This window comes from Phaseolus vulgaris, chromosome 1 (assembly GCF_051622355.1).
Source record: "Phaseolus vulgaris cultivar YP4 chromosome 1, ASM5162235v1, whole genome shotgun sequence".
NCBI classification, from domain to species: Eukaryota; Viridiplantae; Streptophyta; class Magnoliopsida; order Fabales; family Fabaceae; genus Phaseolus; species Phaseolus vulgaris.
In genome coordinates, this window is record NC_143498.1 from 51348167 (window position 1) to 51481601 (window position 133435).

Sequence of the window (133435 nt, forward strand, 5' to 3'; positions counted from 1 at the left end):
CAGTGATGACAAATTCAACATTTTTGGCTTTCAAATTTGTTTAACTCTTGCGCATTTTATCAATCTTTTCTTAGAGTTTGTGCTAGTCTTAACCTCTTTCAATTAACATTTTACTTTATCGACAACCTCCAAGCTTTTCTTCCTAAATCAATTATTCAGAACACTCACTAAGGCTCCAAATTCCTTATTCTTCCTAAACCTTAAGCAATCTCAAATAATTTGCCAAGATTGCAAGATCACTATTTTCTTTTTCCTTTTTCATCTCTTGATTTTGGCATTTTGAATCTTGTATTTTCGCAACCATATGAACATTGTTAGTGGTAACTCCATTTCAAAAGTGAAGAATTATCCTACTTACTAGAAAACTATTTTCATGAAAATAATTAGAAAATAAAGAAAAGTTCATTAAGAATGTACTAAAAAATGACGATGAACGATGGTAAACACTAATTGCTTTCACAAAAATTCCAGAGGCAATTGTGAAAGGGCAAAATGACAAATAATGGAAAAAGAAAGTTTGAATATAAAGCAATATGAGAAAGTCCAAAAGTTTTACCCAAAACAATAAGATTTTTTAAATGTCTCCTTGAACAACATGTGAGAGAAGTTGAAACACTAACCACCGATCAAGTCAGGTAATGTTTTGAAAAAAAAGAAATAACTAATCATTAAAGATACAAACTCATCATTAATGCATATTAAGAATTATAATCTTATACTAACAACAAAAATGTAAATAAACTTAGTCCCATAAAAAGTCACAAAATATCAATCTCAATAAATAAAACTAATTATTCAAGTATACATTTACAATATATTTGAATTTAAAGAATTACTATTTATACCAATGTTACCAAAAGTAAAATATAGAAATCAATGTATTAAAAGCATAAAACATATAAATGTATAAAAATAAAGTGATATTAAACTTTCTTTGCTAATATATGAAGATTTGGATGAAAGTTTGGATAAAATAATCGATTATCTAATTATTTTAATAATTATATTATTAATATTTATTAAAATATTTTGATTTTTTAAAATACATTTTATTTTATTATTTTAAATATGATTTTTTATTAATATTTTATATTTTATAATTTATTTTAATTTATATTTATATTTAAAAAATAATTTCTTTATATTAATTTATTTTACAATTTTTTATTTTATTATATCAATTAAATCATCTACAAACTTCTATCATACTTCCATTCAAACACACTTACTTTTTTTTCTCATATAGAAAACTTTACTTTTCATTTTATTTTCCCTCTTTTCCTTTAATTTCTACTCTACTTTCATCCAAATAAAGTCTTAAGTATTTACTTTAAAAATGAGAAAGACTAAAAGTATTTATTTAAAAAAAGAAAAAGACAACTAAAAAATTTGAAGGCTTAAACATTCCAGAGCAACGAACAAGCACGAGAGAGCATAGATCTTCGTTTTTTCTTCACTGTACAAGCGCAATTGCTCGGAGACAATTCTTTGAATTCAACTTCGAGTCTCCGTGCTAATTAACCACTGAAAATATTACTTCAAATAGGACGAGGTTTTGCTCTTCCATGTTCGGCTGCTCGGAAAATAAGAACGGAAAGAGGGGCATGGTTGTTGACGACTGAGGAACTTTCTAACTCCGTTCAATTAATGTGCGCTCAGCGAACGCACATTTCCGAAATTTATACGGAGTTCAAATTCTGAACAGATTCGAACTAATCCAGTAGGCGATTCCGATTTCGGCCACTTTCGAGAGCTATTTTTTCTTCCGTCATTGCTCATTTTTTCCACTATATTTAGCTTTCGAATCAGGAGAAGATGCTGCGTCTGAAAGCGTTTCGGCCTACGAACGAAAAAATCGTTAAGATCCAATTGCATCCGACGCATCCATGGATGGTTACCGCCGATGATTCAGATCGAGTTTCGGTTTGGAACTGGGAGCACCGCCAGGTACAAGACTCTTGTTTAATTTATCGGTTCAGCGTTTACGCTTTCTCTTGTTTGCTGTGTTTTAATTTAAACCTCATTCAGGTGGTGTATGAGTTGAAAGCTGGTGGAGTGGACGAGCGGCGTTTGGTCGGCGCCAAGTTGGAGAAGCTGGCCGAGGGAGAAACAGGTTCAATTCTCTTTAAAATTTTATCAATGAATATACAGAATTGTTCAGTTGTTCTATTACATAGACTGGTGCATTTGCTTCTGATGGAGGTTTTGTAATTAAGTATCGTGATCCGTATAGATTTGTTGATTTTGGCATTGATATTGTACTTGTCATTTGTTGTTTTTTTTAAGGAATTAACTAAGTATACATGGTTGCCAAACTGTTACGTTCTTAGTAGTGAAAAACTTCAATTAGGTAAATTTTCTGAGTCTGATTGCTACGATGCTAATAGTCTCCAGCCATGATACTGCTCTTGGTTAGTTTTACTGTAGTTTCCTGGTCTCTTAGTGAGAATTGCTTAAATTTCTGTTCATGTTAGCACTTAGCATCTGGTTAGTTTTGGTGATGTAACCGTGTTGTTGAATTTGTAGCTTAGCTACTTAACATTATTAGACTCTAGGAAATTTTAACAACTAAAAGTGAATTTCATTTTATGCAAAATGAAAAAGAACATGATAAACTGTTTCTGAGCTATTACTAGCTGTCCACATTTCTATGAAGATCCGCTAACAGAATTTTAATGTTGCGTTTTTTGTTTGGTAGAGTCTAAAGGGAAGCCTACGGAAGCCATTCGGGGAGGAAGGTAACATGCATTTGCTTTGTGTTTATATAAGTTTTTCTGGCTTTTATTTTATGTATAATTTACTTACCATGATTGTTTACTGCCTTAAAGTGTTAAGCAGGTGAATTTTTATGATGATGATGTACGCTTTTGGCAACTTTGGCATAATCGTTCTGCAGCTGCTGAGGCTCCAACAGCTGTCCACACTTCAGCTTTTAGCTCTCCTGCTCCATCAACAAAAGGGAGACATTTTCTTGTCATATGTTGTTTAAACAAAGCTATATTTTTGGACTTGGTGACAATGCGTGGCCGTGATGTACCAAAGCAAGAGCTTGATAACAAGTCCCTTCTTTGGTAAGATTTTATTACATTATTCAATGTTCTTCAACTTCCTCTGTCACTGATACTAAAATTGCTAACACTATATATTAAGGAAATAGTTTTAGCCTATTATCTGATAGATGGTGATACATTGTGTTATGTGTATCTGAGTCATTCTTTTTCTTGTTCCTTCTATGACTGTGAAGTTTTCATTGATATAATTTGATGCTCTTCAACTTGAGCAAAGATTTTATGTTGTATCAAACTGTGCAAATACTTATTTGTTAGGAGCATTCTTTCCTGGCTCATGCCAGATCATGTCAACCTTATAGACGCTCAATCAATCAAGGAAGGAAAATATTTGCATTCTGTAGGGTCCCTTAAATTAAATCATTTATAAAGCTATGGTAATTTATTATGTAAAATATTTTACTTCTAAATTAAAATTTATTGCTCTTTAATTGGTCTCTACTGTGTGAGATTGTTGCCTTACCCACTACCAAACATATCCATTTCACAGAAACAATCATTGAGACATGCATATAAGTATAGGGATGTCTAGGTGCATATGCATGGATAAATGGCCAAATTCCAAATGGTGATTTCTCTCCCTAGACAATAATTTGTTGCCACCTTTTCTTCTGGTATTCTAATTCTATTTTTTGTACAAATTAAAGTCCTTAGTATGAAAAATCTTCTCTTTTTCATTTAAATGTATCAAACAACTGCTTTACCAATTGTCTCAATTCTTGATGGAAATTTGTCACTACATGTTCTATGACATAATTCTGCATCATAGTTGTAAATTGATTAATTGTGATGAATACATATTTTGTTTGCATATTATACTTTACAGTATTTTTGCACACTGTATGAGTTCCAATTTTCCAATTTCACATGTTGTTGCAGCATGGAGTTCCTTTATAGAACTGGTGTTGGTGATGGTCCTCTTGTTGCTTTTGGTGCATCAGATGGTGTCATTAGAGTTCTCTCAATGATGACATGGAAGGTGGGCATATGAAATATTAATATTAATCTGTACGTGTTCTCTCAATATTAGTATTAATATTAGCATATCTTGTGATATGTTTGTTCCTTTCAGCTTGTGCGAAGGTACACTGGAGGTCATAAAGGATCTATCTCTTGCTTGATGTCCTTCATGGCTGCTTCTGGCGAGGTGATTCTTGATTCCTAACTGAAGAATAGCTTATTCTACTTTATTGTATTTTACTTGCATTAATTTTTTGGAACTTCGTTAGGATTTTCTTTCATCCCTCACATATGCTCTAACATAGTGTTGTTACTCTTACACCCTTATCCTTTTCCTATATTCTGCATTGGTAGTCATTGGATCCGACTTGTGTTAATAGGTTCAAGGTGACATCCGTGACCTTTCTAGTGGCTACCTTGCCAAGCATGGTTATATAGAGTAACATTTCTTTTCAGAAAAATCAGGTTGTGAATTTGAATGGACTTATTGTCGCTTTATATTTTGCCAAAATTTTCCAACTTAGTAATTTTATGCTGTCTTGAGTATCACTTCAAAAGAGCTTATTTCATTTGAAGGGAACATTTTCTAAATTCTTTCTTTTCTTTTATTTAATTTTTGATAAAAGGACATTTCATTGGGATAGAAAGATAGAGCCATAGATGAGGATTAGGGTACCTCTTAAAACTGGGAAGACCATTGCAAAGAAAGGAAAACAAAGAAAAGTTCCCACAAAAAGGAGTTATTCCGTTACCATAGAATATCTAACATAAATCCCTTAAAAACAAGGTAGTCAAATTGAAGATCTTTCTCAAGATTGGAAAGGGAAATATGGATAGTAAATCGGGAGATCGTAACATTGATCTTAAGATCATACAAATTTTATGAATTTCATATATGGACAAACAAAAATCCTTATATTTCACTCAAAATTCATAATTGAACTTCAAATCAACAAGAAAAAAATAAAATAATAAATATATAAAATAGTAAATCATTAGTTGTAAACACCACATCCTAGTTATGTAGAAACAACTCCAACCTAGTTACAAACAGTAAACTGATGCTCCATTCTATTTCCAATTTTGTCCTAGTAACAAAATAATAATCTATAAAGCAAATAATCTTGTAAGTTAAATTCATCTTCTCCATAAAGACCTTCAACTCCATCATTTCGATCTCCTTCACCATTCAAACCAGTCATGTCTAAATCATGCTGATGTAAAGTTCATCCTCCTCAACTTGGACTAGAACCAAGTTTTCATCCAAATCCAAGTTGTCTACATCCAAACCTAATGTTTCAGTTTGCTCATGCTCATCTTCCATAATCCACTCATCATTGGATGAAAAATCATCAATATTAATTTGAATATGGTTTCTTGTTTGCTTTTTCTTAGCTAATTTTGAATTAACCATAACAAAAAAACATCATCCATTGTGGTTTGCTTTAGCCTATTTCATTTCTTCTCTTTGTGTGGCCCGAATCAAATGCAAAGACAAATATGGTAAGCAAGTAGTAGACTAGTAATTCTATTCTAGAGATATATTTTAATATTAACTTACCATCTCAAAGGAACTTCAATTACACTCACATCCGGAGGAGCTACATGTCAAGCTCAATACATGAATAACAAATTTTTTAAGTTTTGGATGCTCATCAACATAATTGACCTAGTAGTCAATCGACAACAAAAATATTTAGCTAGTTTTTTGAAATTATCAATTTGAACATCAATAAGTATTTGTTCATCCTTATCCTTCACCGTTCTTGTTAGACATTCCATTAGACCTTGTTTCACTTCCAAACAGGATGATAATGCATTTTAGGGTTAAGGAAATAGCCTACATCTTGCAAAGGCATATGAAGTTGCTTGTCTCACCTTTCACCAATGATGTTCCACAAAGGCAAATAACTAACCAAACTATATTACATTGAGTTAGTTTTTTGTTTTGAGTTTCAAAATCACTAACTTAATGAACAAATATATAGATAGTTAGATTGGATACCTTTTTATGACATCATTGGGAGAGTATAAGTTTCTATGTTTTGGTGAAGGCAGAGCTGCAATTGTGAAATATTTTAACCAAAGGAGAGCAGGTTGAGACATTTTTTCATCTATGGAAGAAAGGTAGTCACGATGATATTTGAACATGGTTTCTAGATGTTTTTAGGCAATGATAGTTTTTCATCAAAGGAAGAGAGGCAATCATGATGTTTGCAAAGTTTCTTGACTTATGTATTGTGGCTTTGAAAGAATAATATCGGGCTTAAGTTTTTGAGTTCTAAAATCGACTAATGGATCCCAACACAATAAATAACCTAAAAACTTACTCAAGGTGCTGCAAGAGGTGTTGCTGTGGGAGGCATTAGCAGGAGTATCAAGACTACGAGAGGCACCGCTGCTATCTCAAGCCCAAAAAGGCATCGTTTTGAGTTATGTCAAGGCTGTAAGAGGGCTGGCCGCAAAAAAACGTAGCCGCAAATGTCGTCGTGAGGTCGTCAAGGCCATGAAAGGCATAACCATGAGGAACATCGATTCGAGGTACATGTTGGCCAAGGAAGGCATTGTCGTGAGGAACGTCAAGGTTGTTAAGGCATTGTCGAGCCTGTGAGGGGTGCTATTTTGAGGAACATCATACTTGCATTGCAAGAAATGCCACTCCCACACAAGTTGCTATTTACAACGACGATCCAACGCAATCCACCAATATCGCTACTTTCCGACGATGCGAGATTAGAGATGGAAACATTAGCAGAAAACCACAAATGCTACAACCAAAGTTGTTTTTCAATGAAGATAAGGAATAAGAGAACTCTGGCTCTAGATTCTTCCATTAGCTAAACCAAGTACTACAAATTTTGTTGGGAGATCTATATGGCCAAATTATAAGATATAAATGGATGCAAATTTCATCTAAAATGTTAGTTTTGTAAGGTTGATTTAGGTTTAAAACTCATTTTTTAAGATTTTATTAGAGTTTATCCTTGTAAGGTTTGTTAAGCTTATTGTGTCACCGACTATTGAACCGCTATCAGTTCACCTACAAATATTTAGTCTCACATTTGAGATGTCCAGTCCTCGTGGACAGTATATTGGAGATCCACATCGACTATAGATATGACCAAATTATAGTATATAAGTGAATGTAAATCTCATCTTGCAAGCTCATTTTGTAAGATTAAGTTATACCTAAATCCTCTTTGTAAGACACTCTCACCAAAAAGGAAGAAACATTGAAATACATTATGTATTCTACCCTTTAAATTTCTAAAATTGATAGAATAAAGCCTTCAGCTCATGCACAAATATATCATATTGATATTGATTATCATTGTTCTAACAAGAGTCTTAATCTTAGAGAAAGCATCTCCAATAGAGAACAAAGTTTAGGTTCAAGTTACTTATGGCGGTATGTTAGGCTCTTGGGAGGGTAAACGATGCAGAGGTTTAGCACCAATGGGCCACGAGCATTCCATATAAGAGACCAAGATATCACCTTCAACCTAAAACTTTAAGGCAATAAATTTGTGGTTTTTTTTCTTCTTCTTATATACTACTCCTCTTGTTCATTCCTACTTAATGTGGGACACAAAATCACACTTAAAATCCTAATAATTTCCCCTTCAGGTGCGGTACTTCCCCTTGAGCAGCAACGGTGATCCACGTGTAATGTCGTTTACCACACAACGAGACACTTACCTGAAACCCTTGCTAGGAAGACTTTTGATTGAAGGAATTCTCAAATCCAGGATTATTCAACCACTCACGTGTTCTTTCTGCGTTTGTCACACCAATTTGTTAGGTTCTTGCAAGGGGAAACACTAGGGAGATTCGACACCAATGTGCCACAATCATTCCATATAAGAGACCAAGACACCACCTCCAACCCAAACCTTGAGGCAATGAGTTTGTTGGTCTTCTTTTTTAGATATTGTTCATCTATCTCATTTTTACTCAATGTGGACACTAACTCACTTGGAATCCTAACATGGTCCTCAATGGCATATAAGATTTAAGATCTATAACAAAATTTCATTCCAATAATGCAACCTAAGAACTTAAAATAGATTCCACATTGATCCCGTCTTTATATTTTTTTATTTACATTTATCTCGATTTAAAATATTAATTTCTTTGTATATTAGCTTGCACATTTCTATTTTATCAATTCATTTATTTCATTTTGCTTGATAATATTTATTTATTTTTGTTTGTACAATAGAGAAAGCCTTCTTACCCCGGCCAAACTTTCTCATGCACCAATCTCACTCCTCCTCCCGACTCCTCCATCCGCTTCCTTCCTCTAAACATCCCTTCCCCCACCCCTTCATCTGCTTTTATCCACCAACCCAACCAGCATCCACCCTTCCCGTTTCATTTCCTATCTGTTTCCAATAAGAGACCTTTTGCTTAAGATTCTTCTATTAGTTTATTTGTACATATGTCTATTTGATTGCACACTCAAGGATTTGAGGTGGGTGTTTCTTTGGGGATCAATCTGGATTATTTGATGCTAATGCTGTCTAGCTTTGAAAGACTTTTTTTCCATTTTTTTCTAATGTCTTTGGGTTATACTTATATTGGTGTTGTAGGTTTGTACTTGCCTTACTATTTCCAACACTATTGCAGAAGTTTCATTTTATGGCAGCACCATGTCCATCAAGATATTTTATTTGGAAATTACAATTGCTGTTTAATATGTTAAATGCATTTGCAGGTTTTGCATGACTGGGTTATGTCTATATTTTGCATTTATTGTTGGAAGTTGCTTTTGTATTTTGGTATGAAATTTCAATTGGGGGTGGATGTCTGTTGGCTTTCAGGCTCTTCTGGTTTCGGGCGCTAGTGATGGATTGCTCATAATTTGGAGTGCTGACCACGGACAGGATTCACGTGAACTTGTACCCAAGCTGAGTTTGAAAGTACGCTCTTCTCCTCATTTTAACTCCTCTCTGCCCATTCAATTCAATAATTGGTGAAAAAACAAGTCATTGTTAGTTGTGGACTAGTTACAGTTCCAATTTCCTCTTTGCTGTTCAAGCAGTTACATTCTACATTGGAAGGTGAGAATGAAATTGAAAGGAAGTATGAGATAAATATCAAATAATAGTAGAAAGGAACGTCTAAAATCTGTGCACAAGGCAAAATGCAAACTTACATTGAGGCAAATAAAATGTTTTTTTTTTAATTTATGCGCAGCTTTTTTTCCCCTTCTTTTTTTCTACTTTATTATTCTATTCTGTATGATTCATGCTGATTCTGTGCATAGACATTTCATTGGTTAATGATACCTCTTATTGCATCCAGGCACATGATGGAGGGGTTGTGGCAGTTGAGTTGTCAAGGGTAATGGGAGGTGCTCCTCAGCTAATCACAATTGGTGCAGATAAGACATTAGCCATATGGGACACTGTGTCCTTTAAGGTGTTGTAGTGCTGCTAATGCCTGGATAATTTTAAATTTTCTGAAAATTCTCCTGGTAACTAGAAAGACTTAGCTTAAAAATGCCTTTGATCCTCAGGAGCTGCGGCGTATAAAGCCAGTTCCCAAATTGGCTTGCCATAGTGTAGCTTCTTGGTGCCATCCTCGAGCTCCAAACCTTGACATTCTAACCTGCGTCAAAGATTCTCACATATGGTATGTAGTTTTCTTTTTCCTTTGGTGGCTTTAAGTTTCTTAATTGTTTTTTATTTGATAATGTGATGATGCACTATATTCATTATGCATATTAAGAATTTTAATTTAAACTTTTGTTAGGGCAATCGAACATCCCACTTATTCTGCTCTCACGAGGCCATTGTGTGAATTGACCTCAGTTCTTCCTCCAAACGCCCTTGCTCCTAATAAGAAATTGAGGGTATGTGGTTTGATTAGTTGGTTATCATTCATCACCTTTTTTTATTCTGATTTCTGAATTGACATAGTATTTTTTGTTAAGGTATCCAACTTAGAATGATATGAATATATATCAAAGCATTCAAAGATTTTAAGAACAACAATTATGAATGGTGGCCAGGATAGATAAAAACCAAGTGTAACAAAATCTTGTCATCAGTTCTGTATGTTGTAGAATATGCTTATCATACCTGGGAGAAAAAAAATCCTCTCTTTATAAACTGAATTTCAAGCCCTCATCACTCTCTCCCCAAATTCCAATTCTTTATGTTTAGTCTAGTCAAACTCAATATTGTCTCTGATTTTTGTGGCAGGTGTATTGTATGGTTACACATACTTTGCAGCCACATCTTGTTGCTACTGGAACCAACATTGGTGTTATTATCTGTGAGTTTGATGCTAGATCTCTTCCACCTGTAGCTCCACTACTAACTCCAGCAGACAGTAGAGAGCATTCAGCTGTATTTGTAATTGAAAGGGAATTGAAGCTATTAAATTTTCAGTTAAACAACTCTGCAAATCCATCTCTTGGAAATAACAGTTCCTTGTCAGAAACAGGAAGACCCAAGGGAGACTTTTTTGAACCATTACCTGTCAAGCAGGGGAAAAAGCACATTAGTACTCCTGTTCCTCATGATTCGTACTCAGTTCTTTCTGTCAGCAGTTCAGGAAAGTAAGTTGCCTCTAACAGTGACTTTTGCACTGCTCTATTTTTTTTTCTTCTAAATTTTTGTAATTAAAAATTAATTAATATTTTGTTCTATAATTTAATTCAGTGGCTTTGATTTTTTCTATAGAATATAGGACACATAAAGGTATTCCGTATGTATCATGATAACTCAATAAATGCTGCCTTTACTGTGTGGTTGTTTGCCCAGGTCTTTCTATGATTATGTTTCCTCTTCTAGTTTAGTTTGTGAAATTGGAGTGTGCTTTCTGTTGCTTTCTTACAGCATCATATGTTTACAGGTATCTAGCAATTGTTTGGCCAGATATTCCTTACTTTTCTGTCTACAAGGTTAGTGATTGGTCAATTGTTGACTCTGGAAGTGCAAGGCTTCTGGCATGGGATACTTGTCGTGACAGATTTGCTATATTGGAATCAACATTACCTCCTAGACTTCCTATAATTCCAAAGGGTAGTTCATCAAAAAGAGCCAAAGAAGCTGCTGCAGCACAAGCAGCAGCAGCAGCTGCTGCTGCTGCTTCCACAGCTTCTGTTCAAGTCCGCATCTTGTTAGATGATGGTACATCAAACATACTAATGAGGTCCGTTGGCGCACGCAGTGAACCAGTAAGATTCTTTCCCAGTCTTAAAAATTTTCCTTTTAAAAAAGTGAAGGTTGTCATAGGAACCTAGCATTGGATAATTTCCATTCTTACAAATAAAATTTCTGCAAATTTTTATAATAAATGAATGACAATAATTAAGAAATTATTTATCTCAGATCATGTTTATTTTAATTGATAGCCACTACAGAGAACACTATTGTTTTCTTAAATGTGTATATGAAAAAGGGGAAGGTGGGCGTGAGCTCTTGATAGATGAATGCCCACTGATAAGTTATGTATAGAAACGTATAAAATGATTCTCTTGTATTTTTGTGTTTACTGTTCATGTAAAAATGTTGTGTTGAATGTTCACCTACTCTGAATGAAATAGGCTGCAGTATGTAAATAAATAAATTTAAGATTTTTTAATCTTCTAGATAAATCCATTTCTCTTCTGATGAGAAGTTTACTTGATTTTCCATATGAAGATATTATGACCTTTATGGATTTTATTCCTCAGAGAAATTGTCAGTGGAAGCAGGAACCACAAATTTGAATGTTATGGTGCCTCTTTTTAATTCATATACCCCTTTTAGGTCATTGGTTTGCGTGGAGGAGCACTGCTCGGTGTTGCGTATCGAACATCTAGGAGAGTCAGTCCTATTGCTGCCACAGCTATTTCAACAATCCAGTCTATGCCCTTATCAGGCTATGGAAGCAGTGTTTCTTCTTTTACTACTTATGATGATGGATTTTCTTCAAATAGACCTCCAACCACAGCAGCACCTCAAAACTTCCAGTTATACAGGTGAAATTTATAAACGTACAACACAAACATAATTTTTATTTGAGATAATATATGAATGTTGGACTCTAAAGGGTCAACAAGAGAAAAAGTTGATAGTAGAAATCGTGAGAATGCTAAGCACCTATTGAGGAAAACATGACAGAAATTTGGTTATAGTGATTAGGACACATAAAGAAAGCCACTGGAAAAGTAGATTGCATGGTTTTAATTCTGTGAAAAGGGATTGAGACCCAGAAGAACATTGGAGGAAGTTGTTAAGAGGGATTTCATGGTGGTAGGGACTTTATGGGTTGCCCAAGTCACACAGTAGTAAGCGATGCTTGGGGTGGAGTATTTAAGTGTTTGGTTTACCCTACTTAATAGCTAGTTTTGTAGGGTGGTTTCCTAAGGGCTCGAATGCTTATTAATTCATATTAGAATTACTGTCAGGATCTCGGAAAGGGCTACCTACAGGATTTTGTTCGATAAGGGTGTTAAGTGAAGTATCATTGAGTGAAATATTGTAGAATGAAAGTCTCTGAGACATCAACTCTTAGGGATGGTGCTATGATAGAGACTATGGTATTATGTGGTACCTAAGTCCCAAATTGAGTCGTTTGGGATGCCCAGCGGAATATTTAAGTGTTTGGTTGTCCTCCCTTAATAGTTAGCTTTTTAGGGTGAGTTTCCCAAGGGCTCAAATGCTAGTAACATGGTAAATAATATCTTTGAAGATTTGGTGTTCAACTTAGTCAAATGACTCTGTGTGATCCATGTAACCGACCTCGTATAATGGGATAAAACTTTTGTAATTATAAAGGAATTTAAAAAGGTGTTACTACTTCCAATGACATTTTTCTTGGCAGTGTAAAAGATGGGATTCTCAAAGCAGCAAATGAATGTTAAGTTCTAAGTAACATAGTTCAATTCATCAACCTTTTCCCCTTTAAAGTAAAATCAGCTTCAAATATGTATCATCTCTCAGTTGTGAGAATTTTCCTCTTCTCCAGCTCATTGGAATGTATTGAGACACCTTGTTTGACACACTACGATGCTTACGGATTGATGATTTTACTTAAATTACATTTCCGAAGCTGAAAATTATGTTTATTTATTGCAATTTTTGTTTGGCTGTTAAACTTGTGATTGCATTTCATTTGTACGAAGTTGAATGCTATTATTACTTTTAAGCTCTATTAGTTTTTTTGAGGTTACCACTACAAGTTCACAAGTTTTCTTCACATTGACATTGCTATTATAATTTTGTTTGTGATTCAGTTGGGAGACATTCCAGCCAGTGGGGGACCTTCTTCCTCAACCAGAATGGACTGCTTGGGACCAAACCGTTGAGTACTGTGCATTTGCATACCAGCAATACATAGTCATATCTTCTTTGCGCCCTCAATATAGATATTTGGGAGATGTTGCAATCCCATATGCAACCAGTGCTGTTTGGCACAGGAGGCAACTATTTGTGGCTACCCCAACTACTATCGAGTAAGCCTTTATATTTTGGTCCTTTTTATAATTTTTTTGTTTAATGTGCTCCATTATTTTTTGTAGGTTTACTTTAGTTGTTTAGAAAGTGGAAATGACAGAATGTGTTCTACATTATCAATTTGTCTAGCCCCCAATAGGCCCAAGTATCATCTACTCATAACCAAAGACAGAAAAGGGAGAGTCATGATTTAGGAAATATTCATGAACATATATACTGTTTTGAAAAATGCCTTAGAGTGTGTTTGCCTTTCCAATTCCCACTTTCCTATGCACCTTCAAAGACTCCTGCAGTGATTTAGCTTTGAAGGTGACCTAACAGGGTTTCAAACATACCTTTAATGGTTAACAAATATATCCTTTAACAGTTAACAAAATATTAACTAGATTAGTCTTGTTAGAATAACTAGTCTTAAATAGAATTTATTGTAAATGTGCTTTGTACTATACCTAGTTCTTAGATATATCTTTTCATATTCTCTTTTCTTCCCTCTCATACATTGCATCTAATGTATCCAAAGTTATTATAAATGAGATCCTAAGAGAGGGAAATTCACTCTCTCAAATTCATTCTAATTCTTTTGTATTTCTCTAAGAAGTCTAAATATGAACACTATGCCGGACTTCGCTTGTTTGGATTTCCTAATTCGGGCTCATCCCAACAAAACAACTATCTAGCATGATTTCCATTTAGTGGAGTTTAATTTGTTTGGTTGTGTTTCTATAGAAGGTTCCTTTGTTTAATAAACCTTTATAATCAGACATACCCTGATGAACTTCTCATCTTCCTCTCTCCTCTTTTAGATATTATATGATTGTGTGACATTAGTATCTGGCCTTTTGTGCTTTAGTAGAATAGACCCCTTAATCAATGAAGCTCTAGATTTTGGTACTTCTTCATGGTCAGTTCTTTCTTCCTAGATTATCTTCACTACTCTTTGTTGATTAACCATAAATTCCATCTATGCTATATTTGTTCTAAATGTAATCAATTGGCACCCTTTGGTCTTTCAAAGCATTTCTCATCAATGACCATTTACCAAAACTATATCTTCAATAAAAAAAGCATGCACGGATGCACTTCATCTTTAACTTTGTTTTATCTTATCAGTTCTTCATTATGAATGCAAAAAGGAAATGGTCTGACATACTTGATGCCCAAACACTTCTCTTCATCCTTATCCTTCACCCTTTTCTCCAAGAAACAATGATAGTAGTAATTAAAGATAAAGATAGCAGTGTCCATAATTCGTATTCATTTTACCTTTACTAATATGTTTTGCTTTTCAGAATTGTTTTTGTGGACGCAGGGATTGCCCAAATTGACATTGAAACTAGGAAGATGAAAGAAGAGCAGAAGATGAAAGAAGCGCAGGCAAAAGCTGTTGCAGAGCACGGAGAGTTAGCACTAATTAGTGTAGAAGGTCCTCAGTCTACTAAAGAAGAAAGAATAGCATTGAGGCCACCGATGTTGCAGGTCGCAAAAGCTTCAACTTTTTATCATCTATGAAAATAATTGCAAACATTCATGGTCTTTTTTGTCTTTTCCCAAATTTAATATTTAGTTCCTGGATATGATTGATAAGGGTTGATGGAAGAAATTCACATGAAAATTTTAGATGGGAGTGGGTAATGAGAATGTCTCCTTTAACCTTCTTCTGTTAACATTTTGGTGTAATGTAAATCTTGGATTAGCTATTAATTCTCTTCATTTTTTGAGGTTGTAATGAATATGTCTGTTTTTCTCAAGTTTACTTTTTACATGGATGGACAAATTAAATTCAAAAGTATGATCCTGGTTTTGTGCTGAACTATGCTCCAAATTATTCAAATAATGTCTCTGAGAGAAATTTGAGAGCAGAGGCAAATCTTTTTTAGTTCTCAATTCCCTGGTGTCTACATGTTGCACTCTTTTTATTTTTTATGTACACTGCTTACTATCTCATACTAAAAGTAAAGATATTTGTAGTTTCTCTTTGGAATTTGTTTTCTCTCACAAAAACGTAAAGGAATTTCTTGTTATGGCTGTAGGTGGTTCGGTTGGCTTCATTTCAGCATGCTCCTTCAGTGCCACCTTTCTTAACATTACCGAAACAATCTAGAGTTGATGGTGATGACTCTTGGACGGCAGCAGAAGAGAGAAAGGCAGGTGAGGTGGCAGTTGGAGGTGGGGGTGTGTCTGTGGCAGTTACCCGTTTTCCAATGGAGCAGAAACGTCCAGTTGGGCCTCTTGTAGTTGTAGGTGTCAAGGATGGAGTTCTTTGGCTAATTGACAGGTAGTTAGAACTTTTGCAGATACACATGTATGTTTAAACTTGGAAATGGGCTAGGAAAATAATGAATTGATCAAGTGATCTGCACTCAGCAGGCTGTATTTATATGCATAAAAAAAAGTTCACCCATAGTATTAAACTATTTCCTTTGATCCTAAATTTCCAATCTTTCATTTGCTCCTGCAGTTTATTATTTCCACTGGTTACTATTATAACTACAGAAATAAAGAGCAGATCCTATATAATTAAGAATATCTAGATTATATATGTATTATCAGTAACATTTTCTTTATTCTCGTATAATATCTTTACTGTGAGAGGATATTAAATATCTTCTATTGTATTGATTCTATTTTCTCAATATAAATAAAACGATTAAGCTGTCTCAAAAATACACTATTTTAGCTCAGTGGTGCCTCTCTCTTTGTTATAGTTTAATAATTAGTATTTAATGATTTCAATGCTTTTAGTACAATCCTAAATGCTACAACTGCTTACATCCAATCAGAACGGTTGAAATGTAACGAGCTTAGCCCATAATTTATGTTATTCTGTTATTATTTCCATCTATAAATAAACAACTTTATTTATGTGTGTATTTTACACAAGGGATATTAGTCCTATATTTGTTTTCTTTATTCTTAATAAGAACCAAAACTTCCCCTTTATAATCAATGTGAGACCATTTGATGGAAGCACCCCAAGTGGTCCTCCTTCACCTTTGTAACATTTAATTTGTCCATAAGTGTTGTTCGTATTGCAGTTAGTGTGATCTGTTTTTTATGGAGTTTTCAGTTCTGCTTTCCCCATCAATGTATAATTCAGTTTAATGCAGTGCTTTCACATTAGGATAAAGTAGGCCTATCTTTCTCCCTCAATGATTTAATGAAATTACTTTGTATTCCTATGAAATCCGCCCTTTTAGATTTTCACTAGCAACAAGCCCTTTGCATACTGATGCCCCTTCCAATTAGATGAAAATGCACCGAAAAGTAAATGTCCAAAACTCAGGACAGTTTTAATGTTGTTTAGTTAAACCTTGAGAAGTCAACACCTAGTTATAATGGTATGCACTTGTTAGAGAAAACCACGGTGAATGAGAAGCCACACAAGAAATTATGTGATCAGGGATAAAATGTATTAAGGAGAAAGTTGGTGTTGGAGTTGCACTTATTAAAGACATGTATTTATGCACTTATTAAATGTGTTTAAAGGAATACTAGATTTTATGCCTTTCTATTTAGAGTAGCCAACCAATTCCACATAATGTTGGCTTTTTCTTTGTCGTAGCTCTGGCCTCTGGCTAGCTTTAAGTGACATAGTTAACGTGTGCATTTCTATAAATGTCTAATTTAAGATTATTTCCTTTGCATCGGATACTGGTTTCGAGAATGATGTTATTGATATCTGGTTGTTTTAGGTACATGTGTGCCCATGCCTTATCCTTGAGTCATCCTGGTATTCGCTGCCGATGCCTTGCTGCTTACGGAGATGCTGTTAGTGCAGTAAAATGGTATTTGATTTCTTTATCTCCCTCTTTCTCCATAATCATTGCTTATTAATAATTCAGATATATGTGTATATCTCACATTATACTTTTTGAAACAGGGCAAGTAGACTTGGAAGAGAACACCATGATGATTTAGCACAATTTATGCTAGGAATGGGCTATGCTACTGAAGCACTTCATTTGCCTGGAATATCAAAGAGGTATTGCTATATGCTTAGAGACAAAGACCCTGCAATTTTAATGTTATTTCTTATTATTTGTGTACTCCTTATGGCAGGGTATGGTTAGACCAAAAACATATTGATGTTTGTGTTCTGCAGGTTGGAGTTTGATTTGGCAATGAAGAGCAATGATTTGAAAAGAGCTCTTCATTGTCTTCTTACCATGAGTAACAGCCGGGATATAGGACAAGATGATACACCTGGGCTTGGTTTGAATGACATTCTTAATTTATCAGATAAAAAACAAGAGAAAATATCAGATAAAAAACAAGATATGGTAGAAGGTGTTCAGGGTATAGTGAAATTTGCGAAAGAATTCTTGGATCTTATTGACGCTGCAGATGCTACTGCACAGAGTGAAATAGCCCGTGAGGCTCTCAAGAGGTTAGCTACAGCAGGTTCGGTGAAAGGTGCTTTAGAAGGTCATGAATTGAGAGGATTAGCATTACGTCTTGCAAATCATGGAGAGTTGACTCGTCTAAGTGTAGGCAGTCTTCTTAATATTGCACTTCCGTTCCTCTTCTTATTGGTTGTTTGATGCATGGTTTCTTGTTAATTCATTTGGTGTCCGTCTTTCTGGAAGTAAATTTCCTTACACGGATTGGTTGCTTGCTTTTATACCTAAATGCGGCTGGATTATTTTGTGTTTAGGGTTTAGGCTGGTTTCTTGTTAATGATGCTAAGATAAATATTATATGTTGTAGCGATAATATTAATGCCTGTTCTTCTATATATATACTAGTGATGGTCAGAAGTGATTTGAGTATAACAAGGCATTAGTAGCACCAACTTGTATTCTTTTGTGCCAAATATGGTCAAGTCAGTTAATTATTTATTCTTATAGAAGTGTGTGCATGTTAGCATGTGTAATGTGAGAGAGATAGAGAGGTTTATGATTACTAATAAAAGAAATTTGAATGAAGAACTGGTTTTTATAGGAGAAACAAACATAGATGGAATAAATTATGAAATCAGTGAATAGAGGGTGGGGGTTAGGATGTTAAAAATATGTGGTAGGAAAAATGGCTTTTTTACATATTGTTTGGCTATAATTAATAAGATCTGCCCCTACAAAATACATAGTTAATTATCCATTTTAACCACTGTTTTGGGTATCTGCCATTTTTTTTGTACATATTAGACGTTGAAATGTTTATATTGCTTCTATACCCTGAAAGATTGCTTTTGCTGGGTTTGTTCTTGTGGCGAATAGATAATATGATCCATGATTCGTCTATTGTTAGACAGTCTTAGGCATCTTTTATTTATTAGAAAAATAATATGATCCATGATTCACCAAAAACAAAATATGATTCATGCACAAAATGGAATGTGTTAGGATTGCATGTCAATTTAGCTACTAAATGTTCTCTACTTTTTGGCCATGATCATCGCTACTTTTGGTTTCTAGGCAGCTCATAGTTTGATGAAAAAGAAAGGACTGACATTTGTTCCATTGATGTTTTAAATTTCCCTTTCTTTTTTTGAACTTAACACATATCTATGCTAATATGACTATTTGAGATGGCATGCATTCGTCTTTCTTTGAAATAACTTGTCTTCTTGGGCTCTTTTGTTTTATTGCTGTTTTTTTGTTTTTAATCATAAACTTAGGAATATGTTCTTGCACTGCAGGGTTTGGTAAACAACTTAGTCACCCTTGGCTTGGGACGGGAAGCAGCATTCGCTGGTGCTGTTTTGGGTGACAATGCTCTGATGGAGAAAGCATGGCAGGACACTGGAATGCTGGCAGAGGCCGTGCTTCATTCTCATGTATGATTTATTACTTACAACCACTTGATCCCTCAATTTAGTACTATAGTCTGACCTTGTTATTTCCAGGCACATGGACGTCCAACTTTGAAGAACTTAGTTCAGGCTTGGAACCAAGCGCTACAGAGAGAGATTGAACCTACCCCATCTCAGAAGACAGATGCCGCAGCTGCGTTTTTAGCTTCTCTTGAGGAGCCTAAGCTCACGAGTTTGGCAGATGCTGGGAAGAAAGCGCCTATTGAAATCCTGCCTCCGGGGATGATGTCTCTTAATGCTCCTATTTCCATCCAGAAAAAACCAGCTTCTGCTACACAGAATTCCCAACAACCCCCAGAAAAGCAGTTGGCACTGGAAGCACCTCCTACAACCACAGCTGCACCAGAGAGTGCTACACAGCAGCCTGAATCTACACCAGCATCCGTTACTGATCCACCTCCAGCAGAGTCTACCTCCTCAGACTCCACGCCAGCTCCTGTAGCTTCCCCACCTCAACAAGAATCAGGTGAAACCACAGTAGACGATGGGGCTCCTACCACTGGATCAGCTATTGACGGAGATCCAAATGTTAATGGTGAAACTAGTCAAGCAGAAGCGTCTACCAGCAATCCAGCAACCCCAGAGGTTCCACCACCTCCAGTAGCAGCAGAGGTTTTGGAGACTTCTACTCCAACTACAGCTGCAGTGCCTACAATAACTACAGTTCCCTCAAATGATCCCTTTATATGATCGGAATACCAACCGCTTGGAAAATGAATTCATTTATAATTCATGTTTTGTAAAGAAATCGTTTACAGATGAAGGAAATCTAGTATATTAGTTTGTAACAAGGCAAAACTCCAAAGGTAAATTGTACCGAGCAGCTGTGTTTCCCCTCTTTCCTCAATTTTTGTAAAAAATGGTACTGAGCTACACGATGTTGTCTCATATTCTGTGATTGTGACATTTCGAGATTTTTTTTTCGTTCTGTTTTGAATTTTTTGTTGACTGAAATTAAATTTTGCTGTTCTAAAATTTATAATTTGAATGTCAGTCTCTCTAGCTCAATGGGCTGTAACAGTTTAAGGATTTCCATATACAATTGTACCCATCCATTGCATTCTATGTGCATTTATTTATATATTTTTACTCACTTGCCATTTGTTGTGACGTCCTTCTTTAATGTGGTCATTTCTGACTAGGTATCTGAGAGACATTTTCTTTATTTATGAATCAAAATGGTATTCTGGTTGCCCCCCCATTCCCAACGAGCTGGTCTTTCTAGAATTTTAACCTCAACGGTTGCCTTCTACCATTTATTCCCTGAAACTTAAATAAGATCTTCTAAAGTTATTCAATACACTTATTTAAAACAAAATTAGGACAAGTTACTATCATCTATTTAGAGCCAGTACTTGAAATTTTGAACGCTAATGCGTCCGTCAAATCTGATATCAATGAAAAACCAAAGTTGGGTTAGATAATAATGAAAGAATAAAGAGTTGCCTCTTACAAAAGTGATGATATGAATAAAATAACACATTATTGTTAAGAGTAATATTTTTTTACTTATTATTGAATAAATTTCACCTCTAGCACCTTCACATAAGCAAGTAAATTTTGACTAGTATAACCACCAAGACCAACTTGTGAATGTTCGACTTATATTTGTCAATTCTTGAAAAAGTTGTTTAAAAATAACAACTATTTCTTTGTAAAAAAGTAATTACAAACAAACACTACCACCACCATTATATTTTTTTGTATGATGATAACATTGAGCTTAGCATTGACGCAAAGACCGCCACTATATCATCAGAAACTTCATATTATTTTTATTATTATTATCAAACATATACTCTAACATCATTTAATACAGATTTCAGAGCGTACCAATACTCTACCTTTAGGCACGGATGCCCTATAGTCGCTTAAACCAGCAAAAATCCAACAGTGTTTTCGTAACAGCAAACATAGTATTCAGCAATGACACAATTCCGTAATACCATAGTGAACAGGTTTATAAACTTCGAACAATTCCTTAATATCACCTTAACAGGTTTATAAACTTTGAATTCATTACAACAGGAAGCATCATCTTTACTCACTAACTACAAAGCATAACATACTGGTAAATCAAATTTCTATTCTTGACCCAAGGCAAGATCGTGCCAAGCATCCGCGTTAACTTGTTGAGTCTCCTGATCTGTGAAAGATTACAAAGAACACTGTAAGAGTAAAGAAAATTGGATACAACCCTTCAATAAAGAGTCATCTTGCTAACACTGAAATTTTAACAAACGCTTTAACAACCATATCTTCCGCAAACCAATTTCATAGTTTTGTATCCTCTTCTAATTAGGGATGCTATTAAATGTTCATGCACAAATGTGTGATTATCTTTTAAAAAAATCTTTTCAGCACACCAGTTTTATATAGTTTTGTATCTTCTAAGGATATTAATTAAATGTTAATGCACAAATGTGGGTATCTTTAAAAAAAAAACTATTCAGTGTGTGACTGGGTCGATTTTTTAATTCAAAATCAATTCTTCATTGCAAAACCAAACCAAACATATGAACATTTGTCTAAGGTTCACGACAACCAGTATTTCAACGTAGTTTTAGATAATGCAACATAAATCCAAACAGATGGTCTGTGTAATAAGTGTTCAATTGAAACAGTTTTTCCAAACCAAGCTGAAAAGATAAATTGTCCACAAAATATTTCTGAATTAGTGAATGAAGACACATACTTGAGTCCTCAGTATCATCTGTCCTTACAACCAGTGTTGGGGGCAGTGGAAGATCTGTAATAACAGCAAGAAAGGTATAGGCACATCACATACCCATGTGGATGTAAAAGATGAACAAAAAGACCCTTGCGAGAGGGTGGGAAGGAAAATAAAAGTACAAAGTAGAAATACATACCATCATCAGGGAGAGTATCTCTCATCCACTCTTCATCTACAATGTCAATTAGAATTCCCAAACTCAGTTCTGCCATTTTGTCTTTTCAAGTTTAACCAACGCACACCGTGTTCCTGTTCAGTGTCGACATAGTCATTGTATAAAACTAAATAAATTACTCATTCACACAAAAGGGTGGATGTTTTGTATGCAAAATTTTAATTACCCACAGCTAAGATGCAGAAACGATCCAAAATAATGAAGAAATTGAAGAAAATGGTAGGAAGAAAATGAAATAAAAGACTCGAAAAAGAATACGAAACGGAGAAAAGGGAAAAAGGTACCAACCTGATGCGGAGTGGATCAAGTGGAGAGAGTACTGTCCCTGCCCCCTGTAGTCAAGGTCAAATTATTGTTAAATACATTTTATAACGGCTTTAGCGATTGCTTATAATCAACCATTTTCAAAATGTTGTTGTTTATATATGTTATGGGAGAATTTTAAATGTATACCTTTCAATTTTCATACACCCTTCTAACATCTAATAAAAAAAAACCTTTTAGTTAGTTCATCCCAAATTATTTTATATTTTAAAATAAAAGTGTCATATCATTAGTGTTGGTGTTTAGTAAAAAAAAGTTGTTTGTGTATCATCACCTAGGTTTTTTTACTTATTGTGAAAATTATATCTCTGTTTTCTAATGCTTACTGTAGTAATTGGAATATTTGTGATTATACTCTAGAAAAAGAATATTGAATGTACTAATTTTCATGTTTTAATACTTTTTTAATGAACCTTTTAATTGTTTTTCATTTTATAAAAATGAGGATTTAATACATATTCAAATGGTTTTATAATCACTTAACTTAATTCAACAGCCGTATATGGTAAACAAAATAAATGTTTTATTTATTCTCAATGTAAAGATTTCAATACTATCAATTAATATCAAGGTTCACGTATAATTTTAAAGTAACTATTATTGAATAATCACGTAAGGGAAACTTTATATTATGAATCTTAATACGGAAAAAAAAAGTAACTAGCAATAAATAGATAATGGTTCTATTAGAACACTTATTTTTTATTTGTAAGAAAATAAATTAAGATCTGTAATGTATATATTTCTACCATTTTTCATGAAGGATTAAGTCATATAATCCTTAAATATGACGCAGAAAAAGGTAAACGCATGTTCTGCATAAACTTTAGAATTTCATCTTTCATTTCCTAAACCGCCAAGGTTCAAAATGATGTTACATAACAAGGTTGAGTGTAATACAGGACCATACAACCAACCCCTGAAACCTAACCCAAAAAAGATGATACATCACTATTCTTAGCCCAAAATAAATACTAAATACTAAATTTCACCGAGACACAAAAAGGAGGACGAAAAACAGAGGTCCCTATGACGATCACGCCAACACGTGCGATGCAAATTAATATTGGTTCTGTAAATCTTTCGGAGCATGCTTCAATTTTCCAGAACCCATTAGAACAATAACAGTGGCAGAAGTTCATTTCTGTCTTGGACAAATCGGCGCCCCAAAAAAAAGTGGGAACTTAAAAAAAGCTTCGCCGGTTTGAAGAGGTTGGACACTCTGATGCACGATGCCCAGATTCACCGCAATTGAAACAGGCCCCTCCAAATCTGCAATGCACATTCATGCCATATGAGTTACACATAGACTTAATAAATATCATGAGAGGGTTTTCTACGCAAAGGATGAAAATACTATACAAAATTTAAAGCATTATTTGATCAATGAATGCTATTATAACCTGTCCGATGACGAAGGCCTGCTCGATCGTCTACCTCCAATTAGCCAATCATCTCCACTGCTTTTACTACCTCCTGCTCGAGACCAGCTACTGCCGCCACTTTTAAAATTTCTACCACCTCTCCTACTAGATCGATCACTGAAGTCATCATCAGAGTCTTCCGCATCCCATCCCCGTGAGGTTTTAAAACCTCTCCGATCCCTAGAAGCAAAACCTCCCCTTGAACTAAAACCTCCCCTTGAAGTGGATCCTCTTCGGTTACTTCGTTCTCTGTCAGAAAACTTTCCATAGAAATCACTTGGAGGCCCATCATCTTGCAACGGAGGTAGCTGCCAATACAAAGTAACCGTGCAATGCGTTTATATAATCAGTTGTACAATAATTTGGTGCGAGTATATGAAGAAGAGAACAGGCAGAGACAACAAAGAATTAGAATACAAATATTGTAATATACCTTGGTGATCTTGGAAACAGTGTTACCAGGTGGTATATCCTTAGTAAGCAACTCTTTAGCAATCTCCTCGGGAAGATCAAAAACGGCTCCCTGAACCTGATGTTAAGTATTGGCACAATGTCAAATCGTTTGAACTGTGTGGATGCATTCCCAATAGGATTGAAGTTCCAATTAAGACAAGTACAGAAAATAAAAAGAGAAAATAACTCGGATACATACCCTTTCATCTGCAATTATATGGATTTTTCCAACTTCATCAGCAGCTGATGAAAAAACATCAGAAAGAAACCCAGTGACTGATCTTGCTGAAAAATATCTCCTGTCATCTGAATCCCGAGTTAGTTGCAAAGTAATCCATCCCTGAAATACAAAACAGTTTAAAAAAAAACATACAGTTAAAGATCGACTGAAAAATCATGCATCCTATCGTGTTTGTTCTAGGAGGTATGTCCTTATTTAGATAATAATTGAACACATAATAAGACAAACGAAATATCTGCAGGGCATGCTTTGTAACCTCCATGAACTAGGGAATGACCCTGCTGACACCATTTTTAAATGCTTAAAAAGATAAACATCACACTGGTTTGGATCATTGATTAGTATTATTATCATTTGAAAAGTCATTCTGAGCAATTTGTTAAAATAAAAACCCTGGTTCAATAGCAAGTATTACGTTATTTTATAAAAAGGCAACATTAAGATAGCCGTTACTTATTATAGACTGGATCACAAGGGAAATATAAGATTCACAACACCTGTTCGTGAGTGATAAGAGACCGGGATGACGGAGGTCGGGAAAATCCACTAAGTTGTGCAAGGGCAGCTGCAAGGGCAGCTGTTCCTTGCTCTTCAATCAGTTTTTGAGCAGTTGGGGTGAAAAACTGAATAGACTCAGGATGAACTCCAGTAAGTGTCGCAACAACCTGCGCCGCAGATGACTCCAAGACCTCTTCCATAGCTGGTGCACTAACAAATTCAAACTTGCTGCCTACATCACGTTCAAGGGATCTAACTGTTCTCCTCTGGCTACTGGTGTACAACAGAATGGCATTACCTTGTTTTCCAGCACGACCAGTACGACCAGAGCGATGTACAAAAGTCTCAGGATCATTGGGAAGCTCATAATGGATAATCTGAACAAAACAGGTAGCAACGGTAAGCTTATCAATACGGTGAGAACAGATAGCATTTCAGTACAAACCAACATTAAAAAGAAACCTCCAATTCAAATAGAGATTTTTAAACTTCTCTGAACAGATTCATGATTGTGAAGGAATGATTAAACAAAGAAATTGAAACAAAAAAAATTGTGTCCATAGTTTACACAGTATATCAAATATAAAATTCTAAATCCTTAGTCGGATGAGACAGTGAACAGTGAAAAAGACTGAAGAAAAAGCCAAATGGGAGACCTTAATTTTACTGTGGCAAGTGCCCAATAAGACTAGACAAATCATACTTCAGAGTAGGCAATAAGTATTCCAGTCTAATCTAGGGATAAGACATCCCAAACAACTTTACCCTAAATTCCAAAAAAAATTATAAGTAGATCCTTAATCCACTATTAAAACACCCAAGTGCCAGCATAAAATTACTCAAGTGTTTTGCTTATTAGTCCACAGCCTTGTCGGCATTAACCCTACAATAATAAATAAGCGGGGGAGATCGGATTATTAAATGTAGACTGGGAAGCATCCTTGGACTCACCAAATCAACGTTGGGAATATCAAGTCCACGAGCTGCAACATCAGTAGCAACAAGCACTGTGAATTTTCCTTGCCGGAAACCATTCAATGTTCTCTCTCTCTGATGCTGAGATATATCGCCATGCAGTGCTTCAGATGCTATACTATTTGTTAATGCCAATGATACTTCATCAGCATCCTTTTTTGTCTGTGTAAATACTATAGTCTTCCCACCCTTTGCATAAACCTGAAAGACAAAAGAACAGTAAGTGAAATTATTACCCTGCCCCCAAAAAATTCCTAGTGAGAAATGGTAGATTGTAAAACATCAGAAATAGAAAAATTAGTTGATTTAACAAATTTGTTATGAGTTCATAAAATCCAGAATTAGATAACTAGGAAGTAATGCATTTAATAATCTTCAAAACAAACAGATAATGAAAATGATCAATTCGTTGATTATAGAGTTAAGAAAATTATTACATTATCTGTTCAAATACATATTGCATTAAATATTCAACATAACATTTGATCTGATTGGATTATATATGTTTGTTACTTGAACTAGTAACTAGTAATATATCTAAATATGTGACTAAACAGAACCCTCAGAATGCAAACTGAAGAGATTAAGAACATCAAGGTAACATAGAAAACTTTAACAGATAACTCACAGTTACGAGGTCAGAGAGAATTGTCCGCTTTGAAGTGGCAGTGGCCGCTATAGCATAAAGTTTTATCCCTTCAGCAAGCTTTTCTTCTTCATCACCAACCTGTTTGAAAGAAAAGAAAAAGCATTATAATCTTAATATATGTTTTGCATATTAAAATGCATCATAACCATAATCAAGGTTCAATCCTCATTATACAACAACTTGAACATTAGTACGCACAATTATGCCTGAATTATTTAATGACAGGGTCACGAAAACTAAAAGTAGTCAAGGCTAATGCTAATGCTAAACAGAATGAATTTGAAGACCAGAGAGCAGATGCATCTAGAGTATGATGTAGTCCACACACACATTAATATTTCCTTTCTTTTCTCTCCAAACCTACTGTGACAAACAAGCATAGGATAGTATTCGCCAAGACAAATGACAAATTTCACCACATTACCACTCAATATTATGAACATTGGCGTATGCTTGCAAGCAATGTAAGTTCATCAAGATGAATATCCATCTATTTTGTCACATTTAGTTATATGAGCATATAAACCACACTCTCTAAAATTTTAAAAGTCAACTCCAGACAGCATTAGATAATGTCTTTAATAATTAATTTCAAACCAGATTGCATGGAACAGGATATGCAGATAGATATGCAGGCCAAAATACGTAATGTTCTTCACAACAAAATCTTTGTAGATATAATATATTTCTGGCACAATCATATGTGGCACTATCTGTTTACACTGCACTCTATAAACAAAAGTCATCAATTGACTAGTGCATGTGTGTGTCTGTGTGTGTGAGAGAGAGAGAAGACAATAACAAATATTCACCAAATCAATTGTGAGTGGGTTGTTCAAATATTTTCTCGCCAACTTCTTCACCCAAGCAGGCATGGTGGCAGAGAAAAGCATGCTCTGCCTCTGAGAAGGGAGATTCTCCAAAATCAGTTCCACATCCTCCTCAAACCCAACAGCAAGCATCTGATCTGCTTCATCAAGCACCAAATACTGAACCTCGCTCAGCTTAAGGCTCTTCCCATTAATCAAGTCAATTATTCTCCCTGGGGTCCCGACCACCACATCTACACCTCGTGAAAGAGCACTCTGCTGACTAACATAAGAAACACCGCCATAAACACAAACAGTGCTGAGATAAGGCGCAGATTCCTTTATCTCCTTCTCCACTTGCTTCGCTAACTCCCTGGTAGGTGCCAGCACCAAAACTCTGGGAAGCCTACCAGACCTTCTGCAACAGAGAAACAACCATGTGAATATCACCACACCAACAACCATCATGTATAATTTATAGATCTATTTAATCATTTGGTCCCTATGCCTACGTTAACTTTTCATTTTAGCCCCTATATCTAAAATAGCAACCATTTAGTCCCTATACCAAAAAAATTTATATACATTTTAGTCCATGTGCCTCGATTTTGTGGCGCCACAAAACTAACAACAGGGGCTAAAACATATAAAATCTGCTTGTACAGGGGACTAAAATAAAAAATTTGACAGACACGGTCTACAGAGTACAAGAGCAGACAACTAATTAAACCAATACTTATAGTTATACGAAGCAAAGTGCAACACGTGTTCAATGATTACCTGAGAGAAGTCTCGTCTCCATCTTCAGTGAGGCCTTTAATAACTGGAATTCCGAACGCTAGTGTCTTTCCAGTACCGGTCTTCGCTCGAGCAATGATATCTCTACCTTGTAGGGCAGGCACTAACACCGCTCTCTAATCACGCACAAAAAGAAGATAAATGTTGATGATAGGTGTAACCCTAACAAGCAAAAAGATAGGAAGAGAAACGAACCTGAATGGGGAAAAGCTGAGTAATCCCACGGTTCTGGAGGGAATCAACGAGGCGCGAGGGCAAGTCGAGCTTGGAAATGTCGAGTTCGTCAGAGTTGAGGGGTTCGGCGGTGTGAGAATCGGAGGCGTCTTGGAATTCGTGGTCGGTTTGGTCGAAGTGGCGGCCGAGTCCTTTGAAGGCTTCTTCGCTGAGGAGGGAGGAATTGGGCGTGGCGACGGCGGAGGGGAGGAAAGTAGGAGTGGGCTTGAGGCCCGTTTTGAAGGTAGGCCCAGGGGAGTGGCGGTGGGCTCGGAGGAGGTTGTTGAAGTGGGATTTGGAGTCCAAACATTGCAACCTAACGGCGGAAGTGGAAGTAGCGTTAGGCCTGTGGTAGAGTTCGAGAGTAGGCGTTTGGTAAATGGAAGAAACGCCTATGAGAGAAGCCATTTTTGGAGAGAAAGAGAAAGAGAAAGAGATAGAGTGAGTGAGTGAGGGAGAAGAAGATGATAAGGGTGCAGTGGTGAGAGGCCACGTCGTTTGGGAATGAACGTATGGCCTTTCCAAACTCCACCTTGCCTTGCTTCCTCCAGATATATACACAAACATTATTACATATTAGATATTTTTACATTTTCAAAATTCCCCTTATCCCATTATAAATCTAATTAAAAATTCTTTTTTCTAATTAGACTCCTCACACTTTAGTTTTTTAAACTATACCTGTTTATTTACAAGTTTAAAATTTAATTTTGAAAACTCCAATTCTTAGTTGTGAATAACAATTCTTCAATAGCCAAATTTTGATATGTTTTTTCCATTTTTTTTTGAAAAAGGAAAATTATATTATTTAAATAAAAAGTAAAAAATTAAAAAATATAATTAAAATTTTAAGATTATTTTTGTTTGTCTTGGAAGAACAAAAAAAAATCAATGTAAATAAATTTTAGAACAAGTTTAATATATTAGAAGGATTATTATAAGGGACAAAAACTTGTTTATTAGTGTTGTTTTCTTTGTTTTGCTATACAACATTCTTAGGAGGGTTTTTCTGCCTTTTGCAATTGGAAAACTCATGACTTATCATCTTGCAAGAAGAAGAAAAAAAAAGGGAGAGTTTCTCATATTCCAAGTTAATAACATAAAGTAAATCCAAACTTTTCAACCAAAATTTGATTCGGGAGGTCAAAATAAATCAATATCAACAAGAATCCTAATAAAGAAACCTTTTGATATATTTATAGTACAATCATAAAAAGCAAGAGAAGTTCTTGTGTTGGAGAAAATGGCTTTGGGTTGCTAATATTCCAAAAGAAGACTATGGATTATAATTTAACAGTGAGCCTTATTAAATCTCATAGTTTCCGACACAAAGTCTTTAGTCCATTCAAAGACTCTCAAAATACCCGGATTAAGGTTCAAAGATCTCACGACAATAACCTTTCTCACATCCTATAAAGAAGCAAAAACAATCTCATAAAAACATTCATCAAAAGGGATAACCTTCAAAGACTCCAAAGATTTTCTTGTAATATCTAACTTTTTACAAACATCCATGTGTGTGAGAGTTTAATCTCCTTTAGATATAATTATCCTTCCATAAAGATGATTTTTTTTTTTTCAAGACTGCATTAAGATCATATCACGCTTGATGTAAAGGGAAGACAACAATGAGAGGGGAATGTCACAAGCACTCTTAAGGGCTTGAGCAAAAGTTTTTTTGCACTTAAGTCGTGGATTTAACTCGTGGGTTCTAATCTTGATTTTTGAGACAACTCCAAAGAATCTAAAAATCATCAGAGCCTGAATCCATCTCCAAAGAAAGTGCTAAAGCACAAAATCCATTAACTAGACGAATTGATAGAAATAAAAAACAAAAAACAACCTGAAAAAAAAAGAGGGAAAAGGATGGGGATGAAGAAGAATCACCACCAACACTTCATACAAACAATCCGAAACCAAAAGAAAAACAAAGAAGATTAAGAAAATATTGAAGAAATTCTTGGAGAACTTTATTCACTTGCTTACACTTATGATTCTTAATTAATTTTAAAATTATTAAAAATAATAAATTATATAATAATTTTTTACTATCAATTTAAAGAAATTTATATACCACCATTAACTTGATCCGTGTAACAAAATATTTTATACCAATAACATGTTTACATTTTTTTATTGGAAACTTATATTAGAAATTAAGAGATTATATAATTAAAAATTAAAATTGATTTACAGATTGAAGAATTCGAAAATCAAAATTCCATTAAAAAAAATAAAATGTCTACATAAGATTTCACAACATGAGACAAACTCCAATCGAGAAACCTAAACTTCTCAAAACAAATTTTGAATTAATTAATCACTTTCAAGCTTAATAATCTTTATTTTAGTTAAAACAGTGTGTCAAAATTTATCTTTAAATACTTCCACTTTCTCCGTGAGCTCTTTTAATCCCAACCTTAGCAAAAATCAACGATACCTACTATATTGACATATGCTAGAAGTATAATTAGAAAAAGGATAATTGAGACATTTTGATTTTTATGAAGTGTTGATGCAAATTATGAAGTGCAAAAAAGAAAAACAAATTGTAATGTTTGTTTTGGACATTACTTTTTGCCACCTAAGTACAACACACATTTAGGTTTTAATTTTCCACAATGATAATTGTTTTATTTTATTTATTTTGATAAAATATAAAATAATTATAAAGTGAAACAAGTGTTTCCAGAAGATAATGAATTTTCTCATAGCGTGTTGGAGGGGAAGGGTCTAACGGAGAATCTCGTGACAACGGCGTGTGATGCACGCTCCACGTATTAGTAATACGTGAATAATATTTTGTCAATAAATTTTAATTAAAAAACTAAAATTATAATATTTCTAAGTAAATCAATTGACATAACTAAAATATGGACCCAAATAATATAGTTTAATGACAAAAGTAAAACCTAAGACAGTTAAATGATAGAAAAACACAATTATGATTCTTAAATGAAACTTAAAACGCGATTAACGGTCCAAGTAAAAAACAAAAAGCATAGTATTTGCATAGCTGTTATTAAGAGATTTCAATTTTGATTTTCCTTGGGAAGCCAGCAGTCGCCATTATTGGTGACAGTGAAGCATTCATCTTCTCTAATTATTCGCTTCAACCTTGGCGGATCCTCCCTCTTTGCCTTTCTCCCATTCCATCAATCTTCGATTTTCGTTAGGGTTTTCGATTTCTGAAGCACTTGAAGGGAACCCGGAATGGGGGTTCTGGTGCCGTTATTCTTCTACGTCGTCGCTTTCTTTTGCACCGCTGCAGCTATCGCTTTGGCTGTTCTTCACATTTACCGGCACCTTCTCAATTACACTGAGCCCACTTATCAGCGCTTCATCGTTCGGATTATTTTCATGGTCCCGGTGAGTTACTCACTTTTTCTTTTCGCCAACCACCTTATCAATTCATTCATGTGATGGTTTCTACTAGGGTTTCTTCTCACTGTCACCATTCAGTCGCTTTTGTTAATCGGACTAACCGTTTCAATTCAGACAAAAACCTTTGAACTTCTTCACTGGAAATCCTGGGGCGGGAATGTTAATTGGGGTTATCAGATTGTGTGTTGTTCCTTTTCATCATCTTAGTACAGAGAGTTTATGTTTCCGGAACTGGTTTTCTTCACTAAGCTTGGTGACTGGTTGACTTCATTGTTTAACTGTTTGATACTGTGCCAATTTAGGCGAGGAGTGGGTTTGCAAACATGATGCTAAATGGCCTTGCTTTTGTATAATTGTTTTCGGTAAAATTTGAGTTTTAAACTTGTGTTTGGAAACAATTTCTCTCTAAAGAAAGTCTGTAGTGAAATTTGCTCCTCATCTCAAAAACTACATTTTCACTTGCTTCTGGGCACACTTGACTTCAGGAGCAAACTTGATTCTAGGAAATAACGACCAAACGTGATATTTTTTTTTTGCACAATCCCATTTGTCACTTCTGAAAGCTAGGTGAGGGAGCATGGAAACTCTTCCAGACAGTATTACTTACTTTGTTTTATATTCGTGAAAATCGAATTTTTCTGTTTTTTGTTAATTGCTTTTGTTTGTGTGTTTCTTGACATTTGTTTGGTTCTTTATTCTTTCATCTTCATTTTAGTTTCATGGCTTTCTTGAAATTCCACTGGGAATACCATCATTCTGAGTTATATAACATTTCTTTTTATGATTTATTTTAAGCTGTTATAAATTTAATTTTCTTTTACAGGTTTATGCACTAATGTCATTCTTGTCCCTTGTATTACCAGAGAGTTCAATTTATTTTAATTCTATTCGGGAAGTGTAAGTTCATCTTCCTTTCTTTCTCTATTTACTTGATTCTGGCTGATGTTTAGTCTGAATTCCTTTTCTTTTCTTTTTTGTATATTTTGGTTATGATTAATGGTTACCAGTGGTACATGAATTGCGTATTGTTATTCTACACTGATTGTGACGTAGGAAGCCTTTGTGACTTAAGAAGCCTTAGAAGTAGTTATTGTTTTTCCATTCAGAATTATCTGGTCTGGTACGCTACTCTAGATAGGCTCAAATTCATAGGATTAGAACATTTGGGCAATTCTTCAACGAGATTGGTTTTTTCTAGGAGCATATATGAAAACATTTCAATGGTTTGCTTAAATTTTCAACCTTTTTAGAGATTAACTTCCAGCAGGATGGCTAAAATGGGTGTGTTATTTGTAATTGCAAAGTACCTACCAAGCTCAAAGGCAAGCTTTATCATATTGCCGTACAGCTATACTCTGGTAACGGCAATGAATATTGGATTTCAAAGGGAGAATAAGAAAAAAAGTGAGAGTAATAGAAGTGAGAATGTTAAAATGAACGTGACCACACAAGAAAATACATGATGTAAAGTGATTACATGCAAGTAGATATTGGTGTTGCGAAGGTAGTTTGTAAACATACAAAGAAGATGATTGGAAAGAATTGATTGGTCTTGTGGAAGGGGAGAGAGAGAGAGAGAGAGACTCATAAGGATATTGGGAGAAGCTGTTAAGAGCTATGTTATGGTAAATAATATATTTGAAATTTAGTCTTTAACCAAATAAAATAACCTTGTGTGATTCATATAGTGGACCTCACCCAGTGGGATAATACAGCTTTTGTTGTTACAGTAGTGAGTAGCTTCCAATGCTTAAGAAAAGTTACATTCTTCTATTGTTGATGTGATGTGAGTGAGGTGGTATAGCTGCTGCAGAGCGCTTGCATATGCAACCACAAGAGTGGGAAGGCAATTCGTTACACCCGCTACCCTGCTACCCCCTCTGCTTTTTCCTATTTAGTGATTTTTATTCTCTTGTACATTATTTAGTGTACTTGTGTACTACATTTTACTTTGGAAATTTAAGTGCACTTTGCACATTTTTGTTGTCCTAAAATTATAATGAATTTTGCCAACCTATGTTTATTAGATTGGTGCAATTTTATGATCGATTTCTCTTGTCTACTGTTTCAGCTATGAAGCTTGGGTCATTTATAATTTTCTTTCATTGTGCCTGGCATGGGTTGGTGGTCCTGGAGCAGTTGTAATAAGTTTGAGTGGTCGAGTTCTGAAGCCATCATTCTGTTTGATGACTTGTTGCTTTCCTCCTATACCGCTGGATGGGTAGGTTTGTTTCTGATTCATATTTTTGGATTAAAAGCCTTTGTACCAGAATATAGTTATATATTCCTTGAAAACTATCCCTTGAATTTTCTATGGAGTTTTTTTACCTATTTTATAACTTGTATTGTGAGTTATAGGATGATGCATTTGCCACACAATGTGGAGAATTATTTTTAGGATTATTTATTGGAAAATAACTTAGACATCCCAGAGTGGCATTGGATTGGATTTTAGTAGAAGTTTCTGATTGGCATGATATACATTTGTTTCTCACTTCTAAAACTTCTATTTCAGGCGTTTCATTCGTAAATGCAAGCAAGGATGTCTGCAGTTTGTGATTTTGAAGCCCATTTTAGTTGTGGTTACACTCGTACTTTATGCAAATGGGAAGTATAAAGATGGAAATTTCAGCCCAAAGCAGTCATACTTGTATCTTACGATCATTTATATGATCTCATATACAATGGCTCTCTATGTGCTTGCTTTGTTTTATGTGGCATGCAAGGATCTGCTTCAACCATTCAATCCAGTTCCAAAGTTTATTATAATAAAATCTGTTGTATTCCTGACTTATTGGCAGGTGATTTTGCATCTCATTCATATTTATCGTCCTTTATTTCCTCCTAATTTTGACTATATCTTGTTGCTGGTTGTATGGTAATATATGAAGAACAGAAAAATGAGTGTCATTTTTTTTGGTTCACATGAAGAGTCGAAATTATATTTCTGCTTTTTTGTGACCTTCAGAAAGGATGTCGGTGTAATGTAATATGAGGATGCCCTATTTGATCTTGAGATGAGCTGTAATTTGTTTGGAGCAAAAGCCTCCATCACTTTAAAAGAAGGAAAATAAGTATTTTGCACCTTAAATCTTGGGATATAAAGTCATGTATCTTTATTGAACAGACATTGGATATATCCTGGATTTATAACATCTTTGCTTATAAATTCTAAATATTGGTTTGGTGTGTTAGTTTTCGTCTCACACACCAGCATAGTTTAAATTTTAGGAATTGATTTGTTTGTGAAAGTCTTCAGTCACCTATAATTTTCATCTCCCTCCTGTTGTCTTCGTTTCTCTAGTTTTTCTATTTTCCTTACTTCACTTAGGTATTAACTTATTTGAGGCCACCAGTAATTGACATAGCAATTAAAAATAATAATAAAAGAGAAATGACACTTATGTATGCATGTGTTATGCCATTTATTTAATATGATGCCAAGAAGTCTAATAGCTTCATTATTTTTTGTTGAATTCACATGATTTGATGTCCTGTGGAGATTATTTAGAATTTAAAGATGACTAAGTGTTAGTTTGGTCTTGCTCTGTTCCAGTGATATTTTCGTTTTACTTTTGAGGGTTGAAGCAGAGTGACAATTTTTTTTCATTCTTAGGGTGTGTTATTCTTCCTTGCTGCAAAGTCCGGATTCATTGAGGACGCTGATGAAGCTGCCCTACTTCAAAATTTTATCATTTGTGTTGAGATGCTTGTTGCTGCTGTTGGTCACTTTTATGCATTTCCATACAAAGAATATGCCGGTGCTAATATAGGTGGATCACGTGGTTTGACGGCTAGCCTTGGGCATGCTTTGAAGTTAAATGATTTTTACCATGATACAGTGCACCAGGTGAGTCTTGCTTTATATGTTCTGTCTGTAACACTGGTAACATGGCATTTGCTTCAGGCTTAATGCCTGGCTTTGCAACCGTTATGCTATGCCGCAATTCATTTCTAGTTCCCCATATTAATGTTGAAATTTCTGAGTCTCCTTTTCTTTCATATTTTCTCTGCGGATTATCTGATACTAATAAAACTTGTGGCAGTTTGCACCTACGTATCACGAATATGTTCTCTATAATCACAGCGAAGGTGAGGAGGGAACTAAGAAGTACAGGTCGCGGACTTTTGTTCCAATGGGCCCTGAGATGGATTCAGTGAGAAGACATAAGAATACATTTGGAAACAAGTTAGATGACATACAGCTCTCAAGTTTGTCTTCTTCTACCAGTAGCAGTCCCTCAAGTTCCGTGCCCGATGCTTCAAATTCTGATGCAAGGAAATCTTCCTTGCTTGTGGATTTGTCCAATTCTACTCCGGAACCATACGACTTGACCGTTATTGACTTGGATGTATCCAGTTACCCTGAAGAAGTTCCTGCGGTTGATCAAGCTGGTGGTAGGTGAGCATGGGGAATATTCAGAGGTAGGTTTGATGGGGAAAATGTTATCGCTGGAGGAGATTAGAGGGGCATCCAGCATATTTTCTGTGCTTGGAAAGTACTATGGTTGTGGTTTCTTAAATTCTGGGAAAGGATTAAGCAGATCATGTGCGAACATACATTTGTGTAAACTAGTCGGCCTCACTCTTAAGCAAAGCAGTCCTTGATGTCAGTCTTGGTCTTTATACTGTAATTGTCTCCAATGGTTATTCCTGTGTGTAAATTGTAGATACGGAACTTGTTGACGTGCCTCAGAGTTTAAACATGAAAAATACTAAAATATTGATTTAGAATTAATTGATTATTTTCTCCCATACACCATAAGATATTTGTTCTTGTTGATTTTTGTGCTTATAGCAATGCTGTTGTCATTATTTACGTTTATGGAATCTCGTAATATTTATTTGTGTTTGACACTAGATATTATTGATGATTAGGGTTTTCTCAGAATCTGTTACAATTTGTACCACTTCTGGGTTGAAATTTCAGTGCATTTTATTCGTGTGTGAAGCTACGTCTTAACCGTCCATGCCACTCTTGTAGCCATATTTTTTACTTCATGTTTTAGTAACCTCTAATTTGTCAATTCTGAATTTTATTTTGTTTATTGTTAAGCTAAGAATATGGTTGATGAGTTTATGGTAATGGCAGGATTAAGGATATGAAAATGCTTTCTTCAAATTTACAATTGAACGTTGTGGGCAGAAATCATGTTCGTTACCTTAAACAATTGGGAATCACATGGTTTTGCCAACCCAATTTTTTGACGAGTGAGAAAATGTTCAAACAAACAATGTTATCCATGAGTTATTAATTAAAACATTTAAATTAAGAAAAGAAGTTTGATAAAAAAAATAACTCCGTCATTGTAGAATTATTTAACGCATTCGCCCTTCATTTTCTAAATGATTAAAATTATTTACTAATTAAAATAACTAGATTTTAAAAAGAAAAAATAGAGAGAAAATTTATTTTATTTCTCATATATATGAAATTTCTAATTTATATCTACTTATTTCTTAGAACAATTCAATTATTTTTATATTTTAAGAAATCTGTAATTATAATTTAGTAAGTTATTTTATTTAGAAAATAAATAGAGACAAATTAACAAATATTTCTATATATAAAAAGAGATGATATTACTCTAACATCACTATGACATTGTTAATGTTCATGTGACCCAAGTAAATCACATGTTAACAAGTAAAACCAAGGGTGATAATCACAGAGCCTGAGTTAATCAAAGATGTATTTAACAAGATCTATGATTTCCCAAAGCCTGATATGAATCCGCTAGTCAAATTGCTAGCAACTGGTCTTCTAAACTATGAGGGAGAAAAATGGAACAGACACAGAAGAATAGTTAATCCTGCATTCAATTTAGAAAAAAATGAAGGTTAGATGAATTTAATTTTTCATGCATTAACAGGTTTTACACTCTGTCAACTACTCAAAATTGGGTAATTATACGAGTTTCAATATCGTTATTGGTCAACAAAGCTTATTATTTATAACAATCAGTGATTGAAAGTTAATGTATTAACCTTACCGTATATTTACGCAGGAATCGTTGACCACCAGATATTTATGATTTGAAATAAAAGTATCAGCAAGCAACCTTTCTCAATAAGAATCTATGCATTGTATTCAATATCTATTCATTTATCAATTGCTGTGCTAGGAAGATTACATGCAACGTCTCAATTGCAATATGCAGTAGAATTTTTTTCTCTGATGACAACCAAACTATGCTTTATGTTGACCAATCAAATAATAGAAGGCTAACTGATATTGGAAAGAGAGAGGCTCATTCTGCTTATTTGCAGATTTGTACCTACTGCTACGCATAGGAGGATGAAGGAAGTTGATATAGAGAAATAAAAGGTTCACTTGCAGATGTGATTAACAACAGAGAAAGCACTAAGGGTGTGTTTGGATTAAGGAGGGATTTGTGGGGATTTGAGGGAGTGGATGTGGGAAGATTTGAGAGGATGTGTGAGGATATGTGAGGTTGTTTAGATTGAAGGATGTTATAGTGGATTTGTGAGGATGGTCTATTGAAATTTGTGAGTGATGTGATAGTTGGGAAAGAATTATATATATTTTTTAAAGGTGTAAAATGTGAATTTACAAATTTACCCTTGTGTTTTAAAATATTTAAATAATAAAATATGAGGTATTTTTTAAGATTTCATATTCAGTTAAAAAATAAAATGATAATATTCATAATTGTAATAATTTTTAGATGGAAAATAATGAATATATGTAAAAATTGAAAATTGTTACATAGAAATAAATTATTGAAATATTCATAATTTTTAAAGATAAAATATAAAATAATTTTGCATTAAATTTAAATAATAGTAATAATTTTATAATAATTCATGAAAATAATAATAATTATTGTATACATTTTTTATTATATATAATGTTTTTTATTATAATTTTATTTTATTATTATGTAATGTTTAATCATTTTAGTTATATTCTTTTAATATTTTTTAAAATTATTTTATTTTTATTATATAATATAATGAATATATTGTGTATATATAATAAGATTAAAATTTATTATTAATAGTTAAAATTTATTATTATTAATTAAGAATGAATTCTCCTTCTACATAGAGTGATGAAAATTGATTCCACCACAATTGAAGAATCGATTCTGCCTTCACAATAACTTACATGAGAATCGATTTTGCAAATCAACAATTACACACAACAGAATCGATTCTTCCTTCCTTATAACACCTATGAGAATCGATTCTCTATTCCTTATAACAGCTATGAGAATCGATTCTCCCTTCCAGATCTGAGAATCGATTCTCCCTTCCTTATAACAACTATGAGAATTGATTCTCCCTTCCTTATAACAGCTTTGAAAATTGATTCTCCCTTCAGTGATATTTATTTCACTCACCTACAGTGCTTTTTCTATGCTTTCTTCTTCCTCTTTCTCAACCTCATAGCCTTCAACAAATCTAAGAACCTTCCACATGCACACACACTTGAAGAAATAAGGGTATTACAGTAACTTTGAATGGGTATACATGTATGCACCCTCTCATCAGTGCTAATCCTCGCATATGAGGGAAGAAAGAAAAAAAAGACTCATTCCCTCATCCGTCAGCACACTCTCCTACAAATCAGTTGATCCAAACGTTCGAATCATCCGCTCGCACATCCGCTCTAAAAGTCGATCAGCGGATCCAAACAATGCATAAAGGAGGATGAAACTACTGAGAATGACTTGTTATGTGTACTTTTGGAGTCTAATCACAAGGAAATTGAAGAACATGGAAACAGTAAGAATCACTCATGAGATGTCTTAATATGAGATCTCCAAGACCTAATCAAATCATTAATTTAAATGTAAAAGGGCTCATATATTGTTGGCTTATTAGTTCCTGATGTTGTGACATGCTTTTATTCTACCATGGAAGAACATATATCCAAAATAAAAAGTCAGCTGTTAGAGTCATTCTCCAGCTTGCCATTGTTTATCATGACAACAGATGTTGCTAATGCTTTTGTATTCTTCTAATATTTTCTTTGCTCCTTCAATAACTATTCCAAAGTGCAATCTAGTTCAAGAAATCCCCATAAAAATAGGCACCAAATCAATAACTAGCATCGTTTATAATATTTGAATTGCATAATCTAACCACCACAAATTGGGATAGAAAGCACAAAATATAATGTGACCATGGAGAATAAGGTTTTGGAACAGCCAAAGCTCTTTTAATTAGACCTGGAGAACATCAATGGAATGTACATTGGTTACACATTTTTTCTTCCCTTAAAACTTTCAGGCTATTCCTAGTATTTTCACAATTTATCACAGCATGTTAAATGGCACTTAAGTCCTGGAGTACATACTTCTAAACATATACAAAGCATCTAAATTATTTAAAATATAAAGTATAACACAAATTTAATTTTAAAGTATAAAATAAAATTACATCATAAAATATAATAAAAATTTCTAAAAGGCAAATAAGGAATAAAACAATTTTTAAAAATCAACTTTAATTTCATAAATCTTAATAAAAACATATAATTATAAAATTAAATTTTAAGTATTTTTTTGTCATTAATATTTTCTCACCAATAATTTTATTTAGAACTTTATTTAAAAAATTAAAAAAAAAATCAGTAATATGTATAGTATTCTTATATATGTAATACTCTATGATACTATTATAAGATCCCGAAAAATATCACCACTTATTTTCAGCATTGAGGAATTTTAGATATTTCCATTCATTTGGGTTTGACCGTGGTGGTGATTATGGTTGTTGTTGATAGTAACAAAACGTTTGAATCTGTGGTCACAATTAAGCGTGTGGTTGATATCCATAACTCATTGGGAAGACTTTAAAGGCTTCTGTGATTGTGATTCTATATAGTATATATCTAACAAGTATGATAGAGGATATCTTGAAGAAAGACTTAATCTGTTCTTATTTGAATTTAGTCAAAAGTGAAAATCATATGTTCAAAGCACTGAATCAACAGAGAAAATGATGTTTTCTAGTATTTGGAATAAGATGCAGAATGCTTAAAGTTGCAGATAATGTAGAAAGATGCCGAATTAAAATGGTAGTTGCACCTTATGTTGATTGGTAAGAAACCAAGAGAACTGAACTAAAACTTTCTTATCTAACTCTTTCAACAACCACAAACACTGCTATCGTGCACATTCAATTCTTAATTTATCTAATTCTTTGAACAACTGTAACAATTGCTTATGCTGCATGAATTCCTCATATTTTCAATTCATAAACCCAACCAAAACCAAATTTTATCATTTATTCATTCCAATTCCGGTAGATACTGTGCACCGTTGTTGTCACTTGTGTGCAAAGATTTGTGTTCTTCCTTGCATTTACTGTTACACGTCAAGAGACCCCCCCTCACCATTAAGCATAACTATGTTTATGCAATGGCAGTGTTTATGCAATGAGAAAAAAAAGTAATAAAAAAGTGGTGAAAGCCCAGAAGACACGTGACCGTTCATTAAAAAAACAAGAACCTATAGAAGGATCCACGTGTTAAAGTGGTTACGCTTTTCGGAGAAGAAAGAGTTGTACAAAGAAACCACCAATAATCGCAGAGTATAGAAAAAAGGAGCTGTCTTTAGCTTTAGCTATTGCGGCGGCGCACAGCTTGGCTCGCGTTGCAAGCAACAACAAGGTGCGTGGAATCTCTACAGTTCATACCCCTTTTCCATTCTTCTCTATCTTTTGTCACTGCGAAACCAAACCATTTTATTCTCACTGCTATTTAATGGCGCTAAATTTTAGAATTGTTTTGTTCTAGCTGTTGTCTTTTCTGTTTCAGCTTTTGGGTGGCACCATGATACTCATTCGTAAGAATCAGAGGAAAGGTAGTGAGAATGTTGAGAATGTGATGATGGGTAGGGTTAGTCTGAACCCGTTATTTCGGAGTGAGTCTTTCGGGCATTACTACCCTGACGCCGAGCACAGCTACACTATGATGGAGAAGAGGCAACTGTTCTTGAGAAGCTATCAGTTTTGTCGAAAGAAGAGTCTGAAAGAGAGAGTGAAAGGATCGTTGGTTCGTGTCAAGAAGGTTCTGTGGCTAAGGCTGCGATCTGCTAAGAAACTTAGGAGGTTGGTGTTTTCAAGGATCAGAATCAAATGCGGCTTCTATTACCGCAGGAGAAGGTTTTCACGCCTTCTCAATGCCCACAACCGCAAAATCGACTCTTCCTCTTGTTTCTGGTAGTACCATTACTCATCCACCATCACAACTCAGCAGAAAAGCAGAAAAAAATGTTTTTTATTTCATGATTCATCAGTTACTATGTAGTCTTTTATTGGAACAAAGAAATAGACATATATTGCACATATTGTTTGTTCTCCTTTACTTGTTGGTCTCAAAACGTATTTCTGTCTGTTTTCTTCCTTTTGTTGTTCATATCTTTTTGTTTGTTATATACATATGAAGTAACTTGAAGTGGGAATCATAGGTTCTGTTGCATGATTTGTTAACTTTGTGGCTTCATATTTTTCCATTAAACCGTGAGAACACAGCAGCAATATGTGGATACTTTTCCTTTTTCATGGGTTATCATTAGGGGCTTCTTCTTCTGTTTGATCAGGAATTCAACACTCACGGGCAACTCTGTGTTTGGCGGTTGCTACAGTTACTGTTGTGTTTATGAGTTATTGAATATAACAAAAATAAAATGCTAAGGTAAAATCGAGGCACTGCAAACACTCACCAAAAACTATGTTCCAATTATTTATGGTCCTATTTACTCACCGTCCATAATTAAAAGGTACATCAGCAAATGAAGCTTTTCGTCGTAAGCAAATAAATACACAACAACCTGATTTTATTACACAACAATTATTTACTTACTGTCCGTATATAAAGTTTAAAACTACATCAGCAACTAAAGTTTTTGGTCACAGGCAAATAAATTTTCAACAGCCTGATAAATAACATCACCAACTTCTAGGAGGAAGAAAAATCATTAGATAGACCTATTTTTAAATCTGGTGAAGCGAATTGCATAAGCAAAGAATTGTGTGCTAACTTGTAATTTGGGCAACATATTGTTCATTTTCTCTTTTTTGGATTGATCCAAAATTATTACTAGTATTTTGTTATAAGTTTGGTTTTATTGTTTAAATTAATGTTGAGAAATGTCAACGCATTTGCATTGGTAACATAGATGTGAAGCAAGGAACACATGCAATTTATTTGTGGGACTGTAGTTGAATCTGTTCTTATCTGATCCACAAAGCCTCGTTAAATAGCGTGCAAACAATTGCAAATAAATACTACTGAAAACACACGTTAAGAGTATTCTTTTTATACGATAAAAAATTAATTATTAAAATAAAAGAATTTGTAATAAAGTTACAAAAATTGTGTCAAAAATTATAATTTTTTTATAATATTATAATTATATATTAAGAGTATTTGTACTTTTTAATATATATACTAGCGTAAAATGTTACATATTTTATAACCGATAAAGAAAAATAATAATAAATTTAACTTTTATAAATAATTAAAACTTGTTTATTGTAGACTTATTCAGCGTACATATCCAGTGTTATATTGGATAACACTCGTAATATAAAATTATTTAAATTAGAGTTCTCAATTTTTATTGTGATTTCGATATGATTTTTTTTTTTCATTCTCATTTTTTTTACAACTGCATGTATGCTGTGAGTGGATGTTTTAGAGAGTTTTTAGGGTTTAAATCGATGTTTATGGATATTTTGTATTGGTGTACGATTTTCTTCTATTGTATTTAAGTTTTTTTTTTATCAAAGCACATCATTTATTATTTACCATTTTGATTTTTTTATTCACATTGTATTTTCTGCATTCACTTTTTTAATCCTAAATTTGTTGTATTTTTTGGTGTATTTTTTTTTTCTTACTATTTATCCTATTTTGTAAAAATCATTAAAAATAACTACATATTGATTTTTGAAATAATTTTTTTCTAACTTCTTTTAGTGTATATTTAACATCAGAGTCCTTTGGTAAAAAAAACATAAAAAACTTATAACTTTTGATAGAAAATTAAAAAAAAATGAAAACTCATTTGACTTTAGACTTTTTAATCAGATTAGGTCTTTCTCATCAAATTTTTTTTACTAAACTTTAAGATCAGTTTTATTTATAATTCTCTTACAAAATTTTATTTCAATTGCTCTTTAACTTAATCCTAATATTTCAATGAAACCAAAATTTTCAAATAAGTGTCATAACAACACAGCTAAAATAAGACGGTTTCAAAATTTTCAAACTAAATTTACTAAGTAGATAATTAGAGTTTGAAGTAAACTTCTCTTACTTCTATGAAATTTTAACTAGTATATATTCGGAGTAGGAATGCTTAAACATATTTATTTTTCTTAATGAGATTGAATAAAATTGAATTTAATACAAAAACTTAAGAAACAATTGCATTAGAATAGAGATAGGAAAAATAAAGTAGACTAGAATTGCCTCAATTAGAAGTTAATAGCCTATCTTACCAAAAATCCTACATGAGACAAAGTGAGGGACTTATTGTATTTATAGAAAAAAAAAAGATGCACATAATAAGACAAAATTGAAATCAAATAAAGGTATCAACAAAATTACACATCTAATGCCACTTGGATGGTCATAAGTCTCCAATGCAAAAGGAAAATGAGAACAAAATAGTTCCTGATAATATTGCATCAAAATTATCAAAATGGTAGGGAAAAAGAAATTCTCCATTAGTTTGCTTTTTGTTAGGCCGAAATTTGCAAACAAGTTGGGCTTTGACCCATGTGTTTTTATTTCTTCTAATTGTCACACCCATGTAATTTGTTTAAAAATTTGGTAAACTTAATTTGTAATTTCTTGTAATAATTAATCCAAAATAAGTTACTTCCAACTAATTGCGATATTAATATTAAAACATCAAATGACCTATACTCAAACATTGAAGATAATACTCTAAATATTTAAATTTAAAATTTTATAAAACTATTAAGTTGTCTTGCTCTGAAGAAAATAAATCAACATGGTGAAAAACTATGAAATCAAATATATCAGACTAATAATTAAAATTATTTATTTATATATTTTTTCAGCCAAAATACATGTTGAAATATTATAGAAACTGAAAGTAGATTGATAAATATAAGAATACAAAAAGTAAAAGAGATGAAAAAAATGAAATGCATATTTGTAAGAATGTTATTAGTTTTAAGTTATACTTAGAACACGACACTTATTTATTTGTAAGAATGAAATGCATATATAATTTACAATAATACACCTATATCCTGTTCAATCAACTTAATCAAATTTTATTAGCTAAATTTCGTTTGCACAGCTATACTTGTTAATATATTTAATTTTCTATTTTAAATTATTGGGCTTTGTTTGTTTGACCCAACTTTCCTTTTTCTGTTTCAGCTAGGTCTTAATCTTTTTCTTATATATACACCATGTATTTTACTCTCCAATTTCTTTTATATTTATTTTTCTCTCTACAATTAGGGTTCATCAAAACCTCTCTTTCTTCATTACGATTACGTGCGATTACGTACGCTACATTAAAGCATCGCATCAGACAATGAATATTCATCTTCATTTACTGTCGTATGGTATCAGAGCCATTTTCGAGCCTATCCTAGCGAGTATTTGTTAGGCCTATCGTGTCACCCGTTATCGGGCCGTTATCGGACCACCCAAAATATATAATCCCACGCACGAGTTGGCAGTCTCGGCGTGAGGGGGGTGTGTTGGAGATCCCACATCGACTAGAGATTAGAGTCTTTCATTGTATATAAGTGGGTGCAAACCTCAACCCTATGAGCCGGTTTTATGGGGTTGAGTTAGGCTTAAAGTCCACTTTGTAATATGGTATCAGAGCTCTTCGAATGAAGAGTTCTGCTGCGCTTCTCTCTGATTTTTATTTCCCTCTTTGCTGTTCTTGGTTTTTTTTTTTCTGTTCTCTTTCAAAATCTTGATTGGTTTTAAAAATCTTTTAGGCAATGTTTAATGAAAACCCTAGTCTTCATAGTCTTAATAGTAGTCATACTATTACATGCAATTTTTGTGGTAAATATGGTCATACTGAGGCTGTTTGTTTTCACAAAGTGGGTTTTCCTGGTAATGTTAAAACCTCAAAGTTTTCTTTTACTAGAAAAGTCTGCACTTTTTGTAATCGTCTTGGCCACACTGTTGACACCTGTTATAAAAAGCATGGGTTCCCTCCTAGCTACAAATTCACCAATTGGACATCCCAAGCCAATAATATGATTACTACTGACACTTTTTCTGAGCTTTTTCCTAAAGAACAGGATGTAAAGGGGATTCAACTTACATCACAACAGTGCCAATTCCTTACTAACATTTTGCGTCAGCAAAACCTTGAGGATCCTGCCTCTCACACTCAAATTAATCAAGTCGGCAGCATCTCTATGGATGAAATGCCCAATACTGAGCATTCTTCAACAGGTAAGTTTCTCTCTTCACTATCTTCTATAAAAGAATCTTGGATTATTGATTCTGGTGCCACTGATCATGTTTGTCACAATTTGAACGTATTTACTACTTATACTAAAATTAAACCTGTCTTAATTAGTCTTCCAAATGGCCAAACTGTTTATGCCACATATTCTGGTTTAGTACGTTTTTCTGATCAGTTTTATTTGTCTGATGTGTTATACGTGCCTCATTTTCAATTAAACTTAATATCTGTTTCTAAACTCACACACCAACTTAAATGCACTTTAACTTTCACTTCAACCCACTGCATTATACAAGACAATCTCACTTAAGAGAGGATTGGTACAGTTAAAGCCACTGCTGGCTTGTATCTTGTCACTACCTTGCCTGCTTCTAGTCAATCTAAACCGCATTGTTTTGCTCCTTTTATTAATTGTAATATCACAGACAAAACACTATGGCATTATAGACTAGGACACCCTTCACATGAAACATTACATGTCTTAAGTAAACAATACTCTTTTATTGCTGTTGATACTCATCATGTATGTGACACTTGTAGTCGTGCAAAACAGAGAAAACTTCCTTTCACTTTAAGTAATACTGTTACCTCTGCTATTTTTGATCTTGTACACTTTGATATTTGGGGACCATGTTCCATAATTTCTATGCAAGGTTTTCGTTATTTCTTGACTATTGTTGATGATTACTCGCGTTATACTTGGGTTATTCTGTTGCATAACAAATCTGAAGTGCGTCAGCACATCATTAACTTCACTGTTTTCGTTCAAAATCATTTCAAAACTAATATCAAAACGATTCGTACTGACAATGGTGTTGAGTTTGCTATGTCAAATTTTTATGCTTCAAAGGGAATTATACATAAAAAATCTTGTGTTGAAACACCACAACAAAATGGCATTGTAGAACGTAAACATCAACACATACTAAATGTAACCCGGGCTTTACTTTTTCAAGCAAATCTTCCTCCTATTTTTTGGGAATTTGCTGTAAATCATGCTGTTTTCTTAATAAATGCTATTCCTACTCCATTACTGTGACAACAAATCTGCCCTTCAAATAGCTTCCAATCAAGTTTTTCATGAACGAACCAAGCATATCGAAATTGATTGCCACCTAGTTCGTGAAAAACTTAACTCTGGTCTCCTCAAACTACTACCCATTACTTCTGCAATGCAAGTTGCTGACATATTCACCAAGCCCCTTGCTTCCGCACAATTCTCTACTCTCAAATCCAAGCTGAGCCTGACAAATATCTACTCTCCAGCTTGAGGGGGGTGTTAATATATTTAATTTTCTATTTTAAATTATTGGGCTTTGTTTGTTTGACCCAACTTTCATTTTTCTGTTTCAGCTAGGTCTTAATCTTTTTCTTATATATACACCATGTATTTTACTCTCCAATATACAGAGCCATTTTCGAGCCTATCCTAGCGAGTATTTGTTGGGCCTATCGTGTCATCTGCTATCGGGCCGTTATCGGACCACCCAAAATATATAATTCCACGCACGAGTTGGCAGTCTCGGCGTGAGGGGGGTGTGTTGGAGATCCCACATCGACTAGAGATTAGAGCCTTTCATTGTATATAAGTGGGTGCAAACCTCAACCCTATGAGCCGGTTTTATGGGGTTGAGTTAGGCTTAAAGTCCACTTTGTAATAATACTCTGGGGAGTGTTTTTGAATTCAAATTGTGGTGAAAAATCTTTTTGTTTTATTTAATTTCTTTTACAACAAATTTTCACTCATTTTTATCTGTTTCTTTCTTTTTCTTATACCCACGTTTATTATCTCCTTTTCTTTTATCATTACTACTATCAGGCAAAATTGATTGAACTTTGGGAATATACTTGTGAAGTGTTGAATGGTGGCACATAACAAAAGGAAATTATTAGCCACAGCTACGAGACTCAATCTGCAGAAAATGATTATTTTCTATGTCATAAATTCACTAGCAGATATAGATCCATCACACACACATATATTTATATATACATGTATATATATATATATAGCACAGAAATCTATGACACAGTTTCAAGTATACAGAGAGTAGCATGTGTTACTAGCTACCGTTACCTCACACATGGGTTTGGTGGAAATGAAATGAACCATTTTCAAAGTTCAATTGGCGTGTTCACAACGAGTTAGGTGGTAATCAATTTAGGTTTATAGACTATTGCTATGATTTATGAATAACTCTCTCATGTTCCTACTAACTCTTTCAACCAACGATGCAAGACTTGTGTTCAGTTTATATTATTACAATAGTAGAATTGAAAGGTAAAAAAAATGTATTGTTTGAATGCATCCAAGTGGAAAATGTTCTATTCACTTATATGAGTAGAAAGGCTAGTAAAAATCACATAAAAGAATTTCTATACTAACTAAAAATATTGCTTTTAATTGGTACAATGACTAGGTATTAAAAATATGTTTAATAGCTAGGTTCGCAGAATGGTGGGAAGCTACAGCTTAACCCTTCTAAACTTTTGGAAAAGAAATAATTAAGAAGAAAAAAGGTGGTTAAGTTAGTCAAAGAACAAGATTTGAAACTTGGACTAAACTGGTAGTGCATGCTAGATATATTTTTAAAAGGACAAATTAGAGTTTATTTTGGAAAAAGTTCATGAAAGAAAGGAAGAAATGATTAAATATACTTAGCAGCTAAATATCACAGCCACATACATTCCACAGTTAAGCAAATGATTAGCTTTAGCTTTATATTTTTAACGGGCACATCAATCATTGCACATGCATCAAATATTCCTCCAACCACCAACTAATTTGGATTACTAGCTGCATATATATTTAAAGGAGAACGCGGAAGAACAACTTTCAGATTCTGAAGTGGCAAAGTTTTGTAGCCATGTGTTAAAAAGTTTTAAAATGAGGTAACATTGTCTCTATCTGCTTCAACCTCATAGAAGAATAAGTGTGCTGAAGCATGAAGCCACATTCATGTATTATATAAGGTGTAGCTAGTACAAGCCACAACATCAGTTGAAGGAGCTTTAGGTTTAGGCACACACACATTCATATACACTGATACCGTTATAACATCTTTTCTGTTCACAATGCTGAAGTTGGGTTGGCAATACTTGGCTAGCAAACGCAGGAGATGTGGCTATGAAAAGGTGTCAAGTTCGGGGGAAAAGATGATGAGGGGTGGAAGACGTTGTTGGGTGAAATATGTGAATGGAAGATTACGAGGTCTTAGGTTGTCACGGTGTAGGAAGCTTTCCTTAGCAGTGGTCAGAATTGTAAGACTATACAGTGAGGTTGTGGAGAGAATGAAGATGGAAAACATGTATCCTGCAATAGTTCTCTCCACTCAATGGGGTCTTCCTGTTCTGTCTCATTCCTCACACTTGTGCAGATCAAGGAGGGCCATTCACACAAAACTCACTTTCTGTTAGCAAACTATTCTATGATGTTATTATGGCTAATGCAGTCACAGTAAAATGTATTAGAATGTGGAGAAATTTTATTTTGCGGGAAGGAAACAGAAGACGTTGATTACACCATAACTTGAAATTAGGCAACTGTAAAATCAGTTTATCTTTTCTGAGTGCTAAGAAATAAGTGGTATATGATTAATTGGGTTTTGGAAGGTACCAAACATGGAGTACCTACAATAACAGCTACCTACTGTATTCACTGACACACAGTCCTTTACAGCGATGGTCCAATTATACATTTTTGCCAACCAACATTACATAGTTGCTATTAACAACCGATCTAATAGGATTTTTTTTATCAAAACGCGCTTCGCTTTCACTGTTATTCGTTCGCGCTTCTGCTCACGTGTTTTGGGTTCTTCCATTACTGCATTTTTGGTTCTCCGCTGCTTGTAGTCCCTGTTTTCAGTCTACTTCGTCTTCCTTTCGCCGTTGAGCTTTGGAGTGTTGTCGCTGCGGCTGTAGGATTTGCTTTGGAAGGTCGCGTCACAACTGCTAGTTTTCTTTGTTGAAGATAATATATTTAATAATTAATATTATGAGTATATTGACACCACGCTCTGACACACATTTAACGTGTTAACGACGTGATAGAGTGAGATTGTGCGCGAGCACGAGCTTCAAAATAGGATATAAAAGAATGTATTACATCGGTTCTTAGAAACAACCGGTGTAATATATTTTTTTTTACTCAAAATGACTCATATTACATCGGTTAAGTTATCTAACCGATGTAACATATGACCCATATTAAAAAAATTGATTTTTTTTTTCATAAAGAGTGAGTGGTTCATAAACGTCACTTAGGTAATCACTTACAGACACACGGGTAATCAATTTTGTGTGTCAGTGTATGTGGAGAAACCTACATCGGTTAAGTCATCTAACCGATGTAATATATGATTTTTATATCGGTTAAGCCGATGTAATATATGGTTTTTACTAAAAAAAATGATTTTTTTTCATGAAGAGTGGGTGACCATAAACGTCACATAGGTGAACTTACAGACATACATGTAATCAGTTTTGTGTGTGCCAGTATATGTGGAGAAACCTACATCAGTCAAGTCATCTAACCGATGTAATATATGATTTTTATTAAAAAAAATGATTTTTTTTCCATGAAGAGTGGGTGACTATAAACATCACATAATCACATAGGTAACCACTAACAGACACACGGATAACCAGTTTTGCGAAATCAGTTTTGCATTTGCGTTTTGCTTTAATTAATGTCAGGTGTCAAGTCTCTCTTAGTGACAGATAGTGTTAATAAAACATTTTTGTAATATTATATAAGTGAGTGAAAATATTATTTTATAAATCATTTTATAATAGTTTAAAATTCAGTTTTCTCTAATTGTTTTGATTAATCTAGTTGGGTGACCTGATGATTTGTAGGTATAATATCATTTTATAAATTGATTTGTTAATTCACTCCAATCAATCTCACCTGTTCACTCCAATAATTTTTATATTTTAATTTATTTTATAAAAGATTCTCTATAATTAGATCTACAGGAATTGATTTTTCAAGTAGTTTTTTTTAAATAAATGGCATATAACTATTATTATTATTATTATTATTATTAAATATGCTTAATATATATTTTAAAGTTTCTTAAAATTTTGTTAACAGACCATTTTGTTTAAATAATTAAAAAAATTAAATAAAGGAAAATAGAATTGATTTAAGAAAATAAACACCAAAAATAATAAAATTTAAAACACACTAAAATATATTAAAAAGATAAACTGAAAAAATAGGTAAAAAATATTTTTAATTATAGAAATACGATTTTGTTTAATTTGAAATAAAATAAAATAAAATATTGTAATTTATTTGATCTTACATATATTTAAAAGTAGAAATATGTAACAAAATAATATCTGTAATTTAAAATGATTTTTTATTGATAATAAATATAGTAACCACCTCTAACTTACCACTCCACTTGTACTCACCTTTTCTTCCCAACAAAATCCACCACTATTCATAGTTTGTTTTTGGTTTTCAAAGTTGGAGCGGCAAGGGGAGGGTTTGCTAAACCTGGAGTACAAGTAATAAAGGAATAGGAATAGGAATAGGAGGGAGAGAGAAGAACTTGGAAAGAATAAAGCTGAATTAGTGTAGAAGAAGTGCTTTTGGAGGCAAAGGTAAACTACATTCTTCACCTTCATATAATATGACACTGAATTTTATGTGTTAAACCAATGTCCAAACTTTTACCAACTTCATATTAATACCAAAATAATGTTTTTAAATTTAGATACATAGTGGTGTAACCTTGCAAAAACTTAATTTAGTTACTTTTTATGAACTTATTTCATATTCATTCTTCTTAAATCATCTACTTTATTTACATATTATTTCCTTATACCTAATAATTCCTTTATAATATTCTTCAAACTTTGATTATTTTCCTTCAAAACTTTAATTTTCAACTTTTCCTTACGAAATTAATCTCTTAAGAGATGGTCTCTTTTCTGTCACACCGTCTTCTTAATATGCACATTTACATTTTTTTTCAATGAAGTTCAAACTTACTCATCCTAACTACAACCAATCAGCCCTAATTAATATATTTTTTACTTAAAAGAAGGGATTAACCCACATTTAAATTTCTTATCATAATATTAAAAAGTAATTGGTGGTTAAATGACAAAAGGTCGTATTTAAATTTATTAGGTTTACACTAAGAAGATAATTAATTGTTAAATAGATGAAGAATGCATTTACATTTTTGTTATCATTATATTAAATAAAATATAATGTCATTTTTATGGTTGATTCGTCACATTATTAGTGGTTAATTAATCTTTAACCACACAATAATTTGGGCATTTCTCCATGTACCCCCAAAAATGGCTTCCTGCACCCCATCATTTTAAAAAAAAACCATTTTACCCCTTTTAAAAATTACTTCCAAATTATTTATGAAATATACTTTCCGAAACACGAATTCCAGATTTATCATTTTGAAAATTAAAAAAAAATATGTTTCAGAATAAATATTCTGAAATGGTTTTTCGTCTTCCGGATTTCCTATTCTAGAAACACACTTTGCTTATGGAACCATTATTCTGGAAACACGTTTTGCTTACGAACCCCTATTCCATAATCACTCAAAACTATCGAGGGTAGAGGAAAAATGTAGGGGTTGAAAAAGAAAAATGTAGGGTTCATTTAGAAATACCCATTGTTATATGGGCTTCCTGGTGGGGAGAAGCTAATTGGGCTTTTGTGGTATCTTCCATACGGGCTTGTATCACATTACAGCGACCCTTAAAGAAGTTAATAATTTTAAAGTTAGTGGTTTTTGGGAAAGAGTGGCTATGCTAAGCCTATGGCGGTGGTAATGGCCGTTGTTGTTCCTCAACATCACCTCACTGGGCAATCGTGGGTTTTGTAAATCACACCAATCGCTTTTCTCAAAGGTTTTGTTTCTCTCTGTTCATCTTATCAATAAGCCAATTCTTCGTCACTCTTATCTTCACTCTTTAATCCATTAACCTTACGATTGCTGTTCTAGTTCTGCACTCGCACTCTCACCCTAGCTATGCACTCTATGCTTTAATTCTGTTCCTTCCCTTTTTCCCTGTGCTTCCATCATATTCTATTATATCACCACTACTTTTCTCCATATATATTTTTCCATCCTATTTTATCAATTTAAGTTGAAATTAGATCACACAAGCTGTAGCAAAAAAAAAATGACAAGAAGAAAAAGAAAAAAGTTGAACAATGCCATGATAGCTAATGGGTGGATTGGGGTGCTTGGATTTCCCTTTTGTAAAATTGTTTGATTGGTGGACTGGGTATCCGTGAATCCATCCATTATTAAAGGGGACAAGGGTTGATTTTTTTTTTTTCCTTTTTTTGAAATATTTTTCTGAATGGGTCAATAATGTTATTTTGGTCCATCCAATAAACATTCTGGTCATCCACTTGCTTGGTACCCTTGGTTTTGGATTTGTTGTATAGCTGTTGAGCTCTCACCCCAAGCTCCAGCTTCTTCTGGAACGAGGAGTTTACCCTTCACAAGTTACAACAGATGAGCTTCCTTGTTAGTACTCATGTCTGACAACTGTGGTGTTGCGAAGAGGGTATTAGAACATGTTAAATTACAAAATTGACTCCCAACAGGGTATTTTTTTATCGGTAAAATTGACTAAATGCAATTTGACCGCTGCCTGTGTCAACTGTAATAGTCAATTTAAAAAGTGTAGTGGTGATCTTGGTTTCCTTGAATGCCTTTGTCAAATTGATTTGCTAAATCTTGTACAGAAACTGAAATTTTTAGTTACTCGAAAAACCTCTATAATGTATAGTGGTTTTTGACCCCCTTTATGCATTTATTTTAATATTATTTGTCTTTCCTGATCATTATCCTAACTCTTTTGTACAATCTGAAATGTTCAATTTTTTGTGGCTATACTGGACATGAATAATTCACCATTTATGAGCTTTTGATTACTTCTACCACTTCCCCTGTCCATTTTTGTGTGAATAATTTGCATTAGGCATAATTTTGCAGTTATATGCATATGAATGGCGTGGCGCGAGCTTGGAAAGAAGGTGAGTTGACTTTTATATGCATATGCAAAATTTATTTTTATAAAAAATTTTCATTAAATGTGACAATTGTCCAGGTTGCTAGTGATTGAACTTTTCCTGTATAAGTTACTATGTTATAGCTCACTCAGTTTCTGATAATGTTCGTTTTTGTTACGTGAATGCAGAGAATATATATGAATTTTACTAGAGCTTTGACTGCAACGCCATTTAGGCATGTGACAGGATCAAATTTTGCATCCACCTTTGCTGCACAATCTGTTTATGCATCGGCAAAATGCTTGACAGGTAATTGACACGCTGTGTGCTTTTAATATTGTTTTTCTTGTCCTTATACTGTACACACTCTGCTAATCACTAATTCCTTTAACTACACGATGCAGATTTCATCAACCAATCATCTCAGGGCGTGGCTAGTTTGGGCACTGAGACTAAAGAATGTGGAATACGGTAAAATGACATTTCAATTTTCATGTTTCAAAACGAACCATTGATAGAGTTAACATTTAGGTGAGATAACGATGATAACAAAATGGGCCTATGCATAGTGATTGGAATAGGAGACTGAGTTCAGCTTCCAAATATGTGAATATATGAGTGTGCATAAAGCCAACTATGTGAGGGTATATTTATGAAGCCTAAATTTATCAGAACTATTCTGAGTACATAAGTAGTGCTGCATCGGTGATAATATGGGTTTATTCCAATGTGGTACCACCATTCCATACAGGTGTGTCATCAATGAGAAATCATTTCATTAATTGTGATGTTTTTGAAATTGAATATAGATGGTAAATTTACTTTACTGATTTTTGATTGTGAGATTTGACATAATTACTAGTAGAGGAAAAAATACTTCATTGATCTTTGATTAGTCAATGCTGGAGCAAAATTTTCGTAGTATTATGTTCTTAATCTCATTTTAAAAAAATGACATAACTAGCATTAATAGGTGTCAAGAGAGTTCTAGATGGGCTTTGATTGTTTTGTTAGTAATATGCTAGCAATCCTATTATAAAATAATCCTGATTTTTATTAATCATCTTCACATGTAGATGAAAATGCCTTAGGTAGAACTTATTTTATTTTACTAAAAATAAAGAAATGAACTTAGTTGAAATCCTGAACTGTATGGAGATTTAGTACTTGACTCTTATGCAAAAGTTGCTTAAATGAAATAGAAAAGGCCCAGAAGTGAGGTGTTTTGATTATATTTATAGGTGCTTCCATGCTAGTTCACAAGTCTGGGCAAGAAGTGATGGACCATTAGGTCTGAAGACCCCAAAGAGGGTGAAATATGTGAGAAGGGATGATAGGAACCAGACACCTGTTAAAGCTCCTTATGGCCATTCTAATGTCACCGCTAAAAAACCAAATCCTGATAAAACAGTAGAAATATTTGAAGGCATGACCCTTGTTGAACTGGCAAAGCGCACTGGAAAATCAGTATCTTCTTTGCAGGACATCCTCACTAATGTTGGTGAAAAGGTTGAATCAGAGTTTGAGCTTCTCAGCATGGATGTTGCTGAATTGGCCGCAATGGTATTTTCTCCTTCTTAGTGACAAATGGCTTTTAACCAGTGAATATTAGGAACTAGTACGGACTACCTTCTTTTGATCCCAATACTTGTTTGTCTATCCTTGTCATATCTCATTTAATGACAACTTGTTATGAATAAATTGAAAGTAGCTCTTGTTTGACTTAATTTATTGCTCGACATATGAGATTTGGAGTTAGCTTTTGTAGTGTTTTAGTGATTTGAATTTTGAATAAAATCTAAAATCTAATTGTGAAGTTTTGGTGGAGTTTAGGGAGCTTTATGAAGTGTTTTTCTTGAAATTAGTTGGAATTGGGCTGTTTTGTGCACCTCCCCTTCTGCTAAAGGATACAGCATGCATAGAAAAAATAAAGGGAAGTAACCGAAAAAAGACTTGGCCTAAAGTATGGGTAGATTTGGAAAAATATTTTACTTAAAACCATGATTGAGGCATTATACTAAGTTATTCATACAAGATTTTTTTTTTACATCCATTATGGGTATTGCATGTCTTCACCCTCCTTTCCCCCCCTCAAAATTTGTCACGTGATGAACGATTTTGTTTCTCTTTTTTGTTATTTATTCACTTAATTAGTTCCTTGCTGCTGCAGGAGGCTGGCATCAATGTTAAGAGACTACATTCAGCTGAAGGTTCTGAAATCTTACCTCGTTCTGCTGTTGTAACAGTGATGGGTCATGTTGATCATGGTAAAACATCTCTTCTTGACGCCTTGCGTCAAACATCAGTGGCAGCCAGGGAGGCTGGTGGCATAACACAACATCTAGGTGCTTTTGTTGTGGTCATGCCATCGGGAGCATCAATCACATTTCTTGATACTCCTGGTCATGCTGCATTTAGTGCAATGCGGGCAAGAGGTGCAGCAGTTACAGATATAGTGGTGCTGGTTGTTGCTGCAGATGATGGTGTCATGCCTCAAACACTTGAAGCTATGTCCCATGCGAAAGCAGCTAATGTTCCAATTGTAGTTGCAATTAATAAATGTGATAAACCAGGTGCAAATCCTGAAAAAGTTAAACTGCAGCTTGCTTCAGAGGGCTTGCTGCTGGAGGAGATGGGTGGGGATATTCAGGTTGTTGAAGTTTCAGCAACTAAAAAAATTGGACTGGATAACCTAGAGGAAGCCTTACTACTTCAGGCGGATATGATGGATCTTAAAGCACGAATTGATGGGCCTGCTCAAGCATATGTGGTGGAAGCAAGACTTGACAAGGGACGGGGTCCATTGGTAACTACTATAGTAAAGGCAGGGACTCTAGTTTGTGGTCAGCATGTCGTTGTAGGCTCACAATGGGGAAGAATAAGGGCTGTTAAAGATATGGCAGGGAAGTTAACTCAACGAGCAACACCTGCTATGCCTGTTGAGATCGAAGGGCTCCGAGGGTTGCCAATGGCTGGTGATGATGTTATTGTTGTTCATTCTGAGGAGCGAGCAAGAATGCTTAGTTCTGGTAGGCAAAGGAAATATGAGGAAAACAGGCTAAAGAATAAGATGATAGAGGACAAACCAACTACTTCAGATGATTCCATGGAGGTTCCACTGAGGGTTGAACTGCCAGTGATAGTAAAAGCAGATGTTCAGGGAACTGTTCAAGCTGTCACTGATGCATTGAAAACTTTAAACAGTGCTCAGGTTTGTGAATATTATAGTTTTATAGTAAACTATTTTTTGCTTGCACATGCTAGTGTTTATAGATGCAAGCGTTTCACCTTTTATACACAGGCAGAGTGGTGGCAAAGAAAACAGTTTATGTTTTTATATATGGGTGAAATGCTTGGTTACGACAAGATATGATTTATGACTTGATATATTAGTTATGCATGCCATCATTTAACCCACTTAATAACGTTTGTTTGGTGGAAATGAAAATGACATATGAAAAGGTAAGTCAGTAGAGTAATCAGTTTTAAAAATATATTTAATAACTATTAACCAGTTCCAGTTTATCATTCACAATATATTTTGGACAATTTGGAATGATTTGCTTTTAATTATTACCAGGTCTGGCATACATGTTTTTTTTCTTTCTAATTCAGATGTGGCATTCATGCTTGAATCAAGCTTTGTGACAACCAACAACATACTGCAGTTATCATGAACTTTTAAGTTGGTTGTTGAAATTCTTTAATTTAATTGCTAGGTTTTGGTGAATGTTGTCCATGTTGGCGTTGGGCCACTTTCTCAATCTGATGTGGACTTAGCACAAGCTTGCGGTGCTTGCATAGTTGGATTCAATGTCAAAAGTCCTCCTACTGCTCTAAGTCAGGCAGCAACTCGTGCCAGTATCAAGGTATTTTAACTATTAAACTTATGCTCATATTAAGTATACTGCATGCTAGAGATTCTGACAAGAACCTTTGGCTTCAAGTTGACATCTATATGGTTTTGTTGTAGATAATTCTGCACCGTGTAATTTACCACCTCTTGGAGGAAATAGGCAAATTGATAATAGAGAAGGCCCCTGGGACTTCTGAAACCCAGGTTGCTGGACAGGCAGAAGTGCTCAACATCTTTGAAATCAAAGGGAGCAAGTCCAAGGGTCCTGATGTGAAGATAGCTGGTTGTCGTGTTATTGATGGTTCTGTGACAAGATCAGCAGCCATGAGGCTTCTGAGGAGTGGGGAAGTCGTGTTTGAAGGACAATGTACGTCTCTTAAGCGGGAAAAGCAGGATGTGGATACTGTGAAAAAGGGGAGTGAGTGTGGAGTAGTAATTAACAATTGGTATGATTTCCAGATTGGAGATGTTATTCAGTGCTTGGAACAAGTTGTAAGGAAGCCAAAGTTCATTAAGTCAGAGAGTGGTGCTGTTCGAATCGAGTGCTGATCAAGTAAGTTAGTTGAGAAATCATCAAAGCGCATTTTTGTGATACATTACACTGAGCCAGCAAAATAACTCCATATGGGAAGTTAGAGTAATTATTCTTTGTTGTACCAAAAGAAAGTGTAATTAAATTTGAGGCACAATTTGAAAGGATTAATGTACTAGGTTTTTTGACGTGTTTAGCACGTATAATAATAATAATACGTGTTTTTGGACTATAAGCTGTACTCACTTACATCTCATTATTCCTTGAATTGAATGACTTCAGCTGTACCATTTAAGTTAAAGGAAATATTTTTATTTTCATCGTCTGATTTATTAGAACCAATAACTATCTTGTTATGTGCAAGTAATAATAATAATACAAATTGAATAAAGCATATTGTTATTTTAATTAAGTAATTTTTCAATTTTTTGGTTTTTATGCTTTTGGGTGTTACCTGTAAAGTGGAAGCGGACCTAAATAGTTTTTTGGGCACAAAAAGAAATGAAACAAAACAACAGCATTAAGTTCTTAGGTAATAATAATTTCAAAAGTTAATTACAAAAAAGGAAGAAAACATCTTCATATGTCTAATAAATATTCAAATAATATAAAAAAATTGTTCAACTCAATTAAATCTCTCATTTTCCCTGTGTTGAGTGGCCACAAATTTTATGTTTGATTGCATTTTGATTAGAAACATTCAATATCTTTTTGTGCTACCTGGGCTTTTATGGTAATACTAAGGTGACTGTTTCTTCCTTCAACTCCATAAATTCTTTTGCCACCCTATAGAAAATATAAAAAAAAAATTATTTTTTTTTTGTCACTTCCATAGAGTAGTTTCTAGATTATGTAATCCAGACACACGTTTGAAAAAAAACTTCTGAATTACTTAGAAATTATAAAAAACTTCCAAATTATACAATTTAAAAATTAATCATGCATTTGAAGAAAAAACTTTCACAAGTTAATTATAAATTTGAAAAATAACTTCTAAATTATATAATCTGAAATATTACAGAAGAATATTTTAAGAAATACGAAAATTTATGGGGATGAAAGAATAATATATGGAGGCACATGAAGAAACCGTCTACTAAGGCGGATTGTTGTTTTACTTGATAGGCCTATAGTATGGGCCCTTGACAAAAATGGATATTTCCGACAAGTAACTGAAAGTATGCATTTGCGAATGAATTATTTCCAAAAAAGTTATATTTGTATGTGTGTACAATTTTATGCTTTCTTTTGTTCATTAATCATAAAATTTAAAAATTTAAATTCCGATTTCAAGAAATTTAAATGGGTCCAATTTACATTAATTTACTTTTTTAATTTATTTTCGTTTCAAATGTTCTGAAATCGTAAGGTTATTTAAGATATTTTATCATTTTTAATATATAAGGTATTTTAACTTGTGAATTATAAAAGGTAAATGTTTATTCTATAAAATTAAAATTTACAATAAATAAATAAATTTAAATATATAAATTATATTATAATTAAAGTATAAGTTAAATACTTAAAGTGATCGGTTGATATTAAAAGTATAAGAACTTGTGTCATATTCTTCTTACAATTGTATATCAGTTTTAAAAATAAAATATACGTTTAAATTTGATTTATGATATTTAATTATAATTTGTTAAACTATCCAATTGACATGCAAAGTATAAAAAGTATATATCATAGGCATATTAAAATATACTTTAACTTTTAGGATAAAATATATCTTTAAAATAAACTGATAATATGTAAAATATAAGAAGATATACAATAAATGTATGTTGAGAGAGTAAAGTTTATCATTTATTAAAGATTAATATTCAAATAAAATTGACGACATTTAAAGAATACAAGCATTACAAATTATAAAGCATGCAGTTTTCCCCTTTTATAATGATTGGTACTTTGTCTTTTAAAAAAAAATAGTTTTTGCCAGAAATATTTATATTTATTGTGCAAAATGCAAACATGCATCAATAACATTAACAATTTTGTAATATAGAATTAATAACCATAGAGGAAAGTACATTCGTTAATTAAGTTAGCTACTTTATCAGTTTTTTGTTTTGTTTTTTGCTATCATTTTTTTTTTCTCTGGTTTAATGCATGTAGCAAATACTTTAGACTGTCCCTACAAAAGAAAGGAGCAAATATTTCAGAAATTTATAGTTATATATAAAATAAACTAATAAAAACAACATTATATTTAAAATAATTTAATATCGCAGTAGAAGAAATTCATTAAATAACAATTAAATCTAGAAAAAAAATAATTAATCACTATATTAACTAAATTATATATTATTTTACATATTACAAAATTATTTGTATTTAAGGTGGTTTCTATTATTAATAAAAAAATTACAAAATAATTTTTGAATTAGTATTTATCAAGATTTTAGCTACTGATATTTTAGATTCTAAATTGGTCTCAATTAGTCTTTTAAAGACTAATTTAGAATCTAGAATATTAGTAATTAAAATCTTGATAGTTAATGGTTAGATATCTATTTAAAAGTTACTTTATAATTTTTTATTAATAATATAAATAATTTTAGATACCAATAAATTTTTAGTATCTAAAATGGTATCTGATTTAGTCTAATAATAACTAATTATTTTGATATCTAAAATTAATTATAATTTAATTTCATGGTTGTCTTGTAGTGTCGTGAAATATTTTCTATATTAAAGTTTTTCTCTCATTTTAGAAAAATAGATATTTTCCTCAACCAGAATAATTTACTGAAGATAGGTAAAAAATCCAGAAATAATGTTCCTTAAAATATTATTTTAATAAATATAAAATATAAAAAAAATATTTTAAATTTTAAATTTTGAAAAATTATATTTTTATACCAAATATATTATTATTTCTAAGTTCCTGTTTGATTGAATGTAGAATTGTAGGCTAATTAATATTAATTGACATGATTGCGTGTTTAATTTGATATTGAAGAATTGATTATTGATCTATAATCAATTTTGACTTAAAGTACTTTAAAATAGGTTTTATATTACATAAAGAATTATATTATATTTTGTTATTAACTTAATTATACAATCAAATTAACCCGATTTTTAAGTTAATTTCAACAAAAAATTAGTTTTACAAAAATATTTTTTTAAATGAATATTTTCTACATTGACTCAAATCGCTTCGAATATTTAAAGTGAAAGAAAAATATTGTATTAATCACGAAACAAGTTTAATTTTCAGTGAACATTATCTTGCTCTTTTCCTCCTAAACGGAAGGTCCCAGAGAAATATTAATATTTAATATCATATTAAAAAGAAATAGATTATATTAAGAAATTAATTATTTTGCACGCATGTAATAGTGATCAAATATTATTAATAACATTTATAATTACTGTTATTAAAAGTAAATATTGTATAACTAATAAAAAATATATCTATTCACTTTTAATAAGGATTATGTTCAATTCTCCAATATAAATGGAAAACGTTCCCAATGTAAATGAAAATGGTTGTAATAAATATTTACATACAATTTTTTTAATTTAATTATAACTTACACAAATATACAAGTCTACTTTTGAGTAGAGTTGTTCCCTGATCTATGATTTGGTGAAATAGGTTGTTTCACTTAGTTTTTTAAAAAATATATTTTTTGTTTGTTTTTTTCTTCTTTTTCAATATACTATTTTCTAATATAAAAATTAGAACCAAGTTATAATTTACTAGGATAACAATAAAAAAAACATCAATTGATATGCATTTAATGATCCAGGCATTATTTAATATACATTAATAATAGTTGTAAATGATAATTCTAAATATCACATAAATAAATATAAAATGCAAACACTAAATTATAATTCTAAATATTTAAATAAAATATAAACAATGTCAAAAGTCAATAAACATATCCACCTTAAAGCTTGATCTTGAATGGAGAAATCCAAAAGATATTTCTCTACCTCATTTGTTGAGTTGTACATAATTTTTTTTAAAAGAAATTTACCATGGAATGGTGAGTAAACTTTTGTAGTCCTTGAAGGTGAACTTGATTGGCTCACTATCTTTAACAACTTTACTTACCAAAGTTATGCACTAAACTCTCCTTTGAGTAAATAACATTTTCTGAAATTAAGTATACAAAGTTCAAGATAATAATTTATCATTTATAATAAATGAGTATTTTATTATCGAATGGCCGAGAAGCCGACTAGCCGACAAAGTTAACAACCAAACACGTAATTAGACAAAAACAAACTAGGTTAAGCGCAAAACATGATTAAGGTGCAATTGGGCCTCCAACTGGACTCAAGTGCAAACCCACAATAGTCAGGGTCCATCCATAGTAGTATAAATAGAGGGAGAGACACAACACTCGAGATAACTATTCACTCCCTACTCCTCTGATACTTAACTCTCGAACTGACTTGATCGTCGGAGTGTCTTCGCAAGCACACCCTCCATCGTGTTTAGATCAGAGTCCAACCGAGAGATAGAAGACACGAGAAGACCGCAACAAAAAAAAGTATTTTGCAAGGTCCTAGCTTTATAAGAACAAGTATGAAAACTCTTTTACTTTTAGTATCTAACTTCATATAAGAAAGATATACAAATAAAATACTCTATTTCACAAGTTGTCTAGGACACAATCATTTTTCTAACACTAAGTTTTTTAAAGAGTGAAAGAATAAGAGTTTATGTATATATGTGTTTGTTGTGAATAAGTTTTCATGTGCATGATGAACTTATATTATGAGTGTCATAAAAAAAATAAAGTGAACGTTAATATATTATATTAGAATATAGTTCAAATATAAATTTTGTTCGTAATGTTTGAAAATATTTGAACACAACCCGGGGTAGGGCGATCCCTTTGCTAGGAGTGGGCACAAAAAATTGAATTTCACAACTTCATATTTATTAAAATATTGAGTATCCTTCTAAAATACACGTTTTTTCAATTTTCTTGTATTAGGACGGTGGTTGTGTTGAGTGGATCTTAAACTCTTGAGAAAAAAAAGGTTTATTTGGTCCCAAAAACCATTATGTGTGACACAGACAGCACAAACCAGAAAGAGGGTACTGTTGGATTACCTAATCCTAACATCTAACACGTGGACTCTGTTCTACATTACTAGGAGTCGTAAAAATTAAGGAAGGATTTTGCACATTCAATTCAAATCAAGTGAAATGAAATGAAATGAAGCAGTTTGTGAAACACATCACACATAGTATATATGAAGAAAAGGTTGAAATTTAAATCAAAATCAAATGAACCAGTTTATATATGTGTTTTGCCCAATTTCACACCATATTTCTCTCTCCTCTTAACTGTTCATTATTTCATATTATTATTACCCAAATTCAACTTTGATGATAGTTCAGAATCCTAATTTGCGTGACCTAATTCGCTGCTGCCACCGAGAAACAAGCGCGGTTGGAATTGATGTCTGGTTGTTCCGAGCAGGAGGGGATTTCGTTCTCGGACGCCGATCGTCACGGTTACGAAGGAGGCAGCGACGACGATTCTGAAATTGGGAAGAGTCAACTTCGCAGGAGACGAAAGGGTAGTGGTTTTGGGAAGGGGGTTGTGCATCAATTCGCGAAAGCGAAGAAGCAAATACGCAGAGGCGGCAACAGAAAGAGTCTTTCTGCGAAATCGCGTCCGGGGAGCGAAGAGGGTAAGGTGATTGTTGTTGATGGTGACGGTAGTGGAAGAAGAAGGAGAGGGAGTGGGTGCAGGTTTTGTTTTTCGCGGCCCAAAGTGTTGGAATCACCTAATGAGTCTCCCACGAGTGATCCCAATGACCCTAATTTCACTCATGCCATGTTGAGAACTGTGATGGATAAGAATGATTTCTATTCCAAAGAATGCAACACTCACTTGGATTAGTTACTGTTGCAGATTGCTTGCGTTCGATTGGGTTTTAGGATAATCTGCTCAATTTGAAACGGTGTAAGTAAAATAATGAAATTGTGACATTATGATGGCTCGTAAGGGAGGTGATTGGATGTTCAATAATAGTGGTAGAGATTTGACGTGAGAGGCTGGAGCAGTGTAATGTGAGGCCCTCATTTGCATTTTTGTTCATTTAGAGCAATGTGGTGTAAGTTATAGATAGGAAACTTGCTGCAATTCAATGATTACGGTTCAAGAGAATGGAAGGTTGCTTGATCAGGCGCTGCTGTTGGAGAGGTTGGTGAAAATTGGATTCTTTGATGTTCTGGAGTTTGTACTTGTCCCTATTTGGAGAAGTGGTGTACATATCAATACAGAAATTTTTTATTTTCATAATCTTTTTCTAGCTGTCGGCAGGCACTGTTTGATTGGTTTCCTCGTGCATACAAATTTTTTATTTGGCTTGTTTTAGAGGTCTTTTCAGTGGTTGCAATTTATGGAATTTTTTTTGCATCGCAACCTGAACATAAATTGTTGTTCTGAACATCAGTTGCTCTGATTTTTTTGGTAATTCACGTCCTCGTATGTATTCGATTATATTTGGAAATGACAAGGGTTCCCATTCTTGAGTCTGCATATAATTGGAAAATTTCGGAGAACACAATTTAGAAGTCATTTTGTATTTTAAGTCTGGAAAATTTTGTAAGATAATAATATATTGGTCTGCATATGTTTGTCGATGAAGTATTTTAATACACTTCATATGTTTGTCACTCATTTTTCCTAGGCTGCTGCCATTTCCATGATAAGCAATATGCATAATCAGTATGCATTTCAATCTTTCCTTTCTAGTTGTTGAGTTATCTTTGGTTCCCTCCAAGATCTTTTCTACATTCAACAATTTTATGCCCTCTTCTTTTTCAGTTGGATGCTTAAAATCCAATTTCAAGGGATTTCAATAGTGAACATTTCTAATTAATGGGTTCAATTAACATTTTTATTGTTGTTTCAAATTACTTCCAATGTTACGAAGGTTTTTTCAGACATTTTCTATTACGAATATATAACTTTGTTACTTCATTGCAAGAAAATTTAGTTTTTGCCAGAAAAATTCTTTGCTTCAATTTACTCCCAGCCAAAAGCAAAGTCATAGCACTTTATAGCAGTCTTTATGGGATTTTTCATCATGCAGGACGGAAACCCTTTTCTTTTGTGGTTTTGTTTGTGTAGCGCCATGCCATTTCCATGTTGACTAAAGAAATTGAAAGTGAGGTTTGGTAAGGCGTTGTGGTGGTGATCCAGTGGCTTCTGTACGAAACCTGAGTTCAAGGAACACATTTTACTATGGTCCAGCTGATGAGAGTTATTCTGTTAGACGTGTGATCTAGGTCTACTTATGGTCCCAAACTTCGTAGTGGAAACCATGGGAGGTAAACCTTCATCTTGGCCGAGACTTGTATCTTTGACTCATAGCAAGGCTGGAAATTCCTTATATAACTTATATTTTAGTTTTAAACATTCTTGATGAGATAGAAAACAAGAAAACCAAGATAAAGAAGAAGAAAGAGGTAGTTTTGTTTGTTGATTTCTTTTTCTAGTGTTTGTTGGTGGCATATATTTCATCCTGGTCACTATTTTTTCTGGCATCTATTTCATTCTCATCACTAAGTCAGAGGCTGGTGCCCTGTAATGTACTCATATTTATTTATTTGGGGGAGGAAGGATGGATGTTCGCCTCACTACTTCGCTTTAACTGAAATTTGTTTCTCTAGCTTTTATTTTATCTTTTTTTGCTTTTATTGAAAATTTAATTGTCTAGATTTTGATTTTCTTGAATTAAAGAATGAGCACTGTAATGGATGAAAGAGAAATTGATGCTTTATAATATTTGGCAAGGACAAAGAAAGGTAACTGCAAACAAGGTCTCTTACCTGAAAAGATGACTTGTGATTGATGATTTGCTAATTTTGTAACAAATGGTAAAATAAAAATATCAACATCTCGTGTCACGCGATTACTTTATAGGCATGGATAGTTTCATGTAGCACGATTATTGTGGGGGGTATGTGGTTAATTTGGTTTTGGCACAATCTATTTTTGAATGGGGAATATGAGTTTGCTTACATGATCTCGTATTGTCATAAAGTAAGCTTAAATGAATCATAAATTGAGTTCATCTGCCAAAGAAAACCAGTCACATAGCTTTGATTCTTAGGCAAAGCTTGCAGGTTTTGACTATAGATAAGAAATATGGTATCCCTATCCCACCCATAGAGAATTTCTACTTATGAGATTCTTTTATCCCTAAAGCTTTTGCTTTTGGTTACAAACAGAGGAATCCCAAAAGCAAAAGCATGTTATTCCAATAAATGGTCGCAAGGCTGGAACACAATTCTGTAAACAGATTAACTAAACTCAGCACATCACCAAGTTAAAGTAACAAGTTTTTTTTGGAAAAGAAAGAATATCTGGAATTGTGAGAGGCAAAATGTTCTGAATCAAATGCTGTTGTTATCAAAGAGAAGATAACTGTACTGGTGAATGGCCACACTACCATCAACAGGAGAGCAATGAACTTGATTGGCTGTTTGGTTTGTTTCTGTGAAATGTTTTTGTGCTATTTAGCTTTCCTTAAATAATTTAGTGATGGAAACCAAATTGGTACCAAAACAAGGTGGTCTGAATATGAATAGTATTCTTTGCTTTACGATTCAAATTACAAGCAAGCACAAAACACACGACACCAAAACTAGTTGTAATTGATAGACGTGATTAACTGACTATAAGAAGTAGTTCAAAGAATTGTTTACTACATTCTATTTTGAAAGCAAATATTATTTGTAATGAAGTTAATTCTGGTTAACATTGATGTTTTTCCCGACATAACAATGTTGATGCAACCAACAATATGTCCCATATATTAATGTCAATGGCACCAACATTTATGTCAACGTTGTTATGTAATTAACATAGGAAGTTTAGAACAAAAAAGCTTTAAAGCTTCAACCTCTAATATGGCCCTTTTCGTAACAGCTCCACCATCACTAATCCATCTCCTCAGCACTGTAGCTAACTTTATATGCAGTTGTGAGAAAGATAAGCTTCAGGAGGAGTGTGGGGAAAGCTTGAGAATAAGTGGATGATCTGAAAGATGAACTAATAAATCAATAAAACAGATGTTGAGTTTGCATATGGTTGGGGACCATGCTGAAGTAGGGAACAGCAAGCAAGAGAACGAGGAAACTGTAATTAAGAAGAAACTCTAATTTGCACATTAACAAGGCTTATTTCTTAACCAAGTTCTCCATCGTTAATCTCATTAACATTTTTTCTTACAAACACGAATCAAAACCTTTAGAGTACTAATTAGGAAATTACAAATAACTTTTTATTTAAAAAATATTATAATACAATTTATCACAATTTCTAAAACCCTTTCACAGTGATTTTAATAAAAAAAACATAATTTATTTACTCTAAAGAGTCTGTGGAGATACTTTTATTCTTAAATCCATAAATAAATAACCATCGAAGATTCCACAATTAGTAAATCATTTGTTTCAACTTTATACGACAGAAAAGAAGCCAAACACTAGTTTGATACTAAATTTGACATAATTTTAAAAATAATATATCAAAAAGATATTATTGAGTTAAAAGTGTTTGAAAAGAATAAAAAATAAAAGATGAATATGGAGAAAATAAAAACTGTGGTTTATCCATTGGTCGTGTTGTCGAGAAGAAAGGCTTTGGCAAGTACAACCTCATGACAGCAAGCCTACGTGCACATTACGCTATCATTGAATAAACCATCTTCCAATAAAGATACACTTTACTGATAAGGCCAACCCTCCACTACAGAGATGCTTCTGTGAATTTTATCATGTGAATTATAGAAATACAATTTTGAAGTATATATGACAACATAAAACATAACTATAATTAAATTTAGTAGGAGTTATTTTTGAAGATCCACCTAAAAGATATTTAGGTTGTCGTGTTTCAACCATGATTATTTCTAGAGAATGTATACAAATTTGGTCTTAAAAAGTAATAAAAACCCATATAAGGTACACACATGTACGCTCTCATATCTCAGCCGTCATAATAAAAACAATTAAATAATAAAAAAAGATAAAACCTTGACGGGTATAAAAGTGTTTAAAAATTGTAGCACTGTAAATAACGTACACATGGTTGTGGGGTGTACTTTCCATCATTAGCAGTGGAAATGTGGCTGCTTGTGGTATTCTTACCTTTTTTGTAGTTAAAAGTCTTCTCAAAGGCATAAGCTTTGGGGGCTGCACGTGACACCCATAACACTTTCTCTTGTTGCTTTTCGCTATGCATGCTTCCTCTTCTATGGATGGGGCTGCTATGCTATCCAATGAAGAAAAATGTGTGACCCAGAAAATAGTTTCCTTCTAATAGGCTAGTAAACCTTTATTAGAAGGGAACACAGTTTGAAGCTTGTTTAATTAGATGAACAAAATAAGTTTATTGGGTATTTTCTTCTCTGAAATTTGTATCCAACAATCAAACAAAAAGGAAAGTCAGAGTTGTAGGTGATTAAGCAGATCGTGATAAGAGGCAGTTAAAGTGCTTATTTATATTTACTGATGCAATCATCATGTTTCAGGTCTTATAAACCAATCCATTCTTTGACAGTAGTAATATTATAATAAACTATCATGATTGCATAATAATATTAAATATAAGTAAGCACCAGAAAGAGGGAGAGAGAGAGTGAGAGAGAGAGAGGAGTAGTATTAAATTGTTACTTTTACTATGGCATGGCAGTATCCACTGTGTCTCAGCTCTAACTGCTGAGTTCTGTGAGCTTGGAGGGGTTCCCACTTTCCACTTAGCTGTGTCCCAAAGGTCGGTGCTTAAGATTTTCTTATTCTTCATATACAGATGCAGCTAAACAGTAAGTAGCTATCGGGGATTTATATTCCCTAGTTGCTTTCTGCTTCTATTCAAACCTTCTCTCTGCTCATTGGTTGGAATCAGATTTTTCCTTGCAAGGTGGGTTTCTCCTTCTGCATTTTCTTTCTATTCAGTTCACCTGATTGTTGCTTCTTCTGGATATGTTGGTTATTATTCCTTATCCTCTTAAATTTGCTCTTTTTTTAACGCTTCTGTTGTACGTACTCCTTTCTGGAAAGGAAAATTCTTGTTTACCGTACTCTGGATGTTTCTTCTGTCGTTTCCGGGTCAATTAAGATACCGTATTATTCACTGTTCCTGCAGATTAAAGTGGAAAAAATGAACAGAAAATTGCAAAAAATAAAATAAAGTTATGTTTTGCTGAGTGGAGTGTTTAGTTGAGCGCATACCCGTGAGATCCTCTGGAGAATTTATAGCCTCTTACCGTGTGCATCAGATAATGATAAAAAAAAAAGCTAATACTACTATTATTTGAACTTTGGATATATAGTAGTTGTGCAGTATGATATGATTGGATCATTATTTATCATTGCTCACTGAAGCCTTTCAAAGTTTGTCAATGTTCATGTGTTGAAAAATTCAGTTTCTCTTCTTGAATTGTGATAGTGAGAAAGGATGATGTCATTTGACAAGGTCCATAGTAGCTTTGTATCTCTATTAGAGCAAACAGATTCCATTATTCCTTGTGAGAGATTAACTTAGTGATTCTGTGCTTGTGGTTTATTTCAAGTGCAGTTGAAGTGACAATGTCCTCCTCAAGGCCTAGCCAAACATCCAGCAATAATTCTGGCAGATCAAGGTCATCGAGACGCAGTGCTAGGGTTCTTGCTCAGACAACTTTAGATGCGAAACTGCATGCAACTTTTGAGGAATCAGGTAGTTCTTTTAACTACTCCAATTCAGTGAGATTGTCTTCCGGCACAGGCACTGTCAGTGGTGATCATCAAACAAGGTCTGATGGAGTAACAACTGCTTACCTCCATCAGTTACAGAAAAGCAAGCTTATCCAACCATTTGGGTGCTTGCTAGCCTTAGATGAGAAAACATGTAAGGTCATTGCTTATAGTGAGAATGCACCTGAAATGCTCACCATGGTTAGCCATGCTGTTCCCAGTGTTGGTGAACACCCTGGTCTTGGCATTGGCACCGACATACGAACTATTTTCACTGCCCCGAGTTCTACTTCTATTCAGAAGGCACTAGGATTTGGGGAGGTTTCACTTCTTAACCCCATTCTAGTTCATTGCAAGTCCTCTGGGAAGCCCTTTTATGCAATTATCCATCGTGTTACCGGTAGTGTGATCATTGATTTTGAGCCGGTCAAGCCTCATGAAGTTCCCATGACTGCAGCAGGTGCCCTGCAATCCTATAAGTTTGCAGCTAAAGCAATAACTAAATTGCAATCCTTGCCTAGTGGGAGCATGGACACTCTGTGTGACACAATGGTTCGAGAGGTTTTTGAACTCACAGGTTATGATAGAGTGATGGCTTATAAATTTCATGAGGATGATCATGGGGAAGTGATTGCTGAAGTGAAAAGGCCAGGCCTAGAGCCATATCTGGGGTTGCACTACCCAGCAACTGATTTTCCTCAGGCCACACGTTTTTTGTTTCTGAAGAACAAGGTGCGTATGATAGTTGATTGTCGTGCAAAGCATGTGAAGGTGCTTCAGGACAAAAATATTCCATTTGAATTAACTTTGTGTGGATCAACCTTGAGGGCTGCTCATAGTTGCCACTTGCAGTACATGCAAAACATGAATTCTAGTGCTTCCTTGGTTATGGCGGTTGTAGTCAATGACAATGATGAAGATGGGGATAGTTCTGATGCTGTTCAGCCACAGAAGAGAAAGAGACTATGGGGTTTAGTAGTTTGCCATCACTCTACTCCCAGGTTTGTTCCTTTCCCTCTCAGGTATGCTTGCGAATTCCTGGCTCAGGTATTTGCCATCCATGTGAACAAAGAACTTGAGTTAGAGTATCAGATTGTTGAGAAGAATATCCTGAGGACTCAAACACTTTTGTGTGATATGCTGATGCGAGATGCACCCCTGGGTATTGTCTCACAGAGTCCTAATATAATGGATCTTGTGAACTGCGATGGTGCAGCACTGTTGTATAAAAACAAGATATGGAGATTAGGGGTAACACCAAGTGAATCCCAGATAAGAGAGATAGCTTTGTGGCTGTCTGAATGTCACAGGGATTCCACAGGTTTGAGTACAGATAGCTTGTCTGATGCAGGCTTCCCAGGGGCTGCTACTCTTGGTGATATAACTTGTGGAATGGCAGCTGTCAGAATAGCTTCCAAAGATATAGTTTTCTGGTTTCGATCTCACACGGCCGCAGAAATTCGATGGGGTGGTGCAAAGCATGAGCCTAGTGAAAGGGATGATGGTAGGAGGATGCATCCAAGATCTTCATTCAAGGCTTTCCTTGAAGTTATGAAGACAAGGAGTTTGCCCTGGAAGGACTATGAAATGGATGTCATTCATTCATTGCAACTAATACTGAGAAATGCATTCAAAGACACTGAGAGAATGGAGATAAGCACATATGCTATCAATACAAGATTAGGTGATTTGAAAATTGAAGGGATGCAGGATCTGGAAGCAGTGACTAGTGAGATGGTAAGGTTAATTGAGACAGCAACAGTGCCAATTTTGGCTGTTGATGTTAATGGGATGGTCAATGGATGGAATAAAAAAATTGCTGAGTTGACATGTCTTCCAGTTGAGCAAGCTATTGGGAAGCATTTACTCACTCTTGTTGAAGATTTTTCAGTAGATAGAGTCAAGAAGATGTTGGACATGGCACTGCAGGGTATGCCTTTTTCTTTTCCCGTCTTATTCTTATACAAGCTCTCCTATTATTTTTTTCAAGTCTTAGCATTCATGAGAAGAGACTTTGAAATGAGTGTGAGTATTTAGATGTTAGGATGTTATGTTCCCTAAAGTCATTCATGAATATTGCATTATTGAAGAATTATAAGAAGTTTAATTTGTCTTGTTTCCAAGTTTTATTCCATTTTATACCAACTTCCTATAATTTAATATATTACAATGTGATTAGGTGAGGAAGAGAAAAATGTGCAATTTGAGATCAAAACACACGATTTGAAGATTGATTCTGGTCCTATCAGCTTGGTGGTTAATGCTTGTGCAAGCAGGGATCTTCAAGATAATGTTGTGGGGGTTTGTTTTGTGGCCCAAGATATAACTGCTCAGAAGACAGTGATGGACAAATTCACCAGAATTGAAGGCGACTACAAGGCAATTGTGCAGAACCGAAACCCATTGATCCCTCCAATATTTGGCACAGATGAATTTGGGTGGTGTTGTGAATGGAATTCAGCTATGACAAAATTAACTGGATGGAAGCGAGAGGAGGTGATGGATAAAATGCTTTTAGGGGAGGTTTTTGGGACACAAATAGCTTATTGTCGTCTAAGGAATCAAGAAGCTGTTGTTAACTTCAGCATTGTAGTTAACAAAGCCATGGCTGGTTTGGAAACGGAGAAGGTTCCTTTTAGTTTCTTTACTCGTGATGGGAAACACGTAGAATGTCTGCTTTCTGTGAGTAAGAAGTTGGATGCAGAGAGTGTAGTTACTGGAGTCTTCTGCTTCTTGCAACTAGCTAGTCCAGAGCTGCAACAAGCATTACACATTCAGCGCCTATCTGAACAAACTGCTTCCAAAAGACTGAAAGCTTTAACTTATTTGAAAAGGCAAATCCAAAGTCCTTTATATGGGATTGTTTTCTCCCGGAAATTGTTAGAAGGTGCTGAGTTGGGAGCTGAACAAAAACAATTTCTGCAAACGGGTGGTCGGTGTGAACGCCAGCTTAGCAAAGTCCTTGACTCAGATCTTGACAGCATCGTTGATGGGTATGATATTGCTAAATATTGTGCTTTTATACTCTTTAGTCCTCGTAATTTATGTGGTGTTAGGCATCAACAAGAGATGCTATTTCACAACCACAACTAACACTGAGTGTCATAATGAAACAGTCAAGTATTTTAGCTGATGATAGTTTTATCAAGAAATTCGAATATGCACCAGCAGCAGCAGTTAAAATTTGACTTTTGTATGCGTTCTCTTTGTTAAACAAGAAAGTGCTCACTGTGTCCTACTCTAACGAGTGAATATTTGGTTTATCTACTGAATTTCAGGAATTAGATTATTTATAACTAATATTTTTTTACAGTAGAAGCATAGACTTCAGTCTTACTAGTCATCCCTTTTGTCCTGCATAATTTTGATTCAGTTTATTTTATGTGACATTTCTTTCCTGTATATTCAACAGCTACCTGGATTTGGAGATGGTTGAATTTACTCTGCATGAAGTGTTAGTTGCCTCCTTAAGTCAAGCCATGACAAAAGGTAATGCAAAAGGTATCCGATTAGTGAGTGATGTTGAAGAGCTGATCACAAGAGAAACCTTGTATGGTGATGGTCTCAGGCTCCAGCAGGTCTTAGCCGACTTTTTATTGATTTCCATCAATTTCACACCAAATGGAGGTCAGATTGTTGTAGCAGCCTCATTATCAAAACAGCAGTTAGGGAAACTAGTCCATCTTGCTAATTTGGAGCTCAGGTAATTAACTATTCCAACCTCAGATGGACATATCAAACTTTCTTTGTAGGTCTTCTGTTGATTAAATGCTGATAAAATAAACATGAAGTGAAAAGATTATCTTTTCACATTATACAAGCAAGGAGGCATGAAGGGGTTGAATCCAACTAGTTTAAATGTTTTAGATGGTACACCTTCTATGCCTATACAGATCCAACTCAGGTCACATCACTCTGAATTGGACCTATGCAACACAACTTTTCAAGGAAATAAACTTGTTATGCTATATTGAGATTATGTAGATGCATAATTTGTTAATCTGTGTTTGCTTTTGTCATTTGCAGCATAACACATGAGAGTTTTGGGATTCCAGAAACATTGCTGAACCAAATGTTTGGACGTGATGGTGATGAATCTGAGGAGGGTATCAGCATGCTGATTAGCAGAAAGCTGCTAAATCTGATGAATGGAGAAGTGCGTTATATAAGGGAAGCAGGCAAATCATCTTTCATCTTATCAGTTGAACTTGCCGCAGCTCATAAATCCAACAGTTAAAATTTTGGAAATAATTAAACCAAACCATAATTTTTGTACATCAGAAAGTGAAGGGTGCAAGAAATTTGCATTCCTTGTTCAATATTTAACTCTTGTTTTTATGACCTACCTTCGTGTAAGGTGATAATGTAGATATGTAATGCATAACTAACGATTCACACTCTCCTTAAGTGGTCTCATTACAGCAATTATGCGTCATTTGCAACAGAACGAAACATAAATAAAATATTAGAATACTATTTCTCTGAAAGCTTATTTTATGCATTTTTTAAAGCTGGTTCAAAATGGCAAAATTATTCCAATAATGGTTAAGGGTAAACCTATGCCCGCTCATGTTTTCTATGCAAATGATGTTATGGTCTTTTTGCAAAGGTAACAAAACCTCTCTCAAGAGCATGTATGACTTACTTAACCTCTATGGGGCTGCTTTGGACCAATGGCATAATAGACTCAAAAGTTACTCTTATGTTTCGTCTAAGGCTTCTTCTTGTTTGGTTCAACATTTTTCTTCTACTCTAAATTTCATAAAAGGTTTTTTACCTTTCAATTATCTCGGTGCTCAACTTTTCAAAGGTGTTCCAGAAGAAAAGTATATTAAGCCTACTATGGAGAAAGTTAAGATAGGAAAATGCTGAGCATGATGGGCACCCCCATTCAGTTAGTTAATTCAGTTATTTGTGGAATTGTGACTTACACTTTTAGAGTTTATAAATGGTCAGTAGCTATTATAAAGGTTATGGAAGCATGAATTAGGAATTTCGTTTGGACGGGATATATTGCTTTAAAAGGTTTGATTACAGTTCATTAGACTATGCTATTCTAAGAAAGGAGGTGATTGATCATTGTTGTTTTCAATCAAATCAAATAAAAAGTATGAATAGAACTAGTCAACCAAATTTCTTTCTCAATAAATTTAATTATATTCTTAGTTAAATAGGATTCATATATTATGTGTAGAAAATGTTAATTAGAATGAGAACTAAATAAAAATGGAGTTGTTGTCATTGAGCAATTAAAAGAAAAAGAATATAATAACTTAGAAAGTAGATTAATTCTCGAGTTCATTTATCATTGAATTATTCATCAATTGTCATGTGATTATCATCCATCTAATTTTCAAATAAAATAGAATTTAACCAAACAAGGGTCAATTAAATCCAACAGAATTAATGTCCACTAATTCATTCAATACCTCACTCATTTTCAAGCGTCTACTCATGAAATTAATTACATAAGAGATTGTTTAGAATAAAACAAATTAAACAAGAAAATTAAAGAACAAAATTGAATTATCAACTAGCATTCAAAAAAAATTTCAATAACAAAAATTATAATTAAAAAGGACGACTTCGTCTACAGAAATTGTAGAACAAAAACTGAATTACACAAAACCTCATAATTCAATGTAAAATTACAAGAGAATTAACCCAAAAAGATTTAGATTCCATGCAGAGACAAAACAAAAGTAATTACAAAGAAGAAAATAGAAGACTAAGGAAAACAATGTAGTTAGGTTGAACGTCTCTCGTGTGTAATCTGAAATGATGATCTTCCTTATGGCTTGTATTCATTTTTGAGTTTCTTTTCCTTGTAGATTTCAAATTTAGATTATCTTTCAAATAGTTTCCAATATTTTTTTCTAAAAAAATTTAGATTTTGTTTGAGATACTGTAGATTTTATTTTTCATTTTTTTTCTTATATTTTGTTTTTAATTTTTCATATTACGTGGATTTGTTTCCAAATCTGTTTCAAATAAGAAAATTGGACTTTGACTAATCAGACTTGCACACATCAGTGTTGCATACTCTTTCATAAGACGGTATGTTGCAACAAGAATTAGACCATTTGATGTATTAAAAATATGAAATTAATCAATAATTTCAATTAAACCCCAAATAAACTCAATTAGGTAAATTATAATTAAATTAGTGAATTTATTCACATTTATAATTCAAGAAGGTTAAAATTAAATGTGAGTAAAAATGTGCTTATCAGTGGTCTTTGGATTGTTAACTTGAGGGAAGAAAATCAAGGCTCCATACTTCTTCGTCTAGCTTGGAATTTTTTATTTAGTTTGAAGGATGGGCTAGCATGATGAGAAATAGGTTCATTTCTAAATTAGATAATACTTTATTAGACACTCTTCTTCCTCTCTGTGGTATGGTTTTGAGTATTGGCTGCAGGGGATGCTCAATGGCTTTTATGGGATGACTTATCTGTAAATTTTTGGAGTGCTAAATGGTGTTTTTATAACTCTATTAATAGTCATTTCTCGTGATGTTCTTATGCATCTTAATCTAGATTGGTTGATGTTTGAAATGAGTATTGGAAAATTCCTAATTTGATTCTTCTAAAATTGTCGCATTTATATTTATATACTATTTTAAAGGACTATACCCTTAATATTTATGAATATTAGGTGGTTTAGAGTGCTAAAACTGAGGATCTTCTTACTCAGCAAACAACTCAAAATTTTATTCATATATAGGTTGATTTTATTTCTTATCTCGGAAATGAAAACTTTTTATTAAAAAAATTAGAGACATTTTAAATTTTTTTAAAATTATTAATTTTTAAATTAATTTTTATTATTGATAAATGATAACAAGATATTTATTTTTTTGAAAGATACAAATTTATATTTTTTTTCCACCAAATTGATATTATATTTGGAGAGAAGCTTTGGGGTTAAATTGCTTGCACGAGGGAATATGCGAAATGATATGGGTTGGTAGCGTGACATTAGTTAATTGATTTTGTAATTTGCACCTTCCAGATTGTTAAATTATATAATTAAACTTCTCCCATACTTGTTACCACCTTTTGTTGTCTTTTCAAACATATTATCTAATTTAATGAATCTTTAACAATAGAATATCACCTTACAGCTATATCACATTTTATTTTTCAGATCTACATTGGATATGCTATTTAAAAACACACTCATCAATTTAAATATCTCATTTGGATTGCTCACACAATACTAGCTAAAATGACATCGCCTATGCTTGCACATTTTTTTATATAATACAGACAAAAAGGTCTGAAAATAATGAATATATGATACAAGAAAAAGTAATTATAATAAAAAAGTGTTGTGGTATACAATTATTTCAGTAATAATAGAAAAAGTTGGTAAGAAGTCTTTGTATTTCAAATGGAAGATATATATATATATATATATATATATATTATCTTTCTTCTTTTTTTTACTTTGGTTCGTTCACAAAAAATGAAGTGGCACATTTATGTTTATGAGAATCAATTAAGAAGGAAAGTGTGAATCGATTCAAATTCCACACTTTCACGGGAGAACAGTTATTCATCATAACTATTAGGAAATGAACAGCAGGCACAGAAGCAGTAATAGAACATTTGATTAACAAAATCACAAGCATGCAATAATTTTTCAAATTGCAACTATGAAAGAAATGAAGATACCCCATTTACTCACATTCCAAGAATCCTTTATTAGTTTTGCAACAAACATGAATGGCAAAGCAACAAGGAGAAGACAGAAGGGTGAAAGAGCGATATCAGAGACATTAATTAGGTGCAAGCCTAGACTTGATCTTCTGAACCTCCTTGGTACCAACCTGGAAGGCCTTGGTCAAGACGTTGTCTGGAACAGGTGGTGTGGCTGCAAACAAGGTGAGAGCAATGGACTGTGTGCCAGGTAATTGGCTGTTGAAGGCTGCAAGGACTGAAGCAGGTTCCTTTGCATTGTTCTTTTGGAAGTGAACTAAGCCTTTTGGGAACACAAAAATCTCACCCTTGTAGATGGTCTTTGATATCAGCACATTGGCTGTGGTTATGAACCCAACATCGAGGGTTCCTTCCAGCACAAACACAATCTCGGTGGCACGTGGGTGAGTGTGGGGAGGGTTGATGCCACCAGGAGCATAGTCAACTCGTGACAGAGATACACCAAGGGTGTTCAGTCCTGGGATTTTCTGAACATTGGCTCCAGTCACCAAGGACCCATAGGTATTGTTTGTGGCACCTGGTTTGGCTAGTATGTCTGAGAAGAAATCACTGGCATTTACCTTGGCAGCATCTTTGCAGGTGAATCCATTCACTTTAACAGCTGTTACCATCACAACATCAATCAGAATTGCACAAAAAAATGTTATGCAGATCACAAATTCTCATGTACAACAGAACAGCTTTGTTATTTTTTATAATAACTTGATGCTAAAAATGATTTCTGATTATTTAAGATGGTAAAAACCTGTATTCAATTTTTGTATGTCTACCTATCATTCACCGAAAAAAACTCTCACTATCAAACTATCCATGAATTAAAAATTCAGTGTACCAATCATGCTACAAAAATGTGAAATGATTAATGGGAGTTGGTGAGAAGTTTATTATTTTAATTGGGTGGACACCGTTTCTGAGGAGGTGTTGAATTGTAGCGAGGGGTGAGGGGAAAGGAAAAGTTGATGAAATGAGGAACTTTTCATTAAAGAGCAAAATTAAAGGTGTGGGAAAATGAATTGATTAAGAAAAAGTAATGGAATAAAAAGGTTGAAATGTAATGATTAAGGGGAAAAGTGAAGGTATGCATGAAAGTGAGGATGATGATGTTTTGATTTGTGTACAGTAGAAGATGAAAGGAAGAGAGTTTGATAGAAAAGTAGAACCTGAGGCAAGGTCAGCGACACAGAGGTCTTGAAGAGGATCAGGATCTGATGCAGTGATGGTGGTTAGCAGCAAAGCAAAAGTCAAGAGTAGAAGGGAGGGTAAGAACTTCATGTTGGTATGCAAGAGAAATGAAGTTGGGAATGAAAGGAAGAGAGAACAAGAGAAGAAAAGTATGTTAGAATTGTTTGTATGAGGTATTTATCAGAAGGGGTTGAGAAGTAGATGACTTAGAAAAAAGAAGAAGAATGGTGTGCTAATAAGTTGAATAAATGGCGCGCGTGTGAATCAAACGCATGCGACATGCCTAATTCTTGGACACAAAACACAGGAATGAACAAATGAATAAAATAGACCTAAGAATTGGGTTTTGGTTTGGGCCTTGGATGAAGGTTTGTGTGTGTGACCCAGTCAATCGTGAGTTGCGGTTCTCACACATGTCACCTGTGCTCTGCTCCACGCCCTTCTGTTGAGTGTTTCATTAGTTTATTCATTTGTAGCCATGTTTTACGGTCAGAATCGTAGACCTTATTTTGTGTTCCAACTACAACAATTTCTTCTGCATAAACCTCTTCTCAAAATTTCAAAAATCCTAGTTTACAATACATGGCGTTTACTTTAAATAAAATGTTTTTATTTTAGGTCGTGTCTTCTACGGTATGAGCAACCTCACATGGGTCCGTTTCATCTTGTATCAGGAAAAATGTGCTTTTGATTTCAAACAACTAAATAAATAAATATATTTACCCACTCAGTCACTGTTAGAAAATTAATTGTGATTATATATATAATATAACAAAATTTAAAATTAATTACATCATCAATGCATCTATCTTTAAGCTTCATCTTCCTTTCTTTAGAAAAGTTAAATTTGAAAAAAAAGTATTTTTTATAAGCAGTTTTTTAAAATTAAATACAAGGGGTATGCAAACCTTTCCGGCCATAAAGCTAAACCAGTATCAAAACTTCTCCTTCATCTGGATCAATAATTTATTCATTAATTAAATTTAAAATTTTAATATAATCAGAATTATTTTAAATTTATCCTCATAAAAATTTATTGAACTTATTAAATCAGCGGTTATCCATTATTTCTGGTCAAATTCAATAATTTATTCATTTGAAAAATACTTTCTAAAGTCAATGTAATTAAAGATAAAATTTAAAAAACCAGACACACATTAAAATAAGAATGCTTTACTCCTTGGCAATGGAGTTGTGTTGTAAAGAAAAATATTATCTGATCAAGAACTCATACAACATTTAATACAAGTTTTATTTGTTTATTTGTCTTTCTAACGCATAGAATATTTCATGTTATAACGATAAAAAGATAATACAAAAATGATATTATATAAATTGTAACGTCATTTTTATATTAATTATAAATAGTGTTGTTTAGCCAAGCATATAAGCACAAGTTACATATCCATGAATAAAAAGATTATCAAACAAAAGTAGATAAAGGGTAAACGAAAAACAAATTATCACAATCTTCAATTTACTTTAAACAAATTACATGCATCATGGTCTCTGTAATTGATTGGAATTTATTATAAATATAAAACGGTGTAAGTCTTAAACTTTTTATTAAATGATCTCACTCATAGTTTTTATTAATTTATTATTATTAATTTATTATTAAATGTGCTGCCAACGCCCCTCTTAAAGTAATAAATGAAAAAAATAACAATTTATAATTTATAAATATTTTTAATACCACATCTTTAAATTACTAGGAATACAGTTTTTTTCTAATAAACTCTTACTGGTTAAAATATATTCAAATTACAAAATCATAAGTTAAAAATTAAATAATAAATTGGGTCCGTATACTTTCTATAATTCTTAACAAATTCTAACCAACAATGTGTTAAATATTACTAACTTCTTTTAATAAATTATTTAAAATTCTTCTACTTTTTGGATATATATGATAGTTGGTGGGTATTAAATATATTTTATATACTGTCAACAAATTTGTAAGCAAAATGTTATGTTATTTATTTTGAAAAAAATTATAAAGAAAGACGTCCACTTATAATTATTATGTGCCATGATATAATTTTAGAATTAGTATATCTTATTATATAAAAATTTTAAATTTTAGCCAAAAATTATTTATTTTTTGAATCATAATCTTATGTGTGATGTAAGCTCTGAGTATATCATCATCTCAAATTTTAAATAATTTTTTTATTTATTTATAATAAATAAAATCGATATCTTAACATAAAATGAAGGAATATTTGTTGGAGAAATTAAAAATTAAAATTTTTCATTATATTTAAAGTTCGTACTTATTTATATATAATAAAATACTCTATTCTTCGTGAGATTTCTAACAATTATTTATTAGATTTATCAAAACAGGTATCGGAGTTTTTGGATTTTATTCCTCAAATATAATATAGAGGCATGAGCTCTACGATCTTCCATTGCTAAGGGAAAAAAAAGTGGTAAACGTTAGGTGTTGTGGGGATGTGGAATAGTGGAGTCTATGCTAAGGAAAGACAAAGACACAAACAACCCATCCTCCAAATTCTAACCTAATCCATTTGCATCATTATCATTTCTTTCATCTTTTTTTCTCACTCCTTGACTTTTCTCTTGTACCATTTCTGCAAGGCATCAAACATTCATATACTTAGAGACAAATTAAAATTCAATCAGATACAAATGCTGCAGCTCTGGACAACACCACATATAACACAACACCAATCACGATAATATATATATGTAAGAATCATTTGTATTTGTGATTTTATAAAAATTAAACTTTATTAAGATGGTATTAAAAATTATTGCATTATGCAAACATTAAATTAATCGGGGGAAAAAATCTAATCTATAAAGCTTACATCATTGCTTTCCTCACGAATTAGAAGCAAGCAACACCAATTACCCACCACACAAAAATTTCATCACTTCAATACAAGAAAATCATGAAATAAAATCAATTTTAAAGACAAAAAATAATTAGTTGCTATAGTTACTAAATTAGATAACATAGAAACTAAAAAAAAAATTATAAATTAATTTATATTATTGTTAAATAATTTCTAAATTGGTATCTAATTAGCCACCAAGATTTTTGCTACCAAATTTATAATCTAAATAATTGGTAGTTAAAATTTTTGTGGCTAATTAAATACCAATTTAGAAACCATTTAACAATAATATAAACTAATTTAAAAACTATTTTTTTTAGTTTTTAAAATAATTTTTAATTTAATTATTATAACAACTAATTATTTTTTGTTTTTAAAATTAATTTTTATTTCATGATTTTCTTATAACATTTTGTTTTGTTTCACTTTATTTTGGATCCTAATCATATCCGTTCAACTTTAGATTGATACACTTTGTTAAACACGTCATAACTCACAAGGTTTTAGTGTAATTTAAATATTTTTGAAAATACTGAAAATTAAGAAAATGCTTCAAAAGTTATTATTTTGCTTAAAAATAATTGATAATATAATATAACTATTTAAAATCTCTTATTGAGAAAATCTTAGAGGCGGTTTAACTAACATATTGAAAATTAAAAAGTTAAAACAGAAAAACAAAATACAAATATTTTTTTGTGACATAAAATTAGAACATGACCAACAACTCCTTAATTTAGGCCCATATAACTTTTTTTCCAACGTAAGTGTAAAGTCCAAAACAAATTCTGCTATATTTCATGGATGTTTGTTGCTGCACCTACCTGCATACTTCCTCGTGTCATCTATAGATCAGGTGAAAAGATTATTTTATTTTAAAAAAATATATCAGATTTTACAATCTGAAAATATTTTTTATTTTATTTATACCTTCATGATTGTAAAATCCAGAAAGTATTTTCGTATCCAAAAATACTCTATAAATTTTATAATTTGAAATATTTTTCTCTTTAAAAAATATATTATGGATTACAAAATCCAGAAGGTTTCCCTAATTCAAAAATATATTCTGAATTCTATAATTAGAAAATATTTTTCAGATTATAATCTAGAATGTATTTTTTTAAAGTAACCATTATGGATTATAGAATCTGAAAGATATTTTCAATTTAAAAATATCTTATGAATTCTATAATTCATAGTTTTTCCAGGTTACCTATTCCAAAATAAATAAATAAAAACATCAATGGAATAAAAATATTTTGAATATTTTAAGAATTCTGGAGTGCCACAAAAAGCTAGTGAGGTGCATGAAGAAACAACAATTCCATCTCCACACAAAATCAATAACTGGTCCAAATTGATTTCGGCCTAGCCCATTACAATCCTTTCGAACTTGGCTTGGTCATAAATAGATTCTTACTTCCTGCACCTCCATATATTCTTCTTTCACCTCCATAAATTTTCATATTTTAAAAAATATTATTCTGTAATATTTTGGATTACGTAATTTGTAAGTCTTTTTTCAAATTCGTAATTAGCTTCTGGATTACATAATTCGGAAACCTTTTTTCATATGCATGATTAGTTTCTGGATTATGTAATCCGAAAGTCTTTTTTAGCTTCCAGATTACATAATTCAGAAGTTTTTTTCAAATGCATGTTCGGATTACATAATCCAAAAGGTACTATATGGGGTGATACAAGAAGGATAAAAAGATATTTTCATGTTGTGTATGGAGGTGAAGAACCTATGGAGGTGTAGGAAGAAACAGTCTCATAAATATGAGATACTATGAAAAATAGCCACAATATAAAAAGAACCAAAACATATGTTAAAAGAAAAAAAAGGCTAGCAACATATAATTATTTAGGAATTTTAACATTTTTCAGCATTTTTAGTACAAGATTTCTTGCAAGTTAATTTTTTTTTTAGAAGAACATAAATTTCAATGAGTTCCAACTCTTAGTTGATAATTATCTTTAAATTTTATAACTAATAACAATTTTTAATTAATAAAATGTGTTATGATAAAATGGTAGGAATGAATATGCAGGTAGTGCAGATTTTGTGGTAATTAAGTAAAATGAAGATTATAAGCCTAAGTATTTCTTTAATAAAATATATTAAATTTTATTATTATTTTAGTACTTGAGAAAAAATTTAAGAAAAAATAATTTCTTTAAATTATTTTATAACTATTTTTCTTATTTTTAAGAGATAATGTTATTGTTTTTTCTTATATATAGAAAGAAGAATTTTGTATTTTTTTAGTAAATTATATTATTATTTATTTTCTACATCATATTTTCTATTAGTTCTTCTTAAATAAAATTTGAAATGAAGAAGGAAAATGTCAGTCTTCTTTATACATCATAAAGAGGTACAAAACAAGGAAAAAAAGGTTTAATAAAAGTACTTGAGAATGAAAGTGGAAAAAAAGTTTATTATAGTAATACCGAGAAAACGATTTGAAGAAATAATAAATATTTAAAAAATATATCAAATTGTAGGCTACAATTAAAAACACAAATATAATGAAAATTTATTAATGTTGATAGGACAAACCATACATTTTAACACCATCCTACCATGATTTTTCTGGCAAGCCTAATCACTTTTTATTTTTTTATTTTTTAAGTTTAATATTTAACCAATGTGAAAAAAGGCAAATAAATAAGATAGAGTTCAATTCTACTTTTATCTTTTTGTTAAAAATTAAAGGAATTTATTTAGAAAATATTAAAAAATATATAGAAAAGACTACTCTTAAAACAATATTATATATATTAGGATTAAGACAGCGTAGGAAAGACATTATTTTAAAGAAAAATTTTACTTTTGAAAAAAAAAATATATACTTTACAGACAAATTCGGTCTTTAGTTTAAAACATAAAAAAGTATAAGAGAAACACAATAGCATCATAAATTTTGTTTTTTGTTCAATATACAACTTAAAATAGTTATTTTCTGATCACCCTTTTATGGAAAGAAAATAAAATAAAATATAATTACATTTTTAATAATAAATATTAATAAATGAAAACAAAGTAATTAATGTAGATAGAAAGTCTTTATTTCACATACCTACTTTTAATATATTCATAATAAAATTGCATATAATTAATGTAACTTTTCAATCCTTTTACATTTAAGCAAACCAATTATCATTAAAAGTTCATATTAATCTCACTATTAATTTGTTATTCATCAATCATTTTGACGTACATCAATTAAACACAATGGAACAAAATTCACGTGGCTTTTGTCAAAACCAAATCTGAAGTTCATATTCATTATTTAAACAGAATCAAATCATTGAGAGAATTTTATATTTCAATTATCAAATTATTAAATACACTATAAGAATTTATCATCTTTTATACTATGAGAACAAAAATTCAGTTTTAACTAGAAATAATATTAAAATACAGTGTATAAGTAAAGAAAAGTAGGTTTTATAAATTAGAATCATTCAAATGGTAAAATGACAAGAAAGTTTATTTTAAACTCAATAGTGTTAGGTTAGTTTGACATCAAATCATAAAAATTAATGGAATTTTCGTTGAAAGAATTATTTTACTAAATTTATAAAAGAGTTGTATTTTTACAATTATGATTTCAAAGTTAGAGTCCAGCCTTTTATATATAACATACATTGTCTTGTTAATTTGTCATCTTCAAAAACTACAGTTAATGATTAAACCAGTGGCAGACAAGCACAAGGAAATAAAAACAATCTGCCATAAATACCAGAAAACATAGTATATGTACTATGTATTAGGCACAAGCACAACTAATAACTAATAATAGAAGCAGAAACAAGTGGTACACAGTGTTGTGTATGTTTTGAAAGAGCAATAGAATTTGTTTTGTGGGGATAACCGATTTGAAAGGAAGGTGCAGGGACAGCAAGAAACCCAGAAGATGGTGAGAGAAGTGATGAAGCAAGCACTTTGGAAAAGCATGCACTTTGGAAAAGCATGAACAAGTTTGTGTGTGTGGGGAAAGTGATAAGAATGGGGTGTTATTGAAAAAGCAAATGTGAAGGAATGGAAGGTGGGGTTGTTAATAAATCAAGCTTTTGTGAAAAAAGAAGGTTTATGAATTAAGAAGGGCTGGAACATCATATATCTACACTACAGTCTGTGTGTGTAAAAGTCTAATCATGAAAAGAAATTCACATATCCACCACAAAGGGATGCATGATTTTGATTGAAATTGATAGATCCAAAATTTTAAAGTTGCATCAGCAACTTCTACTAGTAGTGGTTGTTGATTAGTACCCACCATGTCAATAAAATGGTTTGGTTTGATTTGTTTCTTCTGTTTATAGCTCGTGACCAATCACTAATTCACTTGCTTCCCACTGCATACCTGGCTAATCATTTTTCTTCAGTCCAAACTTTACTCAAGTGACTAACCATTTACATTCCCAATATCTGTTTTCTGTAAACGAAACTGAAAAACTAAAAATTGTTTAAGAGGGACACTTTTTGAAAATTATTAACTGATATATCTTTTTAGCTTTTGAAAAACTTGAATTTTCTCTCCAATCATCAAAAATAGCTTTTTCTAATAAAGATATAGTTTTGTACAATTTTTTTCCTTTTTTTAGTTTTTCTTTGTCGTCAAATGAGAGAATTGTTTTTGGTAAGTCTGGCACTGATTTTTTCTTCTCTGTTTCTGTCGTTAATAAAATCAAACCATGTGAAAAATAGTTTTTGAAAATAGGAGCTTATCCTTTAGAAAGTGGGGTGTGGTCCATTTTGAAAACTGGGTTCCATTTCCCCATATTCATTTTGGTGAGCTACAGCGTTGAGAATTTGAAAGTTTGATAATTTGTTGGCACTAATGCTTGTAGTCTCATTGAGGTTGCCGATTATAAATAAAAATAGGAGACTTGCACCATTCTGAGCTCTGAATTTTAAAGTTGGAAAGATCCAGGGTTATTTTAATTGTATAAATATCTGTTTTATATATTCTCCATCTTTAGAGCAGGACATTGATAGCATCAGGTGTTTTGATATGTCCCTGGAATGCAATGAAGATGATTTGGACTATTATCATGTGCATTTTCTTTTGACAAGCAGCAACCTCAATACAGATGATGTTGATGGGCTCATTTACTATAATGTCTTTGTTTCTGTGGGACTAGCTGGCTCTGGCTGGACTAGTGAAACAAAACTACCATGCATCATGCATCATGCATGGTAACTAACATGTACACACAAGTTATAATCAGGCAGGTTTTTTACTTTTTAACTTTTACTTTCAAAGTGATTAGCTTGTAAGGTGAAACTGTGATAGCAAAACCAGTTCTGATTCTAACCCATCTTTGCTTCACCCACCAATCAAACAGGATGAGGGAACACTGAAAAAAGTGTTTTCAGTTGACAGTGATTTTCGAACAAAAAGATTTAGCATGATTGAGATACTAGAAGTTAGACTGCTATTGTGAAAGAGACAGTTCAAATGTAAGATGGATTTTATGAGTGGAATGAGATTACAAAGCAAAGCTAAAGGCAAAGCTCTTGAATTTCAGTGATGTGCATGATAAGAGAGGGAAAGTGACAGTCATGGACTTTTATCAAACAATGGAGCTCTAAAAGGACATTGAGGACACCATATGAGCTGTACCATGTGACCCATAGTTTGAAACTTTGAATATTTGACTTAGGATTTCGGTTTTTCGTGTCATTTCTCTATTTTTTTACTGCCCTCTGGGGTATGGAACTGGAAGGTCAGCTTTCGCCAAATTTGAAGCTTTATGTGTTTCTTCCTAGTTCGTACAAATGCAAATTTTTGGGCAGTATGTGATTTTTTTTCCATTGTAAGAAAATTATATCCTTTTTCTGTCTGACAAAGCTGCTTAACCAAAAGGACAAGTTTCAATTTCAACCTTAGTCCTCTCATACGTATCAGAATAACAACAATTAAGTATTCAGCTTTGACACAAAGTTGCTGCTGCCGGTGCAGCTTTAATTTAACTGCCAAAATGTTAAGAGTCCACAAACCACGCATTCACTCAACTTCGAATCCAAACCATTACAAGTTCTCATTAATGATGTAGTATAATACGTTCACACATATATCAAGGCTATTCTTATGACATAATTAAGAGCAAAATCATGAGGAAATCACGTGATGAGTGTATGAAGCTGCTTTATAGTTAATAAACAGTTGATGAATTTGAACTGTGATATGACCACTAAATCAAATAATGCTATGTAATCAAACCGAGAAAAGTCTACGCAATTTCGTAAAGCAGTCTTTTCCTTTCAAATTGACCCATTAAAGCTTCTGGCTCAGGAAATAGATAAATGCTACCAATGGATTGTTCAACGAAGACAAGCACATAGATGGAGTGGAGTGGGGCAAGCATGTTGGGCTGATTAAGATAATTGATTGATTAAGCATCCGCAATTAACATCCTTAAGCCACTTGTGCTTCCAAATCAGTAGTGAGTGTTGAGGGATACCCTGTCAAGAATACTACCCAAATCTTTCTTTTCTGTTTTGGATTTGAAAATGCCAAACTGGTGAGCTAAGAGGCCTTGAAAAAGGAGGGACAGAGAGCATGATGAGTAGCATGGAGGACAATTAGTGAAGGATACAGGGAATCAATTTAAGGTCGTGGAAATTATAAACTAGGCCCTCTTGTGCATTTTATGCTCAAAGTTGCTCTCTCTTTACCATCCTTGTCTGAGCTCTATCTTTTTCTCGAAAGCTTCCTTTTTGGGCTATATGTTCATAAACACCATTTCCCCTGAACACTCCATTCCTGTCTAAAACACACTTCTCCAAAATCTCTAGAATGGTAACCCACTAGCACTACTGACTCATTCATTCTGCTCATGTTCAATCCTCCTTCTCTAGCCCTTTATCTTCTCTCTATGTGTGTGTTGTTGATTAATGAGTTTCAAATCTTGTCATACAGGCTGACCATGATGCCACGGAAGAACAAAGGCCCCTCAACCAATGGAAGAGAAGTAAAGGGGGATTCATGGCTTCCATGTTCATTTTTGGTATGCAAAAGCAAAAGGAGAAGACTTTCTGTTGTGTGATTTGATAGCAAGATATATATTCAGCTTTTTTTACCCCCTTTCCCTTCCTTGTTCATTGTAGTCTTGTCAGCATTGGACAACATGGGTTTTGTGGCAAACATGGTGAGCATAGTCCTATACTTTTATGGAGTGATGCACTTTGATCTCGCCAGCTCAGCCAACACCCTCACAAACTTTATGGGTTCAACCTACTTGCTTTCCCTTGTTGGGGGCTTCATCTCAGATACTTACTTGAACAGATTCACCACATGCTTGCTTTTCGGATCACTAGAGGTTCTGGTAAGTGATGAACAATAAATAACATCTTTGAAAATTCCTAAATCCCAATGACCTGCCCAACATAGAAACGAATGTTATTTGAACAAAATAATTACTTCCTTTCAACCTTTTGATAAAGTTTCTGAAAAAAGAAAACTATTATTTCTTAAAAAGTCTCACACCAAGCATGGCTATATCGTATCTGGTTGCACACATGTAGGCTTTGGCAATGCTCACAGTTCAGGCTGCTTCAAATCATTTACACCCTGAAGCTTGTGGCAAGTCAAGCTGTGTCAAAGGTGGCATAGCAGGGATGTTTTACACATCACTGTGCTTGATGGCATTGGGAATGGGAGGGGTGAGAGGATCCATGACTGCATTTGGTGCCGACCAGTTTGATGAGAAGGATCCTACTGAGGCAAAAGCCCTTGCCAGTTTTTTCAATTGGCTTTTGATGAGTTCAACTGTGGGAGCAATAACAGGAGTCACTGGTGTTGTGTGGGTGAGCACCCAAAAAGCATGGCATTGGGGTTTTTTCATAATAACCATTGCTTCCTCTGTTGGATTTGTGACCCTTGCTCTTGGTAAGCCATTCTACCGCATCAAAACTCCAGGAGATAGCCCCACTTTGAGAATTGCTCAGGTGTGCATCTCTGTTTGGCTTTTTCTTCATGATAAGTACTAAACTACTAAACCAACTTACATGCACATTTTATAATGTTAAAAAACCATTTTATTTGTTAACTACAGGTTATTGTTGTGGCTTTTAAGAACCGAAAGTTGTCACTGCCGGAGTCACATGGGGAACTATATGAAATCAGTGATAAAGATGCTACAGCAGAGAAGATTGCCCACACCAGCCAAATGAGGTGACTCTCCCTCCTCAATTTCATACTTAACAACAGGCATACACAGAAAAAAGGCTAATAATTTCTTGCAAATGACAAGACTATTAAACTAAACAGGGTCCAGCAAATTGGCATGTTAGGATTCTTTTTCATGTACCTCGTAGTAGGTAACGCCAAGCACCATGGTCCCACTATAAACTCTACACGTCAAGGAACGGCAGAGATATGGGGAATGAATGATTATAGAAGGGAAAAAATCTATGCCGTGTGTAAATTGCACAACACAAAATAAAAGTATTCTGACATAACTAAGGAAGAGGCATATAAAGAACAGTACTGAATGCAATCAATCAGTTAGTTTTTTCTTTTTCTTTTTCATTTTCTGAAATATCATACAACTCAGAGGATAACTGTGATTTTTATTTTTGTCCACGAGTAGGAAATTTGGTTCTCTCATAATTTGATTTGGATTGTAATTCAACAGAATATGAAATAATAGTTTTCATCGGGATCAGATTCCACTTTAGAAGTCTGAATTAAATCTAACCTTTTTTTACCATCAATATCCTGCTAACCCGATTTCTGGTATATCTTGTTACCTCTAAAATTGGAAAACTTTAGACTCATCAGTTGAGCCAACTTCAATGATTTATTCTTTGTTGATATTTAATTATTATTTGGTTGCTTAAATCATAGTCTTCCTATGTACAATAATTGATGACAAGATTTGGATTTAGGCATACACATGTCTCCTCTCCCCTTTTTTCACATTCATGCATGTTAAAAAGTTGAGGTTTGTTCAATTACGCAGGATTCTAGACAAAGCGGCCATTATCCAAGAAAACTCAAAACCCCAAGCATGGAAAGTGTGCACAGTGACACAGGTCGAAGAAGTCAAGATCCTAACAAGAATGTTACCCATAGTAGCAAGTACCATTATACTGAACACCTGTATGGCACAACTTCAAACATTCTCAGTTCAACAAGGGAATATAATGAACCTAAAACTTGGGTCTCTAACAGTGCCTGCACCATCCATTCCTGTTATCCCCCTTGTGTTCATAAGTGTCCTAGTTCCCTTGTATGAACTATTTTTTGTGCCATTTGCAAGAAAGATCACTCAACACCCTTCAGGCATAACACAACTCCAAAGGGTAGGGGTGGGGTTGGTACTCTCAGCAATATCAATGGCAGTGGCTGGGATTGTGGAAGTGAAGAGAAGGGATCAAGGAAGGAAAGACCCTTCTAAGCCTATAAGCCTATTTTGGCTTTCATTCCAGTATGGTATATTTGGCATTGCAGACATGTTCACCCTTGTGGGATTATTGGAATTCTTTTACAGGGAATCACCTGCTAGCATGAAATCACTTTCAACCTCTTTAACGTGGTTGTCAACATCCCTTGGTTACTTCTTGAGCACAGTCTTTGTGAATGTCATAAATGCTGTCACCCAAAGGATCACTCCAAGCAAACAAGGGTGGTTGCATGGATTCGACTTGAACCAAAACAACCTTAACTTGTTCTACTGGTTCCTAGCCGCCCTTAGTTGCCTTAACTTTTTTAACTACCTCTATTGGGCCTCAAGGTACAAGTACAAACGTGAAGACTCTGGTCCAGGTTTTAAGGGTTTAGGTGAAATGCCTCTGAATGGTTGAAAGCAATGTTAGAGAAGTGAAGGACCCTATGGCAATGTTAGAGAATGAAAGAAAGGAAGCACAATGGTTTATTAATGGATACTGAATACAATAAGCATAAGAGGCTGCTATTATGTACTGAGCTTGGGATGTGGAAATAGTTAAGTAATGCTTGAAATCTCTATTTGCTACATGTTTGCTTGTATGCTTTATTTCTTTTTGTTGCCTTTCAAAGCTTTTCTTTTTTAACTTATTTCTTTTTCAATGTAACTTCATTCACCTGCTTTTGTAATAGCCCAACGGCCATTCATCGATGTTAGTTTCATAGTTAGTCTTATAAAAGAAACAAATATGTAACTATGTTTGTATCTAACATCGTTTATAATTTGTAACAGCTTTTTTGAGTGTAGTCAGTGGTACAAATTATGTTTTAGTAAACCTCTTCCACCAGCATGCTAGCTCAGTTCCATTTTAAAATAGATTAGTATAAGAAAATGGTATGTAAAAAATGGTAAGAAAACGAGATTTTTTTTTTAGTTACATATAATTTGATAATTATTATTTTTTAATAATAAATACTTATTTATATAAAAAAAATAGTTTTGCTTGGTGACCTGGGAAGTTTTGTTTTTTTGTTTTTCCATAAATTTGCAGTGCAGGGTTTGATGAAAAAAGAGAAAATGAAAATGGATATTTGATGGTGGATGGTGTGATGGCGAAGTGACTATGAGAAGAAGAAAGGCTGAAAAAGAAAAGTGAAGGAAATTCCATTGACACTTTGTTTAGGATTAGGTATCCAAGATTTGGATTATGACCCCAAGGACCAAGGTCATGGTCCCTCAATTCAAACTAGATTCTACTCTATCACTCATTATTGCAACCCAAAAGAAACAGTACTTAAACAACATATGCAAATTATTTTAGGCATTGTGCTTCTTACTTCATCTAGTAAATTTAGTCTTCAGATAAGCACTGTCCTAATTTCCCTTTGCAAGTTTTCATACATAATTTGTAGCATTCTATACTATATAATTGTTTCAAGAATAAGTATATATATCATAATTATTTTTTGTGATAGTTTTCATATTTTTTTTTATTAAAAACAGATAAAGAAGTTAAAATAATTCACGTATACCGTTGAAGCTACTAGATTAGATCATCTTAACTATGAAAAACAAATATAACATTATTTTCTTTACGAATTTTCATATCATTAAAAAAACTATTAAATAAAAAATAATTATTTACTATTTTCACAAAATTAAATATTATTTTATAAATTAAAAAATTATTAATATCTAAATAATTTTTATTATTATCAAGATTTATAAACTATTTTTTAAATTTGTATTTAATTAACTACCAATATTAAAATTTAAATAATTGATAGTTAAAATATTTATAATTAATTAAATTTAAAAACTAATTTATTATTTTTTTATTAATAATAAAAACTATTTTAAATATTAATAATTTTTTAGTTTATAAAATAATATTTAATTTAGTTAATATAGTATTTAATTTTTATTTTTTTTAAATTAGTTTTTATTTAATGATTTTTTAGTAAAATATGTTGAATAATTTTTAATTATAATATTTAATGAAAACAATATTAAAAAATTATAACCTCAATTTTGTTTTTTGTTCAATAAATGAAGTGCCTGTTTGTGCTTAAAAGGTAATTTTTAATTTTTTTTAAATAGGAATAACTCTTGTAACTTTAAGATTTATAAGATAATTTATATTAAATTATTTTTCATAAGTGATTAATTTTTTAGTTAAATGCATTATTTTTTTTATTTCAAATTAAAACAATAGAATTTAATACTAAAAAATGAAATTTGCTCAATAATTTATAGAATTAACAAATACAATAATAAGATATATAAAATATTTTTATTTATGAGCTACGTTAAATAATTTAATGATAGTGGGTTACGAAAATAGATAAGGGATTTAATCTCACTCATTTTTTTATTTTTTATTTTAAACACTTATTAGTATTATTATTAACATGTTTTTTATTTTAAACTTTCCATGTTAATTTTATTTGTTATTATTATTATTATTATTATTATAATAATAAAATGTAAAAAGTTAGTAATTTTGAAAATAAACTCAAAACATATATAATAATTACACAATCATTACTGTAACTACATAATAGAACTTTTAGTGCATTTATTTCCTTTTATGCTTTAAAAGTCTTCTTGTAGGTTCCACCTCCTTTATATCTTTTCACTCATCTCTAATATCAAATAAGTGACAATAAACTAACAAATGAATAAAAAATTTAATTTTTTTTTAAAAAAATCTCTAATATTTTGTTTCATAGGTAATGAAAGATGATTGTTGTTACTTGTTGCATAGTGATATCTAATATGAATTTTTTAAAAAATAAAATAAAAATAAATGTTTGAGAAAAAACTGAAACAAATTTTAAAATTATAAAATAAAAATAAGAAAATAAAATAGGTAATTAGTTATATTTTTATTTTTATTTCAATTTTAAGTTATTTATTTTTTTCTCTCTTAATACAATTTTATTTTTCGATTATTACATATCAAACTACTTAGTGGTTTATCTTAGGGTGTAAAAATAATTTGATTTTAATGAGTTAGTTACTTAGTTCAATTTATTAAAAAGATAAACATAACAATTATATAAATTTTTTTTTATAAAGCTTTGATATGTTATGAGTATTATTATGCAATTTAACATCTCAGCTATGTTGACACATCAAGTAACAACAATCATCTTTCATCACAAAAATTTAATATTACGGGACTAGACAAAAACTCATATGTTAACAAAAACAGTACATATGTAGACTATACATATTTATAAAGAATTATAAAAATAAACTTGAAGGAAACCTATTATACCAATAAAATGATTACCTATAAATAAATTATAAATTAGCCAACTTATCAGCACACACATTTCCTTCACGGAAAATATGAGTAAACTCAAACTTGATTTTGCCACAATAATTAAAACAAGTATTTCATCGATTATGAAGTACATTAGTCCTATCCGTGAATGCAATACAAACAAAGACAAAATCACATTCAAGTCATACACTAGTAAACCCCATTCTTTAAGCTTCCTTCATAGCATATATAACTTCATAAAACTCTGCAACCAAAACAGTATGAACGTCAAAAAACACAGGGAATCCACCAATAAACTTCCTCATACTCCCACGAAAAATACTTCCACAAGTAGCAAAACCAGTATATATTCCAAGCAGCCCCATTTGTGTTAATTTTAACTCAACCTAGTGAAGAGAAAGAGGACGAAGAACTTTACTAGTACGAATATTAATACCAAAAAACTTAATAACATTGAAATTTAACATATCATTCTTCATTTAAGCTTTAGATGAATTTCACACAAAACAAATTAAATCTTTAATTATCAAAATAGTCTTATCTTATCCTAAAATCTAACATAATGTTTCATACGTCATATCATCCAAATAGAAATTTTTTTTATTATATAAAAAAAAGTTTAAATTTAAACTATTTACTATATTTTTCCTATGAATTTGGCTCTTAATCGACTCTTGTAAAAAAATTAAACAAAAAGTAAATTTTTTTTAAGAAATAGGTAACCATTATAAAACCGTAAGAAGTATTTAAAAAGAAGGGGATGTGTTGTGTTTTCATCATAAAAAGCTTGATAAAGTTGAATGTTAAGTTAATATACATATTGAAGAGAACTTCACAGTGTAACACAGAATTAAAATATAATCACACACCTATACTATTACCTTTTGCAGAAGAATTCCAGATCCAGACTCAAACTAAGGTCTTCTATATTATTCTTGATTTGAGCTTTGGTGCTGTAAGCCACTCATGATAATAAGTAATAATAATAAAAGAATAGATAAATAAACAAGTAAAAATAATTATAATAATTATTATTATTATTATAAGTTAAAATATGATATACATGTGTACATGAGGATATAAGAAATTAAAAGTTGGATTTATGAGCTTTAACATTATGTGTTGGCAGAAGTAGGGCAGAGAGACCAAGTGCCTTTTGCTTTAGTTTGTGTTGTTCACATCACTGTCTTAATTACTGTCTCCTCAATTATTTCTGCATAATACCAAATCTTTGGGAGTAACATTGTTCTTTCCCATTTTTTCTTTCACACCTGACATAACTTATCATGTATTACACTTTTTTTTCTATTTTTTTTAATGATTGTAAAAAAGTAAAAGTATGAGACATTGTTATAGAATAATCTATGTATTTGCTAAATTTGCATCACATGTGATTGCTGGGCATGTAGCTCTCACATGCGCCCTTTATTTAAGTTCTGAGGAAATCATGATTGAAGAGGATGAATTGTGGTTCACCCCATTAATCTTTGTGTTCAAATTTCAAATAAAATACTTGAAAGGGTAACATCAAATCATTCTAGGGATTTGTGATCTCTCTCATTCATAACTTTTAATGGTTGGTGCTTATATAAATCAACCTTTTGTTGCTATCAATGTCCCAATCTCTTAGCTATAATTTACTTGAAGTTGAAGTTATAAATTTTTTAATTATATGGTCATCCAACTTTGTTAATTATGGTTGCTTTTTTTATTAAATCTTAGGATGTTTTTTCTATTATCTGAAAGTCGAATACTTATATATATATATATATATATAAGGATTTGACTAGTAGATTTCTGATTATTTCGTACATGTTTCATAAATTAATTAGGAACATCATTAAATAACGCTATATGGAAATCAAGATCAACGGATAATTAAGTTTTATTAAATCATGTTTACTATTATGTACATATTATTTAAAATTATAGCTATAAATAGATAATCATCTTTTAAAATAAAAGTAATGAAATTTTTATCTTGAACATTCATCACTTTAATAATTGTACTGACACGATCGAACGACTCAATGACGACAAGTCATGGGTTGACATTCGAACTATCTAACCACTTAATCATTATGAGAAAGTTATGTGACGATATGTGACCGACCGACCCATGACGACAAGTCATGGGTTGACTAAGTCAGCAGAGTTAATCTATAATTAAGGATTGTTTAACACAACCCTAAACACGAACCAATCTCTTAATCCGGCTCACCAACGAAAGCCTATTAAGGTAATATAAATAGCGTAGATTCCAAGAATCAGGTATGTCATTATCTACAATACTCTAACAACCGAATGCCGACATCCTGACTGACTTGAGCGTTGGAGTGCCTTCTGCAGTTACCATCCCAACCTATGAAACCAGACGACCGAGAGAAGGAAGGCGAAGCAGGAAGTTTAGAATGACAGTGACCGACCGAAGGTAAAAACAGGAGCAATCGTTCTCTATACCCCAATACCTTGAAAAACAATACTTAAAATTAACTTGAATGTTAAAGTGTCATTAGAAGTACTTTTATCGAAGAGATGATACTTCTATTTAAAAGATGATGATAAGTTAAAACATCGAACACCAAAAATTAAAATAAAAGAGAATGTGAAATTTAGGTGTAGAGTAATCAACCTCTTCATTAGTTACTTACCCTTGTAACACTTACCTTGAATGTGAAATTTAGGTGTAGAGTACTCAACCTCTTCATTAGCTGCTTACCCTTGTAACACTTACCTTTGTGTGGGAAATGCACATTCAAAAGAAACGCATATTTTATCCCACTCACCAAAAGTTTGGAATCTATGCTATCACCCAAAAATAAACCATTTCCCACTTTCTTTCTATATTCCTCACTTCTTTTATTAGGCTTTGCGTTAAGTTCGAAGCCACGTTAATTTTTTAGGTTGGGATTGCCTTTTCTTATGAATAGATATTTGGCGAGAAAAAGAAGAAAATATAATATATAATTTGCTCATATCTTATAAAAATATTGTATCTAGAAGCATGGTCCATGGTCCAAGTTCCAAAATATATCCTAAGAAAACAAGATATCATGTTGTTTTAAATTTGCAGTACAATAAAAATGTTTTTTTTCTTGGCTTTATCCGCTTCAACCCAAATTTATCAAAACTATTTTTCTCTATTATTTTTAATATTTACTCATGCTATTACAAGCATTATTTATACTTTCATGCTGATGAAAATTCGCCTATTTATGTTTATTGTTCTAATTTTGTATATTGAATCTTATCTAACACCAATTTGTCGGACTAATAGTTTATAGAACAACTTATGTAAAATGTTATAAACATTATTGACGATACTTTTTTAATCATGTATGTAGATTTGGTCCCTTTGTAAGTTGTATAATAAATTAAGTTTTTTGCGGATAAAAAAAATAACAAAATTTGTAGCATGTGCTCGTAAAAAAGGTGTTGAGCATGTGCTATCATCGAACCTTCTATACTTTTATATTTTTATTCATCATTTTAGAATGAAGTTTAAATAATAGGTGTTGTTAAAAAAATGGAGATACAAATGGACTGGAAGATAACTTTATTACACTGTGAATTTAATTTAAATATATTGATAATGTAAAAGTTATACTTCCATTTCATTATGTGTTGCTATATATTGTAATATTTATAAGTTACACAATAATTTTTTTAAAAGTTATGCTTATTATCGATTCTAATTAATCAAAAATATATTTTAACAATACACTAACTAAGCTCTTAATACTGAAAAACCAAATTTGATTCTGGAAATACAATTCTTTCTAAATACAAAGTATATTTCAGTTGTAAATATTTCTGGACTCTTCTTTCTAAATTTTAAAGGAATGAGTATGCATTCAATATATATCTTATTAATAAAGGTGTTTCAATAAAATGGCCAAATCCATTGAATAATTGATTTATTTGATGGATAAAGATACCAATTCAAAATATTTTCCTTTTTTGACTTTTTTATTAAATATTAAATAAAAATAATTATAAATCACATCATTAAATACCTTTTACGTATTTTTAAATATATATATTAATAATACTCTTATTTGATACCTGGGGACCGTTTTGTAACATACCATAACCATGTTAAAAAAATTTGCATTGTTTGGAGATATTTATCGTTAAGCATTACTGGGTATTATTATTTTAAAAATTAGACAAAAAAATAGAGAAGTTTAGACTACTAAATTACTAATCAACGATAGCCAACAAACTACAGTGTTTGTTTTTTTTTATATAATTTAAAAAATATTTATAATAATTTTAATACTTATTCTTGCTTTACCACATTCAAACTTGTTACAAAAGACTACATAATTAAATTGAAAAATATTTTTAATTACATTATTTATTTCCACATTTGTTTTTGTTGTGCATGTGTTTTGGTTATGCATGTTATATTGTTTTTTTTTAAATATATATATTATTATGGGTATTCCGATAATGGTCAGATAGTATATGACACGATGGTCGGTATTCATTTAGATAGACTTTAAATGACTTTCATACCATATTACAAAGTAAACTTTAACCCAACGTAATCCTATAAAACCGGTTCATGAAATGAAGTTTACACTCACTTATATATGATGAAATGAACTTGACTACTTCTCTATTTTCTGTCGAAAAGATCTAAACCCTAAATCCTAAGACCAAGAAATAAAATCTTACTTAAAAAGAGTATACAACAATAAAAGTGGTCACAAGACAACAAAGAAGAACCACCGTTTATTGCGGTGTCTCGTGTTCTCATTAAATCACACTGCGTTTTTTTTTCTTTTGTAAATGCATAACAACGTTAAAACCAAACCCACAATAATTACGTTTGACATTTCTTCTTTTGTACAAACATGTTGATGTGATTATAATAATTGAGCAACCCTTTTTATTAACACAATTCTTAGTTTGATTAACACAAGTTTAACTAAATTGAGTAAAGATTAAACGATAGTTCTAATTTTGATTTTGTAGCGGTATAAAAATCTGCTGAAAGTTAACTCTTCACACATTATCATACACTTTGAATAATACCAGTGCATCAAAATTAATGTAGAAAAAAAGTAGAAAGAGCATCCGTGACACAAACGGTGTACACAAGATTTAGCAAGCGTGAACTTTATACGATTCCAAACGTAGTGTTGTGTGTATAAATCTCATTCCTTTTCTTTCTTTCTTCCTTCCTTCATTTTCTTTATCTCTCTCGTTATTACCACTTTTGTAACTCTTCCTTGATTAGCTCCGAAATTTAAGAGTAGAAAAAACATTTTCAATAAAAATGGCTTCTCATCTATTGCTAATGTCAGATTTGGGTGTGCATTATTGTTTGCTTCATTAGCCAAACAAAGTACCGTGTTTTGCCAACTTACCAAGTGTTGTTTGGCCATGGCGAGAGTTTTCTGGACTGTCATTGCTATAGCACTTGTTTTCAGCAACTGGGTTGATGGGTTCGGAGGTTATTATGAACATCAGTTGAATGAAACAGAGTTGTCTTTATTGGAGGCTCATGAAGCTTCCTTATCCTACGCCGGGAGTAATCTTCTGCTGGTAGGACTCACCCTTGTCCAAAATGCTGCTGCTAAAGGAGCAGGTAATCATCTAATTTCAACCTTTGTTATTGTATTTATTTTTCATTTCATAAGCAAATTAGTTAGCTTATGACACCGTCTGAAGTATAACTGCTGTTGCCACTTCTCATTTTAATATTCTGCTGCTGTTACTTGGAATGCACTTTGTCTGATTGAAATTGTTCTGTTTTCTTGTTCATTTTTGAAAATTTTATTTCTTACAAGTTTTGATTCTGAATTTTTTAAGTACTAAATCCTAGCGTGTCTCAGTTAATTATTAACCATGTAAAATACGAATGTTCCTACATGAAGGAACTGCAACATATTTACGGGATATTTGGCATTGAACAGCAGTTTTTAACCATAATTAAGAATGTTTTGGCTAAATATAATTCCTTTCTTTGGCTTTGGCAGTTTGCTTGGATGGAACATTACCTGGTTATCATTTGCATCGAGGATATGGATCAGGATCAAATAGGTGGCTTATTAATTTAGAGGTATTACTATCACTTGGTCTTTTTCATTGTTTTGATTTGATTCATGTTATTTTTCTGTAATGGATTTTTTACCGTGTAAAACATGGCTTGCAAGAGTTTCATATGTATTTCTTTTTCCCACTTGAAAAGCATTTGTAGCGAATGAGTTGTTGGAATACCGTTTCTGTCACATGACATGACAAATGTATAGTAATAAAAAAGTTTTAGGATCTCCAAATGTCATTGTGATGTTGAAGTTAAAATTCTGTGGCAGGGTGGTGGATGGTGTAATAATATTAGAACATGTGTTTATCGCAAGAAAACCCGGCGTGGATCATCAGATTTCATGGAAAAAGAGATCCCTTTTACTGGAATATTGAGTAACAAGGCCGAAGAAAATCCAGGTTTCTTTTCAGTTGAAAAAATTGAAATGATCAAATTCTTCTCTTTTCTTTTCCTTGTCATATGTATCAGCCGTTTTGTTCATGTTATTGTTCGCATATTTGTAGATTTTTTCAATTGGAATAGAATAAAGCTTCGTTATTGTGACGGTGCTTCATTTGCTGGGGATAGTGAAGATGAGGTACAGTTTGATATCCCGGTGTTCCTTAAATTGATATTTTGGTTGCAAGAAAATGACATAACAAAGTTGTTGCCTTCTGAACTGTTCACTTTAATGGGTGCGATTTGAGAGAGTCACTGTCAAATTTGCATTTTAAATTTGCAGTGGAAGATTTTAACAATTTTTAAACTCTTGGTACCATATGGTTTAATGGTAGTGCAAGACTCTTTTCACAGTTAGTCAAACAAAAATAAATCTAACATGAAGTAAAGAGGAAAAGGTTTAAATGCACATAGAGGACTAGTTTTGCAACTACATTGTATGGGCTTGTTTGGTTGAGTAGGTGTAAAGTGGGAAAATTGAAGATAGAAAACAGGTTGAAATGAAGACAAAATACATTCACCTTCTTATGATTTATTGTACCAAGAGACAACATAGTGATTTTCTTTCTTTTCTATTCTAGTTCTTTTGAAATCTTTAAGTTTAGTTGTGTTCTTTTATATTTCCGTGAATTTGTTTGGAAGAACTTTATTTAAACAAGGTTTTGAAACCAAGAATTTAATAGCAGAAGACTAGGAGTGAGGCATTAGAATATGATGAATTAAGTGAAGGTTATTCCACTCTATTTACTTTCATAAATTTTGTCAAAAATAGACTGCTGAACTGCAATTCAGAGGACAGCGTATTTGGGCAGCTGCTATGGAAGATTTGATGTCAAAGGGAATGCGTTTTGCCGATCAGGTTATAGAAACTCATATGCATGGATATATATAATACTATCTCTGTAATGTTTCTCATGTTATGTGCATCTAATTTTGGTTCAGGCTCTTCTTTCGGGATGCTCCGCGGGTGGCCTGGCTACTATTATTCATTGTGATGAATTTCGTGGTCTCTTTCCAATGACCACAAGAGTGAAATGTCTAAGTGATGCTGGGTTGTTTCTTGATGCGTATGTGGCAAGCTGTACTACTTCATGCTTTCAGTGCAATTTCCACCATCATCATAGTTCTTAATTTAGTGTCTAACTGTTGTTCCCTTGGAATTATAGGATTGACGTATCTGGTGGACGTACCCTCAGGAATTTATATGGCGGTGTTGTAGGATTGCAGGTAAGACAGTGTGATCTAATATGACAGTGTGACAAAAAGTTTGTATGGTTTGAAAACTTGGTCATTTACATGAGTATAAGTTTCAAGGCATGCTGATAAATATTTGTTTGATCATTGCAGGGAGCGCAGAAGAATCTGCCACAAATTTGTACTAATCACCTTGATCCCATCTCGGTAATCATTGTCTTGTGCCAAAAAATTTAGGAATATCAGTTTCATTTAAAATAATATGCAGAAAAGGGATGCATCATCGTTTCTTGCTCTTGAACTTTCAGTGACTTGTTTTCTACCCCTTTTTCAGTGCTTCTTTCCTCAAAACTTGATTGCCAGTGTTAAGACCCCGCTATTCATTCTTAATGCTGCTTATGATTCATGGCAGGTAAATTGTCTCACTTTATCAACTGGTAATAAATCATAATTTCTGGATCATTAAATTAGACTTAATAAATACATATCCCTGCTTATCCTCAGATCCAGTCCAGTTTAGCTCCTCCATCTGCAGATCCGCATGGCTATTGGCATGATTGTAGATTAAATCATGCTAAATGTACTGCACCACAAATCCAATATCTGCAAGGTAATAAACATACTGTAGAAAAATAGCATTCATTATAAGTGGAGAGAAGCCTTTAATAAATTATTCAACTGATTGAGATATTTGATTATCTCTTTGATGCAGGATTCCGGAATCACATGCTGAATGTTATCAAAGACTTCGCAAGAGCAAACCAAAATGGTTTGTTTATTAATTCATGTTTTTCTCACTGCCAAACTGAGAGGCAGGATACATGGTTTGCTGACAATTCTCCTGTTATTAAGAACAAGGTGAGTCTGTAGCCATTGAAATACTCGAAGAAAATAGGAGGGTCAATATAAAGGAAACTATATTCGCTAAAGAACATTGATTCACCTCTAGAAACAACTTGTTTAATTTAAATATGTTCATGTATCTAACATTTAGATATTGATGAATATGCAGGGTATCGCTGTGGCTGTTGGAGATTGGTATTTCGATCGAGCAGGTGTTAAGGTCATTGATTGTCCTTACCCTTGTGACAATACGTGCCATCATCTCATTTTCAGATGACCCAAACTTCATCCATCATCTCATTCATTTCTGCATAACTGGCGGATTATGCCATTCAATTAACTTATGGAAAACAATAAAAGAAAAAAGGAAGCTGAAAATGTCATAGCTTAGTTCCCTTTTAGCTTAGAATAAAAAGAACTTCTACCAACAAAGTTGCTACACTTAGGCAGTTCATAGTTGTGTCCTTAACAATCTTAAGAACTTTTCATGATTGTGTATGTGAAATAAACTTCATTATTACAAAAGCTAAAATTCATTTTAAGTACTTTACGCCTTGTAAGTTGTTTGCAATACTAATTAAAAAATGGGATGAATTTATCTGAATTGAAATCGTTATTAGTCCCCCTGCCCTGGTTAAAAATAAAGTAAAAAAAAAAAAAAAACAATCATACTCGAGAATTAGGCACCCCGAAACATTATCCTAAATTGAAGAATTTGAAAAAAAAAAAAAAACGATCCACTTTTAAATTTCCAAAATTGAAAAAAAGACATTTTGAAAAGGTAAATCCAAAATAGATTTTTGTTTTCTGAAAATGAAATTTCAAAATAGAATTAGAAAATAAAAAATTTATTCTGGAAAAGTAATTTCAAAATACAAAAAATGTATTTTAGAAAACAAAATCATAAACAAATTTCAAAGAAGAAATTCCAAAAATCTAAATCCAGAAAAGTACTCTGAAAAAAGAATTCTGAAATATATTTTGATTTGCTGAGGAAATTTTGATCATTTCACGTATGCATCAGGTGTAGATTCAAATTTCATTATGGGGTGCAGGGAGTAATTATCTTCCTAGGGTTGGTCTAGGGTACCTGCACGTAACTGGGCTAGGTATGGCCCAAAGCTTCTTATGTTGCAGTTGCCCAAACCCAATCACTCACTAATCTCCAACGACACATAACTCCAAAGTATTTGGACAAAAAAATAAAAATAAAAACATTCAATGATGAGTCTCACATTACTAATTTACTCGATCTGATTAACTTTAACTAAATTTGATTTGGTTCAAATTATTGATTTAGTTCTTGTTTAAAAATTCAAGTATCTTTGTTTGGGGTATCAAACACATAAAACCTGATTCGACCACAACTAATAATATTTTACCCATTTTTTTCATATTGTATAACTTAATAGTTCTATAATTTTAATGTTGTATGTTTTTATAGTTTCGACTTTTGAAATTATTCATCATTTTATTATGATTTGCTACTTTGTATTATTTTATTAATAGACTCGATGGTACTTAACATTAATCAATTTGTAGCAAACCATTTTAAAAAAATGATTTTTATTGAGAGGGATTCAATTCAACCCACCGTATCAAACTTACCTGGATGACCTTGCTTAAGATTTTATTAAGAAGAAATAAACATGTTTTGCATAGACCTAATTTAAAGAATATTTGATTAAAACGTGGGATTAAAGTCGTTAATTTTTAATTAGAATCTGACATTAACATAGTCCTCCTCAACACTGCTCCCTATTTAGTACACATGCCTTCAAATTCATTGTGCAGTGCATTAAACTTGGACCTTAGATTGTTACCATTATTTGCCTTCACTTTCTTGTTCTTCCTTAAAAACTCATATAAATTAACCTTCTCACGGATCAAATCTTCGACAAGGTTATTTAATAATGAACACCGTCATTATTATTAGTTCAATCATTATCAAAATCATTTTATTCATCTTTGTCATGGTCAACAAATTGTCTATTGGTTACTTGTCCTTTTATATATAGATTGTCTTAAAGACAATAATTAAAAACGATAACTTTTGTTTATGTAACATGATACAAATATATTTTCACCCTTGCTTCTAATTAAAAATGATTTTAATAATTTTTTTATGAGAACCGTGTGTGTTGAAGGAACTTTGTGAGGTTTGTTTAGCAAGAATATAAATTAGTATATTATGGGAGATCAAAGATGGGATTATCTCATTATCCTAACTGATGATATTTGTTCTGTTCCTGGAGAGTGATGATTGTAGGGTCGTAGAAAATAAAGGCAATAATTTGTTTCACATGGTTGGAGATTCTAAACATGGAATCAGAATTGTCTATAAGTTAAACAATGAAGAAGGCAGGGAATATTTAAAGACTAAGGAGAGTTATTGAATGTGTGTGTGCACATGGACAATATAACCAGCAAGTTTCATAAATAATTAAATTTAAGTATGTGAAGGGGATGGCTTTAATATTTTTAACTATCTCTCCAAAATTTGTCCTTATTTATGAATGAACAAACTTCAAAGTTTGATAAATATTCCTTTTTCTGCCTCACCCTTGTTGGACCTCTCTCATCAGATGATGTAAGAACCTTACTTTTCTCCCTTCTCTTAAGATGGTTTGTAAAAGGAAATATTTCATGGTTACTCAAAATTATAATCTACACCCATCTAAGTTTAGATGAAAATAATAATATAGATTTATAGGATATATGATGTAATAAAAGGAGAAAAATTAAAAAAAGTGTATAATAAATGTTTTTAAAAAATATCTTAAGAAGGGCTTCTAAAGCCACAATGTTCCATGGTTGAGAAAAGAAAACACACATACATATTTATAATAAGGAGATATCATATAATGTTTTTCTTGTAGTTTAATGATCAAGGTATAGTTTCATGAGTTCACTAAATGAAAATAGCATGAAAAAAATCAAAGAAAAATATTGAAGATAGGATTGTGCAACTATATTGGAACTAAACTAAATTCATAATTGAATTTCATTAAGAAGCTCAACTCTATAAAACTGGGATATTTAAGTTTAGTTTACATCCACTTTTACAATATACTTCTCTCATATCGAGACTATCAACTCGTGTGAGATTATATATTTATGATTATTTGATAACGGATGATATGATAAGGTCAACAACTTATTACTAAAATAGAGTTTAAGTGACTCTGGTATCATACTAAGAAGTATATTTTAAATCTAACTTAACCTTATAAAAGATTTGCACCCTATATAAATATTTTTATCTTTTAATCGATGTGAAATATTCAATAATTAAATTATTTAAAATAAAAGCTGTACTGAATTATTTTATTAATTTGTTCTTTAAAAACTGAATTAATCTTATAACTGATTGAACTATAACTTTTTGATATTGAAAAATATAGTTCAAGATAGGATGGCGATAATATCTAAATAATTCATATAGTTAAAAAGATTTATAATAGTTGAATTCATTTAAAATATTATACAATTCAATTCTTCCAAGTAAGTTTTAAAGTTTGGTTAAATTTTACAAATTAATGGATTTTGTCCATACTTGAAATAAAGGAGACTAACAAAATACTTCAAAATATGAGCATGGAAGAGAGAAAATATTTTAGTTGGTATTTGCATTCAAAGCATCTATATTTATTTATATCAAATAGGAATTACACAGAACGATAATATTTTACCCATATCACTCTCTCAATACACTGTACTAAACTTAACCTCACTAATAATTTAATATTGTCGCAAGCCAAAAACAAACACATGCAATTTTATAAATCTATAACTATATTCTATATAAGTAAAGGTCAGAAAAATAAACAAGTTTTTACGCGTATCAAGTAAATTGAACCAAATTAAATTACTAAATTATTTGAACTATTTCAATTGTTTAAGTTATGACTAACAGACATCTTGTTTTAAAATATATTTTTCAATAATAAGTTATATTCTTGTTCATTTTAAGTAGTCTTGTTTAATAGTTTAATTTTTAAAAGTTATATTAATATAATAATTTGTTTTTTTTCATATAATTTAATTCAATTTAATGTTAATTTGATTTAGTTCAAATATTTTTCAGTCACTGGGAGTCCTAATGAAAGCTCAGCCAAAAAGCTACAGGTTGTATGCAATAGCATTATCATGAAACCTATTTTATAACAAAGACCTGTGGTCATTCGAGATAAATCTCTATTTTACGATTCTAGATAAATATTTAAAAATTTCAAATTATTTTTCATATTTAATTAGTTTGAAATTAGGTACTTCAACATCTTTCGTAAACAATGTGTAAAAAATTATTAAATAAAAATTAATTACATAAATAAAAAATAATTAATTTTTACACCGATTAAATTAAATACAAATTTAAAGATTAAAAAAATTATTATATCTGAATTAGTTTTTAATAAATATTTTTTAAATTATTATTTAATTAGTTACCAAGATTTTAATTATAAATATATTTGTAAAATTGATAACTAAAACCTTAGTAGCATATCAATTTAAAAATTATTTATCAATAATAAAAATTAATTTAGATATTAATATTTTTTTAGTCTCTAAAATAGTATATAATTTAATCAATATAATAATTAATTATTTTTTGTTTTTAAAATTTTAATTTTTATTTAATAATTTTCTTATAATATATATTTTTTATTTATACGATTATCTTTTTTCTTATTAAAAATAAATAAATTAAATATTTAAAAGATGTATCAACCTATATACAAAATACAGGTAAGTTTATCTACCTCACCGAACAACTTCACAAAATTCCTACTCTAAATATATATATATATATATATATATATATATATATATATATCATAGATAATTAGTGAAGGAATGTTTAATTAGTTATTAGTTTAATGTCTAGTGTTTATTTTTGTGTCTGTTTACTTTATTGGTGATTTTGTAAAATACATTAAGTTTATTGTAATTAGAGAATTATAACATATTGGCTTTGTTTCATTCTACGATTATTTGTCACGAAAGTTGGAAAGTTTAGGTCATTTAGTTATGTTTGGTGTTTTTTTTTTCTAAGAAAAAAAATACAATATTAATGGTGTGAGTGCATATGAACGTGAAGATTTTGTGTAAGCTTTGTCTCTTGGATTTTAAATTAGTTATATTAAAAAAAAATTATGAGTTTTACTTTTATGTAGGGAAATGTAAAATATGCTTTAGTGATGAAGAATTTTCTTTATAATAATGTTTGTAAGGGTTTACATAGTTCATTTTATCTTTTGGTATTGGTATCAAATGGTGACATAAAAAAGGAAGAGTAATTTCCACTCAAAAAAATTTATAAGAATGGTGCAATTAAAAGTTTAAACTCTAGTTGGTCATAATATATGTTGCAAGTGTATAATACTTTATTTGTTGGTTATTAATTAATAAACTCGTGTCTTCATTTAGTAAATGACATTAAATAAGGTCTTAAATCAGTTGTCATAATTATACATATAGCTAAAAATAATTATAAGATTAATAGATTCTTTATTAGTCAACCATTAATGATTCAAGTATTTAGTCATAATCAATATCTATTAAAGTGGCATCGTGTGACATTAGGTATTTAGAATCAAAATATACTAAATGACTTGTTCATTAATTAAGATAATATCCGATCAAAGAAAATACTTATACTATTTTATGAAAAGTATGTTAGTGATAATGATCAATATATATATATATATATATATATATATATATATATATGTTAGTTTTCAGTTTGTTTAATAACCACATACGTTCTTGCATGGTTTATACGTATAATTTAAGAAATAAAATTTATTTATTTTTCTTATTAGGGTTCCTCCTTATTATCAATATATCATTTCTAAGTATGATAATATAACTTAATTTTTTAAGTGAAATTCAAACATAAATCCACAATATTTGAGTTTAAATGAGATTTTGACACTTATTTATTCTTTTAAGATATTATTATTAATATTAATTTTTGTGTGTCACTCATACTGTGTCATGCGAGTGTGGGACCCGTTCATGCAGAATCCTATCGTCACAACTTCAAATTTCTACATCCAATAAATTTCTTTTCATAATCACTGATTTTAAGTTTCAAAACTTTAATATATAATTCTTTAAATATATTTTAAGAAAATACTAGTCACAATAAACAATTATTATCTCCAATAAAAATTAAGCAAAATGTATAAAAAAATGACAGTCTCTTCATAGATATACTTTCAAGTGCCTGACTTAGGAAACAACATTTACTTTACACATGTTTAAAATTCTATTTTATTAAAAAACTAGTTTTGTGTATGATAAATTTAAGTATGAGAATGTAATTAATTTCACTTATTTATTAATGGAATTTCTTGAAGACTCTTCAAATTATGAATATATTTTTCAATAACTCTTTTTTTTTTACTCCTACGATAAAAAGTTTAAACGAGAAGTATTTTAGAAAAAAACATTTTTTAATTAAGATAAATAAATTTAAATAATATTATTGATATTTTTAATAATCATAATTTTTTTTAATTGAGTTCAAAAGAAAATGTTCTTTTGATAGTCTTTCGTTTAGGAAAATAAAGCTTAAAACATTATACAAAATCGTGTTTCTTCTAAAATAATCAAAGGTTAAGAAAAAGAGTTTACTTATGATTTTGATTTCAGTGTAATTAAAATCGAAACAAAGTTTAACAGTTGAAAGTTAAAATTTGGAAACAATATTTTAAGAGTAAAAATTAAAAGATATTTATTTATTTATGACATAAAAAATGTTATACAATACAAGCAAGCATTATCCAACGAGAGTTGTGTGTTTATTTTATTAATTCATAAATTAAAAAAACTAAAATTTAACTTGGACAGAAAGGGTTGTAATTTTCTCCTTAATTTCTAGCTATTAAATTTCTTACAAAAATTGGAAGTAAAATTTTGAAAGAAAGAATGGAATTTAATTTTAAAATTAAGAGTTATATAATATTTATAACAAAGTGTATCACATATTAAATTTATATTAATATATTATTGTATTGTTTCATTTTAAAAACCATTAAATTAAAACAATATTTGTTAAAATAAAATTTTCCCTTATTTTCTTTTGTCAAAGATGGCAAAGCACTTGGACCATGCTGTAACTGGTTGACCTACCAACCAAAGTGTGTTGAGAGGTAAACTATGTTGCTTAATTAATTTGATTCACAAGGGATATTCATGAAACATTTTAAGAATGTTCTATTATTATTCATATCTTATGCATAATTTCAATACAAACCCTAATTTCAACTCCATGTTACTCAAAACCTGCACTATATTAGACAAGACCTAGTTATTAATATAAATATCATACATATAGTTAAAATGTAAAATTTAGAAAGGGCATGTATATAATTAAGACAGATTTTACAATATATTTTACGATAAATAACATCAATATAAATATAATATATAAGCATGGAACTACATTATTAATATATGTATTTTACGGATCCAATTTTCTACATATTGAACACTTAAATAATTCTATTTAATAAAATACATTTTTAAAAATCAATAATATTTTCTAGAAAATTCATTTTAAAATAAAATTTACAAAATGGCGTCAAATAACCTTACAGTAACGGAAAAACTAAGAAACAGTTACTTTTTGTGCTTAGTATTATTAAAGAGTATTTCTTTATTAATTGCATAAATTTATTATTCATTTTAAGAAATGAAAGTAATTATCATAATTTTAAAGAAAAAATAAAAAAAAAATATGTGCAAAAAGTTTTTTGTTTATTAAGAAACAGATACTTTTTATGTTTAGTATTATTAAAGAGTATTTCTTTATTAATTGCATAGATTTATTATTTATTTTAATAAATGAAAGTAATTATCATAATTTTAACGAAAAAATAATAAAAAATATGTGCAAAAAGTTTTTTTTTTATTAATTATTGTAGATTAAAAAGAGTAATAGAAGAGGGAAGAAAGAAATTAAAAAGTGAGAAATGTAACATTATTATCCCATGAATTTAATTTTTTGTGTTGCGCCGCGTCCTTAGTATAACATTATCAGAGGAGAAAAGGCGTTAAAGAAGTTGTGATGGGTCTTTATTAAAGTGAATTAGTCGGTGTGGTGCCATAAATTTGCTTGGTGTGTGGTTTGGTTTTGGCATATTTTTTTGTACTCTGCATACTCTGCAGAGGGTAGAATGTTGAGTTGGGAATTAAAACCGTCAACAGTTTTGGATTGCGTAGATTGGAAAGACGTAGATGAAGGGAAGACTAGAGTATAGAGTAGTAGTAGTACTACTAGTCTACAATTTTCTTATCTTCACTCATTAAGGTGAAAGGGAATGGAGCTAAGGTTTGTCCAAAAAGTGTAAACACCCTTTTATCTGTATGAGACAGTGATAGACACCCAATAAAGAAAAAACGGTACCACGACACAAAAGAAAATAACTTCACTGGATTCTCAATTGGAAAAGGATCAAGTGAAAAGCTGACTGTGTAGTAGCAAATCACGGACATACAAAAGATCATCATACTAGATTTCAAACAATATTGTGTCACACGCACGCTCCATCACCTTAATGGTAACTATTACACAATATACCAACAAAACAATAACTTAATTCAAAAAAATAATGCTCACTGTTATGATAAATTGTATGTAGATCCATATGAATGCTGTATAAGGAATGAAGATCTCTATGGCGCAAGCCTTATTCTGTGTTTAATGAACAAAGTGATGAGAAGAAGAAGCTTGAGTAAATCACAAATATTAGTTATACTGTAACATAATGCTGATTGCTGAGGTGTTTTTTTTTTGGTATAAATCGGACACATTTACAATATCAAAAGAAAAATTTACAGCACACACCTGCGGTCAGAACTCACGACAAATTTCTGACCTACTTCACATTGGAAATGTCGGCATCTTGCTCCTCTCTTTGGTTGAGGTTTCCACGTGTTAAGTACAACCATTGCCTGCAGGCTTACAGGGTTTGTCCAAAGGCCACTGAAAATCTCTGAAGATCTTTGCTATATATATCCGAGGGTTGAAAATGCTGGCTGTGGTGCCAACTGGTACTTGATTCGTCTGCTATGAAGGCTGTTTCTGGCTTCACCTCATCACTGTAGAGAGAGTGAGTGGTTTGATGCTGCTGCACTGTGGTTCCCAGGAAAAAAGGGGTGTTGTTCAGATACTCAGACCATTTGATGTCTTCTTGTTCTGACTGCAAGGGTACCACATGAGAAGAATGAGCATCTTTATTATCTGCCTTGGTGGCAGATTCTGCCTGCAGCCCCCATGTTATTGTGCTGCCATGATCAAGGAAGTTAGTGCTGCTTTGTAATTGGATGCTGCAGCTACTGCTCCCATTGCTTTTGCTTGCATTGTTGTTGTTGTTATTACTGAAGGTACTTCCTTCCCAGTTCTGAACCCCGTCAGAGAATATGGATGAAGGGTTGTTGTTATTAGACTGGAGGCTAACAGTGGGCTTTACATGTGTTGAGAACACAGAATGGAGCATGGTGGAATTCAGCTCTGACATCATTTGGGAAGAAGTGGAACTAGGAATGAAACAAAGCGGGGTGTTGTTGGTGGTGGCAGTAGTGAGTCCCATGTTTGGTCCATAGTTCAGGTGCTGGAAAGGGAAATATCCCATTCCCATCATATCAGAACTAGTGATGGAGCTGTTGTTGTCATGACAGGTGCCAAACCTGTCTAGGGTGCTGCTGCTGTTGTTGTTGCCACTGCTGATCTTTGAGGTAGGAGAAACTTCAAGGGGATATCTATCCATAGGCATAGAAGTAGTAGTAGTAGTAGTTATTGGCTTTTGTTTTGGTGGCTCAACAACACTCACCTCATTGGAGGCTTTCTGGTTGCTTCTGTCAGCTGTAAGAGGCTTGTCCTTGTCATTCTCAACCTCATAGAGGGGCTGGTGTGTGTTTGGGTCAATGCCTCTTTGCCTAAGCTTCTTCTTCAGACAGGAATTCCATAGATTCTTTATCTCATTATCAGTTCTTCCTGGTAACTGAGCTGCGATCTGCGACCACCTGATACACCCATCAAAAGTTCTAAACACATACAATTCCATACATAAAAACCATGAAAAAAAAAACATGTATTACCGACAGCCTCTAGAAATTGGTCCACCAATAATTCTTGTAGTGACAACAATCTACATGACCAAAAACCAAAAATAGCAACAACTTGGAAAACATAACAGTATACCTGTTGCCAAGGACTGCATGAAGTTCAATTATGGAGTTCTCTTCTTGCTGTGAGAACGCCCCTCTCTTCAAATCTGGCCTAAGGTAATTAATCCACCTTAATCTGCAGCTCTTGCCACACCTCTGAAGGCCTGACATATAGGCATCAGATAGAAACGCAAAAAGTTAGAGAGAAGGAAGGTTAATTAATTAATTAAATGAGTTATTGTGTTGTGCACATGCTGCAATATTGATAAAGTGAATCAAGATTATGTGTTGCACAGTAGTGGTACCAGCTAGTTTTGGAACTGAGCTCCAACATCCATGGCCATGTTTGGTGATGTAATTCAAAAGCTTCTCATCTTCCTCTGGAGACCAGAGGCCTTTACGAAGCTTCTGTTTGTAGCAGCAAGAGTGTCTCCCCATGTGCACTATGCCTGGCTTAAGCGATTTGAAATGTTTGTTAAAAGCGGCAAAGTCTTGTGTCAGAACCTACGTGGATGGTTAAGAAGGACACAGGAGCTTTGATATGAATTAATGGGAAGCGTTGGAGCTTAAGAATTTTGCAACTTGCATAGAGATTCGAATATATAGAAGGAGGGTTATAATAAGAAGGGCGATTGGACACTGTCGTTTTGAATTTATATATCTGACCTTCCAGAACTAGCTTCATCTCTTTTCTTCACGAGACATTCCACATAATTGTTTCGGTCCCACACTCTCATCCAACGCTCCTCCTGCAACTCCTCCCTTCCATCCAACGGATGAGATGCCACAAAAGAGGATCATATGCTTTGACTTATTTATGTGAATGTCCCACCACAAGGCCATTGGTCACACTTTTTCTTTTCAGGTTTTTGTTACCAGAAACTAGTGTTTGCACTTTTACAGTGAAGAGTTTTACACTCTCAATCAACTACTACTTAGAACTAGTTATCCAAGGTGAGTTTGTGGTTTGTAATTGATTAATACCATAATTCATTTTTATTCTAAAAGATAGAGAAAGATGAGACAGAATAGGTTAAAGGGAGTGTTGTTTAGTCTATTAAGAAAAAGAGTGATGTAATTAGAGGTACGTAAAAAAAACAGTTGTGAAATTTGTATATATAGGAAAAGTTATGTTGGTCCTAAAGATAGGTGTATGCCAAATTTTGGTGGGTATAATTGCTACAATGGTAGCTAGGACGGTTTTCACTTTTAACCGACCTTGGTGGTTATGTAATATGTACCATGCTGCTTTAGAGCATATAGTTGTTATCTCGTGAGTTTGAAAGTTGTGGAGTGTGACGAAATTTCTCCATTCCCATATGAGTTGGATGAGAGAAAAGAAAGCAAGAAGCTTGAATGGAATTTGAAGGAGTGGCATGGCCTAGGCAAAGCCTTGTCCAAGATTAGTAATATGAAGTACAAATAAACCACTAGAATTAAGAAGGGCAAAATTCTCGTGGAAAAGTAAAGGCTTAGAGGGGTAAGGTAAGCAAACAAAGCATACTGCATTAAATTCACGATAACAGAACCTTCTCTAGTTTCTTTTGCTCCTATTGCTGATAATACTTCAAGTTTTGAAAACTCTATAGCCCTTTCCTTTTCTTGTCCAACTTTTCCGCCAGATACTCTTTGGTACAAAACTGACCTTCTCTTCTTTTTAGCTTTTAGGGATCATTTTTGAAAAATCATTATCCTTTGGAAAAGTTTCATCATTTGGGTACAAATACAAATTTACTTTTCACAAATCACCTAGTTAAGGTCACATTTCTTCTCATAGAAATTGTTGGACTTCAACCAACTATCCAAATGATTCATCATTTTTGCATTTTGAAAATTAAGTTTCTTTTTCATTAAATGTGAATTTCTTCAATTCCAACGTTCGAGCTTCATAAAAATTCTTTCTGTGTGGAAAGATACTAAAACCGTCGTTGTTTTATGTAGAGTACTATAACCATAGTTAATAATAGAGACAAACAACTCTATACAAGTACCACAATCGCAATAATATAACTGTCCCTTTAATTCGCTTATTGAACCCTCCATTTTTTATAAAGACATTAAAGCTAATTAATTTATGTTTACCAAGATATTTTTTAAGAATAGGGTTGTATTTTGTATTGGACTACACTTCACATACATTACGTGTAAACCCTTCAAATTTTCTGTGTTACTATGTCTGCATCTGTGTATCATTAACCATGTAACCATGTATTGTCAAATTCAGATGACACAATTCTCATTACCACCTGCAACTCATCAAACAATATTATGCATACTTCACTCAATACTATTCTCTTAGCCTAATAAAAATTAAGGAAACATACCAATAAGATGTAAGAAAAATATGAAACAAAAATCGCTTGGACAAAGGGTTTGTGCAACTTCAAAAATATTACAGAATGTGAGACAAAAAAAAAACTAGACATTAAGCGTCTAGGTGGTAGCTACTGCATAAATATTGTAGGACAAAGATAAAAAAATCTGACCAAAAAGTCAGTAAGTTTAAGTAATGCACAGTTGATTTCTATTGAGTAAAGTCTCATAATTTCAGGTTTGTGTACAGAAAAAATCATTCAGAAAAGTTACCTGTGGTTTAGTTAAAAAACAATTGTGTTTGCAAAAAGATGTTCAGCAATTTTGGCTAACGTTAGCTTTCCCCCTCTCTAGGGACAAATCACAAAAGTGAAGCAGAGAGATCACAGGTCCAAAAAGCCCATGAGTATTCTGACTTTTGCTAGAAAAAAGTCAATTTCAAATGGCATTGTAATTCGTGTCTTGGATGGAGATTGGAGGATTCCTCACTATGTCATTGAGTTCTTGCTGAAAGGTAATTATCGAAACCAAGCCTTTCACTCTACAGAGTTTGTCTGCTAGAGAATTCAAAAGTTAATAGAAAAAATGATAATACCACACCAGTTAGTTAAATCAGGGGACTAGTTACTGTGTGCTAACAGAATGATATGTAATGAATAAAGTTGAATTGATTTTTTAACAATTTTTTATTAGAAAAACATATTTTAATAATTTCTACAAAGAGAATTAGCCTGCAATTATCAGACATAGTTGTTGATAAAAAAAAAGGACATGGCCATCAAGTAGTAAATTAATCAAGTCAGAGACATTCGCTTCAATCATTTCAAAACAGGAAAACTTAACAACAGTAAGGGTCGCAGCATGTGTCTAAAGTAACGTATATTGAAGATAGATTGAAAGGGTGACCTACTTCTTTTTATGTAGAAAAAATAAATTAATTACATTACATATCTTGGAATAGAAGTATTAGATGACATTGTACACATAATAAATTAAACTTTTCCTTTGTCCTTCTGAGATGGCACAAATTGTACAATATTCTCTGCAAGTTATTCATGGCACACAAGAATCCAAAATAGTGTCTTGTCTTCAAGTGCTTCATTTTTTCACAAACACGTTCTAAACCCATAAGGGTATCTTCCTTCATCTCTCAATGATACAAGTTTATATATTAGTAATATTAGTTTTGATATCTTTCTGCGATTGCGTGTTTATTTGTTCTGACATATTGTGAGCTTCCGCGGCCTAAGCCATGTCCTAATTCAGCCATCCAATTGGACATTTGAATTATAAATAAGTCCTCTGTGGAAAGATGCTTGTAATCTCCATAGTCCACGACCATACCTCATCATGCACCTCTAGGCTTATCTTATATTTCCCATATGAGCTGTTTCAAGAAGTCAAACTCACAACATTGTAAAATGTTTATACACTCCATTACACTTGCTGTCTATACACGTCTATAATATATGTCGGCTTCGTTGTCCTTCGGATATTCGCAGCAAAATAATCAATTGGGTCATTTTGTTAGTGACGAAAATGAAGTTGGTCAGCCTTATAATTGAACCGATGTTTTCTAGTCCTATTCTTCTTCCACCTTTCATCTTTTTTTTTTCATTTCTTGCGTGAAATCAAAATTGATGTCTATGTTTATGGGACAAATGAAGCAGTCTTGTTTTAACATTAAATAATGATAACTTGTTTTGTTATGATAAACGTTTGGTCTATAGGGGCAAATATTCGGTTCCAGGATAGAAGCTAGGGTGGCACCTTAATTCTTGTTAAAATGAAATTGTTCAAGAAACACGCTTGTATGGAAGAACTGTTCATATGTTTTACTTTTTCATTTTATTTTTTAATTTCAAAACTAACTGCTATTACTGGTCACACAAGGTAAGAGCCAATAGGCATGTCAAATTTTCTTGAACTATGCATTTTGATAATCAGAGGCAGACAGTAGTTGAGACAAATCTAATCCAAAATCACTTGGACACTTTGCTGTGTATTTGTCTCACAAGTTGCTTTGCTGGGATTGCTTTGAGATGGTTGAATATATATGGGAATTTCAGTAATAGCAGCTACTGGTCCCCTAGTTATTCTGCAGCAAAGGGGACTGCATAAGAAAGGAATTGTGTGGCATTATCGTCAATTTGGGAATAAGTGATGTTAATCTTGGTAGGGCCATACCTAAAGTTAAGCTTATTATTTTAGGTCCAATGCATAGTGCCATAAATGAGAGATAAAGGACTATAAGACATAGGTATATATAAGTATAACACTCTTTTTCCTTAAAGAAAAGAAAAATTGTATTCAACTCTCTACTAATTTGTCCACGAAATCATTGATTACTAATATGGAAACAAGCAGAACAACAAAAATCTTGTCCTTACTAGGAGCCCTCCCATACATTAACAAGGCCCTGGCAATTACTCACATATGCCCTCCATAGAGTAAAATACTTAAGAATACTTCAAAAATGCAAAATTTGAAGGCATAATGAACTTTTAAAGAAATAAAAACACATGAAGCAAAATACAAGCAGTGCAGAAAATGGTAGTAACCATGACACTTCAATTGGTATTCTGTTGCTTCAGTGACTCAATATGATTGTAACAGGTTCAGTGAAAAATGTCTGTGTGGCCTTTGTATTCTTTTGTTGAGAACATATACATAAAGCAGAAGTATAATTTGGATTTAGGAAGTATTATTTTGTAACATTTCCTAGAAGGGATGGCCACTTGCATATGTTCTGCAAAGCCTGCCTTGTCATGTGTGAGGCTGTAATAACAATTTGTACTAGAAACGATTTTAATCATTTAAAACGATGCCATCAAAGAAAAGAAAAATGTGTGATTTGAAATGCTTAAACGCCTAAGTTTGATGGGAAGTTTGAGAAGCAAATTTCATAAATAAAGAGATCTTTTAGATGATCATAATGGGCATTTGAAATAGAAGGAGACATAATCCACTTGCCCTTGAAAAATGAAGATGCCTCTGCATTATCCTAAAAACCAGCATTTCCACATCTAATCCTACAACAGACAACTAATTGACAAGAAAGAGCAGTTGTTAGAATTCATAATTTCACGATACTTAACCATGTTTTCTTGGTATAATTGAGCTAGCTTGTTAATGGGAGATATTTGATTAAAATAATCAACATGAAACTGTAGAAATAGTTGTAACCACTCTCAAGTTAAGCTTACTCTGCACAATTTGGTCTCTGTCAAAGTTCCCACCAAAACTATTATTATTTAGCATAGGCCAAAAGTGAAGTGTCTTTTCTTAAGTCAGACCCCAGTAATAAACAAGGAGATTAATCCAGAAGGAAGAAGTGTGTTATTATGATTACAAATTAAGCAGCTAAAACATTTCAAGAGTTTGAGGTTGTTCCTTAAGAACATATTTTGCTTAGTCAAGTAATTAGAAAATTTCCATGAGTAGGAGGAGTATTAGTAGTACAAACAAAGCATGATGGAATAGAATTCGTGGCCAGCGAGTTCCCACCTTGATTTGTTGGATAACTGAAACTAGTAATGTTCACAAAAGTTTCAATCTAAGAAGACCATATTAACCCGCTAAATTGGCCCATTAAGCGTGATTGGAAACACAGGCACATGCAAATTTCATGTGTTTTAGTTAACAGCAACTTAGTTATCTTTAGTCTTGTCAAAGCAATAAGCGATGATGATGACAGAAACATGAGTGTTTCATTCATGACGTTGCTTTCCATTTATGGAAGATTAAGTTCCAACTAATAATGATTATTTAGTTAACTCTAGAAGCCATTCCCCACTAATCACTGGGATTAGAGTAGATTTATTTGATTAAGTGTGAGCATCTATGAAATGAGGAATAACATAACATAAGGCCATGAGAAAAGCCCTAACCCCATCAATTATGAAAAGGGTTTGTCTGGTTGAAATGTTCCTTTGTACCCCATCTTTGCATAATTACATTTTCACTTTTGCTTTGATGTAGTGGGAAATGATAGTCAACTTTATTGCTACATTTACATCATTACTTTTGATTTTGGGAGAGAGCTTATGCCTCCATTTCAACTATTTCAGATTCTAATTGCCAATCTCAACTTCTGTGTTCAGCTTGGGGAATACTCCACACAATTTTATTACAAGGGTCTAATCACACTCAAAGAGAACAAACATTCACCACAATATCAATAATCTACTTATTACACTATTTTATATAGTTTATCACCTAGTTTTACCAATATAAAAATACTCTATTAGGGTGACCCTTTAATATGTTTTTTCAATACATTTTCTTATTGTTGTCAAATTATTTTCACTTATTATTGTTTGTTTTCAATTTTATAAAGATAAATAATTATTATACTATCTTTAGTATTTATTGAATTTTTTTATGTATTTAAAATTTAAAAATATTTAACATTACAAAATGAAATAATTAATGTTTTATTGTATGATGTTATATAAAAATTATACACAATGAAAATCATAAAAAAATAATTTAATAATATTTTAAATTAATAAATAAAATTTTAAAATTCATTAATACTTATTAAATAAAATATTTTGAATAAAATTACTCATTAAAATCTAAAAAATTACTGAAACCTTTAATTATTTAGAAAAAATTAAAACTATAATCACATAATATTATATTATACGCATATTTGTTTTAAACTAAGGCAGGGCTAGCCTGGTGCAACTTGATAAGTGGTCTACTGTGTACCACAAATTTTCACCTTTAGATGAACATAGACTGTGCAAGTTTATTGTAGTTTTGTTTCAGGAAATCCTACACTCCATTTTGACTTCCACCATATAAGATTAAATTCACACTTCATCTTTTATAGTTCCACAAGTCTTATTAATAGCAGATTTAGTGGTTCTTTTTTTAAAAATTTAAGTAATTGTCGTATAATCACTTAAAAAATAAGCATACACATTTATAAGTAATACAATTATTTATCCACATAAGATATTATTAAAAAAATCACAATTGATTTTAATACGTGTTATTTTCATTAATATGATTTTTTATTAATAATTGAATAATATATTATTGGTAGACTAAAATTGGTTTCCCATCATGATTGTGTCAAAGTTGCACTCTGTTTGCTAGAAAAAAAAAAAAAGTCATTCCGAACATGACAATGAAATAAGGTAACATCAATCAACATGAAGAGTGCCCAAATACTTTCTAAATATTTTTCTTGTAAAAACAAAAAGGCAAAATGATTCCTTTAGAGAATTAAAGCATAGCCAAAGAGATGCATAATTCGATTATTTTAATGGGCTTTTTATATAAAGGCTACACAGATGAAAAAATTATGCAAAAGAATAAATTATTTTTTTACAAGTTATAACTATTTTATCCATAAGTTAAAAATAAAAATTTAGAAAAATCTCTATAAATAACTTATGTATAAAATAATTTGAACTTATGAAATAATTTTTAAAATCTAAATCTTTAAGAGGAAACTAGTTTTTTTTTTTTATATAAAGTTTTCGTGTTAGGCATCACTATGCAACTTGACATCTCAGCTAAGCTGACACCTCAAGTAACAACAATCATCTGGCATCACATGAAAAAAAAATATTATTAAAAAAAAAAAAAAAAACAAAAATATGGGGGGACTAAACAAAAACCCATATGTTAACACAAACGATACATAGATAGATTATACCTATTCATAAAGAATTCTAAGAACAGACTAGCTGCTGGGAGTTTATTATACCAATGAAAAGATTATCAGCACACGCATTCCCTTCACGAAAAATATGAGTTACCCTAAACCTGATTGTCCCACAAAAATTAAGACAAGTATTCCATCGATTTTGAAGCATCCACGGAACATTAGTCCTAGCAGTAAACGCAGCACAAACCAAGGCAGAATCACATTCAAGCCAGACATTAGTAAGTCCCATTTTTTGAGCTTCCTCCATAGCATGTATAACTCCATAAAACTCAGCAACCAAAGCAGTTTGAACTTCAAGAAACGCTGAAAAAGCACCAATAAATTCTCCCATACTCCCACGAAAAATACCTCCACAAGTAGCAAGACCAGGATACCCCCTAGCAGCCCCATCAGTATTAATTTTGACCCAGCCTGGTGAAGGAAATTCTCATCTAATAGGAAGAGGACGAAGAACTTTACCACTACGAGTCTTAATACCGAAAAACTAGTTTGAATAGTCTTTAAATGTGAAAGTTTATAAAAAAATGAAACCGTAATAGAACTTCCTCTATTGTTGCTCCCTAATATACTTTAGCTTGATTAAGAGATGGACAATTAGTCTTTGAGGTGATTTGGCTTCACTTCCTTTCTACTTCTTACCCTTATATTTTATGGTCTCAATAGAGGTGTTTTCTTTCTCTACCTACAGAATTTCTTCCTGAATCTCCATAATTCTTTTATTTATAAAACTACCATTTAAAAAAAATGTTGAGTTTATTTTTTTCATTTCCAAATTGTATAGTGAGAGTATACTTTTGAATTATACAATTTAAAATATAAGTTTTATATTTTAAATTATAAAATTAAGAAAATATGTTTTGGATTTAAAGATATTTATAAAGTTTGGAAGGTATTTTTGAATAAAAAAATATTTTTTTAATTTTAAAATTCAAAAAAGGTAAATTAATTTTTTTTACGAAAAGTATAAAGGTGTAGGAAAATAAAAATCTTCAATAGATTAGGAAAAGCTTATTGGGTAATGGGCCCAAATATTATTATTGCTATCTGCACTCACTACTTTTACTTGTACACCTCCTTATTTTTATCGTCTTTTACACTTTTCTTTCACGTTCATCATTTATTGGACGCTCTTGCAAAATGACCCATTTCATAGGGTTGTTTTCTAATTTCATTAACTTTGTCTTGTCTTTTCCAATTAATTTAATGTGCACTACGCATAAAATGATATTTTATATTTAATTGTTTTTATAATTAATCTACATTTTGTGATGTTAGATCTATTTAATTTTTTTATAGGTTTTTATATAGAAAAAACAATTAAATAACAACGTAGTCAGTGTACAAAAAAGTGTTACCATAAGATCTGCTATTACCAACATAAAAAATTGAAGACAATATTAACATAAAATTGCCAATAATAATAATTATAATATAAAAAAATAGATTTAATTACATTTGTCATGCCCCAATAATCTCCAAAAAAAGTCTGTGTCCAAATATTTGCTTAATCAATTTTAAAAAAATAGTTCGAAAAGAAAAAAGATAAAAGGAGACACAATAATAATTGTGATGAGCAAACCTTAAACTCTTTAGTATTCTCTTGGTAGATTGGGAAAGGGAAGAAAAGAAGAAGTAGAGAATGCAAAATAAGATTGATTAGACAGAGAGAAAGTGCTCGAAAAGTAAAAAGAAAATTTGTGTTAGATTTAATTGATCTCATAGAATAAATTTGGTTGAAAATTAATATATTTTAAAAATAATTTATGAGATAAAATTTTAATATAATTTATTGTAAAAGAAAAAAAAAGTTGAAGTAAAATCAGATTGAAATTAAAATACAAAATACTTTTCATTTAAGTTATTTAATTAAAATATAATTATAAATAAAGTGTTAACGTAATCCATAATCTTCATCTCAAATCTTCTCATTTATGCAGAGAAAGTTGAATGTAACTTGCAGAATACAAAGTAATAGCCATAGTCAATGCACCACAAATCATAGCGTACAACTAATGATTAAGTTATTCTAATATAATTATATAACAATCCTTTCTTTATAACTAAGTGTTTCTACTTCCACTAATCATCTTTCCTGGGATTAGTAGCTCCTCTGTAATTTGTCGAAGTGCCATGACCACTATTTCGTACCAAAGTTGAGTGTTCAAATCCATCAGTTGTTGCTTCACACTAGCATAACACAAATGGACACAAACATCAACATGTACAAAAAATGATCACTGAAACCAAATTTTAAGTTGAATGTTTAAGCAAACTCAAAAGGGTCAAATCCTTCCAGATGGAATTACCATCATAACTATACCAAACCTTAATGCCAACCAAGATATATTTATTACACAATGATACGAGTTTGTTAGCAAACAAAGCTGTGTTGACATCTGATTTGTTGAGTTACAACCTTTGGTGTTTTGTGCATCTTGTGAGTTCACATGTGCCATTGGATCCTTTAAGTTACAGGCTGAAACCGAATCAACATTTTCCATAAGTGTTGTTCCACATGAATTTAGTCCTAAAATTGATGGTTTCATAGAGGATTCTCCTGGAAGTGAAAATATGAGAAGTCCAAACACTTTGGCATTTGTCATTCCATGTAAAGCAGTGGAACCAGGTGCATGTGCTGTGGCAAGTTTAGTTCCTTGCATTTGGGGCACATGAACCGTTGGAAATATAGAAGACTCATCATTAGCATCAAGCATGCCCATGCCACAACCCACTCCTAACCTCATTTGCATGCCAACACCTCTATAGGACAAAAAGGACCCATATGTGGTGCTTGCATGTGTTGTATTCCCGGAGGTAACATCATAGCAGGCATGTATAAACCAATTCCCGTTGACATTATCTATGTAAAAACATACGAAACAATCTCACCTTTCAATGAATCATACATAATTTCATCAATTAAAATTCAAAGGATTGATGGAAGAAAGGGTACCTGAAGTTGGAGTTGAAGTGTTTTGAGATACTCTATCCAACATCGAAGCTTTATCTGCTTAATACACACAAATCAGAAAAATCATGATAAACAAGAAACCTAGTATAAAAGTATAACTTAACTATGTGGCGTTTAAAAAAAATGATCAAAAACTTCTCTATTCTATATTTACACTAATTATATAGGTATTGAAACTGAATTTTTGTATCTTTATTATGAAATTTAGTGAGAGATCATGCTTTGTATTCAAGTTAAGAATTAAATTGAAAGCCAATGAACAAAAGTTAAACTTCAGTATTGACATGTATTGTAAGTCCAGGGCTAGCTAAAGCCTAAAGATGTAACAGTCTTTACTTTTGGTCTATAAAAGACATTTTTACTGGTTAATAATATTTCTAAAAGACATTTCCACAATAATTTCAAAATAGTGACTTTGTCTTCAAATTTTCTCTCAAGCTTGTATTTATTTACAGCTCTACAAGAAGCTCCAACGCTTTGATAATAACATTGTACGTTCCATCAAATAAAACAAACAATAATATTGTGATAATCAACACACTAACATACTGGTGTCAAAAACTTTCCAATGCGCACCAACCAAAAACGAGATAGTAAAGTTCAACCTTATTGCGATTTGGTATTAGTTCTTGTAATGCACGCATCTTCTCATTGATGTTGTCTCTTCTTCTCTGCATAAAAAAAAACCTGAAGTTTTATTATCATATACATCAGAAACGATATAATTAACAAACACTTGATAAGAAACATTTGTTAAGATTTAATTAACACAACACAAACATTAGACGGTCTTGCATACCGTTTCAGATAGATTATGCACTTCAGCTGAACGGCTTATCTTGGCTCCATATCTTCGTGCAGGAACCTCCTATTTTACACCAACTGATTCTTCCACAACATCCTTAAATTAAAAGAAAGTTAACATAGTGGAACACCATAAAATAAAATAAGAAAGCAATATTAACATAAAAGACAGTGTAAGTCTAAGAAACTAACTTCACTTTGGCTCTCAAAGTTCTCGGTGTGTGTACTTTTTCTCTTCAAATTTTGATTTGGATCCTTCGAACCCCTCTCTGCACCATTGCCAGAGCAAACAGAGGAGGAGACTACAGCTGGCTCCACATTTTTTTTCAACAGCTTCCTTTCCTTTGTTCCTACTTTCTCCAACGACTAGATTTGATGTTTCATCAATCCTGGACACATCTTTGCAAGAAGGATCACACCATCCTCCTTAAGAGGTTTTGACTTTGTGTGACTGCTTTTTATTGGACACTCTTCACTTAATTCAACTTTAGTTGATTTAGCAGGATTGGTTACACTTACAGTTGCAGCAGCACCTTTTATCTTTATTCACACACTTCCTGATCTTGATGTGAAGCCAATGTTTTGAAGGTTTGCTTTGACAATAGCAGCAGGCTTTGCAAAGTAGGAAAACTTCATCATGGTGGAACTATTGATACACACAACTGGACCTTGTTTCTCCATCTTTAGGCTAGAAAAAACACTTGAGGGAGATGGAACATTATTTGTATTATTTTCAGCTATATCTACTATCTTGGATCTAACAAATGCAAATGCAGTGTTTTTGTTAGTGTCCCTAGATACCTTACTACAACTATTTCTTCTATCTAACAAAGAAAAACTATTTGATGTTGATGGCTTAAAAATCAGAAATATATTCCTATATCCCTGTTGCAAAGAGTCATCCATTCCATAATTCAACCAAGGCATCACCGTGTCTTCTTCACTAAAATACACTTCATCCGAAGGGACTACCCTTCTAATTTCATTCAATTCAGCTACTAAACTCCACACTTCCCCATCCTTGTAATGGTAGCATTATTATCATTAGCATATCCTCCTAGTGGAGTGTGAGATGGTAAGCAATGATTTTATTTTGTGTTTAAATTAGCTTAACCTCTGTGAACGGTCCCATGTACGGATCCTATAAATTGTTTAAGTATGTGTAAATCAATCCAACTAAGTCTCCAATTTATTAGTTTAACCAACCAGATCACATTGGATGAATAACATATTCCAATCTAAAGAGCGGTTCAAACTGGTGTTTTAAGCATTTGTTTTCATGATGTTTTGAACTATGAAAAGGAGAAGAAATCGAAAAAAAGAGTAAATCGTGAACAGATATCATATACCAAATAATACTTTTAAAAAAAAATTATTTTTGATGAATGAAACCATGTAATTCATGTGGTCAATGTGACTTAGTAGAATAAAGTTTTGTTGTTGAGAATCTAAGTAGGTTGTTTATAGTAGAAATTTTTTCTTAATTGTTATAACTTCAGTTATTCTTGACACTAGTGGAAAAAAGGAGCTTATTCCAGATTACGCTGTCATGACTCATGTTCATTTTGTTTCATGTGTTTCAAACTCAATCACCAATAATTCATGTGGTCAATGTGACTTAGTAGAATAAAGTTTTGTTGTTGAGAATCTAAGTAGGTTGTTTATAGTAGAAATTTTTTCTTAATTGTTATAACTTCAGTTATTCTTGACACTAGTGGAAAAAAGGAGCTTATTCCAGATTACGCTGTCATGACTCATGTTCATTTTGTTTCATGTGTTTCAAACTCAATCACCAATAATTCATGTGGTCAATGTGACTTAGTAGAATAAAGTTTTGTTGTTGAGAATCTAAGTAGGTTGTTTATAGTAGAAATTTTTTCTTAATTGTTATAACTTCAGTTATTCTTGACACTAGTGGAAAAAAGGAGCTTATTCCAGATTACGCTGTCATGACTCATGTTCATTTTGTTTCATGTGTTTCAAACTCAATCACCAATAATCCCTACAAGAGCACGATCCATTTGTGAATCGATGAAACCTATTGATATCTCTCACAATAATTTCTCTCTGAAAAATCTCTGAAGCAAACTTCATAACAGTATGACAATCACCACAGGTCCTCAAATTCTTCTTTATCCTTACCGGAGATCCAGGTGGGAGGACCAGAAGTCCAAATGCAAGAGCTAATTTCTCACTGTGACACCACAAACTCTGCTCTTCAGAACCTTCCACACTGTTAGTTGCAAACTGGGTCTCAGCCACATACCCTCTCTTCTTTATCAATTCCTTCAACTTTTGCAACATTTCATAAATCTCTTGTGTCCTTGAATGAGACCTATCATTCACATTGAACACAAATGTCCTGTTCTTAACATCAATCCAGCTACACCCAGTCTCTTTCCTCACCCCATTGATCCCCATCAATCTTCTGACTTCATCAGCTTCTTCCAACATTCCATGTCGAGTATAGATATTCGCAAGCACCACATAGTTTCCTGGATTATCCGGTTCCAACTCGAAAAGCCTCTCTGCAACCTCTCTTCCCATTTCAACATTGCCATGCTTTCCGCATGCCCCAAGAAAAGCCCCCCAAACTGACGAGTCAGGCTCGATCGGCATCAATTCAATGAACCTCCATGCTTCCTCCAATCGACCAACGCGACCAAGCAAGTCAACCATGCAGGCATAATGCTCAAGTCCGGGTTCAATGTTATGAACATCAGACATGGAATTGAAGTACTTAAAACCGTCATCAACCTTCCCTGTATGGCTGCAAGCCGACAATACGGAAACAAAAGTGATGTATTCTGGCACAATCCCCTCCTTGAGCATCTCTTCAAACAATTCAATTGCCTCATTTGCGCAACCATGTTGATGACAAACTGTTATCATAGCAGTCCAGCAAACCACATTACAATCCTTAGTTTCTCCAAAAACACGGTAAGCATCAAACAAACTTCCACACTTGCCGTACATAGTTACCAAAGAACTCGAAACACAAGCATTTTTCATATGCCCGGTTTTTAATACATGACAATGGATCAAGGTGCCTTGTGCCAGTGCAGAAATACTTGCAGAAGCGTGAAGAAGCGATGAATACGAAGCCTCGTCCGGTTCCACGCCTTCCCTTATCATAGCCTGGAAAAAGGTGCAAGCTTGTTCGAAGTTTTGGCTATGAACACATCCCATGATCATTACATTCCACGTGACAACATCTCTATCTCCACCACCACAAAACAGCTTAGTTGCATCCTCAAAGAAACCGCATTTGCAATACATGTCTACCAGCGAGTTCTTCACGTAAACCAACCCCACCAAACCATGCTTAACAACGCTCCCGTGAACTTGTTTCCCAAACCCCAGCTCAACCAACCCAGCGCAAGCACTCAACACGCTGGAGAAACTAACTTGGTCGGGGTCAAGTGAAAGAACCTCTCTAAAACACCCAATGGCACGACCGTACATTTTGTTTTTAACAAACCCCACAATCAAGGAGTTCCAGGAAACGAGGTTTCGGTGGGGCATTTGGTCGAACACGTTCTCCGCCAAGGACATGGAGCCACAGGTGGCGTACATGTGGAGCAAAGCGGTGGCAACAAAAGTGTCGGTGTGAAAGGCATGTTTGTAAAGCAAGGCGTGGATTTGTTGGCCCTGTGAAAGGAGCGTGGCGTGAGCGCAGGCGGGTAAGATGGCGGAGAAGGTGAACTGGTTGGGGTATATGCCGGTGGTTCGCATCAGGTTGAAAGATGAGAGGGCTTGGAAGGGTTTGTTGAAATGGGAGAGTTGGGTTATGAGTGTGGTCCACGTGACCACGCTGGTTGAGGCGCGAGGGGTTGTGCCGAACAAGAGGACCGCGTGCTTGATGGAGCCGCATTTTGCGTACACAACGATGAGGCTGTTGATGTTACCGAGGGATGTCCGATTTGTCGTTACGATTTGCGAGTGGATTTGTGTCGCGTGTTTAAGGTTCTTCAGTTTTGCGGCCTTGTTCAGGTGAAGTTTGATGTCGGGAACTGAGGAGAATCGGTGCAATTTTGGAACACCATTTTGGTTGCTGCTTCTTCTTATTAGCAAGGTCAGTTTCATAATAATCATCACTCAAACAACATTACTCACTCTTGTTTTGCAAAGCTAACCAGACCCAAATGCAATGGAGACATTGGGCCAGACCTTCAAAATCACAGTTGGGTTAAGGCTGCTTCTTCCTGCACCTCCATACCTTCTTGTGCCACTCCCATAATTTTTTTGTATTTCAAAAATACCCTTTTTAATATTCTGGATTACATAATCCGAAAGTCTTTTTCTAGATTTATAATTAGTTTCTAGAGATTATGTAATCCGAAAGCTTTTTGTGATTAGTTTATGGATTATATAATTTGGAAGTCTTTTCTATACATAAGATTCGTTTATGGATTATGTAATCCGGAACTCTTTTTTTCATATGTGTGATTAGCTTCCGGATTACATAATCCATAACTCTTTTCTAAGTATGAAATTGACTTTCAGATTATATAATCCGGATACATAATTCATAGGCTTATTTCAAATCAAAGGGATAAACACAAAAAAGGATAAAACGATATTTTCACATTTAGTATGGAGGTGTAGGAAGAAAGAGTCTTGGATTAATCAGCAATTACCGAAAGTTTTGCGTGAGGGCTCGGTCCGTCATCGCTCAAATATTATCTTCCCTGCTAATCCAGAAAGGGATTTCATTTTCACACACCCTTATCTAATCTTTTCACTCCCTAATTTTTTTTATTTCCTTTTACCAAATTGTCCTTGACAGAATTTTCTTTCAGTGTATATTTACGGAAATGAGTTTGTACAGTGGAGTAAGTTGAAGAACGAGTGTCCCTTTTTAATGCACATGGAAAACATGTTTCCACTGTGTATATTGCTTTTTTTATTTGTGTGTCTCACATATTTGTGTATGACAAAACGTACATACACTAACAAACATGATGAATAAGTGTTAAATCAAAATTAATAAGAATTTAATAAAACAAATATCACTTTGATGCATAAATTTTTATTTACATGGAAAATGCGTTTCCGTTGTACATTTGCATTTGAGTGCATAATTAAAACTTCCTTATATTGTGTACGATTTTTTTATGCACACCCAAAAACTGTTTTCATCATTAATATTTTGTCACGTTCAGAAAGAAATACTAAATAAAAGGTTTAATTGTTTATTTGAAAATTGAGATAATTTTACATTTGATCCCCAACTTAAGAAGCTTTTTCTTAATCATCATAATTAAAAAAAAAAGTTATTTAAGTTCCTAAACACTAAATGTAAGAGATTAAAATGAGTTTGAAAGGATGTTTAAGGTTTAAGATTTAGTATATAAGTCTTAAGTTTTAATGTTTAAAAATATTTTTATTCTCTTAATTTTAGTGTTAGAATATAAGCCATTTTTTTCAATTTTAAAATACTATTATAGTTAAAAAATTAAAAAACTAAAAATTGAATTATTCAAAAATTCAAGAAATAAAAATATAATTAAACAAACTAAACCTTTGATTTGGGCAAAAAATGAGAAATACAGCCAAAAGGAGAAAATAACTTAACAAAAGTAGGAGGGTTACAACCACAAAATTAAACTTGCAGTTTGAAATATATGTCATGTTTGTGTTCTAGTGTAAAAGAAGGTAGATCCATAGATATGGTGTTGATATGTGTTCAAATTTATTTATTTTTGTAAAGTTATATTCGTGTGAATTAATTTTTATATCATTTCATACTTGTATATCATGTGTTTAGATTTTTATATAAATTTTAAACACCCATATATTGTATACATAATTACTAATATATATATGTTTTAAACTGTGAATTATTTATGTTTTGATTTCTTCAGTTTTTTTTTAAATGGTGCAATTATTCGGTTGCAATTGTAAGCTAATTAAGTTTAATTTAATGAAATTTGATTTTTTTTTAATATTTTTAAATTTTTCTATACGTTTAATTATTAATGAGTTTTTTTTTTAAAAAAAAAAAGCTTTTTGTTAAATATTTATTGGCATGAAGCGGGTATATAGATTATCTTGTATTGTGGTTATCCACCACATGTGGCCAGATCATACACAATTGCTTTTGTCGGTGCACTCATTTGAGTCTCAGTAATTTAAATATTCTTGTCATTCATTATTATATTACATAATGTAAAACAGTTGAATTAACAAAAGTACATATATAAATAAAAGAGAGACGAATAGCAATTTTAAGAACATTAATAAAAGATAAAGTTTTTATTGGAGTTAATATTAAAGTAACAATCCAATTAACAGGGAATGGTTACAGAATTCTAGCCACCAACCATGCAAACAAAAGAGTAGTCTACACACAACTAAGAAGAACAACATAAATAGGAAAATGAGGTAGCTCCCATAATGTTTTTCTCACTTTTCATTTAAATGATTGAAAAATATATAATTAAAATAAGAAAAACAAAATAGTAGTAATAATGATCAGTAGTTATGTAAGCATATGATCAGTAGTTAATATGAGTTAATAATATTTAATTATAAATTAATATGTATGATAATTTTTTTTTTAAAAATTATTATATATAATTTTAATAAATAATTTTTAATTTAATCATTATAACAATTAATAATTATTTTTTATTTAATGATTTTTTTTAGTATAAGTAAATAACTTATTTTTAGCTGTAATGTAGTGTGAGCTCCAAGATACATGTGTTACATGTGTGAGTGAGTCTGTGATACATGTGTGAGTTGTGAGTTGGAAGGATATTTGTTCACAATGATTTGAACTCCACTTTAATCAGCATGAACTTGCGGTTCTAAATAGTAAAGATAACAAATTTTGGAGACTTATGTGGATAATATTCACATCGGAATAACATAAAAATAATGTGTTCTTCAATGAAATAGTGCTTTATTTAGAGGAAGTAATTATAATGATATAAATTAAGGTCTAAGCCTGGATTAACTATAAATATATTAAAATAAAATTTTCCTATTTTGACTTATGCCTAAATCTTATAGAATGTTTGAAATCTGTAATGTAATTTAGTGAAATATGGTTCTCTATAACATGTGTATTCTTGGGAAATATAGTTTTTAATTAATGATTCTTTTGTGTAGGTGCAAGGACTAGAGGCTCTCAAAATCTCAGGAATCATTTTCTCTCTAGCCTGATACTTCTATTTGATTACATTTTTTATTGTCAATAAAAAACTATTAAAAACCTAAAATGTGTGTATAAATATTTTTGAGTTTAGTGATACTAGTGCAAAACAAATTTACATAGATAGAATGTTCTTGCAGAATATATATGAACTTTAAAATGATTATTATAAAAATTATTATTAAATGAAAAAGTAAAATAAGGTATTTTATATTGATGAGCATAGTTGTTTTCTTATTATGAATTATCACAACACAAAAAAAAAATTAATAATGGTGAAGTTTAAACTTATGTGGGTTATAACTTTGGATTTCACTATCATTACTGGAACAAAAAAGTGTTAAGTAAAAGCATTATTTTTAATAAATATTTAAATAAAGTAATTTATTATACTTGCATATTAAATACTTTTCCCTAAAACCATTAATGCATTTAATAAATAATGTGTATATTAAATATTATTTATATTTATTGATATGTTAACATCACAAATACTTAAAAATATTCACATCATAACATCGTGTGAAGTACATATTTTTATTTTTATAAAGGTTAAAGAGATCTTTTCCATATATATATAAAAGAGAAAAGCTTTTGTTGACACGTAAAAAATAAAATTCATATAATTGAGAAATTATTATAATAATGTAATAATATTTTTAATTGAAAAAAAATCAAATACTAATTTATTTATAAATTGCATGTTTATTACACTAATATTCAATAAAAACATACATTTGACATGACATTATA

At 32.3% G+C, this 133435-nt stretch overlaps 13 protein-coding genes, 1 long non-coding RNA gene and 1 pseudogene across 17 annotated transcripts; 8 read left to right on the top strand and 7 right to left on the bottom strand.

Moving 5' to 3' along the window:
* Nucleotides 1–1358: 1358 nt before the first annotated feature.
* LOC137814859 (Transducin/WD40 repeat-like superfamily protein) lies at nucleotides 1359–20225 on the top strand. The gene is made up of 21 exons (XM_068617783.2): nucleotides 1359–1947; nucleotides 2029–2113; nucleotides 2699–2738; nucleotides 2829–3071; nucleotides 3948–4047; nucleotides 4141–4215; nucleotides 8852–8950; nucleotides 9336–9452; nucleotides 9550–9665; nucleotides 9786–9885; nucleotides 10238–10596; nucleotides 10893–11217; nucleotides 11792–12003; nucleotides 13261–13479; nucleotides 14770–14956; nucleotides 15511–15755; nucleotides 17173–17265; nucleotides 17361–17462; nucleotides 17583–17967; nucleotides 19119–19256; nucleotides 19326–20225. The coding sequence occupies exons 1-21, from the start codon at nucleotides 1816–1818 to the stop codon at nucleotides 19980–19982; spliced, it is 4029 nt and encodes a 1342-aa protein (XP_068473884.1). The 5' UTR covers nucleotides 1359–1815; the 3' UTR covers nucleotides 19983–20225.
* A 1026-nt stretch (nucleotides 20226–21251) lies between these two features.
* On the bottom strand, nucleotides 21252–23172 carry BNS (bonsai). The gene is made up of 4 exons (XM_068617784.1): nucleotides 22490–23172; nucleotides 22163–22275; nucleotides 21988–22041; nucleotides 21252–21438 (listed from the first exon to the last, which is right to left on the bottom strand). Exons 2-4 carry the CDS (start codon nucleotides 22236–22238, stop codon nucleotides 21377–21379), a joined length of 192 nt encoding a protein of 63 aa, XP_068473885.1. The 5' UTR covers nucleotides 22239–22275; nucleotides 22490–23172; the 3' UTR covers nucleotides 21252–21376.
* Nucleotides 23173–23338: 166 nt separating this feature from the next.
* On the bottom strand, nucleotides 23339–29175 carry LOC137814861 (DEAD-box ATP-dependent RNA helicase 3, chloroplastic). Of its 2 annotated transcripts, none has more exons than XM_068617786.2 (10): nucleotides 28568–29175; nucleotides 28355–28488; nucleotides 27578–27992; nucleotides 26745–26843; nucleotides 26093–26317; nucleotides 25141–25518; nucleotides 24602–24742; nucleotides 24383–24478; nucleotides 23929–24257; nucleotides 23339–23797 (listed from the first exon to the last, which is right to left on the bottom strand). In XM_068617786.2, exons 1-10 carry the CDS (start codon nucleotides 29150–29152, stop codon nucleotides 23710–23712), a joined length of 2490 nt encoding a protein of 829 aa, XP_068473887.2. In that variant the 5' UTR covers nucleotides 29153–29175; the 3' UTR covers nucleotides 23339–23709. The 2 variants fall into 2 exon arrangements, with proteins under 2 accessions (XP_068473887.2, XP_068473886.1); XM_068617785.2 differs by having other exon boundaries at nucleotides 27578–27989; nucleotides 28568–29121.
* Nucleotides 29176–31556: 2381 nt separating this feature from the next.
* LOC137814862 (uncharacterized) lies at nucleotides 31557–36734 on the top strand. Its single transcript, XM_068617787.2, has 6 exons — nucleotides 31557–31954; nucleotides 32793–32866; nucleotides 34041–34190; nucleotides 34485–34770; nucleotides 35586–35819; nucleotides 36016–36734. The coding sequence occupies exons 1-6, from the start codon at nucleotides 31799–31801 to the stop codon at nucleotides 36373–36375; spliced, it is 1260 nt and encodes a 419-aa protein (XP_068473888.1). The 5' UTR covers nucleotides 31557–31798; the 3' UTR covers nucleotides 36376–36734.
* Nucleotides 36735–41237: 4503 nt separating this feature from the next.
* LOC137816248 (uncharacterized) lies at nucleotides 41238–42289 on the top strand. The gene is made up of 2 exons (XM_068619324.2): nucleotides 41238–41612; nucleotides 41739–42289. Exon 2 carries the CDS (start codon nucleotides 41775–41777, stop codon nucleotides 42165–42167), a length of 393 nt encoding a protein of 130 aa, XP_068475425.1. The 5' UTR covers nucleotides 41238–41612; nucleotides 41739–41774; the 3' UTR covers nucleotides 42168–42289.
* A 10892-nt stretch (nucleotides 42290–53181) lies between these two features.
* Nucleotides 53182–59147, top strand: LOC137814867 (Translation initiation factor 2, small GTP-binding protein). The gene is made up of 8 exons (XM_068617794.2): nucleotides 53182–53322; nucleotides 54423–54463; nucleotides 54628–54748; nucleotides 54844–54910; nucleotides 55681–56002; nucleotides 56610–57650; nucleotides 58159–58308; nucleotides 58413–59147. The coding sequence occupies exons 2-8, from the start codon at nucleotides 54437–54439 to the stop codon at nucleotides 58842–58844; spliced, it is 2160 nt and encodes a 719-aa protein (XP_068473895.1). The 5' UTR covers nucleotides 53182–53322; nucleotides 54423–54436; the 3' UTR covers nucleotides 58845–59147.
* A 4835-nt stretch (nucleotides 59148–63982) lies between these two features.
* Nucleotides 63983–65111, top strand: LOC150029688 (ubiquitin carboxyl-terminal hydrolase-like protein). Its single transcript, XM_090293610.1, has one exon. The coding sequence runs from the start codon at nucleotides 64263–64265 to the stop codon at nucleotides 64707–64709; it is 447 nt and encodes a 148-aa protein (XP_090149736.1). The 5' UTR covers nucleotides 63983–64262; the 3' UTR covers nucleotides 64710–65111.
* Nucleotides 65112–68958: 3847 nt separating this feature from the next.
* On the top strand, nucleotides 68959–75045 carry LOC137814868 (phytochrome A-2). The gene is made up of 5 exons (XM_068617795.2): nucleotides 68959–69743; nucleotides 70401–72488; nucleotides 72738–73551; nucleotides 73971–74261; nucleotides 74585–75045. The coding sequence occupies exons 2-5, from the start codon at nucleotides 70412–70414 to the stop codon at nucleotides 74793–74795; spliced, it is 3393 nt and encodes a 1130-aa protein (XP_068473896.2). The 5' UTR covers nucleotides 68959–69743; nucleotides 70401–70411; the 3' UTR covers nucleotides 74796–75045.
* A 3108-nt stretch (nucleotides 75046–78153) lies between these two features.
* LOC137814869 (rhicadhesin receptor) lies at nucleotides 78154–79945 on the bottom strand. The gene is made up of 2 exons (XM_068617796.2): nucleotides 79443–79945; nucleotides 78154–78883 (listed from the first exon to the last, which is right to left on the bottom strand). The coding sequence occupies exons 1-2, from the start codon at nucleotides 79552–79554 to the stop codon at nucleotides 78342–78344; spliced, it is 654 nt and encodes a 217-aa protein (XP_068473897.1). The 5' UTR covers nucleotides 79555–79945; the 3' UTR covers nucleotides 78154–78341.
* Nucleotides 79946–88473: 8528 nt separating this feature from the next.
* On the bottom strand, nucleotides 88474–89971 carry LOC137814871 (uncharacterized). The gene is made up of 2 exons (XR_011081690.2): nucleotides 89838–89971; nucleotides 88474–89730 (listed from the first exon to the last, which is right to left on the bottom strand). It is a non-coding gene; the product is annotated as an uncharacterized LOC137814871 (long non-coding RNA).
* LOC137814870 (protein NRT1/ PTR FAMILY 4.6) lies at nucleotides 88533–92548 on the top strand. The gene is made up of 6 exons (XM_068617797.1): nucleotides 88533–89152; nucleotides 89273–89360; nucleotides 89461–89678; nucleotides 89878–90300; nucleotides 90408–90526; nucleotides 91317–92548. The coding sequence occupies exons 1-6, from the start codon at nucleotides 89150–89152 to the stop codon at nucleotides 92158–92160; spliced, it is 1695 nt and encodes a 564-aa protein (XP_068473898.1). The 5' UTR covers nucleotides 88533–89149; the 3' UTR covers nucleotides 92161–92548.
* Nucleotides 92549–100049: 7501 nt separating this feature from the next.
* On the top strand, nucleotides 100050–104109 carry LOC137814872 (pectin acetylesterase 12). 2 transcript variants are annotated; one of them, XM_068617798.2, is made up of 12 exons: nucleotides 100050–100633; nucleotides 101025–101107; nucleotides 101361–101490; nucleotides 101596–101669; nucleotides 102303–102389; nucleotides 102473–102597; nucleotides 102697–102757; nucleotides 102878–102931; nucleotides 103059–103136; nucleotides 103229–103334; nucleotides 103437–103582; nucleotides 103737–104109. In XM_068617798.2, exons 1-12 carry the CDS (start codon nucleotides 100429–100431, stop codon nucleotides 103842–103844), a joined length of 1257 nt encoding a protein of 418 aa, XP_068473899.1. In that variant the 5' UTR covers nucleotides 100050–100428; the 3' UTR covers nucleotides 103845–104109. The 2 variants fall into 2 exon arrangements, with proteins under 2 accessions (XP_068473899.1, XP_090149742.1); XM_090293616.1 differs by having other exon boundaries at nucleotides 100138–100633; nucleotides 101361–101669.
* Nucleotides 104110–112307: 8198 nt separating this feature from the next.
* LOC137814874 (transcription factor MYB61) lies at nucleotides 112308–114435 on the bottom strand. The gene is made up of 3 exons (XM_068617799.2): nucleotides 114052–114435; nucleotides 113781–113910; nucleotides 112308–113602 (listed from the first exon to the last, which is right to left on the bottom strand). Exons 1-3 carry the CDS (start codon nucleotides 114182–114184, stop codon nucleotides 112540–112542), a joined length of 1326 nt encoding a protein of 441 aa, XP_068473900.1. The 5' UTR covers nucleotides 114185–114435; the 3' UTR covers nucleotides 112308–112539.
* Nucleotides 114436–123843: 9408 nt separating this feature from the next.
* On the bottom strand, nucleotides 123844–126602 carry LOC137816099 (transcription factor PIF3-like; annotated as a pseudogene). The gene is made up of 5 exons (XR_016514655.1): nucleotides 125713–126602; nucleotides 125516–125617; nucleotides 125322–125387; nucleotides 124699–124752; nucleotides 123844–124605 (listed from the first exon to the last, which is right to left on the bottom strand). The product of XR_016514655.1 is annotated as a transcription factor PIF3-like (transcript).
* An 847-nt stretch (nucleotides 126603–127449) lies between these two features.
* On the bottom strand, nucleotides 127450–129621 carry LOC137814875 (putative pentatricopeptide repeat-containing protein At5g52630). Its single transcript, XM_068617800.2, has one exon. The coding sequence runs from the start codon at nucleotides 129613–129615 to the stop codon at nucleotides 127510–127512; it is 2106 nt and encodes a 701-aa protein (XP_068473901.1). The 5' UTR covers nucleotides 129616–129621; the 3' UTR covers nucleotides 127450–127509.
* Nucleotides 129622–133435: the final 3814 nt, after the last annotated feature.

What these genes read in the sequence shown, in the direction of transcription:
- LOC150029688 (XM_090293610.1), top strand. Translation starts at nt 64,263, where the DNA reads ATGTCTGGTTGTTCCGAGCAGGAGGGGATTTCGTTCTCGGACGCCGAT.
- LOC137814867 (XM_068617794.2), top strand. Translation starts at nt 54,437, where the DNA reads ATGGCGTGGCGCGAGCTTGGAAAGAAG. An exon ending in ACTAAAGAATGTGGAATACG is followed by an intron (nt 54,911 to 55,680) that starts GTAAAATGACAT and finishes TTATATTTATAG; the next exon opens with GTGCTTCCATGCTAGTTCAC. An exon ending in CAACTCGTGCCAGTATCAAG is followed by an intron (nt 58,309 to 58,412) that starts GTATTTTAACTA and finishes GTTTTGTTGTAG; the next exon opens with ATAATTCTGCACCGTGTAAT.
- LOC137814875 (XM_068617800.2), bottom strand. Translation starts at nt 129,615, where the DNA reads ATGATTATTATGAAACTGACCTTGCTAATAAGAAGAAGCAGCAACCAA.
- LOC137814861 (XM_068617786.2), bottom strand. Translation starts at nt 29,152, where the DNA reads ATGTTTGTGTATATATCTGGAGGAAGCAAGGCAAGGTGGAGTTTGGAA. An exon ending in CTCAGCTTTTCCCCATTCAG is followed by an intron (nt 28,489 to 28,567) that starts GTTCGTTTCTCT and finishes GTGCGTGATTAG; the next exon opens with AGAGCGGTGTTAGTGCCTGC. An exon ending in TTCTCTCTGACCTCGTAACT is followed by an intron (nt 26,318 to 26,744) that starts GTGAGTTATCTG and finishes TTTGTCTTTCAG; the next exon opens with GTTTATGCAAAGGGTGGGAA.
- LOC137816248 (XM_068619324.2), top strand. Translation starts at nt 41,775, where the DNA reads ATGATACTCATTCGTAAGAATCAGAGGAAAGGTAGTGAGAATGTTGAG.
- LOC137814872 (XM_090293616.1), top strand. Translation starts at nt 100,429, where the DNA reads ATGGCGAGAGTTTTCTGGACTGTCATTGCTATAGCACTTGTTTTCAGC. An exon ending in GCGGTGTTGTAGGATTGCAG is followed by an intron (nt 102,758 to 102,877) that starts GTAAGACAGTGT and finishes TGATCATTGCAG; the next exon opens with GGAGCGCAGAAGAATCTGCC. An exon ending in ATCACCTTGATCCCATCTCG is followed by an intron (nt 102,932 to 103,058) that starts GTAATCATTGTC and finishes CCCCTTTTTCAG; the next exon opens with TGCTTCTTTCCTCAAAACTT.
- BNS (XM_068617784.1), bottom strand. Translation starts at nt 22,238, where the DNA reads ATGGCAGAACTGAGTTTGGGAATTCTAATTGACATTGTAGATGAAGAG. An exon ending in AGATACTCTCCCTGATGATG is followed by an intron (nt 22,042 to 22,162) that starts GTATGTATTTCT and finishes CTGTTATTACAG; the next exon opens with ATCTTCCACTGCCCCCAACA. An exon ending in AGATGATACTGAGGACTCAA is followed by an intron (nt 21,439 to 21,987) that starts GTATGTGTCTTC and finishes AATCTTTCACAG; the next exon opens with ATCAGGAGACTCAACAAGTT.
- LOC137814868 (XM_068617795.2), top strand. Translation starts at nt 70,412, where the DNA reads ATGTCCTCCTCAAGGCCTAGCCAAACATCCAGCAATAATTCTGGCAGA. An exon ending in CTTGACAGCATCGTTGATGG is followed by an intron (nt 73,552 to 73,970) that starts GTATGATATTGC and finishes TATATTCAACAG; the next exon opens with CTACCTGGATTTGGAGATGG. An exon ending in CTTGCTAATTTGGAGCTCAG is followed by an intron (nt 74,262 to 74,584) that starts GTAATTAACTAT and finishes TGTCATTTGCAG; the next exon opens with CATAACACATGAGAGTTTTG.
- LOC137814869 (XM_068617796.2), bottom strand. Translation starts at nt 79,554, where the DNA reads ATGAAGTTCTTACCCTCCCTTCTACTCTTGACTTTTGCTTTGCTGCTA. An exon ending in TGTCGCTGACCTTGCCTCAG is followed by an intron (nt 78,884 to 79,442) that starts GTTCTACTTTTC and finishes TGATGGTAACAG; the next exon opens with CTGTTAAAGTGAATGGATTC.
- LOC137814870 (XM_068617797.1), top strand. An exon ending in GGCTTCCATGTTCATTTTTG is followed by an intron (nt 89,361 to 89,460) that starts GTATGCAAAAGC and finishes TGTTCATTGTAG; the next exon opens with TCTTGTCAGCATTGGACAAC. An exon ending in CCACTTTGAGAATTGCTCAG is followed by an intron (nt 90,301 to 90,407) that starts GTGTGCATCTCT and finishes TGTTAACTACAG; the next exon opens with GTTATTGTTGTGGCTTTTAA.
- LOC137814874 (XM_068617799.2), bottom strand. Translation starts at nt 114,184, where the DNA reads ATGGGGAGACACTCTTGCTGCTACAAACAGAAGCTTCGTAAAGGCCTC. An exon ending in CTCAGTTCCAAAACTAGCTG is followed by an intron (nt 113,911 to 114,051) that starts GTACCACTACTG and finishes CCTATATGTCAG; the next exon opens with GCCTTCAGAGGTGTGGCAAG. An exon ending in CATGCAGTCCTTGGCAACAG is followed by an intron (nt 113,603 to 113,780) that starts GTATACTGTTAT and finishes TGGGTGTATCAG; the next exon opens with GTGGTCGCAGATCGCAGCTC.
- LOC137814862 (XM_068617787.2), top strand. Translation starts at nt 31,799, where the DNA reads ATGGGGGTTCTGGTGCCGTTATTCTTCTACGTCGTCGCTTTCTTTTGC. An exon ending in GGATTATTTTCATGGTCCCG is followed by an intron (nt 31,955 to 32,792) that starts GTGAGTTACTCA and finishes TTTCTTTTACAG; the next exon opens with GTTTATGCACTAATGTCATT. An exon ending in TATTCCTGACTTATTGGCAG is followed by an intron (nt 34,771 to 35,585) that starts GTGATTTTGCAT and finishes TTTCATTCTTAG; the next exon opens with GGTGTGTTATTCTTCCTTGC.
- LOC137814859 (XM_068617783.2), top strand. Translation starts at nt 1,816, where the DNA reads ATGCTGCGTCTGAAAGCGTTTCGGCCTACGAACGAAAAAATCGTTAAG. An exon ending in GTTCTTTGGCTAATTGACAG is followed by an intron (nt 15,756 to 17,172) that starts GTAGTTAGAACT and finishes TGGTTGTTTTAG; the next exon opens with GTACATGTGTGCCCATGCCT. An exon ending in GAGAGTTGACTCGTCTAAGT is followed by an intron (nt 17,968 to 19,118) that starts GTAGGCAGTCTT and finishes CTTGCACTGCAG; the next exon opens with GGTTTGGTAAACAACTTAGT.